We start from the raw sequence: 103,617 nt of genomic DNA, 5'->3' as shown, positions 1-103,617 counted from the left end.
ATGTAAATGGACAATTTTCTTAACCTCTGTCTAAAACATGGAAATACCGGCAGCCCCTATTTCCTAAAGTTGTGGTGATGAATGAATGACATCCCTCATAAAGCATTTAGGCACAGACTCAGTACAGATGAGTGTTCCAGAAATGGGAGCTATTATTAGTTACCGCTCCCTCTGGGGAAACTCTCGCTTGCTTAATCTTTGGAATTCGAGTGTAAAGAGAAGGAACAGGAAAAAATTAAAGAACAATCTTTCGAATTGCCTTATTTGTTTAAAAGATTATTTATTTATTTCAGAGAGAGAGAATGTGAGTGGGGGGAGGGGCAGGGGGAGAAGGAGAGAAATCCTCAAGCAGATTCCCTGATAAGCATGCTTCATCCCAGGACCCTGAGATCATGATCTGAGCTGAAATCAAGAGTCGGACACCCAGGGCGCCTGGGTGGCTCAGTTGGTTAAGCGACTGCCTTCGGCTCAGGTCATGATCTCAAGGTCCTGGGATCGAGCCCTGCATCAGGATCCCAGCTCAGCGGGAAGCCTGCTTCTCCCTCTCCCACTCCCCCTGCTTGTGTTCCCTCTCTCGCTGTCTCTTTCACATCAAATAAATAAATAAAATCTTTAAAAAAAAAAAAAAAAAGAGTCGGACACCCAACCCTGACTGAGCCACCCAGGCGCCCCTAGAGTGCTTTAAAGTGCATTCTGAGGTCATTTGGCATTGTGCCTTTGAGAGGTGGCTAGGCTCAGCATTATTTGCCCAGGTACACAGTGCCTTGAAGAGTTCCTGCAACAGAGCTCTAATTTCACAAGTCTTTGGACTGAAAAAGCTAAGTATTTCATGAGGCAACATACTTAGTGTGGTAAAGGGGATCCTGGAGTTACATAGCCAGGTTTGGTTCTGCAGCCTACAGTCTGAGTGATCTTGGCCACTGTTTATGTCTCTGAACCTGAAGACACACTAGTAAATCTACCACCTGACTTCCCTCAGGATTAGTGAGTTAATCTGTATAAATTACATTGCCAGCTAGTGTGTCTAATATACAATAAGGACTCAATAAATATTGAAATGCTCTCTAACTCCCGGCAAATTCTGAAGCCAAACCCCCCGAGTTAGATACTTAAAAAAAAATTTTTTTTTTTAAATTAAAGGCATTCACTTTATATAATATGAACCAACTTCTGCAGAGTGGAATTTTGTTTCAAGTGTTCATTTTCTGGGTCTTCCTACTCTCCTCTGTACCCTCCTGCATAGTCCACCACACTCAGAGCCGCCTAACATTAACCAGATCACCCTCTATATGCCAGCCACTGTGCTAGGCATATCACACAGATATTCTCATTCATCCTTCTCATTCAATATTGCCAACCTCATTTTGCATTAAGGAAACAAAGTGTCAAAGAAGTTAAGAGCCTTGCCCAAAGTCAACCAACCGATAAGCAACATTGTCAGAACCTGACATTAGGCCTTTGGATTTTTATTTTTTTTAAGATTTTTATTTGTTTATTTAACAGAGATAGAGAGAGAGCACAAGTAGGCAGAGCAGCAGACAGAGGGAGAGGGAGAAGCAGGCTCTCCGCCGAGCAGGGAGCCCGATGCGGGGCTCGATCCCAGGACCCTGGGATCATGACCTGAGCTGAAGGCAGCCGCTTAACTGACTGAGCCACTCAGGCGCCCCAGGCCTTTGGATTTTAAATTCAGGGCTCTGTAAATATTTTACTGCCCTGTGATAGACACACACACACACACACACACACACACACACACAAACACCTCACAAAGAAGCTTTCATTTACCTGCCTTACCTGGCAGTGTCTAGAAAACAGCTGGGCTTTGTCTTGGACTGATACAGAAATGGGGACTTTACATATTCACTTCTCTCTGATCAGTAAAGTTCCCAGGAGTGCACACACAAAAAGGACTGCCCATCTCTGGGGCAGAGAACTTGGCAGGAATCCGACGATTCAGAAGTGGGAGGAGATGCTCAGAACAGGACGGAAAACAATCCCAGCCCTCCACTGAAGAGACAATGGGTTGGAAAAATAAACTATATGAAGTCATTCCAGTTCTTGTGGGACAGCTTGCGGTGTGAAGGAACAAAGTCAAATGGAGAATTCTCACTAACTCTGGGGCTAACCTGTTCTCTTTCCCAGCCCCATACCTCCAGTGCTCACATTTAAATGACAGCCAAGTGGCAATGTTGTCTAGTAGTTAACACCTGCGCTCTGGAAGCAGAAAGATGTGAGTTTAAGTAACCAGTCTGCCACCTACCATCTCTTTGACTTTCATTGACCTCCTTTCTCTACCCTCGTTTCCTTATATGTAAAATGGGAAAGATAATAGTGACAACTTATGGTTGTCTCTTATGGTTGTCTTGTTGTTATTGCATTGCTAGGATTAGAGGGAATAATTCATGACGAGCACATAGCACAGTGCTTGGCCTAATCAATATTGGCTGTTTTTATTAATTGGGGATTTGGAGAGAAACAGTTCGGTGTACTAACAAAATGCAAGGTCTTTGGAATCCCAAGGTCTTCGGCTTAAATCCTGGCTCAACCATTTACAAAATGGCCGATGGACAAGCCATTGGCCTTTTCTAACAAAACAGAGGAGTGTGGTTGTTAATAAGATTTGTTCCTTTGGATCCTTGAAAGAACAGCACCAGGTCAGGTCTGCACAATGTTTGGCTCAGACATGTAGATGCTGGGTTGATGTTGATGTTGCATTAATAAGCCTGGATTGCTCCATGAAGTGGCTTATATTGTAGTCTACTAGAGCCATTTTGGGGGTGTTGCTGGGGGATGGGGATCTCCAGGACCCTGGCCCAACTATCACAGGAACTTTTCCCTCCCACCCTCTAATGAAGCAGGGACGAAAGTACCACAATGTATTAAGGAGGGCACGTATTGCATGGAGCACTGGGTGTTATATGCAAACAATGAATCATGGAACACTACCTCAAAAACTGATGACTAACATAACATAATGGTGACTAACATAACATAATAAAGAAAAAGATTGCTGGAGACACCTAGAACATCCCTGCTGGATTTGAGAGCAAGCCTGGCTTCCGAGAGGTGGGTTGTCCTTCTCCTGGCCAATTCATTCAAGATCAATTTTCAGCTCAAGACAGACTTTTTAAGGAGAGGAGTGAGTGAGAAAGCAGTGCTAAGTTGACTGGCCACAGAAAGTAAAGATTAAACAGCCAAAGTATCAAAGACCCTGATACTCAAGCAGAAGAGGCAGTCACTTTTAGGAAGAAAATGGGGACAGGAAGAAAAGTCTACAAGACACTTTGGATCTCAGTGGATCTCCCATGTGGAACTGTAACTCTGGTGTTGTGGGCATAGAAGACCGGCTCTGGGCCAGGCAGCCTGGCTCAGTCTAGCTTTCACCAGTTACCAGCTCTGTGACATTGAGCAGTTTTCTTATCCTCTTGTGCCTTGGTCTGCCCATCTGTAACAATGGGTCTATGGTAGAGATAGTGGAATTCTCTGAAGCTTCCATTCACACTTCTCTTTTCATTTCAAAGCCTCTTTGGTAGTCAGAATGAGGCCACTGAATTCCAGGTCTGGATAATGAACACTAGGCAGACACGAGTCACATCTGGTCTAGGGCATTTAAGAGCAGTTATGAGGTCTCTATACTCTCTTCCCCTGACTCAGGAGTCCTGGAAACCCTGTATGGAGATAGTAACATCAAAATATGGCAAAGACACTATCAGCCTCATTCTCTGTTGTATTGTATGGATGGAGGTTTCTGTGATTTGTCCTGACCGACCACCTGGAACTGCATGCACACATGAAGGCTAAAGAATGTTGTTTTGTGAGACTCCCGTGCTGCGTAAGTGACCTTGGGAGCCTAGTTAGTTATTAGACGGCATCCAGGTCAGAACTGGCCCTTCTGGTCTGGACTGTAAGAGCTATATTTTGCCTTGCATCTCTTCTGGCTCCAGGCTGGGCTGCCCCCTCCCAGGAATGGAATCTAGAGGGAAGGGGAGGTAAACACACCTAGCCCAGGCTCCTTGAATATGTAAAGACATGATAACATAGGAATTCAGCTCACTCCAAACTGCACAGAGGCAGACAAATGTTTCCCTTCAGAACCCGTCATTTGCCCTATAAATATGGCCCTTATGGAGATGGTCAGCTGGAAGTTTTAGCTGAGGGGAGGACGCTCAACCCAGGCCTCTCAATCGGGACTCCAGCCTGTTTCCATCAGGCTTCCCCAGCTAATGAGGTTGGATGTTTTAAGTACCCAATTTGATGTAACTTTGCCTTTTTCTTTTTTTTTAAGATTTTATTTATTTATTTGAGAGAAAGAGAGCACACTTGAGCACAAGGCGGGGAAGGGGCAGAGGGAGAGAGAGAAGCAGACTCCCGGCTGAGCAAGGAGCCCAATGTAGGACTTGATTCCAGGACCTGAGATCATGACCTGAACCAAAGGCAGACACTTAACCTACTGAGCCACCCAGGCGCCCCACGATCCACTTTTTTTGAGAGTACCCAGACCATGGAGGGAGATGGGAGATGGAATGATAACCACCAGCAGATAGAAAAGAATGACCAAAAAAAAAAAAAAAAGACTGCATCAAAAAGCTGGATCTTAGTTTCTATAAATAGCCCTGCTCTTCTGAGCACACGCCCCCTTCCTGCTCCCTCCTCCCCTTTATCCCTCCTTTGGTGACAGACTGGCTCTACCGGCCTACTGAAGGTTTGGTTAAAGGTAACTAACATAACATAATAAAATTAAATTAAATTTTTAAAAAAAGGTAACTAAAATTAAGAGCGGAGTTCTCAGAGCTGATTTGCTGTGTCCAAGCTGACTGCACCTTTGACTACAGCTGATTCTCTTGGCCCCCACTCCACCCCTCACACTGCACCTCTCAAGCATGAATCTCTTCCTAGTGCTTGGTGTGAACCCAGCCAGGTGCCTCCATGGGCCTCATCGCCCGGGGATCTCTACTGCACCTGTGTGGTGATGTTGGCGCATGACCGGTTCCCGGTGGGCGGGTCCCTGCAGCAACGGAACTAGGACTCACTCGGGTGCCTTCCACTCTCAAAGTTGGCCCCTTTCTGGTAACCATCAGTTTGTGCACTATAGTTAAGAGTCTGTTTCTTGGGGGCCGGGGCGGAGGGTGGGGGGATAGGTGAAAGAGGTGATGGGGAATAAGGAGCGCACTTGTGATGAGCACCAGGTGTTGTATGTGTGCTGAATCACTGAATTATACACCTGCAACTACTATCACAGTGTATGTTAACCAACTGGAATTTTATTTTATTTTTAATCTTTTTTTAGAGAGGGGGGTAGGTTCAGAAGGAGAAAGAGAGATTCCCAAGTCAACTCCCCGCTGAGCCCGGAGCCCTTTGCAGGGCTCGATTTCCACAACCCCGAGATCATGACCTGAGCTGAAATCGAGTGAGCCGCTTAAACAACTGAGCCAGCCAGGCGCCCCATTAACTAACTGGAATTAAAATTAAAACTTTAAAAAGTATATTCCTTAAATATAAATAAAAAATAAAAAAATAAAATTTGGCTCCTTTTGCCATGGATCCTTGGCTAGCTACTTCCTTTTAGGTGAAGATGACAGTATTTACCTTTTCTTTCAGGTTTTCATTCTGGTCCCATTCCTTCCTTCTCTTGTAATCTTGTCCCATTCTTACTGTTTCTCAGACTTAGCCATATCTCACCTTCATTTCTTCTCTTTCTTTCTTTCCTTCTTTCCTTGTTTCTTTCCTTCTTCTTTTCCTCCCACCTCTCCCTCCCTCCCTTCCTTCTTTTTTGCTATAACCATGCACGATTACCTCTACTCTTATTTATTCAATATTCTCCTTTACATCAATTTCCTTAAAATGTTAAATGAAACAACAAAAACCCATGGCAGTCCAAATGAAGCTCTGTACCACTACTATAATTAAGCAATCATTATTTTTTTAAAGATTTTTATTTATTTGTCACAGAGAGAGAGACAGAGGCTGAGCAAGCAGGGGGAGCGGCAGGCAGAGGGAGAAACAGGCCTCCCGCTGAACAGGGAGCCCAATGCGGGGCTTGATCCCAGGACTCTGGGATCGTGACCTGAGCCGAAAGCAGTGGCTTAACTGATGGAGCCACCCAGGTGTCCCTAATTAAGCAATTATTTTACTTGCCACAAGGAAGAAACTAGAAATGAATACAGAGAAAGCAAAAATTGTTGCTGTTATTAAACCCCATTTCCGATAGAGTTCCCTGCCAAATACTTGAGACCAGTCTTGTTCACTTTTTGTTAAAAAAAGGGAAATGAAGGTTTGATCCGTTGTTTATTGTTATGATAGTATTGCATAACAAACAGTGGCACACATTTATTTAACACACATTTCTCTCTCTCACGAATCTCAGACTAGTGGCTCTTTCCATAGTGGTCAGCAGAGGCACCCAAAATCAAGCCAAACCCTGTAAGTACATTTAAAACTTCTGTTTGCATCATCTCTGTTAACATTCTATTGGCCAGGGGCACCTGGGTGGCTCAGTGAGTTAAGTGTCTGCCTTCAGCTCAGGTCATGATCCCAGGGTCCTGGGATCGAGCCCCGCATCCAGCTCCCTGCTCAGCGGAGAGCCTGCTTCTCCCTCTCCCTCTGCCTGCCACTCTGCCTACTTGTGCTCTCTATCTGTCAAATAAATAAATAAAATCTTTAAAAACACACACACAGGGCGCCTGGGTGGCTCAGTTGGTTAAGCGACTGTCTTCGGCTCAGGTCATGATCCTGGAGTCCCTGGATCGAGTCCCACATCGGGCTCCCTGCTCAGCAGGGAGTCTGCTTCTCCCTCTGATCCTCCCCCCTCTCATGTGCTCTCTCTCATTCTCTCTCTCTCAAATAAATAAATAAAATCTTTAAAAAACACACACACACACACACACACACACGAAACATTCTATTGGCCAAAACAAGCCACAGACGAAGCTCAACAGCAAGGAGCAGAGAGTCATATTCCTCCCTGTAGGAGGATGTGTATGGGGTAGGGGGTGAGTAGAGAGCAAATATTTGCTAGAAAACAAATCTACTCTACCACACAGGAGCAGAGGACCTAGAAGTCACAAACTGAGAATTTCTAATTGACTCAATGGGAAGGGTGAGCTCACTCTGGTTCTGGACAAAATCAGAGTTCCTTTAGCAAGGAACAAGGTGGTGTAGAAGTGACTGTGGGGAAGGCCACTGAGTAGGTGTATTAGTCCGCTAGGGCTGCTGTAACAAAACACCACACACTGGGTGGTTTAGACAATAGACATTTATTTTCTCACAATTCTGGAGGCTGGAAGTCCAAGATCATGATGCTGGCAGGGTTGGTTTCCTCTTGGCTTGCAGATAACCATCCTCTTTGCTACCTCTTCACATGGTCATCCGTCTGTGCAATGCACCCCTGGTATCCTTCTGTGGGTCCTAATCGGCTCTTCTTTTAAGCATGCCGGTCAGGTTGGATGAGGCCCACTCTAATAACCTCATTTTAACTTAATTGCCTCTTTGAACACCTTATCTCCAAATACAGTCACATTCTGAGGTACTGGGGGTTAGGGTTTCAACATATGAAATTGGGGGGACACAATTCAGGCCATAACAACAGGAGAAAAGCAATGTTCACCACACTTGTTCAAGTGCCTCCCTCCTCCAAAAGTTGCTTCCTTGATTATGTATTTTCTTCTGTTCCTTCCTCTTCCAATTAATGGTTATTGGACAGAGTAGACTACTTTAGCTGTCACCATCTTTTCTATATGTCATAACCCATAGCTAATTTTTCTCCCCTTATTTACTCATTCAAGCTGTTGTTTTGTTTGGGGTTTTTTTCTGGAAGTAAGTTTTCTAATGTTCTTGCTTCCAGTTCTGACCCTTGGCCATTCTGGGCAATGTTAATGAACTCTTTAATTGCTCTCTTCTTTCTGTTATCACACCTTGCCTTTTCTGAGTCTTCTATCTCAATATTGTCCACAGGATCCTCTTCCTCTTTCTTCTCTTTAGATATCCTTGTCCTCCAAGGACCTATTTTCAGCGAATAGTTCTTCTCATTTCCTATGAACTTGCAATCTCATTCTCTCTCTCTTTCTCTGGATAAGTTCCAAAACCACATCTAAATCATGACCTCTCCCCTGAGTCCAAACTTAAATACCCAACTGATTACTAAATATATGCTGCCCTTGTTATGACCTATATTAACATGACCACAACTGAATTCAATATTCCCACCTCAAACCTGTTTCTCTCAGAAAGTGTTATAATCACCTACCCAGTGTAACTAATAAAAAATCTAGACATCATCCTTAAGTGCCTCTTTTCCCTTAACCCCACCTACCTTATTTAGTCACTAAGTCACAAAGTTCTAAGAAGCAGAATTTCTTCTTCTAGGAATTTCTCAAATTTGGGGCACTTGGCTGGCTTAGTCAGAAGAGCATGTGACTCTTGATCTCGGGGGAATGAGTTCAAGTCCCATGTTGGGTATAAAGATTACATAAATAATTAAATATTAAAAGGAAAAAGAATTTCTCAAATTCTCCTCTAATGTATTCACCTTTCAGCTACTAAAGTAATCATTTAGAAATGCACTGTTACTCTTCAGATGAAGTCCAAACCATTTATGCATGTGTTAAAATAATCCTCCTTTTATCACTTCAGAACTTGAACCTGATGTTGAAATAATACTGAGTGTACCTTCCCAGGCTAAGTTCCTCCTTCCATATAAAAATAATGGCAGCAAGCCTAGGACACCTTATGCCACCAACACACACACAAATTGGTTAGCCTGGGGATCCCCCTAGAGCTAATGGTTGCCCAGGGAAGTTGTACACATCCCATACTGGACCACTGGGACTTGGTAACCCTTACTTCTTGGTTCTCAGGGTTACTGGGGTATCTTACAGGCTTTTGCTAGATAAGGATAGGAAGGATGAGGTGGTCTATCTTTATCTCATCCTGAAAAAGACCATATTCAATGATTTCATTATAGGCACAGGAAGCCGATCTTTGTGAAAAGGACTGGCTAAATATTATGATTACTTTATACAAGCTGTCTGGAGAAGGGGACGGAGTGGAGGGAGGACAGTCAGATGGTATACTTTGGGTAGGTCATACATTTCCCCTAAAGATACAGGTTCCCATCATCAGTCATTCCTGAGCCTATGAGCTGGCCATGGAGGAAGGGGACATGATAAAAAATGATAAAGTGTCAAAATGAACAATCTGCTCGATTTTAAATTTTTGGAAGCTGTCAGTTAAATGATGCTCCCTTAAACATAGATAAATCCAGACTGAGAAAGACAAAAAGTTTTGCTATTTGATTAGGAGACTGTGTTTCTCTACTAGGCCGAACATAAAACTCTGGTGTCATCCAGTGGATTCCAGGAGGAGTATATCACAGGATGTACACATTCTAGTGGGTATTTTTTTTCATTTTTTAAAATTAAGTTCAATTAGCCAACATATAGCACATCATTAGTTTTTGATGTAGTGTTCAATGATTCATTAGTTGAGTCTAACACCCAGTGCTCATCAGATCACATGCCTAGTGAGCGGGTATTTGTCAGGGGCTGGAAGAGAAGGCAAGTGAAAGGAAAGGATGCATAGGTGTTGTAGGCAAATGGGTCTAGGTTTGAACCTGTAGCTGTCATTTACTAGCTACGTGGCTTTGGGGAATATCACTTGATCTCTCCAAGTCTTTGTTTTCTCTTCTGGAAAATGGGAAAAATATGAGTACCTCAATCAAGGGGTGACTGTGAACATTAATCAATATATATATTTGTTTGTCATAGTGCCTGATACTTGGCAAGAGCTTGATAAATGATTGATGTTCTTATTACTGTTGTTGCCATTATTACTAAGTATTCTGACGGAGAAGAGCCTAGACCCTCAGAGATCCTTTGCTTTCTCCAGCTCACTTGAACCTGCTAGGAAGATTCATCCTCCATCCCTGCGTTGGAAATGAAGCCCCCAGAGGCCCCAGGAACAAAGTTTGTGGCTCATCATTCAGTGCCGCCCTCCCCTTCTTTACCTTCTCCAAAGACAATCCCCGTGGTCTTGATTTAAAAATGATTTTATTACTTGATTATAGGAAGAGTAGATACTACCACAAACATGAGCCAGGGAGAAGGGACACTTTCCTTGAGGTGCCTATACGGTTTCCACACCTATGTTCTGAGCTTTGTAGATGCCACACAGAGGTGAAACATGGTAGTATTTATAAAACGCCTAGGACAGTGTCTGGCATATGGCAAGGGCCCAATAAATGGAGATTCCCCCCCTCTGCTCATGACTATCCTGAGATTTGGGGTGACTTGGGGAGGCCTCCAATGTCCTAACCACGTGTGCAAGCCTGTCTGTATGGAGGCCTGTCCAGGGGTGAGATGGAGTATCTTGACCTTTCATTTCCTTCCTAAGATCCAGGATTCTGCTGGACTCTGCCACTGTCTGTTTATCTATCTGTAGAAGTAATCATTAGTTGCTCCCCCTTCTCCTGTTTTCCATCATTTTTCTTTTTCAGTCTCTCTTACTATTTTTATTGAGCTTTTTTAAAAATTTTTTTATTGTTATGTTAATCACCATACATTACATCATTAGTTTTTGATGTAGTGACCCATGATTCATTGTTTGTGCATAACACCCAGTGCTCCATGCAGAACGTGCCCTCCTCAATACCCACCACCAGGCTAACCCATCCTCTCACCCCCCTCCCCTCTAGAACCCTCAGTTTGTTTTTCAGAGTCCATCGTCCCTCACGGTTCGTCTCCCCCTCTGATTCCCCCCCTTCATTCTTCCCCTCCTGCTATCTTTTTTTTTTTTCTTAACATATATTGCATTATTTCAGAGGTACAGATCTGAGATTCAACAATCTTGCACAATTCACAGCGCTTACCAGAGCACATACCCTCCCCAGTGTCTATCACCCAGCCACCCCATCCCTCCCACCCCACCCCCCACTCCAGCAACCCTCAGTTTGTTTCCTGAGATTAAGAATTCCTCATATCAATGAGGTCATATGATACATGTCTTTCTCTTTTTGACTTATTTCGCTCAGCATAACACCCTCCAGTTCCATCCACGTCATTGCAAATGGCAAGATCTCATTCCTTTTGATGATTTATTGAGCTTTTTTATTTCCTCCTTCCCTCCCTTCCTTCTTCTCTTTCTCTCCCTTCCTCCAATTTTCTTTCCTCCATCCCTCCATCCCGCCTTCCTGCCCTCCCTCCTTTTCGTTCCTAATGGCTTTCTTTTGCTGTTTCATTCTTTCTCTAATTTTTCTTTCTTTTTTTCTCTCTTCCCCTCTCCTTTCCTCTCTCTCATTCCCTCCCTTTCTTCTTTCAACATCTAATATGGCAAGATTTTGTGCTAATAACCAGGGAAAGACAGAAATCAGTTGTCTTGTCATAAGGAACCTCATATCCCCAGGGGAAGGCAAAAGGCCCAAAGGGAAATGGAAGTATGTAGAAGTACTGCACCCAAAGGGATGCCCGTGCACGTGTCACTGGGCCACAGCTTGCCTAGATGTCTTCCACTCCTTGTCTCGAAGCTTCTTCCGCTGGATTTTCCCTGTGACAGTCTTGGGCAGTTCTGAGACAAACTCCACCTGTTGGGAAAAGTTAGTCCAGGGTGGGCCATCTCTAACCTCAGTGGGGTTGGATTTTTCAGAAGAACTGCTATAGGGTGAGAAAAAGCTCTTGAGGCAGAGGCTCCAGGTGAGTGAGGACTGAGCCTGGAACACTCCCAGGGCAGCCCCTAGGCAGTAAGAAGCTTTGGAAAGTGCTCTGGGACCAAGGTAAGAAGAGAATGGCTGGAATGGGACATAAAGGTCTAATCAATGGTGTTTGACATACCCTAGGACAGGGGAGAAGCAGCACAGTAAACACGACATGACGCAGTCCTCAGACAGCTGAGCTTTGACATCAGACTCCCTGGGCTGCAGTCTCTCCTCTACCACCTGCCTGGCTTTGGACAGGTCACTTGGCTTGTCTGAGACAGTTTCCCCACTGAGTTAACTGGAGGGCAGCAACAACTTTGTTGGGTTATTTGAGGATAAAATGAAATTATGCAGGCTAAATTCTTGATGGGTAAACACTAGAAAGGTAAACACTCAGAAATATTAGCTGTGGTTATTAACTTGGACTACAGACAGTAAATATTTAAGAGTTAGGAAACCTGACTTTGAATTCCAGCTCAGTCATTTCCTGTTGGCAGAACTGTAAAATCTCTCCAATTTCATCTTTCATGTCTGTGGGGAAAAAATGTTTGACGTCGAGGACCCCTCCATCTCTAATATTGCTGAATCCTAAGATATGGACGATGAAGACAGTTCACTGAGACTTCCTGTTACAAGGCTCGGCTTGCCAGGGCATTGGTCTAGGACTCAGATGGTCATGGGTTTGATAAAAATAATAATAATAGGGATACCAATATAGAAAAAGTTATCTTCTTAAAAGCTGATGTGGGGGTCTTCCACAGGCAAGACTGGACTTTGTCGAGGAACAGGTTTGTTAAAAATCACAGTGAAATGAAGCAGGGATTGGCAAAATCCAGCCCTCCTCCTATGTTTGTAAATGAAGTTTTATTTCAACACAGCTACACTCATTCATTCCCAATGGTCTCTGGATGCTTCAGCACTACAAGGCCGAACTGAGTAGATGAAGGGTAAAGGGTGTAGATAGAGGGTAAAGAGAAGCCACAGGGGAGATCTAGGAAGTGTTTGGTCTCAGGAAGGAGGGAAGAGATAGAAAGAATGCTGCCGAAAGCATTCTAGGGGAGAGACTTTTAAAAAGAGACACATCTATTGAGTAATATAATGTTATATTGTAGATCCCCTGGGTCCTCCAAAATATTCCGTTACAACTCGAAATTCATAATATTTTGGGTGATTAGAGTTCTAGTTTCCTTTTAAAGTACTTATTAAATGCTTATTATATGCTAGTCTTCTGAGTGCCTTATGTCTTACAAATATTATTAACTCTTCTTAGTAACAACCTAGAAAGGGGTAACACCATTTTCCCTATTTCACAGATAAGGAAACTGAGGCACAGAGAGATTGTTAAGTAAGTGATGAGGATGAATTTGGAATGCAACTGTCTAATTCCAGAGACTGTGCTATATTGACTGCCTCACTGTGAGTTTGAGGCTGAAAGTCTGTGTGGTGGACCCTCTGATGTGCTGCTCAGAGCCCCCTACAAGAATGATTTAACCCTCCCACCCCCCACCCCCCACTGCCAGACTGCTGCAGCCAAGGAGAGCTGCCCTTCCCAGGGCCACATTCCCATCCCAGCACAGCCTGCATCCAAGCCTGATCGACATGGGGCTATAAAGCACCCTCCCAACCTTGCCTGTAGCTCAGGAAATTCTGAAAGGTTGTCCTAGCTGCAGAACTCCCCATGGGGTTGGCTGAAGCCCCCCTGGTGAGACTACATCACAGTGCACCTTCACCTTCTGCCCAATCCTGCCCCCTTCTCTTCCCTTCCCTTCTCTTTCTTTCCCCAGTTGTTGATCCCAAAGCACTCCCTAATAAACCTCTTGTATGTTAATCTCCTTCCCAGAGTCTTTTTCTCAGAAAATCCGTCTATGACAATTAGCCTGTGCTAACAAAGCATCAGTGAGCTTCTGGGTTCTGTACACATCTCAGTAGCTTTAGGCTTAACATAGTTGCTCTCATCTCTACCCGAGACTCAGAAATATAGATTTTTTCCTTTCCCCTGGGGCAAGCTCCTATCTTGTACCCACTTCTAAAAACTGGGTCCCCCTTCAGTGTCAACTTCCATGCCTTAGTTCCCTGCCCCCAGAGCGAAAACAGGTAGAGCAGATTCTATGCTTTTTGCCTTTTCTGGTAAGAGCACTTCCATTTTCCTGTGGGAAGCCACCCTCCTCCCCTTCAGTCCATATCATAGGTATAGAGCAGTCTTCTCTCCGTCTTTCCTGCACATGACCCAGAACTGGCCAATCAGAATGTTCCATCACCCTGGTTCTAGGGATTATTTAATGATGGGCCCATGACCTAAACTGGTCCAATGAGAATCAATCTGAACACTTTTGCTGGTGCCTTTGGGGGGAAAGATGCTCTTTTATTACTGCGATTTACTAAATTGCTAAAAACCTGTGTTTGGAGCTGCCGGTGGCCATTACAAAGGGGGAGCATTTTAAGAAATGAAGACAATACAGAAAGAAGGTCAAGGGGTGAAAGAAGCATCCCTGACTACATCATTTGAATGCCTGGTACCAGCCACAACTAAAGCTGCCCCCACCCCTGGACAACTGTGCAAGCAATAAAGTTTGTGTTGGATTTCTGTTGCTGACAACTGAATGAATCCTGAATAAAAATAGTGAGACCCCAATGCAGAGAGTAGGAATTTGATGAGGTATTGACTAGAACTTATTCCCATGGGAGCACCCAACTTTCAATTCAAAGCAAGCTAAAGGCTGAGGCAAAATTTCAAGCCTCCAGATAGCTCCTGGATGGTCATAATCAGACAGAACTTTGGAATTATAGGCCTCATCCAGAGACTGAAGAAGAGAAATACAAGAGGAGAAATAGCTCTCCTTCCTCAAGTTGGGGGAACAAGGGAGCTCAAAGGTCTCACCTTCCTTGGATACTTGTATGGGGCTGTTACTGACTTCACATGCTCCTGCAGCTCCTTGGTGAGCTGGTCTGCGTCATCGGACAGAAACTGGGGGGCCAGGACCACAAATGCCTTCACCACCTGCAGCAAAGATGAGGGCCAAGAGAGAAGGGATCTGTGTGTTGTTATCTCCTAGAATAATGCAGAAGCAGGGTTAAGGCTTCCAACACAGCTACCCCCTTTATATCTCCTCAACTGTGCCTCTAGATACCTAGGTGAGAGAAAGGGAGACGATAGTGATAACAATGGCTAAGGTCCCAGCTCTCTCTCAAGTGGCTTATTGGATGGGCAGGTAGGACTGTAAATTGAAACCACTCCCACCTCATATCCAGGGATAATAGACAGTGATAGGGAGAAACTCCTTATAAGAGAAGAGCAAAAAATAAAGACTGGGATCATAAATCTAAATGATTTGTTTAACCAATCCAAACTACAGTTTGTACATCTATAAAAGGGTGATCCAATTGTCATACTTAATTCATGGGAAATAAAATGAAATCATATATAGCAAGCCTTAGCTCAATGCTTGGCACAGAGGGATTTTCAATAGGGGATCCCTTTGGGCCTCCCTTGCCTAGTGACTCCTGTGATTTCCATGCTGATATGGCCCATACCTGCCAGAGATAAGATGTTATTCAACTTGTACCTTGTCGAAATGTACTTGGACATTAACTCACACCTCTGTACCTTACCTTTCTCTACACATATACCAAGTTCTGTTGGACTCCATCTGGGCCTGTTTCTATAACCCTAGCATTAAAGGGGTCTTTCTTCTTCCTTATATTCTCATTGTAAAGCCCATGGCTCCGGGGCTCTATCTCTTGCCTCAAATCCCTCCTCTGTTCTGGTCAGGAATCAAATTCTGATTCAAATGCCAACCAGCAGAATGGAAAGAATCCCTGTGGCCTCATAATAATAGACCACATATGGTCCTTGCTATGTACCAGGCCTTGTTGCAAGCACGTTATGAATATTAACACATTCCTCACAATAACACCTCATCTTACAGATGGGAAACTGAGGCTCAAAGAGGCTGAGTAACTTGCCCAAGGTCACACCGCTGGTAAGTGGCAGGGCTTTCCAGCCCCCAGATTCCATGATCTTAAGCACCATGCAGTGTGCCCTTGTCTCCAAAATCTGCACACTCCACCTCCCAACCTTGAACCTCCAGGCTGCTGCTCCCATGTCACCTCTCCTCGGACAGGGTCCGGGCTGCTGATTACAGCTGTCTCAACCACAGCAGGATGCTCCATCAGGGCATTCTCCACCTCTGAAGGCCCAATCCGGTACCTGCAGAAGAGCCTGTCTTTCAGAGAACACTGGACACGCAACCTCTAAGCCAGCCTAAAAGTTCAGAGCCAGCCAGAATAAAGATCCGGGTTAGCCTTCCCAGCCCAGAAACCAAGCTCACCCGCTGGAGTTAATGATGTCATCTGCCCGCCCTAGGTACTGGAAATAGCCATCTTGATCCTTGATTGCCCGATCTCCAAGGATCCAAAAGTCTCCTCGAATGTTGGCTGCTGTCTTCTCAAGATTGTCCTAGTGACCATAGCAAGGCATAGTCATTGTAACTGCAAAGCTGAACTCCTCTGCCCCAGGGCTGGCAGGAACAAATGTGTAGATTGAACAACTTCACATGATGATCTTGCCCTGGGCCTGCCAAACTCAGCCCTCAGATGGACCTGGAACTTTCTCCTTTATTTCAATTATTGTATCCAGTGTCTCTCACCTACTCCCCAGGGTCCAGGCTGATGGATAATATTGATGCACTTATTCACCTATGCTCTAGGGCATTACCTTGTAGTAAGCACACAGTAAATGGCAGCAACTATTAGCACTGCATTTATTATTTAAGTGATTATTTCATCATCCTGGTATTAGAAGGTGTGTGTTTGAGGCCTTCCCTGTCCATTTTTTCAATAGTAGCGGTCTTGGCTGACTCTTATAATCTGACTTCACCATCCATCCTCACCTGTACAGCAAGGCGGTTGGAAGTAAGGATCATCTATTTCTAACATTCCAAGGTCTGAAGATAGGGATGCTTTCAACTATATGGTAAGTCTCAATGTCATGTCTAACATGGCTCTAAAGGAAATTGATGACATAGAGCAGGGGAGAGATACTTGGAGAGGGGCAGAGCTGCCCTTGGGAGAGTATTGCTGTATGTAGTATGGGGGCAATAAATTTTTTTGGCATGAAACAGTTTTTGGGGGGGTGGAAAAGGGTAATGGGAGAAAGATTAATTCTTCAAAAGGAATCTTAGGGGTAGGTTAAGGATGGCAGGGATGAATACCCAGTTTTTTCTCTCTGCAAAGTGCCCATTCTTGGAACACCCCTTGTCCCATGTCCTGTCATGGTTTATCTCTTGGGAGGTACATAACTTTGCCCCCCACCATCCCTCTCAGAGTCCACTATCCCCACAGGGAACAGAGGGAAGGAGTGGGTTCCTCACCACATAGCCAGAGAAGATGCCTATAGGCCTGATGGGCTTTACGCGGATGCCCAAGTCTCCCTCCATGCCAGGGGGCAAGACCTTGCCCTTGTCGTCTAAGACCTGAAGGAGGAAGCAGATAGGAAGAAGATTCTGCATAACAGGAGGTGGCTGGAGTGAAGAGCTGAGCTGGTCTGACGGAACACCCTCTTGCTCCAGTGGTGACTGAAAACAAGAACCAGAAACCAAGGAGAGCAAAGAATTTTACACCTCAACTTCTAATCCATCTGCCTGGGATGGATGAGGTAAAGCCCCCTATGGAGACTGGACCAGATGAGCTTGGGAAGAATCTTCTGTCTGCAGGAGCTCAGTAAATGTAATAGCCTCCTATAATAGCCTCATTATCTTTGAGGGCCATGAACTTGAACATCAGACAGATCAAAACTCAAAGTATGCCCTGCTACCCTACCAGTTGACTTTGAGCTGCCTGAGCTCTATGTTTCAGTGCCTTCATTTGTCTTAACAGGGATGATAACAGCTTATGTCACAGAACTGTATGAGAATGAAGGAAGCTATTTTTTAAAAGGTATTTCTAGTAGTCAGGGGGAGGGAGAAGCAGGCAATTAGAAATAACACTGAATAGAGTATAAGTTGTTATACGTCAGATACATATACCCATGCACATAACCATAGACACAAATTCTATCTCTTGGAATTTAGCCCAATGAAATAATAAGGGAAAAGAGCAAAATTTTAGCTAAGACATCTTGCTTGTTGTTCTTACTAGTGAAACTTTTGGAAATCATCCAGTGACCAACAAAAGGCATAAAGAGGAGTGGAGCCATACAATCTACTACTATATAGTCATTAAAATTCATGTTGTAGTATTTGACCTGGAAAGATGGTCATCCAAGATTGTTCAAGATAAAAAAGTTACAAAATGATATGTCAAGATTCACCCTTATTTTTCAAAAATGCATACATTTATAGAAATGGCTAGCTACTTAATTTGCTGGCTATTCAAAGTGGTTTTCTCTGGATAAGAACATGAGTAATTTACGTTGGGAGCAAGATGGCGGAGGTGTAGGAGATCTGGATTTTGTCTGGTCCCAGGAATTCAGCTGGATAGGGATCAAACCATTCTGAACACCTACAAACTCAACAGGAGATCAAAGAAAAGAATAGCAACAACTCTCTGAACAGAAAAGTGACCACTTTCTGGAAGGTAGGATGTGTGGAGAAGTGATCCAAGGCGATATTTGGGAGGGTAGATGGCCGGGAAAGAGGCCTCCATCAGCCGCTTCTGGCAAGTGATAGAGCAGCGGAGCACAAAACCGGAACTTTTATCGGCTCCACTGAGGAACATCGCTCCAGTGGCTAAGCGGGCGGTGGAACCCTAGCTGGGACAGTGTGGTCTCAGGACCCTTGGGGTCACAGAAAGACCGGGGGTGCCTGAGTGCAGCAGAGCTCCCAGGTATCGGAGCAGATAAGCCGGCTGCAGAGACAGAGCTGAGGCGCGGGCTCTCAGCTCAGGGTTGTCATAAACCGTGATCCATGGCACAGTTGGGCCCCTGCTCCTCCAGCAGGGACCCAACAAGCGGCAGATATGGGGAGACTCCCCTTCCTCCCCCGGGAGGAGCGGCGCAGGAGCACACCGCAGGGATCTGCTGGGTTTGGAGACTCCACATGGGGTCGTGTGCCAGAGATAGAAACACTTGGTCACAGGCCGGGTGAGCATGGAGGGCGGCTGGAGACCAGGGAGACAGGAGTGACTGACTGCTTTTCTCTGGGGGCGCACTGAGGAGTGGGGCCCCGAGTTCTCGGCCCCGGAGCTTGGGAGGCTGCCATTTTCACTCTCCTCCTCCAAAGCTGTACGGAAAGCTTGCAGGGAACAAAAGCTCCTGAGAGCAAACCCGAGCAGATTACTTAGCCTGGACGAGCAAGGACGGGGCAATTCCGCCTCCGGCAAAGACACTTGGGAACCATGGCAACAGGCCCCTCCCCCAGAAGATCAGCAAGAACAGCCAGCCAAGACAAGTTTACCAATCAATGAGAATGGCCGAACTCCAGTGCTAGGGGACTACTGCACATAGAATTCACGGCTTTTTTACCATGATTCTTTAGTCTTTCAAAGTTAGTTTTTTTTTTTACCTGTCTTTTTTTTTTTGAATTTTTCTTTTTCCCTTTTTCAACCAACATCTTATCAATCCCTTTTTTTAAAAAATATTTTTTATTTTTCATTTTTAGAGTCATACTCTATCCCTTCATAGCAGTTATCCTTATTTTTGGTATATATATATAAGTTGTTCTCTCTTTAAAATTTTGGGATACAGTTTCTTATAACACATCAAAATATACCCTAAATCTCTACTGTATGGCTTTGTTCTAGTCTCCTGCCTGATCACATTCTCTCCTCCTTTTTTTTTTTTAAATCCTCTTCTCTCTTTTTTCAACCAACTTCTTATCTTATCAATTCCTTTTATAAAATCTTTTATAATTTTCATCTTTATAGTCATATTCCATCCCTTCATCATATTAACCCTTATTTTTGTACATATAGAAGTTTTTCTTTCTTTAAAATTTTAGGAGGCACTTTCTTCTAACAAACCAAAATATACCCAAAATCTAGTGTGTGGCACTGATCTGTGTACCAGCCTGATCATATTTGATCATATTCTGGTTTTTTTGTTTTGTTTTGTTTTAGATTGTTTTTATCTTTTTCTTTTTTCTTTCTTTTCCCCCAGTTTCAGGTCTTTTCTGATTTGTTTAGAGTATATTTTCTAGGGACCTTGTTACCCTGTTAGCATTTTATTCTCTCATTCATCTATTCTCCTCTGGACAAAATGACAAGATGGAAAAAATCATCTCAACAAAAAGAACAAGAGACAGTACTGACTGCCAGGGACCTAATCAATATGGACATTAGTACGATGTCAGAACTAGAGTTCAGAATGATGATTTAAAAGATACTAGCTGGGCTTGAAAAAAGCATGGAAGTTATTAGAGAAATCCTTTCTGGAGAAATAAAAGAACTAAAATCTAACCAAGTTGAAATCAAAAAGGCTATTAATGAGGTGGAATAAAAAATGGAGGCTCTAACTGCTAGGATAAATGAGGCAGAAGAGAGAACTAGTGATATAGAAGACCAAATGATGGAAAATAAAGAAGGTGACAAAAAGAGATAAACAACTACTGGATCACGAGGGCAGAATTCTAGCTATAAGTGATACCGTAAGATGAGACAACATGAGAATAATTGGGATCTCAGAAGAAGAAGAAAGAGAGAGAGGAGCAGAAGGTATATTGGAACAAATTATAGCAAAGAACTTCCCTAATTTGGGGAAGGAAACAGGCATCAAAATCCAGGAGGCACAGAGAACCCCTCTCAAAATCAATAAAAATAGGTCAACACCCTGACATCTAATAGTAAAACTTACAAGTCTCAGAGACAAAGAGAAAATCCTGAAAGCAGCTTGGGAGAAGAGAGATGTAACCTACAATGGTAGAAACATTAGATTGGCAACAGACCTATCCAAAGAGACCTGGCAGGCCAGAAAGGACTGGCAGGATATATTCAAAGCACTAAATGCGAAAAATATGCAGCCAAGAATACTATATCCAGCTAGGCTGTCATTGAAAATAGGAGAGATAAAAAGCTTTCAGGACAAACAAAACCTAAAGGAATTTGCAAACACGAAACCAGCCCTACAAGACATAGTGAAAGGGGTTCTCTAAGCAAAAAGAGACCCTAAAAGCAACATAGACCAGAAAGGAACACAGACAATATACAGTAACAGTCACCTTACAGGCAATACAATGGCACTAAATTCCTATCTTTCAATAGTTACCCTGAATGTAAATGGGCTAAATGCCCCAATCAAAAGACACAGGCTATCAGACTAGATAAAAAAACAAGACTCATCGATATGCTGTCTGCAAGAGACTCATTTTAGACCCAAAGACACCCCCAGATTGAAAGTGAAGGGGTGGAAAACCATTTACCATGCTAATGGACACCAAAAAAAAGCTGGGGTGGCAATCCTTATATCAGACAAATTAGATTTTAAACCAAAGATGGTAATAAGAGATGAGGAAGGACACTATATCCTACTTAAAGGGTCTATCCAACAAGAAGATCTAACAATTTAAATATCTATGCCCCTAACATGGGAGCAGCCAATTATATAAGGAACTAAATAACAAAAGCACAGAAACACATCAACAATAATACAAAAATAGTGAGGGACTTTAACACCCCCCTCAGTGAAATGGACAGATCATCTAAGCAAAAGATCAACAAGGAAATAAAGACTTTAAATGACACACTGGACCAAATGGGACTTCACAGATATATTCAGAACATTCCATCCCAAAGCAACGGAATACACATTCTTCTCTAGTGTCCATGGAACATTCTCCAGAATAGATCACATCCTAGGTCACAAATCAGGTCTCAACCGGTACCAAAAGATTGGGATCATTCCCTGCATATTTTCAGACCACAATGCTTTGAAACTAGAACTCAATCACAAGAGGAAAGTCAGAAAGAACTCAAGTACATAGAGGCTAAAGAGCATCCTACTATAGAACGAATGGGTCAACCAGGAAATTAAAGAGGAATTTAAAAAATTCATGGAAACCAATGGAAATGAAAACACAACTGTTCAAAACCTTTGGGATACAGCAAAGACAGTCCTAAGAGGAAAGTATATAGCAATACAAGCCTTTCTCAAGAAACAAGAAAGGTCTCAAATACACAACCTAACCCTACACCTAGAGGAGCTGGAGAAAGAACAGCAAATAAAGCCTAAACCCAACAGGAGAAGAGAAATAATAAAGATCAGAGCAGAAATCAATGAAATAGAAACCAAAAGAATAGTAAAACAGATCAATGAAACTAGGAGCTGGTTCTTTGAAAGAATTAACAAGATTGCTAAACTTCTGGCCAGACTTATCAAAAACAAAAGAGAAATGACCCAAATCAACAAAATCATGAATGAAAGAGGAGAGATCACAACCAACACCAAAGAAATACAACAATTATAAGAACATATTATGAGCAACTCTATGCCAGCAAATTAGATAATCTGGAAGAAATGGATGCATTCCTAGAGATGTATCAACTACCAAAACTGAACCAGGAAGAAATAGAAAACCTGAACAGACCTATAACCACTAAGGAAATTGAAGCAGTCATCAAAAATCTCCCAAAAAACAAAAGCCCAGGGCCAGATGGCTTCCCAGGGGAATTCTACCAAACATTTCAAGAAGAATTACTACTTATTCTTCTGAAACTGTTCCAAAAAATAGAAATGGAAGGAAAACTTCCAAACTCGTTTTATGAGGCCATCATTACCTTGATCCCAAAACCAGACAAAGACCCCATCAAAAAGGAGAATTACAGACAAATATCCTTGATGAACATGGATGCAAAAATTCTCACCAAAATACTACCCAATAGGATCTAACAGTGCATTAAATGGATTATTCACCATGACCAAGTGGGATTTATCCCTAGGCTGCAAGGTTGGTTTAACATCCGCAAATCAATCAATGGGATACAATACATTAATAAAAGAAAGAACAAGAATCATATGATCCTCTCAATAGATGCAGAAAAACCGTTTGACAAAGTACAGCATCCTTTCTTGATCAAAACTCTTCAGAATATAGGGATAGAGAGTACATACCTCAATATCATAAAAAGCCATCTATGAAAAACCTACAGTGAATATCATTCTCAATGGGGAAAAACTGAGAGCTTTGCCCCTAAGGTCAGGAACACGGCAGGGATGTCCACTATCACCACTGCTATTCAACATAGTATTGGAAGTCCTAGCCACAGCAATCAGACAACAAAAAGAAATCAAAGGCATCCAAATTGGCAAAGAAGAAGTCAAACTCTCACTCTTTGCAGATGATATGATACTTTATGTGGAAAACCCAGAAGACTCCACCCCAAAACTGCTAGAACTCATACAGGAATTCAGTAAAGTGGCAGGAATAAAATCAATGCACAGAAATCAGTGGCATTCCTATACACCAACAACAAGACAGAAGAAAGAGAAATTAAGGATTTGATCCCATTTACAATTGCATCCAAAACCATAGGATAACTAGGAATAAATCTAACCAAAGAGGCAAAGGATCTGTACTCAGAAAACTATAAAATACTCATGAAAGAAATTGAGGAAGACACAAAGAAATGGAAAAACGTTCCATGCTCATGGATTGGAAGAACAAATATTGTGAAGATGTCAATGCTACCTAGAGCAATCTACACATTCAATGCAATCCTCATCAAAATACCATCCACTTTTTTCAAAGAAATGGAACAAATCATCCTAAAATTTGTATGGAACCAGAAAAGACCCCGCATAGCCAGAGGAATATTGAAAAAGAAAAGCAAAGCCGGCGGCATCACAATTCTGGACTTCCAGCTCTATTACAAAGCTGTCATCATCAAGACAGCATGGTACTGGCACAAAAACAGACACATAGATCAATGGAACAGAATAGAGAGCCCAGAGATGGACCCTCAACTCTATGGTCAACTCATCTTCGACAAAGCAGGAAAGAATGTCCAATGGAACAAAGACAGTCTCTTCAACAAATGGTGTTGGGAAATTGGATAGCCACATGGAGAAGAATGAAACTGGACCATTTCCTTACACCACACACAAAAATAGACTCCAAATGGTTGAAAGAACTAAATGTGAGACAGGAGTCCATCAAAATCCTAAAGGAGAACACAGGCAGCAACCTCTTTGACGTCAGCCGCAGCAACTTCTTCCTAGAAACATCGCCAAAGGTAAGGGAAGCAAGGGCAAAAATGAACGATTGGGACTTCATCAAGATAAAAAGCTTTTGCACAGCAAAAGAAATAGTCAACAAAACCAAAAGACAACCAACAAAATGGGAGAAGATATTTGCAAATGACATATCAGATAAAGGGCTAGTATCCAAAATCTATAAAGAACTTCTGAAACTCAACACCCAAAGAACAAATGATCCAATCAAGAAATGGGCAGAAGACATGAACAGACATTTTTCCAAAGAAGACATCCAAATGGCCAACAGACACACGAAATAGTGCTCAACATTGCTTGGCATCAGGGAAATCCAAATCAAAACCTCAACGAGATACCAGTCAGAATGGCTAAAATTAACAAGTCAGGAAATGACAGATGTTGGCGGGGATGCGGGGAAAGAGGAACTCTCCTACACTGTTGGTGGGAATGCAAGCTGGTGCAGCCACTCTGGAAAACTGTATGGAGGTTCCTCAAAAAGTTGGAAATAGAGCTACCATACGATCCAGCAATTGCACTACTGGGTATTTACCCCAAAGATACAAACGTAGGGATCCGAAGGGGTACGTGCACCCCAATGTTTACAGCAGCAATGTCCATAATAGCCAAACTGTGGAAAGAGTCAAGATGTCCATCAACAGATGAATGGATAAAGAAGACGTGGTAGGGCGCCTGGGTGGCTCAGTTGGTTAAGCGACTGCCTTCGGCTCAGGTCATGATCCCGGAGTCCTGGGATCAAGTCCCACATCGGGCTCCCAGCTCAGCGGGGAGCCTGCTTCTCCCTCTGACCCTATCCCCTCTCATGCTGTTTCTCTCTCTCTCTCTCTCTCTCTCTCTCTCTCTCAAATAAATAAATAAAATCTTTTTAAAAAATGTGGTATATATATACAATGGAATATAATGCAGCCATCAAAAGGAATGAAATCTTGCCATTTGCAATGACATGGATGGAACTGGAGGGTGTTATGCTGAGGGAAATGAGTCAATCTGAGAAAGACATGTATCATATGACCTCACTGATATGAGGAATTCTTAATCTCAACAAACTGGGGTTGCTGGAGTGGTGGGGGATGGGAGGGATGGGGCGGCTGGGTGATAGACATTGGGGAAGGTATGTGCTATGGTGAGCACTGTGAATTGTGCAAGACTGTTGAATCAGATCTATACCTCTGAAACAAATAATACATTAAATGTTAAAAAAAAAAAGAAGAAGAAGAAGATAGCAGGAAGGGAAGAATGAAGGGGGGAAAATCGGAGGGGGAGATGAACCATGAGAGACGATGGACTCTGAAAAACAAACTGAGGGTTCTAGAGGGGAGGGGGGTGGGAGGATGGGTTAGCCTGGTCATGGGTATTAAAGAGGGCACGTTCTGCATGGAGCACTGGGTGTTATACGCAAATAATGAATCATGGAACACTACATCAAAAACTAATGATGTATGGTGATTAATGTAACATAATAAAAAAAAGGATATGATTAATTTTCTTTCATCTTTCCTCCCTCCCTCCCTTCTTTTCATCATTACCCTTCTTTTTTAAATATTATTTAAATATCTTTAATTTCCATGATTTTTCCTCAGTGAACAAGGTAATAAATAAATTCCTGAAAAATTAGTGCATTCCCTATTTTTCCCTCCCTCCTTAGAGCCCCTAACAAACCTGCACATCATAATGGGGAATAGCAGTTCCCAGGTAACCAGGTTTGATTTTCATGGTCTTGGAAACTCTGCAAGTGAGTCCCTGCAAAAGATTGGTAGACAGATTGGCAAACCTCAGGAGGGGTCACAGAAAAAAAACAAAAAAAGATTTAGCAGAGCAGAGCAGATCTTAACATAGTCCTGTTCCTGGCTTCCTCCACTTTACTGGAACCCCTACCCTGGGGGTTGCACTACATTGTTTAGAAAGCATTCCAACTGACCCCTACCCAGGGAAAAGGATCTGACAGCCACATTTTAATCTATTTTGAGGGAGCTAAACTTTAATAAGGGTCCATAGACTACAAAAGTCCTTTAAAACAGTATGGGATTAAATTACTTCCCATAAGAGAGCTAGCTCTGCTTGAATCCTAAAATGAATCCTACAGAGATGCTGGTGTTTAAAGGAACATTCCCTAAACATGGCTTTTTCTGAAAGGCTAGAAGCCCTTGCCACACATCCACTGTCCTCACCCACATTTGCAAAGCTCTTCCCCATCACAGTGCTCTCATCCATAATCCCTCTCAGGAATCCTGCCAGGGGGACCCATTAGCGGTAAAGGGGTGTAGGATAAAAGAGTGGAGAGGAGGCCAGAGGTACTGAGTGTCACAGGTAAAAGGCAAGGTGGCTGGGGAAAATTTGCTGGGGAAACTATTCCTCAGGTTGTTTTGATAAAGCAGCAGAGTTTAGAGCAATACAAAGTAAATTTTGGGGGGCCCCAAGAGGGGGCCCCAAGAGTTCCAAGAAGACATCTCAGCAGGCAAGGTGGGGGGCTTACTGGGTTCTTCTCCCCATTCCTCACTTTAGTCTGAGCAGCTTAGGACAGAGTCTGACATGCTTGATGAATTTGGGTCTCTGCTAAAATGTTACCCCATTACAGAGGACTTTCCTGACAACCATTTTGGAAATACCAGTCCCTCATCCCACGTCACCTCATGTCACCTGCTTTACTTTCCTCCACAGAACATCTCACTGTCTGCCATGTCATGTATCTATTAGTTTACATCTCAGCCCCCCAATACCACTAGAACGTAATGTCCAGGAGAGGAGGAGCTCTGGCTACTTCGTTTCTGTTCAATTGTCAATACCTATTCCACAGCAGGTGCTCAATAAATGCTTATTGAATAAGTGCATGAATAAGTAGTGGCTCATGTTTTTATTATCAGAGAGCCTTTTGAAGCCCACCAGGTGCACCAGCCCATGGTTGCCGTAGGAGCAGGTACCGTTTCTGTCTGGCCATAGCACTCTCGGATGTCCAGTCCTGTCTGGGCCCTCCAGTTCTCCAAAGTGTCTGGAAGGAGGGTCTCTCCTCCACTGAAGCAGTTCTGGAGATGTGGGAACTTGTAACTGAAGGAGAGAAAGGAGGTAAATGTTCCCCCTGAGCCTCCCTGGAACAAAACCCTGTCCAGGCCTAAAGAGGATTCCAGGTACTTTAATGATGAGGGCAACCCATGCTTAACAGGTCAGAGAGACGAGCATATGTGTATGTGGTGGAGGCAGGAGGATGGACCAATAAACCCGGAGGCTCAAACCAACCCCCAAAGCCCCATCACCTAGAAAGATCCTGTTGTACCAACATCCAGTAAACAATGGGTGCTCCTACCATGCTGTTGATTGGATAGCTGGACAGCACCTAGAGGGAGAGAGCTGGCTGACACCAACCACCAGATTAGGTGCTGAACTTATCAGCATACACAGTGGTTGCAAGCATGGGCCCTGGAGGTGGGCTCTGGATTTAAATCTTACCTTCTTTATTCTGTCTATTTCAGGCCAAATCCTCAAGCCAAAAATAACAAAGAAATAACCACCTATAATTACAGAGAAAGGGTCCAGGACTCATTTGGAACATTTTTGTCAAATCCTGGCTTACTGTTCCTGCCACTTTAATGACTCGCCCCCACTAACACACCTCTAGAATTATGTAAACCTCCAGTCACCAAGGGAAGGAGCTCAGTCAGTGTTACAAATTGGACATATGGTCTTGGTTAAGTCACTTAACCTTCCAGGACTAGCTTTGTTAACAGATTAATTCCAGCCCTATTTTCCTGAAGCTATTTTTGGGACATAATTCAGGTATAAAAGTGCTTTGAAAAGTTAAAAGCACCAGGGCACCTGGGTAGCTCAGTCAGTTAAGCAGCCGACTCTTGGTCTTGGCTCGGGTCATGATCTCAGGGTCCTTGGATCCAGCCCCTCATTGGGTTCCATATTCAGCAGGGCGTATGCTTGAGGATTCTCTCTCTCCCTCTCCCTTTGCCCTTCCCCCTGGTCACACATGCACACTCTCTCTCAAATAAATAAATCTTAAAGAAAAAACTCAGAAGTGCCTATAAACAATTCAGTAAAAGTGTTATTAAAAATAGGTAGTACTGAATACTTGTCAGCCCTGTGCTATCTCATTGAATTCTCACGATAACCTCATGGAGTGTATATTAACACCCACATTTTAAGAAGGGAAAACTGTGAGTCAGAGGGTTAAATAATTTGCCCAAGGTCATACAACCAGCAGGGTGTGGAATCAGCATTTCTGGCCCATACTTTTAACTGTGATGCAACACCACCTCCATCCCATGTTTTGCTTTGTGCATAATTTATTACAAAGAGTGATTCAGGCAAAAATGTCTAGAAAAAAAAGCATTAACATTAGCACATCACACAATTATTTCCTCTAAGTGTCCTTTTAAAAAAAAAAACTATTTTATTTATTTGTCAGAGAGAGAGAGAGCGCGCGCAAGCATGAAGACAAGCAGGGGGAGGGGCAGAGGGAGAAGCAGGCTCCCCGCTGAGCAAGGAGCCCAATGCGGGACTCTATCCCAGGACCCTGGGGATCATGACCTGAGCCGAAGGCAGATGCTTAACCATCTGAGCCACCCAGGTGTCCCTCCTCTGAGTGTTCATGATGAACTGGTATAAGTGATGAAAATTTTCTCATTTCCCTTATTGCTTTGCTTTACAGGAAGCCCAACAAACAATCGGCTACTCATTTGCTATACTTCTCCTTAATCCCCTTCATCCTACCCCCCTCAACCCACTGACATCTCCACCCTATATTTTCCTAATATGCTTTACAATTTTACATCTGTTTTCATGTTGCTGTTTTCCACTTGTATCATTTAATAAAAGCCACTTCAAATCCTTTTCAGAAGAAGGCACTTACTCTGTTTAAATTTGTTTAAAACAGAGAATGACGGAACCATCTGAAGAGAATCTCTTGAGAGAATCCAGACCATGCCTGACCTTTTGACCTTTAAGTATGCCAACCATGCCTCAGTTTGCTCCCAGGGTCTCTGGTGCCAGCCAAACAGAAGTCTGAGTGGGCCATCAACTGCTTCAGAGACCTGGAGGCCCCAGGACATCAATGGCCCATCTCCCCATCTATGTTGTAGAATCCAACACAGGGTGTGCATTTTCAAGCAAAATAAACCCATTTCCATTGCTTTGTTCCTCCAGGGTCATGTAACATGTACATTTTATTTAATGGCTGTCCCATGAAGTTCCACAGGAAAAAGTCTGATACTCAACACCAAAGCAAGAGCCCATTAAATATTTTGAGTGAACGAATGGCCAATGATAACTGCCTCCTAAATATATTCCTTTTATCTGTATATGGGTCTCTCTCCTTTCCTGGACCAGGAGCTCAAGGAGGGCAGGGACCATTTCCATCTTACTTACCGAATACTGTCCATCCATGTGGCAAGAGTTAGTAAATATTTGCTGAATTGAAAAGAAACTGAAATAAACTGGAGTGTGCAAACCTTGGGCTACCTCTGACCTTCTGGTGCAAACTGGATCCTGTCTTACCTTTAGAATGACTACTGGGTCAAACTTTGGCAAGAGATGGATAAATGTGCATGCTCCTGCTGTCCAAGGTTCCAAAAATGAAGTCAAGATGTTCAGTATCCAAGCTGTGTCTGATATGGTCCACATTATGTCAGAGGCTTGCAGGTCTGTCCATATGCTGAGAATATAGAAGAAATACATGTACATACAAATACATGAGTGCATGATGGGGTGGGCGGAGCACGAGTATGTATGGGGGGGTAGGGGTGGGTGTGCGCAAGTGTGTGTGTGTGTGTTTGTAGCACTTATACATAAGTATAAGCAGGCGGAGGGAAGGAGAGTTGTTCTAGCCACATGTCCTATTTCAAGAAGGAGCGAGTATTCAGAAGCTGTAATCCCAGCTGACATGACCTAACTGATAATTGGGTCTCATTCTCATTTTATCCCCAGAACTTAATACAGTTTTTGGCATGAGGTAACCACCCAGAAAATGTTTACTAACAAAAGACATCTAAGTGAATATTCTAAAAAGTGGCCTTGCGACACCTCGGAGAAGAAAAGATGGCGGAGGAGTAGGGGACCCTATTTCAACTGGTCCCCGGAATTGAGCTGGATATCTACCAGACCATTCTGAGCCCATGAAATCGGCCTTAGATGTAAGAAGATCTGGATCTCTAAAAACAGAATATTGCAGGCAGTTGGTTTCGAGGTACGAAGCGGGGAGCCATGATTCTGCGGGCAGATATCAGATATCGGAGGATAAAAGGCAGTGGGAGGGAGCCTGTCCATGGGGACTCTACACCGCCGGTGAGCGACAGCCTCATGCGCTGGGGATGGGGCACAGACTCGCAGACCAGTAGCGGGGGGGAAAGGACTTTAGGGCAGCCCCCAGGGGCGGAAACCCAGAGTGGCGGGGTCGCGCATGCGAACTGGGAGCGGCTGGGGGTTTTAGAAGCACAAAGGGCAGAGACGTGCCCCAACCTGAAGGCAGGACTGGGGGCGCTGCGGAGGGGCGCACAACCCAGACTGCTGCAGTTTATAGCAGCACGGACAGAAACGGAGACAGTGTGGCCTGGAGAGCTCACGGAAGAACAGAATGCGGTCTCTCTGCTCTGAGGCAGAGGGTTGGAAATGGTCTCTTCTGCTCTGACTCGCGGAAGAGACGCGGAAAGCCGCCAGGGAAAGCTGCCAGAGAACAAAAGCCCCAAAAACTGATTCCTGCTGAGCCCATCCCCCGCCACAGGGGTCACGGCAACTCCGCCCAAACAGGGTTGCCTGAGTAACAGCGCGGCAGGCCCCTCCCCCAGAAGACAGGCTGGGAAAACAAGAGGCCAGCAACCCTAAGGTCCCAAGAAACAGGTGCATCTTGCTTGGGTTCTGGTCAATAATTTGGACTCTATACATTCCCTCAACCACCCATCAACAGAATGACTAGGAGGAGGAAACCCCAAAATAGAAAAGATTCAGAGATTATGACTTATGCTGCAGATTTACAAATGAACGCAGATATAACCAAGATGTGGGAGATGGAATTCAGGCTAGCAATTGTGAAGACAATGGCTAGAATGGAGAAATCAATTAATGGCAACAAAGAGTCTCTAAGGACAGAAATGAAAGCTGAATTGGCAGAACTTAAAAATGCTATCAATGAGATCCAATCCAATCTAGATAATCGAACAGCTAGGGTAAGTGAGGCAGAAGAACGAATAAGCGATCTGGAAGACAATATAATAGATAAAAAGGGAAAAGAGGAGGCCAGGGAAAAACAACTCAGAATCCATGAAAATAGAATCAGAGAAATAAGTGACACCATGAAGCATTCCAATGTCAGCATAACTGGAATCCCGGAGGGAGTAGAGAGAGAGAGAGGACTAGAAGATGTATTTGACCAAATCGTAGCTGAGAACTTCCCTAATCTGGGGAATGAAACAAATATTCGTGTCCTAGAGGCAGAGAGGACCCATCCCAAGATCAACGAAAAGAGGCCAACACCCTGGCACATAATAGTAAAACTTGCAAATCTTAGAACCAAGGAAACCATCTTAAGGGCACTTAGGGGGAAGAGATTCCTTATGTACAGAGGGAGAAATATCAGAATAACGTCAGACCTATCCACAGAGACATGGCAAGCCAGAAAGGCCTGGCAAGACATATTCAGCATACTAAATGAGAAGAACATGCAGCCAAGAATACTTTATCTGGCAAGGCTGTCATTTAGAATGGATGGAGAGATGCAGAGCTTCCGCGACCGGCAGAAACTGAAAGAATATGTGACCACTAAGCCCGTCCTGCAAGAAATATTAAGCGGCGTTCTATAAAAGGAGAAAGACCCCAAGAGTCATATACAACAGAAATTTACAGGGTCAATCTATAAAAACAACGTCTTCACAGGCAACATGATGACAATTAATTCATATCTTTCAATAATCACTCTCAACATGAATGGCCTAAATGCTCCCATAAAACGGCACAGGGTTGCAGATTGGATAAAAAGACAGGACCCATCCATATGCTGCCTACAAGAGACTCATTTTGAACCTAAAGATACATCCAGACTGAAAGTGAAGGGATGGAGATCCACCTTCCATGCCAGCGGACCTCAAAAGAAAGCTAGGGTATGAGTTCTTATATCAGACAAATTAGATTTTAAACTAAAGTCTGTAATTAGAGACACAGAAGGACACTATATCATTCTTAAAGGGTCTATCCAACAAGAAGATCTAACAATTGTAAATATCTATACCCCCAACATGGGAGCAGCCATCTACATAAGCAACTGTTAACCAAAATAAAGAGTCATATTGATAACAATACATTAATTGTAGGAGACCTCAATACTCCACTCTCAGGAAGGGACAGATCATCTAAGCAGAAAATCAACAAGGAAACAAGAGCTTTGAATGATATTTTGGACAAGATGGACCTCATAGATATTTAGAGAACATTCCACCCTAAAACTACAGAATACTCATTCTTCTCGAGCACACATAAACTTTCTCCAGAATAGACCACATACTGGGTCACAAATAGGTCTCAACCGATATCAAAAGACTGAGATTATTCCCTGCATATTCTCAGATGGTAATGCTTTAAAACTGGAACTCAATCACAAGAAAAAATTTGGAAGAAATTCAAACACTTGGAAGTTAAAGACCACTCTGCTCAAGAATGTTTGGGTCAACCAGGAAATCAAAGAAGAACTTAAACAATTCATGGAAATCAAGGAGAACGAAAACACATTGATCCAAAACCTATGGGATACTGTGGTCCTAAGGGGGAAATTCATACCTATCCAAGCCTCACTCAAAAAAATAGAAAAATCCTGAATTTACCAACTAACTCTACACCTTAAAGAACTAGAGAAAAAGCAACAAACGACACCTAAGCCACGTGCTAGAAGAGAAATAATTAAAATTAGAGCAGAAATCAATGAATTAGAAACCAGAAACACAGTAGAGCAGATCAACGAAACTAGAAGCTGGTTCTTTGAAAAATTAATAAGATCGATAAACCACTGGCCAGACTTATCCAAAAGAAAAGAGAAAGGACCCAAATTAATAAAATTATGAATGAAAGGGGAGAGATCATGACTAACACCAAGGAAATAGAAACAATTATTAGAAATTATTATCAAGAACTATATGCCAATAAACTGAGCAACCTAGATGAAATGGAGGCCTTCCTGGAAACCTATAAGCTGCCAAGACTGAAACAGGAAGAAATTGACAACCTGAAGAGGCCAATAACCAGTAACAAGATTGAAGCAGTGATCAAAAACCTCCCAAAAAACAAGAGTCCAGGGCCCGATGGATTCCCTGGGGAATTCTACCAAACATTCAAAAAAGAAATAATACCTATTCTACTGAAGCTGTTTCAACAAATAGAAACAGAAGGAAAACTTCCAAACTCATTCTATGAGGCCAGCATTACCTTAATCCCCAAACCAGGCAAAGACCCCATCAAAAAGGAGAATTTCAGACTCATATCCCTGATGAATACGGATTCCAAAATCCTCAACAAAATCCTAGCTAATAGGATCCAACAATACATTAAAAGGATCATCCACCATGACCAAGTGGGATTTACCCCTGGGATACAAGGGTGGTTCAACATTCGGAAATCATTCAGTGTGACAGAACACATTAATAAGAGGAGAGAGAAGAACCATATAGTCCTCTCAATTGATGCAGAAAAAGCATTTGACAAAATACAACATCCTTTCCTGATTAAAACTCTTCAGAGTATAGGGATAGAGGGAACATTCCTCAAGTTCATAAAATCCATCTATGAAATACCCACAGCGGGTATCATTCTCAATGGGGAAAAGCTGAGAGCCTTTCCCTTAAGATCAGGAACACGACAAGGATGCCCACTCTCGCCACTGTTGTTCAACATAGTACTAGAAGTCCTAACAACAGCAATCAGACAACAAAACGAAATCAAAGGTATTCAAATTGGCAAAGAAGAAGTCAAACTCTCTCTTTTTGAAGATGACATGATAACCTATGTGGAAAATCCAAAAGACTCCACCCCCAAATTACTAGAACTCATCCAGCAATTCAGTAATGTGGCAGGATACAAAATCAATGCACAGAAATCAGTTGCTTTCTTATACACAAACAACACAACTGTAGAAAGAGAAATTAGAGAAACGATTCCCTTTACAATAGCACCAAAAACCATAAGATACCTTGGAATAAACGTAACCAAAGAGGTAAAGGATCTATACTCTAGGAACTACAGAACACTCATGAAAGAAATTGAAGAAGACACAAAAAGATGGAAAAATATTCCATGCTCATGGATCGGAAGAACAAACATTGTTAAAATGTCTATGCTACCCAGAGCAATCTATACCTTCAATGCCATCCCAATCAAAATTCCAATGACATTTTTCAAAGTGCTGGAACAAACAATCCTAAAATTTGTATGGAATCAGAAAAGACCCTGAATCACCAAGGAAATGTTGAAAAAGAAAAACAAAGCTGGGGGCATCATGTTGCCCGATTTCAAGCTATATTACAAAGCAGTGATCACTAAGACAGCATGGTACTGGCACAAAAACAAACATATAGACCAATGGAAGAGAATAGAGAGCCTAGATATGGACCCTCAACTCTATGGTCAAATAATCTTCGACAAAGCAGGAAAAAACATGCAATGGAAAAAAGACAGTCTCTTCAATAAATGGTGCTGGGAAAATTGGACAGCCACATGCAGAAGAATGAAACTCAACCATTCTCTAACACCATTCACAAAGATAAATGCAAAATGGATGAGAGACCTTAATGTGAGACAGGAATCCATCAAAATCCTAGAGGAGAACATAGGCAGTAACCTCTTTGACATCGTCCACAGCAACTTCTTTCAAGATACATCTCCAAAAACTAGTGAAACATAAGCAAAAATGAACTTTTGGGACTTCATCAAGATAAAAAGCTTCTGCACAGCAAAGGAAACAGTCAACAAAACAAAGAGGCAACCCACAGAATGGGAGAAGATATTTGCAAATGACAGTACAGATAAAGGGCTGGTATCCAAGATCTATAAAGAACTTCTCAAACTCAACACCCAAAAAACAAATAATCAAGTCAAAAAATGGGCAGAAGACCATGAACAGACACTTCTCTGAAGAAGACATACAAATGGCTAACAGACACAGGAAAAAATGTTCATCATCATTAGCCATCAGGGAAATTCAAATCAAAACCACATTGAGATACCACCTTACACCAGTTAGAATGGCAAAAATGGGCAGGGAGAGAAACAACAAATGTTGGAGAGGTTGTGGAGAAAGGGGAACCCTCTTACACTGTTGGTGGGAATGCAAGTTGGTACAGCCACTTTGGAAAACAGTGTGGAGATTCCTAAAAAATTTAAAAATAGAGCTACCCTATGACCCAGCAATTGCACTCCTGGGTATTTACCCCAAAGACACAGATGTAGTGAAAAGAAGGGCCATATGCACCCTAATGTTCATAGCAGCAATGTCTGCAATAGCCAAACTGTGGGAAGAGCCGAGATGCCCTTCAACAGATGAATGGATAAAGAAGATGTGGTCCATATATGGACTGGAAGGGGAAATGCACATAGACCTTGTGCTAATCCTATTAGACACATAGCTCAAAGTACTGAAGAGGTTTAGCGATCCCAAGTTATCTGGAACAAAAATGTCCCACCAAAGGTCACTCGATACCCAGCTTGCTAAGCCATGCTCCCTCTTGCCTGGCTTCCCAACTGTCTTTCTCAGAAGCAGCAGATGGTAGCCCATGCAAAGAGAACTGGACTTGAGCTCAGAAAAGTCTCAAGCCCTGGTCATGTAGTTTTCTGTAGAGAGAAAGGGTTTCTCTTACCCAGCATCCATCTTGGCCTTGATGCCCAGGCTTGAGTGGGAGTGTTCTGCCATTTTGGGAAGGCCACTAGTCCCACTGGTGAAGTAGATGGCAGCTGCTTCTTGGCTTCCAGTCTCTACACAGCAATGAGTGGTAGATGCTTCTCTGACAAAGACACAGACTGTCACATTCTCAGATCTCCCTGGGACACTAGATGTCCCGGCGACTCATCTTTTCCCATCTTCCCTCATGCTGGCAAGTCAGCCAACCCACTTCAGAAGGGGTGCTTATGAATGATTAAGATCAAGGGATTCTGAGTCAGTCACACCTGGGCTCAAAACCCACTCAGATTTGGCACTTGATGTGACTTCAGACTATTTATTTAACTTCTTTGAGTTTCACTTTCTGTATCTGTGAAATGTCATCAGTAATATCCATCTCATAGAGTTACTGAGAAAATTAACTGTAACACAAAGAAAATGAGCAACTTGCTTGGCAAAAACTCCATAAATGTTAACCTGATTGTTGTTGGGAGCCCTCACAGGATACCAGTTAATAGTAGGTGCTCATTTAGTATCAGTTTTCACAATACAACCTCCTCTATTCCCTTGACTTCCCTCTCTTGAACATCTCCTCTAGTGTCCCAATTTCAAGTCTTTCAAAGCTGGTTGCATGTTGTCAACTTCTCTGACAGTTATCTTAAAGACCATGACATTAGAAAAAGCTTTTGTTCTCCTTAGGGGTTTCTTAAGGTCTGTGTCTCTAATGGAGGGAGTCCAGACATGTGACAGGGAAATGCATTCTTACAGCCAAGCCTGCCATACACTGCTGGAAGGACTAATAGAGTCCTCTGCTTTAGAAGCCTAGCTTAGAGATACAGAGGGTGAGAGGAGGATATTCACTATATCATCCTCTGCATTTTACCTCAGATGCTCTTGGCCTCACCTCTGATTCCTGCCAGGTTTGCAGTAAACAGCTCTGGGCATTTCAATCCACTTGGTGGTGCTTCTGGTGTGGACTATGGCTGATTCACTTTGTGCCCCAGGATTTCTCTGTTGCCATGATGGCATGGGACTCTGAGCCTGATCTGCATGTATGCATATGCAGCCTGGAAGTATGGGGTAGATGATACCCACCCCCATACAACCGTCCACCAATGGGGATCAGAGGCTGATGGCTCAAAGATTGTCAGTCCTTCAGTGGATAATGCTGAGAGGCATTCTGTGAGGTCCCTGCAGATCAAGCCCACTTATTGCATGCAGTGACTCAGTAATAAACTCTTAAATTAGCTTTTCCTTCATCCCTGCTTCACACTCCCCCGTCCCACACTCTGCTCGCTGGAGCTCCCAAATAAAGCACATACACATAAGTGGTTTGTTCAGTTTCCACTTTTGGTGAAAACACAGGCTGAGACATGTAGAAACTCACCGTAGTAGTGTCTTAAAGTCCAGCCACCCATCCCGGCTTTTCTCAGATACGAGTAGCTTCATTTTCAGAGAAGGGCAGTCAGAGGCCACAGTGTCCACTACCTGGGCCACTTCATCCCCAGCCACGATGGCCCTGGCTTTAGACACCTGCAGCCTATAGAGAATGTCCTTGGCTTTCATTTGGATAGTCCCGGGCATGAAGACGAGGCCTAGAGAAGCCAAATGTCTTAGAGAGAACTGGGAGGGATGATTATCTTCTTCCCTAGAAAAGTTTGATGTAATCAACCAGTGGGGAGCAAATGGGGGAAGATGAGTTGAGGAAGGGATGACCAATGGAGAATATCAGTAGCAAGGCACCAAAGATTAGAGAGTGATTTGAACACCAATTTCCTGGGTGTGTGAGAACTGTAAGGGGTCAACCAGGACTAAGGAGAGAAAATGAGTTGCCTGATGTCATGCCATGGACAGTCTAAGTGCCTCCCCCACACACAGTGCCCTACGGAAGTTTCACGTATCCAAAGACTTTCATACACTAATTAAACTACGGAAAGGCTCTTAGAATTTCTCCATCTTGAAACACAGGTCCTGCTCTAGGGCCTGGTTACTTCTCCCAAACCTGGAACACGGAATTTTCTTGGGCAAGAGTGCTCTTAGCTTTGATTTTGTCTTCTATCTTGATTAGGCCCGTGTGATTTTGTTTATTCTTCCGGAAAATAACTAGACTTACATTTCACCATTTACAAAGCTTATTTCACATGTTCCTCCTCATGCACAGCTTTTACCCCTGGCTCACTTTCTTCCCACTCTTAACACTTCAGGATCCACACTGCAGACCTGTTAACCAACTCCAGTGTGTCTCCAACACAATGGCCATGTTGAGTCAGGCCTGCAGAAAAACAGACACATGTCTCCCACTAAGTTCTCCTTCCCTTCAGATGGTAATCTCTCAGGGTGTCATCTTCCTTGTGTGGCCTGTTCACTTTCTCCATGGGGCCTCAAGTTCCTACTTTCTACTTCCTCTGATTACGCCTCCATCTTGACCATACTTACATCTTCCTCCTTATTGATGAGAATACCTGTTACATGTGAGAGAAGCCAGGAAGGGTCAGGTGGGAATGAGGGTAGGTTGTGCAGGTGTTTCTGTGACTCTTCTTACACCTCTCCACTTCTCATCTCTTGAATCTAAAGGCTGATGATTCTTGAATTTCTGTCTCCATCTCAGATATTGTGCCCTTCAGTGCAACATCTCACTTTCCATCCCTTCTTTTCTTTTTCCCATACATATTTTAATTGGTATATAATAGACATATAACACTAGGTTTAGGTGTACCACATAATAATTTGATATACAGATATATTATTAAATGATTACCATGCTTAGCTAACATCCATCACCACACATAATTACAAACTTTCTTTTCTGGTGCTAATAACTTTTAAGATCTAGTCTCTTAGCGGCTTTCAAATACACGATACAGAACTGTTAACTATAGTTCCCATGCTGTACATTACATCCCCAGGACCTATTTATATTGTAACTGGAACTTCTCATCCCTTCTTGAACATCACATGGGTACCTCTAACTCAACAGTTCCCAAATTGAACCTGCCATCTTACCCTAACAGCGCCATATCTGCTTCTCCCTGTGGTCCTCCCTTTAGTGAAAGCCCAAAGCATCCATCCAGTTGCCAGAGTTTCTATGACTTCTCCATCTCCCTGGCTTTCTTTCTCTATCATAGGTCATTCATCAAAAAATGGTATTCTGAGTTTCCTCCTAATTGCCTCTTAAATCCACCCACTTCCCTCCATCTCCACCACCCCATCCAAGGTTGAAGCCAGCATCAATCCTTGTTTCCTGTCTGGGTTTCCCAACCTACTCTAGCCCTCCATCATCCCATCTCTATGCACCATCAAGGGTGACCTTTTTTTTTTTTTAATTTTTTATTTATTATTATTTTTTTATTCTTATGTTAATCCCCATACATTACATCATTAGTTTTAGATGAAGTGTTCCATGATTCATTGTTTGTGCATAACACCCAGTGCTCCATGAAGAATGTGCCCTCCTCAATACCCACCACCAGGCTAACCCATCCTCCCACCCCCCTCCCCTCTAGAACCCTGTTTGTTTTTCAGAGTCCATCGTCTCTCATGGTTCGTCTACCCCTCCGATTTCCCCCACTTCATTCTTCCCCTCCCGCTACCTTCTTCTTCTTTTTTTTTTCTTAACATATATTGCATTATTTGTTTCAGAGGTACAGATCTGAGATTCAACAGTCTTGCACAATTCACAGCGCTTACCAGAGCACATACCCTCCCCAGTGCCTATCACCCAGTCACCACATCCCTCCCACCCCACCCCCCCAACTCCAACAACACTCAGTTTGTTTCCTGCGATTAAGAATTCCTCATATCAGTGAGATCACATGATACATGTCTTTCTCTGTTTGACTTATTTCACTCAACATAATACCCTCCAGTTCCATCCACGTCGTTGCAAATGGCAAGATCTCATTCCTTTTGATGGCTGCATAATATTCCATTGTATATATATACCACATCTTCTTTATCCAGTCATCTGTCGATGGACATCTTGGTCCTTTCCACAGTTTGGCTATTGTGGACATTGCTGCTGTAAACATCGGGGTGCACGTAGCCCTTCGGATCCCTACTTTTGTATCTTTGGGGTAAATACCCAGTAGTGCAATTGCTGGATCATACGGTAGCTCTATTTCCAACTTTTTGAGGAACCTCCATACAGTTTTCCAGAGTGGCTGCACCAGCTTGCATTCCCACCAACAGTGTAGGAAGGTTCCCCTTTCTCCGCATCCCCGCCAACATCTGTCGTTTCCTGACTTGTTAATTTTAGCCATTCTGACTGGTGTGAGGTGGTATCTCATTGAGGTTTTGATTTGGATTTCCCTGATGCTGAGTGATATTGAGCACTTCTTCATGTGTCTGTTGGCCATTTGGATGTCTTCTTTGGAAAAATGTCTGTTCATGACTTCTACCCATTTCTTGATTGGATTCTTTGTTCTTTGGGTGTTGAGTTTGATAAGTTCTTTATAGATTTTGGATACTAGCCCTTTATATGATATGTCATTTACAAATATCTTATCCCATTCTGTCGGTTGTCTCTTGGTTTTGTTGACTGTTTCCTTTGCTTTGCAAAAGCTTTTTATCTTGATGAAGTCCCAATAGTTCATTTTTGCCCTTGCTTCCCTTGCCTTTGGCGATGTTTCTAGGAAGAAGTTGCTTCGCCTGAGGTCAAAGAGGTTGCTGCCTGTGTTCTCCTTTAGGATTTTGATGGACTCCTGTCTCACATTGAGGTCTTTCAACCATTTGGAGTCTATTTTTGTGTGGTGTAAGGAAATGGTCCAGTTTCATTCTTCTGCATGTGGCTATCCAATTTTCCCAACACCATTTGTTGAAGACACTGTCTTTGTTCCACTGGACATTCTTTCCTGCTTTGTCGAAGATTAGTTGACCATAGAGTTGAGGGTCCATTTCTGGGTTCTCTATTCTGTTCCATTGATCTATGTGTCTGTTTTTGTGCCAGTACCATGCTCTCTTGATGATGACAGCTTTGTAATAGAGCTGGAAGTCTGGAATTGTGATGCCGCCGGCTTTGCTTTTCTTTTTCAACATTCCTCTGGCTATGCGGGGTCTTTTCTGGTTCCATACAAATTTTAGGATGATTTGTTCCATTTCTTTGAAAAAAGTGGATGGTATTTTGATGAGGATTGCATTGAATGTGTAGATTGCTCTAGGTAGCATTGACATCTTCACAATATTTGTTCTTCCAATCCATGAGCATGGAACGTTTTTCCATTTCTTTGTGTCTTCCTCAATTTCTTTCATGAGTATTTTATAGTTTTCTGAGTACAGATCCTTTGTCTCTTTGGTTACATTTATTCGTAGGTATCTTATGGTTTTGGGTGCAATTGTAAATGGGATCGACTCCTTAATTTCTCTTTCTTCTGTCTTGTTGTTGGTGTATAGGAATGCCACTGACTTCTGTGCATTGATTTTATATCCTGCCACTTTACTGAATTCCTGTATGAGTTCTAGCAGTTTTGGGGTGGAGTCTTTTGGGTTTTCCACATAAAGTATCATATCATCTGCAAAGAGTGAGAGTTTGACTTCTTCTTTGCTGATTTGGATGCCTTTGATTTCTTTTTGTTGTCTGATTGCTGTGGCTAGGACTTCCAATACTATGTTGAATAGCAGTGGTGATAGTGGACATCCCTGCCGCGTTCCTGACCTTAGGGGGAAAGCTCTCAGTTTTTCCCCATTGAGAATGATATTCGCTGTAGGCTTTTCATAGATGGCTTTTATGATATTGAGGTATGTACCCTCTATGCCTATACTCTGAAGAGTTTTGATCAAGAAAGGATGCTGTACTTTGTCAAAAGCTTTTTCTGCATCTATTGAGAGGATCATATGATTCTTGTTCTTTCTTTTGTTAATGTATTGTATCACATTGATTGATTTGCAGATGTTGAACCAACCTTGCAGCCCAGGGATAAATCCCACTTGGTCATGGTGAATAATCCTTTTACTGTACAGTTGGATCCTATTGGCTAGTATTTTGGTGAGAATTTTTGCATCCATGTTCATCAGGGATATTAGTCTGTAATTCTCCTTTTTGATGGGGTCTTTGTCTGGTTTTGGGATCAAGGTAATGCTGGCCTCATAAAATGAGTTTGGAAGTTTTCCTTCCGTTTCTATTTTTTGGAACAGTTTCAGAAGAATAGGTATTAATTCTTCTTGAAATGTTTGGTAGAATTCCCCTGGGAAGCCATCTGGCCCTGGGCTTTTGTTTTTTGGGAGATTTTTGATGACTGCTTCAATTTCCTTAGTGGTGATAGGTCTGTTCAGGTTTTCTATTTCATCCTGGCTCAGTTTTGGTAGTTGATACATCTCTAGGAATGCATCCTTTTCTTCCAGGTTATCTAATTTGCTGGCATAGAGTTGCTCATAATATGTTCTTATAATTGTTTGTATTTCTTTGGTGTTGGTTGTGATCTCTCCTCTTTCATTCATGATTTTGTTGATTTGGGTCATTTCTCTTCTCTTTTGGATAAGTCTGGCCAGGGGTTTATCAATCTTGTTAATTCTTTCAAAGAACCAGCTCCTAGTTTCGTTGATCTGTTCTACTGTTCTTTTAGTTTCTATTTCATTGATTTCTGCTCTGATCTTTATTATTTCTCTTCTCCTGCTGGGTTTAGGTTTTATTTCCTGTTCTTTCTCCAGCTCCTTTAGGTGTAGAGTTAGGTTGTGTACTTGAGACCTTTCTTGTTTCTTGAGAAAGGCTTGTATTGCTCTATACTTTCCTCTTAGGACTGCCTTTGCTGTATCCCAAAGATTTTGAACAGTTGTGTTTTCATTTTCATTGCTTTCCATGTATTTTTTTAATTCTTCTTTAATTTCCTGGTTGACCCATTCATTCTTCAGTAGGATGCTCTTTAGCTTCCATGTATTTGAGTTCTTTCCGACTTTCCTCTTGTGATTGAGTTCTAGTTTCAAAGCATTGTGGCCTGAAAATATGCAGGGAATGATTCCAATCTTTTGGTACCGGTTGAGACCTGATTTATGACCTAGGAAGTGATCTATTCTGGAGAATGTTCCATGGGCACTAGAGAAGAATGTGTATTCCGTTGCTTTGGGATGGAATGTTCTGAATATGTCTGTGAAGTCCATTTGGTCCAGTGTGTCATTTAAAGTCTTTATTTCCTTGTTGATCTTTTGCTTAGACGATCTGTCCATTTCAGTGAGGGGGATGTTAAAGTCCCCCACTATTATTGTATTGTTGTCAATGTGTTTCTTTGCTTTTGTTATTAATTGCCTTATATAATTGGCTGCTCCCATGTTAGGGGCATAGATATTTACAATTGTTAGATCTTCTTGTTGGATAGACCCTTTAAGTAGGATATAGTGTCCTTCCTCATCTCTTATTACAGTCTTTGGTTTAAAATCTAATTTGTCTGATATAAGGATTGCCACCCCAGCTTTCTTTTGGTGTCCATTAGCATGGTAAATGGTTTTCCACCCCCTCACTTTCAATCTGGGGGTGTCTTTGGTTCTAAAATGAGTCTCTTGCAGACAGCGTATCGATGGGTCTTGTTTTTTAATCCAGTCTGTTAGCCTGTGTCTTTTGATTGGGGCATTTAGCCCATTTACATTCAGGGTAACTATTGAAAGATAGGAATTTAGTGCCATTGTATTGCCTGTAAGGTGGCTGTTACTGTATATTGTCTGTGTTCCTTTCTGGTCTATGTTGCTTTTAGGATCTCTTTTTGCTTAGAGAACCCCTTTCAATATGTCTTGTAGGGCTGGTTTCGTGTTTGCAAATTCCTTTAGGTTTTGTTTGTCCTGAAAGCTTTTTATCTCTCCTATTTTCAATGACAGCCTAGCTGGATATAGTATTCTTGGCTGCATATTTTTTTCATTTAGTGCTCTGAATATATCCTGCCAGTCCTTTCTGGCCTGCCAGGTCTCTGTGGATAGGTCTGTTGCCAACCTAATGTTTCTACCCTTGTAGGTTACATATCTCTTCTCCCGAGCTGCTTTCAGGATTTTCTCTTTGTCTATGAGACTCGTAAGTTTTACTATTAAATGTCGGGGTGTTGACCTATTTTTATTGATTTTGAGAGGGGTTCTCTGTGCTTCCTGGATTTTCATGCCTGTTTCTTTCCCCAAATTAGGGAAGTTCTCTGCTATAATTTGCTCCATTATACCTTCTGCCCCTCTCTCTCTTTCTTCTTCTTCTGGGATCCCAATTATTCTAATGTTGTTTCGTCTTATGGTATCGCTTATCTCTCAAATTCTGCCCTCGTGATCCAGTAGTTGTTTATCTTTTTCTCAGCTTCTTTATTTTCCATCATTTCATCTTCTATATTACTGATTCTCTCTTCTGCCTCATTTATTCTAGCAGTTAGCGCCCCCATTTTTTATTGCACCTCATTAATAGCCTTTTTGATTTCTACTTGGTTGGATTTTAGCTCTTTTACTTCTCCAGAAAGGGTTTCTCTAATAATTTCCATATTTTTTTCAAGCCCAGCTAGTATCTTTAAAGTGATGATTCTGAACTCTAGATCTGACATCGTACTAATGTCCATATTGAGTAGGTCCCTGGCAGTCGGTACTACCTCTTGTTCTTTTTGTTGAGGTGATTTTTTCCGTCTTGTCATTTTGTGCAGAGGAGAACAGATTAATGAGAGAACAAAATGCTAGCAGATTAACCACGTCCCCAGAAAATATACTCTAAACAAATCAGAAAAGACCTGAAGCAGTGGGATAAGAAAGGGAAAGAGAGAAAAAAGAAAAAGAAAAAAAAGAAAAAGATAAAGATAAAAACAAAAACCAACAAAACAAAACAACAACAACAACAACAAAACAGAATGTGATCAAATATGATCAGGCTGGTATATAGATCAGTGCCACACACTAGATTTGGGGTGCATTTTGGTCTTTTAGAAGAAAGTGCCTCCCAAAATTTTAAAGAAAGAAAAACTTATATATGTACAAAAATAAGGGTTGATATGATGAAGGGATAGAATATGACTGTAAAAATGGAAATTATAAAAAATTTTATAAAAGGAATTGATAAGAAGTTGTTTGAAAAAAGAAAGAAGAGGATTTAAAAAAAGAAAAAAGAAAAAGAAAAAAAAAGGGAGAGGATGTGATCAGGCAGGGGAATAGAAAACACCATATACTAGAGATTTAGGGTATATTATAATCTGTTAGAAGAAACTATCTCAAAATTTTAAAGAGAGAACAACTTATATATATAAGCCAAAAATATGGGTAACTACTATGAAGGGATAGAATATGACTCTAAATATGAAAAATAAAAATGTTTTTTTTTTTTAAAAAGGGATTGATAAGATGTTGGTTGAAAAAGGGAAGAAGAAAAATTCAAAAAGAAATAAAAAGACAAAAGACAGTTAAAAAAAAATTAACTTTAAAAGACTAAAGAATCATGGTAAAAAAGCCGTGAATTCTATGTGCAGTGGTCCCCTAGCGCTGGAGTTCTGCCGTTCTCATTGATCGGCAAATTTGGTCTTGGCTGGCTGTTCTCGCTGATCTTCTGGGGAGGCGCCTGTTGCCGTGGTTTCCAAATGTCTCTGCCGGAGGCAGAATTGCCCCGCCCTTGCCCCCTCCCGGCTAAGTAATCTGCTCGGGTTTGCTCTCCGGGGCTTTTGTTCCCTGCGAGCTTTCCGTACAGCTTTGGAGGCGGAGAGTGAAAATGGCGGCCTCCCAATCTCCGCCCCGGAGGAGCCAAGAACTCGGGGCCCCGCTCCTCAGTGCGCCCCCAGAGAAAAGCCGTCAGTCACTCCCATCTCCCCGGTCTCCGGCCTCACTCCGTGCTCGCCTGGCCTGTGACCGCGCGTTTCTATCTCTGGCACCCGACCCCGGGTGGAGTCTCCAAACCCAGCAGATCCCTGCGGTGCACTCCCGCGCGGCTCCTCCCGGCGGAGGAAGGTGAGTCTCCCCGGATCTGCCGCTTGTTGGGTCCCTGCTGGAGGAGCAGTGGCCTGAATGTGTGGCGGATCCCAGTTTATGGCAACCCCAAGCTGCTTGGCTCCGCCTCTGCAGCCGGCTTCCCTGCTCCGTCACCTGAGAGCTCTGCCGCACTCAGGCACCCCCAGTCTTTCTGTGACCCCGAGGGTCCTGAGACCACACTGTCCCGGAGGGTTCCACCCCCCGCTTAGCCACCAGAGTGACGTCCCTCGGCGGAGCAGACTTTTAAAAGTTCCGATTTTGTACTCCGTGGTTCTATCACTTGCCAGAAGCGGCCGACGGAGACCCCTCCCCCGCCGTCTATCCTCCCGAATATCGCCTCAGATTCACTTCTCCGCACGTCCTACCTTCCAAAAAGTGGTTGCTTTTCTGATGAGAGAGTTGTTGCTCTTCTTTTCTTCCATCTCCTGTTGAGTTTGTAGGTGTTCAGATTGGTTTGATTCCTATCCAGCTGAATTCCTGAGAGGAGACGAAATCCAGGTCTCCTACTCCTCCGCCATCTTGCTCCGCCCCAGGGTGACCTTTTACAAAGTATGGTCATGTCACTCAATCCATCTATGCTTTTCCATTCCTCACTGGATAAGGATGCAGAACCCTCACCATGGCCCCCGGGGTCCTGCCCATCTTTCCAGGCTCACTTGCCACTACTTTCTCCTTGCTGCCTCTAAACACATAGATATCCTTCCAGGTTTTCTCATAATTTGCAAGCTTCCTTCCTCTCTGTGCTGTTCTCTCTGCTTGGGGCATTCCTCTCTGCATCTTCTCCTGGCTGAACCCCACTTATCCTTCAGATCCCAGCCCAAATATCACTCCACTGAGACTTCAGTGACCCCTCAGATTAGTCAGTTCAGGTCTCCTTTTATCACAGAGGTTGGCAAAATTTTTCTGCAAAGGGCCAAATAGTAGATATTTTAGGCCTTGTGGGCCAGATGCTCTCTGTCCCAACTACTCAAGTCTGCCATTGTAGTGCAAAAGCAGCTACAGACAATATGTAAACAGGGCATGACTGTGTTCTAATAAAACTTTATTTACAAAAACAAGCAGCAGACCAGATTTGGTCTATAGGTCATCGTTTGCCAACTTTTTTCTTTCAATAGGTTCTTATAAAATTCTCGTGCCACTTATCAAAATTGTGATTTAATAATTATGTGTGCAATTAGTAGTTTAAAGGCTATCTCTCTCAAAAGTTTAAGCCCCATGAATGTATAGACCATGTTTTGTCTACTCTGTATTAGCACCCTCTAGCACAGTGCTTGATGCACAGTTTACTTAAATAATTGAACAAAGGGTGGTATTTCCATATGAGGGGAGACAGCATGCTATGTAGAGGGGACATCTTTTGGGAAGGGTGGTGGAATTTCTCTGCCAACAGATTCACAAGGGAGAGAGTGACCAGGCCAGGCAATCAATTACCAACCTGCTCGCATGCAGCCCAGGGTCACCAGCCACCACTCAGGTACTCGGGGCAGCACCACCGCCACACGGTCCCCAGGCTGCAGGCCGCATGCCCCCGAAAGGACATTGGCTGCCTGATGGCTGAGTTCCCTCAGGTGGCTGAAGTTCCACACTATTTCATCCCCATCACCGCTCACCCACCACAGGGCTGGGCCTGGAGGTCGCCTGCCAGCCTGAAGAAAGAGAAGATCTACTGATCAGGGTGGGCTGGCACACACATGCATGTAGAATAAATCATGTCTTGGAATTGTCACATCAATGCTTAGTAGATTTGTTGATCTCAGGATCCCCTCTACACTCCAAAGAACTTTTATTTATATGGGTTCTATCTATCTCTATTTACTACATTAGAAATTAGAGAAATTTTACAAATGTGTGCTTTTACAAATAACAGATGCAAACCATTATACATTACCACAAATATGATATGTTTTAATAAAGAGGTAAGTATATTTTCTAAAACGAAAAAAGGAAAAGAGTAGCTTTGTTTTACATTTTTGCAAATCTTTTTCACATCTTCCTTCATAGAAGACAGTTGGATTCTTTTATTTGTTTCTACCACTATGTTGCAGTGTTACCTGCCATGTAGTCTCTGGAAAATACCACTATATACTTGTCAAAGCATGACAGCAAAAAAGGCAAATTTATCTTAGATTTATTTATTTGTTTTCCCCTCTCTAGGTATTTATTTTTTGTTTTTCTTTTTATTATGGTCAAATATACATACCATAAAATTTACCATTTTAACCATTTTTTTGTGTTTTTTTCCATTTTTTTATTAACATATAATGTATTATTTGTTTCAGGGGTACGGGTCTGAGTGCTCACCACAGCACATACCCTCCCCAATGTCCATCACCCAGCCATCCCATCCTTCCCACCCCTCTCCACTCCAGCAACCCTCAGTTTGTTTCCTGAGATTAAGAATCTCTTATGGTTTGTCTCCCTCTCTGGTTTCATCTTGTTTCATTTTTCCCTCCCCTCCTCTATGATCCTCTGTCTTGTTTCTAAAATTCCTCGTATCAGTGAGATCATATGATACTTGCCTTTCTCTGATTGACTTATTTCACTTAGCATAATACCCTCTAGTTCCATCCACGTCATTGCAAATGGCAAGATTTCATTTTTTTGATAGCTGCATAATATTCCATTGTATATATATACCACATCTTCTTTATCCATTCATGGAGGTTCCTCAAAAATTTGAAAATAGAGCTACCCTACGACCCAGCAATTGCACTACTGGGTATTTACCCCAAAGATACAAATGTAGTGATCTGAAAGGGCACATGCACCCCAATGTTTATAGCAGCAATGTCCACAATAGCCAAACTATGGAAAGAGCCTAAATGTCCATCATTTTAACCATTTTTAAGCATACAGTTCAGTGGTATTAAGTGCATTTGCATTACTGTGCAATCATCACCACCATCCATCGCCACAACTTTCTCATCTTTCTAGACGGAAACTCTGTCCTCATGATACAAGATCTCCCCAGTTCACCACCCTCCCAGCACCTGGCAACCAGCATTCTACTTTCTGTCTCTATGAATTTGACTGCTCTAGGAACCTCATATAAATGGAAACACACTACATTTGTCCTTCTGTGACTGGCTTATTTCACTTAACATAATATCTTCAAGGTTCATCCTTGTTGTAGCATACGACACAAATTTCATTTTTTTTAAAGTCTGAACAATATTCCATTTTATGGATGTGCCCCATTCTGTTTATCCATTCATCCACTGAACCTACCTTTTGGCTATTGTGAATAATCCTGCTATGAACATGGGTGTACAAGTATCTCTTCAAGACCATGCTCTTCATTTTCATTCATTATTTTTTAATTTCTTTTTTTAAAAGAGTTTTTTAAAAGAATTTATTTATTTATTTGAGAGAGACAGAGAGAAAGAGCATGAGCAGAGAGAGGGACAAGCAGACTCCCTGCTGAGCAGGGAGCTCAATGCAGCGCTTGATCCCAGGACCCCAAGATCATGACCTGAGCCAAAGGCAGATGCTTAACTGACTGAGCCACCCAGGCACCCTGTATTTTTTAATTTCTTCTTTGATTTCCTGGTTGACCCATTCATAGCATTGTGGTCAGAAAATAGGCATGGTATGATCTCAATCTTTTTGTACTTGTTGAGGGCTGATTTGTGACTAGTACGTGATCTATTCTGGAGAATGTCCCATGTGCGCTCGAAAAGAATGTCTATTCTGCTGCATTGGAATGAAATGTTCTGAATATATCTGTTAAGTCCATCTGGTCCAGTGTGACATTCAAAGCCATTGTTTCCTTGTTGATTTTCTGCTTAGATGATCTGTCCATTGCTGTAAGTGTGGTGTTAAAGTTCCCTACTAGTATTGTATTATTATCAATGAGCTTATGTTTGTTATTAATAGTTTTATATATTTGGGTGCTCCCATGTTGAGGGCATAAATATTCACAATTGTTAGATCTTCTTGTTGGATAGATCCCTTTATTATGATATAGTGCCCCTTTTCATCCTTTGTTACAGTCTTTGGTTTAAAATCCAGTTTGTCTGATATAAGTAAGGCTATTCCTGCTTTCTTTTGACATCCATTAGCATGATAAATGGTTCTCCATCCCCTCACTTTCAGTCTGCAGGTGTCTTTAGGGCTAAAACAAATCTCTTGTAGGCAACATACAGATGGGTCTTGTTTTTTATCCATTCTGATACCCTATGACTTTTGATTGGAGCATTTAGTCCATTTACATTCAGAGTAATTATTGATAGATATGAATTTGGTGCCATTTTCTTACTTGTTTTTTCATTGTTTCTGGAGATTTTCTCTGTTCCTTTCTCGTCTTTGTCACTTTGGGTCTCTCCTTTGCACTCAAAGAGTACTCTTTAATATTTCTTGCAGAGCTGGTTTAGTGGTCACGAGCTCCTTAATTTTCATTTGTCTGGGAGACTATTTACCTCTCCTTCTATTCTGAATGACAGCCTTGCTGGAAAGAGTATTCTTGGTTGCTGATTTGTCCATTACATGTTGAATATATCGAGCCACTCCCTTCTGGTTTGCCAAGTTTCTGTTGAGAAATCTGCAGCTAGCCTTATGGGTTTTCCCTTGTAAGTTAGGGACTTCTTTTGTCTTGCTGCTTTTAGGATTTTTTCTTTATCATTATAGTGTGCAAATTTAATTATAATATGTCTTAGTGTTGGCCTGCTATTGTTGATTTTGATGGGCGTTCTCTGTGCCTCTTGGATTTGGATATCTGCCTCCTTCCCCAGATTAGGGAAGTTTTCAGCTATTATTTTCTCAAATAAATTTTCTGCCCCCTTTTCTCTCTCTTCTTCTTCTGGGACTCCTATAATAGAAAAGTTATTATGTTTGATGGAGTCACTGAGTTCCCTAAGCAAGACCCTGCTTTTGATTCTCTGGGATATATATCTAAGAGTGGAATTGTTAGATTATATAGTAATTCTACTTGAAATTTTTTTGAGGAGCTGCCACACTGTTTTTCATAGAAACTGTACCATTTTACATACCCACTGGTGATGCACAAGGATTCCAATTTGTCTTAGTTTTGTTTTGAGATAGTTTTGTTTTCACAGATTACCCTGAGTCTCAGGTATCCTCAGGGTTCCATATCATAGTTTAAAGCAGTACTACAAAGTCAGAGAAAATTTAATAGTAATTGTGTTAGATATTTAAAAATTCCTCAGAGTTGTATCCTTTTGCACTTTGACCAGTAATGTGTAAAAGTGTCATTTTCCTCATAGTCCTGTCAACACAGTATGTTGTCAAACTCCTGTATTTAACTAAACTAGTAGGTAAAAATATTATTTCAGTGCAGTTTTAACTTACATTACTCTTACTATGAGTGGGGTTGAGCATTTAAGAACCGTTGGAGTTCACTTTTCGTTTTTTTAAGATTTTATTTTTAAAGTAATCTCTATGCCCAATATGGGGCTTGAACTCATAACCCCAAGATCCAAGAGTCACATGCTCTACAGACTGAACCAGCCAGGAGCCCCTGAGTTCACTTTTCTATAAACTGTCCATTCATATACTTTGCCCACTTGTATATTTGGTTGTGTCTCTTTATTCTTGATTTCAAGGAGCTCTGTTTATGTTGGGACTATTAACTCTTATGCTGTCATAGGAATTGAATATCTTCTCTCAGTTGTCACTAGTTTCTTTATTTTGTTTATGGCATTGTCAATGTGGTGGTTTTTTTGATGTTTATGTAACTAATTTTTTAAATCATTTCTTTTATGGATTCAGAATTCTGAGTCATGGTAGTAAAGACCTTCCTCATTATTCTAAGGAGGTATAACTTTCAAAAAAAAGCCAGAAATCTAAATTTTTATCTGAAAAATTTCAATTTTAAAATGTTGACTTATTATTATTTTTCAATATTTTATTTATTTATTTAAAAGAGAGCGCTTGTGCAAGTGTCCACCCACAAGTGGTAAGAGGGACAGAGGGAGAAGCAGGCTCTGCACTGAGCAGGGAGTCTGATACGGGGCTTGATCCCAGGACTCTGGGATCATGACCTGAGCCAAAGGCAAACACTTAACTGACTGAACCACCCAGGTGCCCCTACTATTATTATTTTTTAAGAGTGCCTGCACCATGGGCCATCTTCACCTAGAGGCCCAGCATTTGTGATCTGCACATCAAGGTTGTATCATGGTGCTGGGACCTCAGGCCAACATCATGGTATGACTCCCTTTGAGCACCATGCTCCACCTCTTCATTCATCTTCCATGCTCTAGAATGGTGCGCAGAACTTCAGGCGAAGGCAATGGCGGAATTGGCAATGAATGGGGTGGAATTCCAGAAGTCCAGGGAGGGAAATTTCCATGTTGCTTTCTTTCTCTGATATCTCATGATGGAGCCCTTTTGAACAATCCCTGCCTAGTGGCCACCCTGTTTACACACCCCTAATGACAAGGACACATAATTTTTTGAGAAGACTGACTCAGTCTTTGATCAGTGCTGACTTTCTCTTACTAAACTCCAATCTACTTTCTCTATGACCACAGCTCCCTTTTCCTTATTTTACCCTGGGAGGTCACAAGAGAGCATGTATGTATAGGCAAACTATGTGTCAGCTGCCAACGCTGGGGTGGGGAGGTGTTCCAGATCGACCCACCCAGCACCAGCCTCCGATGGCTCCTTTCTGCCAAGCCCATGCTCTCTTGCTCCTACCCATGCTGCCTTCATGGAAGATGGACATCTTCATAGCTCATCATAGTACTTGACACATAAGTGCTCAATGAATACTTATGGAATGAATGGATGTATTAATGAACTTTGTTCAACTTTGTGCCCCTTTTCCACCCCATTACCTTCTCCATGTCAGCCCAGTGATCTATCACATCACTAGCAAAGTTAAATTTGGCAGGGACTTCCTGGTGACCCCACTGCAGGGATGCCAGTTGCTTGGTATGAAGGTGGACAGTGCGACCAGACATCTGGGTCCCCCATCGGATGCAAACCTGCTGGAGTTTCCGCAGCCAATGCATGGTCAGACCTGTGAAGCAAAGAGGTCACAGTGGTGAGTCTTTCTGGTATAGACTACTCTAGGTCAGCTGCTTAAGGAGACTCATCGCAACTTTACAGGGTTCTTCCAGAAAGGAATTTGTGGTGGTTATGAGTGAATTGGCACTCAGCATTCAGTTCTGTTTCCCTCTGGTGTGCCATTCTCCAAAAGCACAATACCCAGTCTAAATCCTCTCTCTCCAGCCCTGCTGACAGTCCTATAAACACCCAATTTCATGCAATAAATACCTTTATGTTTAAAATACTGTGGTGTGGTAGATTAAATTGCTTTTTCCAACAATTGCCTCCTCCCTATAGTAGGATTATGTGTTCCCATTCATTTTCACGTGACTTGCCCAGTGCATTCTGGGGAAGAGGATGTATCCACTTCTCATTGGCTTTCGCTTGGTTTGTGGGGATATGCTTTGGTCGATGAGATGTGAATGGATGAGATTGTGTAGTTGGTCAGGAACTCTTGCATTTCTGCTTTCTATTATGAGAGTAACATATCCCAGATAGGTGCTGTACCTTCAGCCTGGGTCCCTGGATGACAGCACATGTAGAGCTGAGCTGAGCCCTAACAGCCACAGCCAACACACAGACCCATGAGAAAAAATATGTATGGGTATAAGCTTCTGAGGTATTTGGGATGTTTGTTACTATAGTATATGCTGACTAATACAAACAACATCTATTTCCTTCAACTGAATCTTAACTGAGATATCTCTTTTTCCAGGCAAAGAAAAATTTAATTTGGGGAGTGAAACATTCATTACAGGTATACCTCAAAGCAATAAAGCACTTTACTAATAATATAAAGGATCTGTTATTTACCCTACTTATTAATAATCATAAATAAGCAAGTCTCTATTATCCATTAATCTCTCAGGTGGCTATCTAAACCAGTGACATTCAAATTTTTAATTAACTGAGGTATCTTGAATACTATGCACCTAGCACATGGGGCCTATACCTAGAATCACTTTAGAAATTACAACTGTGATAATTATTGTTTTCATCTATGGTTTGGCTCTAGGGGAAGTAGTTCCAAACCTGTGTAGGCTGGTGTCTGAATTCCAACATGTGTACCTTGATGGGGGTTGCAGAATTTAACTCTGGGACCTTTGATTCAAGGAATCTGGCTAGGAGTCCTGCTAATGGCTGAATTCCCATTCCCCACTTTCTAGGCGGCAGCAGCCAGAATACTCAAGGTATCTCCTCTCAACACTTGTGTCTCCTCTCCTATTTTCTATACAAACAAGTGAAGATACCCTTACCAGCTCCTAGGCAGGAATAGTTATTGCTTTTGTACCTTCTGGTCCCTCTCTCTTTCCTTGGCTGGCTCTTGCTCATCCTTCTGGACTCACCTCCTCAGACAGGCCTCCTTTCCTGCCATCCAACTCCCACCCCCTTTGACTGCCCTTCTCCCAGCCACCTCAGTCCCTCCCTTTGCTGTGCTAAAGACACTTCTCCTTTGCCCAGTGCTGCCTCCTCACTATGACTGGCCCTTTCAAGGTTCCTAGGGATTGCAGATTGCTTTTCCCTGGAGATTTTCACTCTCCTCCATAGCCCTGACTTCTAGAGATCAGTTAGTGACCCATCAGTCCACCATTCCTGACAATAGTGCTCACCTGCCAAGTCCTTTGGAACGTTTCTCTGGGGATCTCTTGGTCCACCCTCCTCCTGAGAAGACAGCTCCTGAATCCCTACCACCTTTGGGAAGAAGGCAGCTAATCAAGAAGATAAGTCCAGAGTCCCTGTGGTCTTCATGGAGAGCAGAACTAATCATTAACTGTGGACGACTCCAGGGCCTTACCTGGGGTGATGGCAATCCTCCCTGCTGTGTTTATGGAATGCACGGCCCCAGAGCCTTGGCAGGCATCAGGGACAGTTCTTTTAATCCAGGGGGCAAAGAGGAGATTTATGCCCAGGACTGACAGCAAGTTCTAGCTCCAACTAGGGAGAGAGAAACAGAGCTACCATGGGCTTGATTAGGGCTGAGCACCTAATATTCTCTGTCTCTGCAAATTATCCCACTCCACCTATATTGTCTTGTCCAAGTCGATGAATATTAGCTCTTCTGTAGTTCTGTTTGGGTCATAGGGTCAGAAAAACAAAGACCTTCCCAGGTCATCGAGGGGTTAAGATGAAAGCCCAGAGTGGAACAGTACTTCCTTAAGGTCACATAGCAAATCAATCCCAGACCCAGGCCTAGAACCCTAATCCAGTAGAATGGCTCTCACCTGCTGAAGCTGCTGACTGGCAGTGGATCCTCAGACCCTGAGACAAGCGTTGGAAAGCAGAGGGCTCTTATCCTCTGAGACAAGCTGTTTTCCAGAAACACTCACCTAAGAGAAAAAATATTGCAGCTGAATAAGAGACTTCTGACATTACAGGTCACCTCAGATCTTGTATCCTCACAGATGGAGAGAGTGCCCCAATGCCACAGAGCTTGCCTATCTGCTCTCACTCTGGCCATTATGCACCCCAAGGATCCACTCTTAAAGAGTTAGTCCTTTGAGGTGCTGACCATTAATGGTTCATATGCTAAAAGGGTCCCCATGACCAGCAGGTACTGGGGCTCCCTAAATGCAGAGGTTTCTGTTGGAGACATGAGCTTTGGAAATGGACAAGATTAGGGTGCCAGTTACCTGGCAATGACTAATCACTGAGGGCACAAAGTAACAGAGACCCACATCAGGAGACATTTGAGGAAGCCAGAGGGCTTAAAGACACTAGAAGCCAGGATCCAAGGTGAGAGTCTGGGGAGATATACCTAGAGAGGATACTAGAAGCAATTTGGTCCCTTTTTATGCTTTTCTCTGGGCAACCTAGAAATGATATGGCTCGAAAAACCTGCTTATGTTGAGAAGCCATCATGTCCTGGGAAGAATTCCTCAACTACCCTGGGAAAATTCACAGGATTCTACCACCTAGCCCCTCTGGCCCTGATAGTATCTGTCCCTTCTTAAATATCCCTGCAATAGCTATTCCTAAACATCTCAGAATCACACTGTCATGAGTCTCTTAATTTTCTTCCAGGAAGTTCTCCCCAGTGTCTGCCCTAAACACCTCTTGCTGTTGCTGTTCTGTGCCCTCTCACCACCTACCTACAATGGGGCTTCAGAGCACTAGGAACAGGAAATCAGCTGGACAACCCTTTCCCTTCTGTCCAGCCACTTCTTTTATCTTGATCACTTTGCCACAGAGGGCAGGAAAACAGGACCCCAGCACAAAGAGACCTAAATCCTGCAGAACTAGGTACCTGAGTTGCTGGCCCTCTCTAAAGCTCTGTTAAAGGACTTTAAGAAATATTGTGTATGATAATGTGCTGCAAATCACAGTAGGAAATACCTACCAGAGGCTTAACTGCTTACTGGGAGTACCTGAGATCTCATTTAAAAACTGCAATGTTAATAATTTCCTAACGGTGAACCAGTGTCTCATGTTGATAACGGTGTCTTTTTCTTGAAACAAGTTGCCAAGGGCTAAAAAAAATAGCCAAAAAAAAGAAAAGAAGAAAGGAAGAAGAAGAAGAAGAAGAAAGAAGAAGAAGAAGAAAAGAAGAAGAAGAAGAAGAAGAAGAAGCAGAAGAAGAAGAAGAAGAAGAAGAAGAAGAAGAAAGAAAGAAAGAAGAAAGAAAGAAAGAAAGAAAGAAAGAAAGAAAGAAAGAAAGAAAGAAAGAAAGAAAGAAAAAGAAAAAGAAGAAGAGAGGAGGAGGAGGAGGAGGAGGAGGAGGAGGGGGAGGAGGGGGAGGAGGAGGAGGAGGAGGAGGAAAGAAGAAATAGTTGTATCTGCTTGGGAAAGGGAGATGATGTTTTTCGAAGGAATCTGGTGGCAAGAAATAAGGATTTACCTCCTGGTTGGTTCCTAGGAATCTCAGGCTCTCTCCTGGTCTATGAGGAGTCCCGAATGACCAGCTATTCTTCCTGTTGCATCCTTTCTTGAGCGCCTATTAGAGATATCAAAGCTGTTCACCTCTGCTTCATTTACTTCCCTGGGTTAGGGCAGGGGTACCAACTTTACCCCATCCCATCCATTCCTGCTCATTGCTACTCTCCCTGCCTTACACAGCTCTCTTCTGAAGTCTGTTTGTGCTTTCTCCTGCACCAGTGACTCCCTCTTCCCTGTAAAAATACCCTCTGGTTCTTCAGCTCCAGTGGTTAGCAACCTCTTTATCCATGACTATACAGTACAGCTATATAGAAGCTATGGAAGTTCATGGTTAAGGACTGAGAACCTGAAGTCTGTCTGGATTTGAATTTGGCTTCCCCTGCTACTGAGCTGTGTGCTCTTGAAGAAGTTGTTACTCCTGCCCCGAATTTCAATCTTCTTACTTGAAAATGGGGATAGTCCTAGGAGACCATTTAGACGTGTGAGGATTGAACTTGATAGTGCACATCAAACACTCAGCACATAAAGCTGTTTAGGATACCTCTGGTAGGGAGCGCTAGAAACTGGTCACCTCAGTTGCTTCTGGAGAGAGGAGCCAGTTTGATTTGAATGGATCAAAGTAGGTTTTATTATTAACTCCTTCAAATTAAATTTTTACTTATGAAAGAGGACTTCAACCTTCTTTCCAGCTTACCTTTTAACTCAGGCAAAAGACCTTGTGGGCAAAGCATCCCCTGACTGAACAGAAACTACCCCTCAAGCAATAATGACTGCCCTGATGTACGAAGACCCTGCGTGACTGACTTCAAGGCAATGATCTACCCGACCTTTACTGCCCCCCTGCCTATACTCACTGAACTTTGTCCCTCATTTTCCTTATATAAGCCTGGAAATATTTTCAACACTTTGGAGACTGTCTTTGAGATGCTAGTCTGGTGTCTTCTCGGTGCTGGCCTCACTGAAATAAATTCCTTTCTCATTCACCACCATTCATCTCTCTGCCTTTGGATTTTGTCAGCAGTGAGTGGCTGAACCTGGTCTGTTTGGGAACCCCAGAGCCAGGTGCCCTTGCACGCCTTTGCCCTAGCACACCTTTGCCCTTGCACTGATTTTTTTCAAAAAATTAATACGTAAAAGTTTTTCTTAAAAAATGCACTCACATAGTAAAACACTCAGCAAATTATAGCAAGGCTAGAATGGGATACTTGGAGAACAGTCTTTGGACTCCACACACCGGCATGGATGGAGGGTCTGGGAGTCACTGACCATTCCTATTGATCACCTGGTTGCAGCAGATTTGGGGAATGAAGGTTGTGGTCTTGGAATTGTAATTAGGGTCCACAAATTGAAGGAAGCTCAAGAAAAAGTAATTCATCCTCCCAGAAATAGGGGCAAAAGAACCAACAGACCTGTTTGGTTTGGAAGTTCTGGAGCCAAGTTCCTCTAGATAAGCCACGGAATACCATATTCCCTGGAAATATCTGGTTTTGCCAATTAGTCAACAGATATTTACTGACTGCTGTTCTCAGATGCTCACAAAGGTGACTGATACAGATCTCTCCCAGTTTGGAGGCGAGATAGCTAATGACGTGGAAAATGATGATGTTCATTTTAGATGCTGTTCAGGTTAGCTCAGAGGTCAAATCATGTCACACCTCTGCTCAGTACCTACCAGTGAATCCTGGTTCACGCAAAAGAAATGCCCAAGTGTTTACCACAGTATCCAAGTTCCTGCATGGTCTTCACACACGTTCCTGTCCTCTCTGGCTTGATGTCCTGTCCATTTAGCACACCCTCCCACATCCAGGCCCAATGGCACACCCTGCCTCAGGATCACTGCACCTCCTGTTTCTTCTCAGACCACTCTCCCCCAGGTATCTATGGATAACCTCCTCTCCTCCTTCAAATCTTTGCCAAAGGTTTTTCTCACCTTCTCAGTGAACCTTACCTTCACCATCTACTTCAAAGAGCAATCCACCCTTGAAGTGGTTCTCCCTTCCCTCCCCAACCCCTATGCAGTATTACTTTTTCTTGAAAACTCATCACTTTCTAACATATTATAGAATTTACTTATTATTTTTTGCCTCCGTATTCTTCCATTAGAATCTAAAATGCACGAGGAAGGAGATCTTTGCCTGTTTTGGAGGTGATTTAGCTCGAGAACTTAGAACTGTATCTAGCATACAGTAGGTACTCCGTAAACATTACAGTGAATGAATAAGGACTACAAAGACAAACACAGATTGCAGAAGTATGAAAGAACACCAAACACACCCTGAATGAGGCCGGGCTGGGGAAGAGGAGCCAGCTCTAAGCTGAATTTCAGTTTAGATTTAGATTGGACTAAACATTTTAATGCCTGAAAATGAGGTATGAGAAGGAATAAAATGATAAGGAATATGTCCAAGGGCATGCAGCCCTTTGGGTGAGGAAGAGAGTGGACATAGTGGGTCTGAATATCAGTGGCAGGAGGAAAATAATACAAAGCTATTGTCTGACTGTAGGCCATCAGGCCCAGCCTACTCAGCAACTCCATTATTTCTGCTACCATATAGTTAGGCAGGGTATCCTGGGATCCCTCAAAAAGATCCCTATGATGGGCAGCAATGAAAGCTTTGCAAGAGAAATGACTTAAAAGCTGAACCTTAGTACTGTTGAGCCCTCAGGCCAGGAAGAGGCAAAGTGGGTGAACAAAGGGACCACTTCCTTACACCATACACAAAAATAAATTCAAAATGGATTAAAGACCTAAATGTGAAACCTGAAACCATAAAAATCCTAGAAGGGAACACAGGTAGTAACCTCTTTGACGTCAGCTGTTGCAACTTTTTTCTAGATATGTCTCCCAGCAAAAGCAAAAGTAACTATTGGGATTACATCAAAATAAAAGGCTTCTGCACAGCAAAGGAAACAATCAACAAAATTAAAAGAGAACCTACTGAATGGGAGAAGGTATTTGCAAATGACATATCAAAAAAAGGGTTATTATAAAAAATACGTAAATAACTTAAACAAATCAAACCCAAAAAACAAATAATCCAATTAAAAATGGGCATAAGACATGAACAGACATTTCTCCAAAGAAAACACAGATGGCCAACAGACACACGCAAAGATGCTCATCATCACTTATCATCAGGGAAATGCAAATCAAAACTGCAATGAGATACCACCTCACACCAGTCAGAACAGCTAAAATCAGCAACACAAGAAACAACAGGTGTTGGTGAGGATGTGGAGAAAAAGGAAAAGGAACCTTCCTACACTGTTGGTGGGAATGCAAACTGGTGCAGCCACTGTGGAAAACAGTATGGAGTTTCCTCAAAACATTCAAAATAGAATTACCTTAGGAACCAGCAATCACACTACTGGGTATTTACCCAAAGAATACAACAACGCTAATTCAAAGCGGTATGATAGCAGCATTGTTTACAATAGCCAAGATATGGAAGCACCCCAAGTGTCCATGGCTAGATGAATGGATAAAGAAGATGCGGTACAGATATACAATAGAATATTATTCCATAAAAACGATGAAATCTTGCCATTTGCAAGGACATAGCTAGAGCTAGAAAGTATCATGCTAAGTGAAATAAGTCAGAGAAAAGACCACATGACTACACTCACATGTGGAATTTAAGAAACAAAACAAAGAAGCAAAGGAAAAAAGAGAGAGAGAAATAAGCCAAGAAACACATTCTTAACTACAGAGAACACACTGATGGTTACCAGAGGGAAGGTCGGTGGGGGGATGGGTTAAACAGGTGATGGGGATTAAGAAGGACACTTGTGGTAATGAGCACCAGGTGCTGTATGCAAGTGTTGAATCACTATATTGTACACTTGAAAGGAATACAACACTGCACGTTAACTACCTGGAATTAAATAAAAACCTACAAAAAAGGAAAAGGAATGGGGTGAAGATTGTGAGAAGGAGAAAGAGATGGGAACCTGGAGAAGGTGGGCAGGGGTCTTGGCAGAGACTGGAGAGGGATGGAGACCCAGGGAGGGGCTGCTATGCAAGACGTCCCCAGCTTCAGTCTTTCCAACTGTTAAGTGGAGATTCTAATACTTTCTTCTCAGGATTTGAGTGAGAAATTGGTTGGATCTGTTTTCCCCAACGTGGGTTTTGCAAGGTGATTTTGGTTGAGCAGCATTCACGTTCACGGTTCTTTTGGTGTGCAGTGGGGGAAAAAAATGAACAGAACTCCAGACTCATTAGATATAGATATAGATATAGATATAGATATAGCTTAGGGCAAAGATGCTTTCTTTTAAAAGTGAGTTGATTTATAGCACAGATGGTATGTGGAGAGAGTCACAATCCCAAAGGCAACATGGGAGTGAGTGAAGGCGGGGAATAACAGAGTGAGAGGACCTCAGCAGAGCATGTAGTACAATGCCAGGCATGGAATACATTGTCAAGAGAGGGATGGTAACAGTTCTTGTCAGCACTTCCAGGGCTGGGGCTGCTGGTGGGGAAGTGTGGATTAGTAGTGCCTGGCTCCCAACTGTTCAGCCGCAGCCGGGAGTTCAGCCTTTTTCCTTTTGCAGTTGAACTGGGCTGGGCTGAGGCAACTGTGGAGAGCTGGCTTGGGGTACGGAGGTTGGCCAAGTGCATCAGTGGAGTGGGGAGAGGGCTTGAGGGAAAATTGAGGGGAAAAGGGTGGACAGGGAGGGCTGGGGGTGGGTGGGCCTCCCCACCCCCACTCCCACCCTTCATCACCCTTGGCTTATGCTGACTGAAGTCTGGACAAAGGCCAGGGTAGGGAGCTCTGATTACAGCTGGAGAAGAACAGACAGGTTCAGCCCAGGGGCTAAGAGGAGAAGAGGCAAGGGATCATCCGCCCTGCATCTAAGATTGAGTCTAAGAGAAGGGAGCAATGTAACCACAATGACATGGTGATGGCAGGCGCCACTTCCCCTGGGGGGCATTTCCATCCAAGCCCCTGGCTTTCAAGGAACTGACATTTTGGGGGGCTCATTAGGAATTCCAGCAGCGTCTGATGCACAACTCCAAACCCCAGTCCAAGAGCACTAAAGAGGTTTCAGAGTCAGGCCTATGGGGTCTGGGCTAAATACCAAAGCCCTCTGAATTTCCACTTTTAACATAAAGAAAATTTACTCGGGGCCCCTGGGTGGCTCAGTCGTTAAGCGTCTGCCTTCGGCTCAGGTCATGATCCCAGAGGCCTAGGATCGAGCCCCACATCGGGCTCCCTGCTCAGCGGGAAGCCTGCTTCTCCCTCTCCCACTCCCCCTGCTTGTGTTCCCTCTCTCACTGTGTCTCTGTCAAATAAATAAACAAAATCTTTAAAAAAAAAAAAAAAGAAAATTTACTCAGCCCAGGAAGGCCACAAAGACAAAAGACTTAAAGAACAACTAAATCATTTTGAGAAGTTTTTTTTTTTTCTTTTTAAGGGCTATTGAAACTTTAAGGATCATTTCTCTGCCATAAACCTTCAGTGGCTCCCTAGCACTCATTGAAGACAAAATTCCTAAACCCAGTCATTCTGAACTACAAATTGCTTAACCCCTTTGTTCTACCTGTAAAATGAGAATGTCATCAGTACCTGTTCAACAAGATAGTTGAGAGTTAAAATATTTAGAACTGTGCCTGACCGTAGCTGGTGCTGAGTGTGCTGTTCTTAGAAACACAAACCTGTTTCTCCCCCCATCAGGGCCTTTGCACACGCTGTATCCTTTGTTCAGAATGCTGGGCCCCAATCTCTTTACTTAGTTTACTTCCACTTTTCTTTCAATCCCAGTTCACCAGGGACTTCCTTATGAAAGGCTGTCCTTTTACCTTGAGTCCCCCCAGTCTTGGTCAGTCCAACTTTAACTAAATTCTTTCCTTCATGGTATTTATCACAGTGGTACATTATTTGCCTTACTCTTTGATGAATAACATCAGCCTCCCCACTCAACTGTAAACTCCACAAGGGTAGTGTCATGGGCTGAATCGTGTCCCCCCAAATTCATATGCTTAAGTCCTAATCCCCAGTACCTCAAAATATGGTTGTATTTGGAGATGGGTCCTTCAAAGAAGTGATTAAGTTACAATGAGGTCATCAGGCCCTCATCCAATCTGACTGGTGTTCTTATAAGAAGAGGAGATCAGGAGACAGACATATACAGAAGGAAGATCATGTGAGGACATAGGAGAAGACAGCCGTCTACAAACCAAAGAGAGAGCCTCAGAATTAAACTAACCCTGCTGACACCTTGATCTTGGACTTCCAACGTGGAAGGACGGACGGAAGGAAGGAAGGAAGGAAGGAAGGACGGACGGACGGAAGGAAGGAAGGAAGGAAGGAAGGAAGGAAGGAAGGAAGGAAGGAAGGAAGGAGAGAGAAAGAAAGCAAGCCTCCCAGTCTGTGGTACTTTGTCAGTCCAGACAGATTAATACAGGTGCTGACTGGGCTGGCTTTTGCTTATTGTTGCATTCCCAGAGCCCAGCACTGAGTAGGTGCTCAATAAATATTGATTGGTGGGTGAATGGAGATCTTGGGGTTTGGCTAAGCAGCACCGAAGATCACGTTGAGTTTCCATCTGCTTCGTCTCTGCATAGGGCTGGTCTCAGAGGCCCAGAGCCGCCTCTTTCTGTTTCTGGGACTGAGATGTGGTTTTGGGTCCTTGTGTATTTTGTGGTCACAACGTAATACACTAGTCTTTGAGGGATGATGTGTTGGAGGCAGAGTGTGGTTTGGGGGAATTGTTTCTTTAAGATAATTTTTTCATTACAATAGTTACACATGCTCACTGAGAAAGCTTGGAAAATAGAGAAACGCAGAGGAAAGGAGAAAACTATCATCCACTATTTTCAATACTTTTAACATAAGTATTTCCTTTCAGGCTTTTTTTCCATAGTTTTTCCTTTACCTTTCAAAGTTATGGTTCTCCACTACACATATATTATTTTCATTATGACTTAAAATTAATTTAGCTCAAGGTGGCCCCAAGGCATATTTTTAAAGGTCACATAATATGTTACTGAGTTAATCTACTACAACTTAATCATTGTCCTATTGGTTGGACATTGATTTTTTTTCTTTTTCCTTTTTTTTTTTTTTTACAGTTTTAAACAATGTTCAAGTAAATATCCTTGAATCCTGTCTTTTGTAGTGATTACCAAAGATGGCATTTCTGAGCAAAAGGGTAGGACCAATTTTTCATGGCCCTGGATATGATTATCAAATGGCTTTATCAAAAGGATCAAGTGGTTACACCCCCACCGGCCCTGAATGACCGGCAGTGAATGAGATCATAGGAGCCCTGACTTTATGGTGACCTGTCCTTCAGAGCATCAGCTGCTGAGGTTGCCTTCAGAGAGAGGAGGGGGAAGTCAAGGCATCAAACATATGCTAGACTGGCAGGGGCTGTGCACTCTGGGCTAGTGACATTCTTCCACTCTGTTCCAGGCTCCTCCCAGCGATTTTGGAGATGCCCATTTGAAACTGAAAGCCTTTGATGTCCATAGGGTTGAAGGGATGATGCTCTAAACAAGGACTAACCAGTGATCCCAACAGTTCCTCTTAGAAGCTTCAGAGGCCTATCGGGCCTTTCGGGGGTTGCCTCTCAACTCCCCCCACTCTTGGCTTCTCAATTTATTCCTTTGGATCTTTCCAGAAACCGTCTTGGGCAATTCTGAAACAAAGGCCACCTAGTGACCATAAGACAAAAACAGTTTGAAATCATCATTTCCTAGAAAGACTTATGACTTCATACCCTCTGTCACTTTGTTGGAAAGCCTCCATGATTCATAGTTTTCTCTAAATGGCAATGACCAAAATGGCTAGTCTGGGGCACATGACCTTGCCCGCAGAGATTCAGCACCATCCCCCCCACCCTCCCACCCCCCAAATCCAGTGTCTGTCACTTCTTAGAGTAGGAATAAAATGTGGTTTGGGGAGGGTCCAGTGAGGAAACAGGGAGAAAAGGCTGAAGGAGAAGCTCGGTTATTTGTACCTTCATCACGCACCCCCTACCCCGGGCTTGGCCCTGACTGAGAGCCAATGTAGTGTGTGCTCAGGGGATTTCTCAGCTCATCAAGTCCTAGAGCCCCTGCTGTTTACCTTCCTGGGGTACTTGTATGGAGCGGTCACCCTTTTCACATGCTCTTGGAGCTCCTGGGTTAGTTTCTTAGGATCTTGAGAGAAGTAAGCTGGAGAAAGGACAATAAATGCCTCACCACCTGCCAGAGGAAAACAAAAACAAACCCTCCAAAATCAGAAAGAATCAGGCCCTTTATAACAACTTTTTCTTCCTTTTGCCACCTAAGCATGAAAGTCCTACCAGCTCCTCTGGCTCAGCCAGCAAAATGGACAACACCATTTTTTTTCCCCTGTTGCCTCCATTCCAGGACCAACTATTGGAAACACTGGCTTTTGTGGAATGATTCCAGGATTCTACCTATTCCCCAAACTGCTACCCTCTCCTGATAATAACAACATGAGTAGCCAATGAGCTTCTTTTCTGATGCAAATACTTTGTGGAGAAAGGAGCTTCACACACTCCTCAGGGTCCATTACTTCCAAATCGTTCTCACAGGAAAATTAGCAGAGGCTTGAATAGGCAGGATTGGGAATAATGCACACCACTTCCAAGGGGAGGTGTGTATTTCTGAGCCTGCCTGTACAAGTGTTTGCAAGCAGCAAACATTTTGCAGCACAGTTTCAGTGCCCTCTGTCCTGAGGGGACATTCTGTACCTTGGTTGTTTCTGCCTGAGCCTTGCTTTGCAGGCTGCCTCCCACCAAGGACGAGGGGTACAACAGAACATGGTTTCTGACAGGAGTGGAAGAATTCAAAGGCCAGTAGCCTGCTACCCACCTCAGCATACAGCTCTGTCAACAACATCCTGTTAGGTGGGGGTTCACCATCTTTGCATGCTTCCTAAAGGTGGGCATCTCATTACATTTCACTTTCAGATAGATCTGGTTATTAGGAAAGGCTCTCTCTGATTGTTAAAACTACCAAACATTTATTGAGTATTTTCTATGTGCCAGGCTCTGTTCTGAGTACTATATGTAGATTAACCGCACACAGCCATTTGTCACAACCCCAGCTAATTTGGGGTATACAAAGCTAGGTGTACTTTTCCAGGTGTGATTTCTCCAGAATATACATAGGGCTCCCACCTTCCTTATTCTACATCATTGGCCTCAAAGTTTAATTGGCATCAGAATCACTTGGCTAGGGGCTTCTGGTCAAAATGAAGAAGCCTTGGGCTGCATCCTCACTCACTCTAATTCAGCAAGACTGATTTGAGGTCTAGAAATCTGTATTTTAAATAAGAATCCCAGATGATGCAGCTATGAGTAGTCTAGGGCCCTGACTTAGAGACCCACTCCTCTGGCCCTGGTGCTTCTGAGAACACTGCCTGATGTTGTACTAACTTTCATAAGGTAACTACACTATACTGTAGGATTATGTTGGATTTACAGCCAGTGAAAAGCACACAGGCCTGCCTATGAGCTTCATCTCTCCCATTCTATCTATTCCTCTGGGACCCATGGGAAGGAATTTGCATCTCCCGAGGAAGGTCAGCTTATTAAATTTGGCCCATCCTTCTGATACATCAGGGTCACTTTGGATACTTACTTTGTAATCCCTTAAGGTGGATATTCCTCCCAGGTTAGAACCATCAGCAGCCATGTCTGGTGTGCTTGCTATAGCCTCATCTGCAAATGGGAAAGGACTCTTTATTGGCCAGGATGGATGACAGAGCCTGCACCCACTGCCAAGATCTCTTTCCAACAGTCCACCTCTTTTGGACCCAGTTCTGGGTCCATTCGACCCAAAAGTATGTCTCTAAAGACAGGAGGGTAATGCTTAACCAAAAGGAATGGGTGCCCGATGGTGGCATTTCAGACTTTGTAGTACCTCGGTGGAGCTTACTCTGCTGGGTGCAAACAGGTATAGAACCAGGAGGCAATGTTCTTGGCTGGACTAGTTACCTCCCCTCTGACGGGGTCTGGGCTGCTGACCACAGCAGCCTCCAGAACAACAGGGTGCTCAGCAAGGGCATTTTCCACTTCAACGGGCCCAATCCGGTAGCTGGAAGAGAAAAACAAACTCTTCCAAGTGACTGCTTCCCACCTCCCCCGCGACGAAGCTTCAAAAGCAGAAGGACAGAGCAGTCAGCTTGACCTTGAGGAATTGATCACATCATCATTTATTCCTGTGAACCAAAAGTAGCCATCCTTGTCCTTGTGGGCTCGGTCCCCCGTGATGTGAAAGTCCCCTCGTTCTGATGCCTCTGTCTTCTGAGGATTGTTCTGGAAGACAAAGTAAGTATGTGTGGGGCCATCTTGGCACAGCCACTCAAGCCAGCTACAGCCCTCGAAGGCCCGTGCAGGAGGCTGGGGACCCCTAAAAGCAGTTCCAAGAGACCATGCTGGCCAGAATTTCCCACTGGACGAGGAGCTGTGAATTTGTGCATTTTTCTCTCTTTTAAATGGAAGGAGAGGCCAGGAAATGATTAAGGACAGCCACTTGCTACCACCCCTTGGAAGGGTCCGAGGAAGCATAGTTGAATGCAGGAGGGTGGACACAGGGCCATTGGCTCTGTTTTTTAGGATAAAAGAACACACTGATACTCTTTGTGCTCAGGAATCACTGAAGGTAGAAAGTGAGCAGATGTCCAAAAGACAAGAGGAGAGGAAGGAGGAAAAACTAATCAAACTCTGAGTCTCAAAGCTTTCAAGAAGCTACTACTCAACAAGAAAAAAACAAATTACTGCTGTGTGCAACTATCCAGGTATGTCTCAAAACACACAGTTATGCTGAATAAATGAAACCAGACAGGGAGTTAAGACGGCAGAGGATCAGGGGCACCCTAAGCTTGTCTCGTCCCTCGAATACAGCTAGATAGCTATAAATCATTTGGAACACCTAAGAAATCAATCAGAGGTCTGAGAGAACAAAAACTGCAAGTCCACAAGTAGAAAAGGGGCCACCTTTTGGTAGGTAGGAGGTGCAGAGGCTTGAATTTGGGGAGACATAGCTGTGGAGGGAGCGGCAGGGAGGGAGCCCACGGTGGAGGCTACCACAAAGTATTATAAGCAGCGGAGCACAAAATCAGAACTTTTAGAAGTCTGCTACCATGGGTACATGCCTGGCTTAAGGGTGCTCAGGTGGCGAAGCAGGGCAGAACTCACATGTGACACTGTGGTCTCAGGATCCTCTGGGTCGCAAGAAGAACAGATGGCACCTAAGTGCTGCACTGTTCCCAGGCACAGGAGTGTGGAAGCCGGCTGAGAACAGCCAGTCTAGGTGCTGGCTTTCTGCTCTGTTTTGCCATAAACTGCGAATCACTCCGAGGTCCTGTGACCTCTTTCCTGGGACAGGCCTGGCAAACAGCAGAAGCGTGGGGGAGGAACAGTACAGTCCGACCTGCAGGAGTCCCTAAAATTTGGAGTTTTGAAATTCAGTTGCATGCCTGAGATAAAAAGCTCAGACACAGGCCAGGTGAATGCAGGGTTCTGATGGAAACCGGGGACACAAGAGTGATTGACTGCTCTTCTGTGAGGGCTCACTGAAGAATTGGGGGCATTAACTTTCAACTGTGGGACTGGAAGGGGGAGGGGGGCTGCCATAGTTAACCTGCCCATCATCACTGAAAGCCTTCAAGGAGCAAAACAGCACCACCTAGTGGAGTCCAGGGCTGCTTACATCAAGCCCTGCCTCCCTGCAAACTGGAGACCCATTTCCACTAAGTAAGTCCACCTGAGAATCCTGCAACAGGCCCCTCCCCCAGAAGACCAGCACAAACAACTCGCTCACACAAAGTCTTCTGATCAGAGAGGGCTGCAAAGCTTCAGCTCTAGGGGAAAATAGTATCTAGCCTCCTTTGTACTTTTATTCTTTATTTTTTTTCATTTATTTTCTTATTTTTTCAATTCTTTTTAAAAATTTTTTAATTTAAAAAATTTTTGTTTTTATATATACCATCTATATATACTATTTTTTTGTTTACTTTCATTATATTTTATTTTTTTCCTTTCTTATTTTGGGATCTAGATTCTTTTGACAAGCAGACCAAGACACACCCAGGATCTAGTTTTTTTGTTTTGTTGTTGTTGTTTTCTTTTTTCTTTTTCTTTCTTCTTTTCTTTTCTGGACAAAATGATGATATGGAGAAGTTCACCCCAAAAGAAAGAAGAGGAGATAGAACTCATGGCCAGGGATTTAATCAATATGATATAAGTAAGATGTCTGAACTAGAATTTAAAACAACAATTAACAGGATACTAGCTGGGCTTGAAAAAAGCATACAAGACAGTAGAGAATCCCTTACTGCAGAGATAAAAGAACTAAAATCTAGTTAGACCAAAATTTAAAATGTTATAACTGAGATGCAATTCCAAATGGAGGGCATAAAAACCAAGATGGATGAAACAGAAGAGTGAATCAGTGAATCAGAAGATAAAATTATGGAAAATAATGAAGTTGAAAAGAAGAGGGAAAGAAAGGTGATGGACCATGAAGGTAGATTTAGGGAACTCAGCAACTTATTAAAACATAGTAATATTCAAGGAAACAATGGCTTGGAATGACACACTGCACCAGATGGACTTAACAGATATATTCAGAACATTTCATCCTAAAGCAGCAGAATACACGTTCTTTTCGAGTGCACATGGGACATTCTCCAGAATAGATCACATGCTAGTCACAAATCAGCTCTCAACAAGTACAAAAAGATTGAGATCATACCATACCTATTTTCTGATCACAACGCTAAGAAACTAAGAAGTCAACCACAAGAAAAAATTTGCAAAGACCACAAATACATGGAGGTTAAAGAACATCCTACTAAAGAATGAATGGGTTAACCAGGAAATTAAGGAAGAAATTAAAAAATACATGGAAATGAATGTAAATGAAAACACAATAGTCCAAAACCTTTGAGATGCAGCAAAGGCAGTCCTTGAGGGAAGTATACTGCAATACAGGCCCACCTCAAGAAGCAAAAAAAGTCTCAAATACACAACCTAATCTTACACCTAAAGAAGCTAGAAAAAGAATAGCAAATAAAGCCTAATGCCAGCAGAAGAAGGGAAATAATAAAGATTAGAGCAGAAATAAATGATATAGAAACAAACAAAAAACCCCCGTAGAATGAATTAACAAAACTAAGAGCTGGTTCTTCGAATGAATTAATAAAATTGATAAACCCCAGCCAGACTTATCAAAAAGAAAAGAGAAAGGACCCAAATAGAGAAAAATCACAAATAGAAGAGATCATAACCAACACCACAGAAATACAAACAATTATAAGAGAATACTATGAAAAATTATATGCCAACAAACTGGGCAACCTGGAAGAAATGGACAAATTCTTAGAAACCTACAAACTACCAAAACTGAAACAGGAAGAAACAAAATTTGAATGGACCCATAACCAGCAAATAAATTGAATCAGTAATCAAAAATCTCCCAACAAACAAAAGTCCAGGGCCAGATAGTTTCCCAGGGGAATTCTACCAGACATTTGAAGAAGAGTTAATAACTATTCTCCTCAAACTGTTAAAAAAAAAAAAAAAAAAAGAAATAGAAGGAAAATTTCTGAACTCATTCTACAAAGCCAGCATTACCTTAACTCCAAAACCAGACAAAGACCCCAAGAAAAAGGAGAATTACAGGCCAATATCCCTGATGAACATGGACGCAAAAAGTCTCAATAAAATACTAGCAAATCAAATTCAACAGTACATTAAAATAATTATTCACCACGATCAAGTGGGATTTATTGCTGGGCTGCAGGGATGGTTCAATATTTGCAAATCAATCAACATGATACACCACATTAATAAAAGAAAGAATAAGAACCATATGATCCTCAGTAGATGCAGAAAAAGCATTTGATCAAATACAGAATCCTATCCTGATAAAAACACTTAACAAAGTAGGGATAGATGGAACATACCTCAACATCATAAAGGCCATATACAGAAAATCCACAGCAAATATCCTCAATGGGGAAAAACTGACAACCTTTCCCACACGGTCAGGAATAAGACAAGGATGTCCACTCTCACCATTACTATTTAACATAGTACTGGACATCTTATCTTAGCCTCAGCAATCAGACAACAAACAGAAATAAAAGGTATCAAAATTGGCAAGGAAGAAGTCAAACTTTCCCTTGCAGATGACATAATACTCTATGTAGAAAACCTGAACGACTCCACCAAAAAACTGCTAGAACTCATACATGAATTCAGCAAAGTTGCAAGATATAAAATCATTGTTCAGAAACCTGTTGCATTTCTATATACCAATAACGAAGCAGCAGGAAAATAAATCAAAGAATCGATCCTATTTGCAATTGTACCAAAAATAATAAAGATACCTAGGAATAAACCTAACTAAAGACGAAAAAGATCTGTACTCTGAAAACTATAGAACACTTATGAAAGAAACTGAAGAGGACACAAAGAAATGGAAAAACATTCCATGCTCATGGATTAGAAGAACATTGTTAAAATGTCTATACTACCCAAAACAAACTATACAGTTAATGTATCCCTATCAAAATACCACCAGCATTTTTCACAGACCTAGAACAAACAATACTAAAATGTGTATGGAACCACAAACACCCTAAATAGCCAAAACAATCCTGAAAAAGAAAAACAAAATGAGGCATCACGATTCCATATTTCAAGCTATGTTAAAAAGCTGTAGTCATGAAGACAGTATGATACTGGCACAAAAACAGACAAATAAATCAATGGAACAGAATAGAGAACCCAGAAATGGACCCAAAACTATATGGTCAACTAATCTTCAATAAAGCAGGAAAGAATTTCCAATGGAAAAAAGACAGTCTTCAACAAATGGTGTTGGGAAAACTGTACAGCAATATGCAAAGAGTGAAACTTTCTTACACCATACACAAAAATAAATTCAAAATGGATGAAAGACCTCAATGTGAGATAGGAAACCATCAAAATCCTAGAGGAGAACACAGGCAGAAACCTCTTTGACTCGGCCGTAACAGTTTCTTACTAGACAATGCCAGAAAGGAAAACAAAAGCAAAAATGAACTATTGGGACTTCATCAAGATAAAAAGCTTCTGCACAACGAAGGAAACTATCAACAAAACTAAAAGGCAGCTTACGGAATGGGAGAAGATATTGGCAAATGACATATGTGGTGAAGGGTTAGTATCCAAGATCTATAAAGAACTTCTCAAACTCAACACCCAAAAAACAAACAATCCAGTTAAGAAATGGGCAGAAGACATGAATAGACACTTTTCCAAAGAAGACATCCAGATGGCTAACAGACACATGTAAAGATGCTCAACATCACTGGTCAGGGAAATACAAATCAAAACCACAATGAGATACCACACATCTGTCAGAATGGCTAAAATTAACAACACAGGACACATCGGGTGTTGGCGAGGATGTGGAGAAAGGGGAACCCTCTTACACTGTTGGTGGGAATGCAAACGCGTATGGCCACTCTGGAGAACAGTATAGAGTTGCCTCAAAAAGTTAAAAACAGAACTACCCTATGATCCAGCAATTGTGCTACTAGGTATTTACCCAAAGGACACAAAAATACAAATTTAAAGGGTTACATGCATCCCAGTGTTTATAGCAGCATTATCAACAATAGCCAAACTATGGAAAGAGCCCAAGTGTCCACTGACTGATGAATGGATAAAGATGATGTGGTGTGTATGTATGTGTGTGTGTGTGTGTGTGTATCTATCACATCTATGTATCTACGTATACATGTATATTTGGTATGTATATATGGTATGTATCTATAATGGTATATTACTCAGCCATCAAAAAATGAAATCTTGCCATGTGCAATGACATGGATGGAGCTAAAGTGTATTATGCTAAGCGAAATAAGTCAGAGAAAGACATAGACCATAGATCTCACTCATATGCGGAATTTAAGACAGAAAACAGATGAACATAAGGGAAGGGGGGGAAGAAAAAAAGGAGAGAGGGAAATGAATCATTAAGTGACTCTAAATGATAGGGAATAAACTGAGGGTTGCTGGAGGGAGGTGAATCGGGGATGGGCTAGATGGGCGATGGGTACTGAGGAGGGCACGTGTGATGAGCACTGGGTGTTGTATGTAAGTGATGAATCACTGAATTCTGCTCCAGAAACCAATATTGCACTGTATGTTAACTAAGTAAAATTTAAGTTAAAAAATAAAATAAGAAAGAATTAAAAAAAAAAAAAAAGAAACCAGGGGGCGCCTGGGTGGCTCAGTCGGTTAAGCATCTGCCTTCGGCTTAGGTCAGGATCCAGGGTCATGGGATCAAGCCCCACGTCAGGTCTTCTGCTCAGCGGGGAGCCTGTTTCTCCCTCTCCCTCTGCCTGCCGCTCCCCCTGCTTGTGTTTTCTCTCTCTCTCTCTCAAACAAATAAATGAATCTTTAAAAAAAAGAAAAAGAAAAAAGAAACCAGGGGTGCCTGGGTGGCTTAGTTGGTTAAGCGTCTGCCTTTGGCTCAGGTCATGATCCCAGGGTCCTGGAATTGAGCCCCATGCCGGCTCCCTGCTCAGTAGGGAGCCTGCTTCTCCCCCTCCCTCTGCCTCTCCCCCTATTTCTTTGCTTTCTCTCTCTGTTAAATAAATAAATAAATATCTTAAAAAAAAAAAAAAGAAACCAGACACACAAATATGAATGCTTTATGATTGCATTTACATAAAGTTCTTTAAAAAAAAAAGGCAAAAGTATTCTATTAGCAACACCAAATAATTTAGCAATTGCCAATGGCTTGGGGAATGACTGCTGGGGGGCACAAGGGAACTCTTTCAGGTGATAAGAATGTTCTATATCTTGATTGTGGTGATGGTCACACAAGTGTATACATGGGTCAAAAGTCATTGACCTATATACATGTAATGTAGGTACACTTACTGTATGTAAATTATGCCTCAATTTTAAAACTGCATTCAGAGAAAAAAGCAAAAAACTAAGCTGTCAATACCTTAAAATAGGGCGCCTGGGTGGCTCAGTTGTTAAGTGTCTGCCTTCAACTCAGGTCATGATCCCAGGGTCCTGGGATCAAGTCCCTCATCGGGCTCCCTGTTCGGCGGGAAGCCTGCTTCTCCCTCTCCCACTCCCCCTGCTTGTGTTCCTGCTCTCGCTATCTCTCTCTCTCTGTCAAATAAATAAATAAAATCTTAAAAAAAAAAAAAAACCTTAAAATAAATCTCACACAAAATCTGAAAGAAGTATAAAAAGAAAACTTAAAACTCTACAAAACAGGGTGCCTGGGTGGCTCAGTCGGTTAAGCGTCTGCCTTCGGCTCAGGTCATGATCCCAGGGTCCTGGGATCGAGCCCCACATTAGGCTCCCTGCTCAGCGGGGAGTCTGTTTCTCCCTCTCCCTCTGCCTGCCGCTCTGCCTACTTGTGCTCTCTCTCTCTCTGTCAAATAAATAAATAAATAAAATCTTAAAAAAAACCCAACTCTACAAAATAGTAAAGAAGATATAAATGGAAGGATAGAAAGACTTAATATCATAAATATGTTAATTCTCCCAAATTGATCTATAGACTTAGGGACACTCATTAACCATTTTCCATGGTATTTGACAATTTGATTCTAAAATGTACATGAGACAGTAGAGAGCCGAGAGTAGGTAAAATATTTCTAAAGAAGTTGAGGAAGGAGAGGCTTGCTTTAGTAGATATTAAGAGTTATGAGAATGTTTTCCTGGTTGAGGCTCTATGGTATCAGTCCAGGGATAAAACAAACGACCAACTAAACAGAAGAAACTGCCAAAATTTAGCTATGTATGAATATATCAAACTTTTATTTCTGACCACGTTGACATGACAGATCACTTTTTTCTGAAATTTTTTTTTATCTTTTTATTAGTTTTTAGTTTTTATTTAAATTCCAGTTAACATAGAGTATAATATTAGTTTCAGGAATAGAATTTAGTGATTCATCACTTATCTACAACACCCAGTGCTTACCACAAGTGCCCTCCTTAATACCCATCTCCATTCCCCAACCACTTCCCCTCCATCAACCCTGTTTCTTCTCTATAGTTACGAGTCTGTTTTATGGTTTCCCTCTTTTTTCCCCCATGTTCGTCTGTTTTGTTTCTTAAATTCCACATAGGAGTGAAATCATATGGTATTTGTTGTTCTCTGACTGACTTACTTTGCTTAGTATAATACTGAGATTTAATGTTTTTTTTTTTTTCCCTTGGTTAAAAATGACCCAAGAAGAAAACCAACAGCTGGTGCTGAAAAGAAAAAGTTGAAAAAAGTAAAGATTCCTGTCCAGCAAATAACTCTACAAATTACCTGACTCTCTCAATGGAATGATCACAGACCCACAAGGGTCCTGTATGTGAGCCCTGTGAGGACCAGGTCTTGTCTTTCTGTCATTGCTATAGACTTAATGGCATGAAGTAGCCACTCAATAAATAATGAATGAATTATTCAGAAAAGTCAAGGATTTGCTATTGCTTACAAAAATGATTAGACGGCACAAACAATGAATCACGGAACACTACATCAAAAACTAATGGTGTAACATATGGTGATTAACATAACAATAAAAAATTTAAAAAAATGATTAGATGGAAATACACTAAAATTTTAAAATTATCTCTGCTTGGTGTATTACTGTGTTGTTGTTCGGGGTTTTTTTGGGGGGGGGGGAGTTGTTTGTTTGTTTATTCTGGTAGGTAAGTTTCTGTGACTTTAAATGAAATACCATGAAAGACTATCTCTCTTGTAATCACAAAAAAGCCACTAAAATACATACTCACCATTTTAAAAACAAATGGACTTATCTTTATCTCTTCCTTCTAGTGTTGTAGCTGACGGATGGCATCATATACATGCCAGATGGAATTCCTTACAAAGCCATGGTTCTCAACCTTGGCTGCACTTTCGAATCACCAGGGGAACTGATCCACATCATCAGAAAGTTTAATCTCATCAAGTGGGGCTTGAGTACCAGTCATGTTTTGAAGTTTCCAAGGTTTTCTAATGTGCCACCAAGTTGAAAACCATGTCAGTAGAGCTTTATAGAGAAGGGTTTAACAAAAAGAAAGCACATCATAAACACCCACCAAAGCAGGCACAAGGGAGAGGTCATTCCTGGATTATCACAGAAACTTAGACTAGAATCCTAGGACACAGCCCTGCCAGCAGACCCCCTCTGAGCCACACAAGACTTAAAAAGAATCCTGAAATTAGGCTCTGACACAAATTGCAGTTTGACTTTTGTGAAGTCCCTTCTCTTCTCTGAGCTGCAATTTCTCATCATTAGGGGCACCTGGGTGGCTGAGGTGGTTAAGTGGCTGCCTTCAGCTCAAGTCATGATCTCGGGATCCTGAGATCCAGCTCCACATCGGGCTCCTTGCTCGGTGGGGAGTCTGCTTCTCCCTCTGCCTGCCCCTACCCCCTGCTTGTGCTCTCTCGTGCTCACTCTCCTTCTCTCAAATAAATAAAATCTTTAAAAAAAAATTCTCATCATTAAAATGATGGGGTGTCCCGTGTTATAAATTTGCTCTCTCAGACATACCCATGCTTAAATTCACGTCCTGGACATACTAGTTGCCTGACATTGGGTAAGTCAATCTTTCTCATTTCCTTATCAATAATAGCACCTTATCAATAATAGTGCCAACCTACCTCATGCAGTTATTACAAGGGTTAAACAAATAAGTATTTACAAATATTAGAACACAACACTCGACACACAGAAATCACTGTGAAAATGGCCATTCCCTGCCACTTACCAAATAGCAACTGAAGAAACAGAAGGGCCAGGTGGGCCTGACTCGGACAGCAATATTCCCCTCTTCTCCTGGAGATAGGATGTTGCCCTCATCATCCACGATCTGGCAGAGAGATCACAGGGCCGTGTCTGGATATCTGCACAGCCAGACCACCCCACCAGCTGAGCCTGCTGATGCTAACCAGGACATGCATTTTGCTCTCCTCTTTGAGCCAAGCCTCAACAACAGTTGGGGGAGGCTGCCTACCTGCACATCGTAAGGTAGAGATGCTTTCCCCATGGATCCAGACTTGATTTTCATGCCTTTTGAATTGGCACAGATTAAAACCTGGAGAGAAAGCAGGTCCAGAAAGGTGGAGACGTATCCCTGTAGCTTCTTCCCCTTCCTGGTGTCCACCTTTTCTCTCACTCTGCCTTCTACCGCTCCTTCTCTCTCCCCTCTCCTACCTGCTCTTCGTTTCTCTCCCTTCCTTCTGCCTCCCTTCCTTCCTTCTCTTCTTTCCATAGTCAACAAACATTTATTGAATGCCCTACTGGACACTGACACATAAAGAACCAAATGTGTCGCTAAGCCAAAAGACTCAGTTGACCCCCAACTCTCTGCTGCCCGGATGGCTGTGGGGAATACTGGGTAAGATCCTGGGCTCTGACCAGAGACAGATGGAGGCTGTCCTGGTGGAGACAAATGGTACCTGCATTCGTGAGAGTAGGTTTGCTGGCTATGGTGTCATTGTGAAATCACTTTATCTTTTAAACCAAAAGGGAAGAGAAGCTGATGGGATTTTGTTATCAGCTTCTCCCAGGGGGCAGGGCAGTCCCTGATGGGTGTCACAGCCAGGAAGGCAGGAGGCTCTTCGGGCTGGTCATCTCCACCAAGTGGCTGAGGGTGCAGGTGGAGATGACCTGCGGCAGGGACCCGGGCCCCAGTAGCACTCACTGTTTTAGACTGGCCATAGCCTTCATGCAGCTCCAGGCCCACCTGGCTCTTCCACTTCTCTCTCACATCAGGATTCAGTGCCTCTCCTCCAGTCAAACAGTGCCTCAGGCTCTGAAACTGGTACCTTTCTCAGTTGGAAAACAAGACCACCCGTGTCAGGATCCCTCCAGCCCCCACGGGACCCAACAATGCTGCTCAGGTCTACACATCTAAAGCCACTGGAGGGTAAAGTCCAGGCTTTATCATCTGTTCCAAGTGCCCCATCCTCTGGCTTTGCAGGCATATTCCTCATGGGCGGATAATTTTTTTAAAAAATCAATCCTATCTGATTTTGGAATAAAATCGGAACCTCATATAAGTAGGTTTTGGCATAACATAGCAAACTCCAGGTGAACTGGCCAAAATAACTTAGTTGAAAACAAACTGATTATAAATTGGTTAGGACAACCACCTGGTTAAAAAAGATAAACCAATTACATGGGGCACCTGGGTGACTCAGTCAGTTAAGCGTCTGTCTTCGGCTCGGATCATGATCTCAAGGTCCTGGGATCGAGCCCCGCATTGCACCTGGCTCCCCGCTCAGCGGGGCAACGTGCTTATCCCTCTCTGCCCCTCCCCTTCGGCTTGTGTTCTCTCTCTCTCAAATAAATAAATAAAATCGTTTTAAGAAGAAAAGATAAGCTGATTACAAATTTAAAAGGTAGGAAGTAGCCCCCTAGGAATCTAACAATTCTGACAAATGGGCCCAAAATTCCAACATATGTTGTAAAACTACCCCTCCATTCAACAAATTATCCAAAATGTAAAAAATTGGTGGTTGCAAATACATTTCAACCATTTTTTTTCCTTTGGATAAACTTGGTTTGACTATTAATTAGTATTACCTAGTACCTTTCAACCAAACTGTTCTTCAACAAGTTATTCAGAGTCTGCTTGCAGTTAAAACCTTGATCTTAAGGTATACATGACAGATGAATGAATGGGATAAATTCTTACATTAGAGAAGAATTCACCAGGGGAATCATGTAAGAACTCCCCCTTAGGTGCTTCATGGACAGATACATGGGATGAGGGGAGACAATAGAAGAGGCAAACATAGATCAGAGTCAGTAAGCTACTTAAGGTCATAGGTCTCTGTCCATACACCTCAGCAACTAGACTTGTCCTGCTAGCAGATGTTCCTTTGGATTCACCCAGGATGGGAGCCACACGTACACAGAGTCTGTTGCCTTCAGTGGGATATCCAATGGCATTCACTCGGAGAGTGGCCGAATGGAGTTAGTCTGGGCCTGAGGGATGGAACATCTACTACGGTGGGCTTGCTGGTCCCCCAAACCTAAGGCCCTGGCCACAAATCCCACTCCACAGGTGGCTAACAATTATCCAACAATTTCTCCAACCTCACAGAAGTAGAAGACACACTGCTGAGAGATGCCCTTGTGGAGAGACAGCCCACCTCAAGTGCTAAAATTTCAGACTCTCTTAAATCTATCCAATTCCATCTGGATGCAAATTCCTGGGCAGGAGGTGGTGGTGCAGAAGTTCATTTTTGGAGGGCATCTGCAAAGGATATAGATGTGTATGCTTGAGCATGTGTGTGTGTGAGATAGAGGAACACAGATATATATAATATTCTAGATATATATTCTGTATAGAAAGAATCACAGATGTATGTGTGTATATATGTGTGTGTGTATATATATATAGAGAGAGAGAGAGAGAGAGAGATGAGACAGAGACAGAGTTGGCCGAGAGGATGGGTGTGCATGTGTACATAAACTGCTGTATATCCACATACTTAGGTCCCCAAAGCGCCAAACAGATGGGCTGGCTGTACCTGGTGAGATTCTCCTGTACCAGCAGCCGGAAGATGGTGGGGACACAGCAGAGGGTGGTGATCGGGAATCTGGAGAGAGTCTAAACAAAAACAACGGGTAGAAGATCTTCTTAGAGGTCTGGGGTGGGACTTCGTGGAGATGGAGCAGGTGAACTGGATCTTCATACTCTCACTACCAGAGGAGAGAAGGTGAAAACTGTGTGTGCCTTCCAGTCCAAGATGGCCCTGAGTGATGTCACTTCCTAATATTTTTACTCTTGTGGGGCCCCTTCCCACACTGAACCAAGTTGGTCTGTGTGACCAATAGCATACCACAGAAGTGACAGATGCCACTTTTGAGATTATACAAAGACTACCTATCTTGAGTTACTTGCTCTGGGGAAAACAGGCCACCATGTTGTCAGTATACTTGAGTGTATACAGTAAGAAACTGAAACTTTTGGCCAATAGCCAATGAGAAACTTAAGACATCTAAAAACCACATGAGTGGGTTTTTAAATAGATTCTCTATTCCCAGTCAAACCTTAAGATAATTGCAGTCCTGGCAGACATCTTTCTTTTATATTATGGTAAAATACACACCACATAAAATTTACCATTTTAACCATTACATAAAATGTACACTCTAATGGCAATAAATACATTTACATTGTTGTGCAACCATCACCACTATCCATCTCCAGAACTTCAAAAAATCTTCCCAAATGGAAACTCCGTACCCATTACATGATACCTCCCCGTTTCTTCTTTCCCCCAGTTCCTGAGCATTCTACTTTCTGTCTCTATGACTTTAACTACTCTAGATACATGATATAAGTGAACCATACTGTATCCATCCTTTTGTGCCTGGCTTATTAGCTCACTCAACATAATGTCGTCAAGATTCATCCATGATATAGCACGTGTCATTCCTTCTTTTTAAAGGCTGAGTAATGAGGAGGGAAAAGATGACGGAGTAGGGGACCCTATTCCAACTGGTCCCCAGAATTGAGCTGGATATCTACCAAATCACTCTGAACACCCACGAAATCAGCTTGAGATGTAAAAAGATAGATCTGGATCTCTACAAACAGAATATTGCAGGCATTTGGTTTCGAGGTACGAAGCAGGGAACCGTGATTCTGCGGGCACATATGGCAGGATAAAAGGAAGAGGGAGGGAGCCGAGCCATCAGGATCCTACACCACCAGTGAGCCATAGCTTCCCGCGCTGGGGACTGGGCACAGACTTGCAGACTGGTAGCGGTGGGGCAAGGACTTTAGGGCAGCCCCCCCGGATGGAAATCTGGAGCGGCAGGGCCAGGCACATGAACTGGGGGTGGCTGGCGGTTTTAGAAGCACAAAGGCCAGAGATGTGCCCGGACCTGGAGGCGAGGACTGGGAGCACTACAGAGGGCACACAACCCAGGACTGCATTTTATAGCAGCACAGACAGAAACGGAGATAGTGTGGCCTGGAGAGCTCACTGAAAAACAGGCTGTGATCTCTCCGCTCTGAGGCAGAGGGTTGGAAATGGTCTCTTCTGCTCTGACTCTAGGAAGAGATGCAGAAAGTAGCCAGGGAAAGCCACCAGGGAACAAAAGCCCCCAAAAACCAGTTTCCACTGAGCCCATCCCCCGTCACAGGGGTCACGGCAAATCTGCCCAAACAGGGTTGCCTGAGTAACAGTGCAGCAGGCCCCTCCCCCAGAAGACAGGCTGGGAAAACAAGAGGCCAGCAACCCTAAGGTCCCAAGAAAACAGGTGCATCTTCCTTGGGTTGTGGTCAATAACTGGGACTCTGTACATTCCCTCAACCACCACTCAACAGAATGACTAGGAGGAGGAACCCCCAAAATAGGAAAGATTCAGAGACTATGACTTATGCAGCAGATTTACAAATGGATTCAGATATAACCAAGATGTTGGAGCTGGAATTCAGGGTAGCAACTGTGAAGACGATAGCTAGAATGGAGAAATCAATTAATGGCAACATAGAGTCTCTAAGGGCAGAAATGAAAGCTGAACTGGCAGAACTTAAAAATGCTATCAATGAGATCCAATCCAATCTAGATAATCGAACAGCTAGGCTAAGTGAGGCAGAAGAACGAATAAGCGACCTGGAAGACAATATAATAGATAAAAAGGGAAAAGAGGAGACCAGGGAAAAACAACTCAGAATCCATGAAAATAGAATCAGAGAAATAAGTGACACCATGAAATGTTCCAATGTCAGAATTATTGGGATCCCTGAAGGGGGTGGAGAGAGAGGACTAGAGGATATATTTGAGCAAATCATAGCTGAGAACTTCCTTAATCTGGGGAATGATACAAACATTCGTGTCCTAGAGGCAGAGAGGACCCATCCCAAGATCAAGGAAAAGAGGCCAACACCCTGGCATGTGATAGGAAATCTCGCAAATCTTTAGAACCAAGGAAACCATCTTAAGGGCAGTTAGGGGGAAGAAATTCCTTACGTACAGAGGGAGGAACATCAGAATAACGTCAGACCTATCCACAGAGACATGGCAAGCCAGAAAGGCCTGGCAGGACATATTCAGGGTACTAAATGAGAAGAACATGCAGCCAAGAATACTTTATCCAGCAAGGCTGTCATTTAGAATGGATGAAGAAATGCAGAGCTTCCAAGACCGGCAGAAACTGAAAGAATATGTGACCACTAAGCCGGCCCTGCAAGAAATATTAAGGGGGGTTCTATAAAAGGAGAATGACCCCAAGAGTCATATACAACAGAAATTTACAGGGTCAATCTATAAAAACAACGTCTTCACAGGCAACATGATGACAATTAATTCTTATCTTTCAATAATCACTCTCAACGTGAGTGGCCTAAACGCTCCCATAAAACGGCACCAGGTTGCAGATTGGATAAAAAGACAGGACCCATCCATATGCTGCCTACAAGAGACTCATTTTGAACCTAAAGATACATCCAGACTGAAAGTGAAGGGATGGAGATCCATCTTCCATGCCAACGGACCTCAAAAGAAAACTGGGATAGCAATTCTTATATCAGACAAATTAGATTTTAAACCAAAGACTGTAGTTAGAGACACAGAAGGACACTATATCATTCTTAAAGGGTCTATCCAACAAGAAGATCTAACAATTGTAAATATCTATGCCCCCAACATGGGAGCAGCCATCTACATAAGCCAACTGTTAACCAAAATAAAGAGTCATATTGATAACAATATGTTAATTGTAGGAGACCTCAATACTCCACTCTCAGCAATGGACAGATCATCTAAGCAGAAAATCAACAAAGAAAAAGAGCTTTGAATGACACACTGGACCAGATGGACGTCATAGTTATATATAGAACATTGCACCCTAAAAGTACAGAATACTCATTCTTCTCGAGCACACATGGAACTTTCTCCAGAACAGACCACATACTAGGTCACAAATCAGGTCTCAACCGATACCAAAAGACTGAGATTATTCCCTGCATACTCTGACGGTAATGCTTTAAAACTGGAACTCAATCACAAGAAAAAATTTGGAAGAAATTCAAACACTTGGAAGCTAAAGACCACTCTGCTCAAGAATGTTTGGGTCAACCAGGAAATCAAAGAAGAACTTCAAAAATTCATGGAAACCAATGAGAACAAAAACACATCGGTCCAAAACCTACGGGATACTGAAAAGGCGGTCCTAAGGGGGAAATTCATACCTATCCAAGCCTCACTCAAAAAAATAGAAAAATCCCGAATTCACCAACTAACTCTACACTTTAAAGAACTAGAGAAAAAGCAACAAACGATGCCTAAACCACGCATTAGAAGAGAAATAATTAAGATTAGAGCAGAGATCAATGAATTAGAAACCAGAAACACAGTAGATCAGATCAACGAAACTAGAAGCTGGTTCTTTGAAAGAATTAATAAGACCGATAAACCACTGGCCAGACTTATCCAAAAGAAAAGAGAAAGGCCCCAAATCAATAAAATCATGAATGAAAGGGGAGAGATCATGACTAACACCAAGGAAATAGAAACAATTATTAGAAATTATTAGCAACAACCATATGCCAAAAAATTGAGCAACCTAGATGAAATGGATGCCTTCCTGGAAACCTATAATAAACTCCCAAGACTGAAACAGGAAGAAATTGACAAACTGAATAGGCCAATAACCAATAACGAAATTGAAGCAGTGATCAAAAACCTCCCAAAAAACAAGAGTCCAGGGCCTGATGGATTCCCTGGGGAATTCTACCAAACATTCAAAAAAGAAATAATACCTATTCCCCTGAAGCTGTTTCAAAAAATAGAAACAGAAAGAAAGCTTCCAGACTCATTCTATGAGGCCACCATTACCTTAATCCCCAAACCAGGCAAAGACCCCATCAAAAAGGAGAATTTCAGACCAATATCCCTGATGAATATGGATTCCAAAATCCTCAACAAAATCCTAGCTAATAGGATCCAACAATACATTAAAAGCATCATCCACCACGACGAAGTGGGATTTACCCCTGGGATGCAAGGGTGGTTCAATACTCACAAATCAATCAATGTGATAGAACACATTAATAAGAGGAGAGAGAAGAACCATATCATCCTCTTAATTGATGCAGAAAAAGCATTTGACAAAATACAGCATCCTTTCCTGATTAAAACTCTTCAGAGTATAGGGATAGAGGGAACATTCCTCAAGTTCATAAAATCCATCTATGAAAAACCCACAGCGGGTATCATTCTCAATGGGGAAAAGCTGAGAGCCCTTCCCTTAAGATCAGGAACACAAGGATGCCGACTCTCGCCACTATTGTTCAACATAGTACTAGAAGTCCTAGCAACAGCAATCAGACAACAAAAAGAAATAAAAGGAATTCAAACTGGCAAAGAAGAAGTCAAACTCTCTATCTTCACAGATGACATGATAACCTATGTGGAAAATCCAAAAGACTCCACCCCCAAATTACTAGAACTCATCCAGCAATTCAGTAATGTGGCAGGATACAAAATCAATGCACAGAAATCAGTTGCTTTCTTATACACTAACAAAGCAACTGTAGAAAGAGAAATTAGAGAAACAATTCCATTTACAATAGCACCAAAAATCGTAAGATACCTCAGAGCAAACCTAACAAAAGAGGTAAAGGATCTATACTCTAGGAACTACAGAACATTCATGAAAGAAATTGAAGAAGACATAAAAAGATGGAAAAATATTCCATGCTCATGGATCGGAAGAATAAACATTGTTAAAATGTCTATGCTACCCAGAGCAATCTATACCTTCAATGCCATCCCAATCAAAATTCCAATGACATTTTTCAAAGTGCTGGAACAAACAATCCTAAAATCTGTACGGAATCAGAAAAGACCCCGAATCGCCAAGGAAATGTTGAAAAAGAAAACAAAGCTGGGGTCATCACGTTGCCTGATTACAAGCTATATTACAAAGCAGTGATCACTAAGACAGCATGGTGCTCGCACAAAAACAGACATATAGACCAATGGAACAGAATAGAGAGCCCAGATATGGACCCTCAACTCTATGGTCAACTAATCTTCGACAAAGCAGGAAAAAATATGCAATGGAAAAAAGACAGTCTCTTCAATAAATGGTGCTGGGAAAATTGGACAGCCACATGCAAAAGAATGAAACTCGACCATTCTCTAACACCATTCACAAAGATAAACTCAAAATGGGTGAAGGACCTCAATGTGAGATAGGAATCCATCCAAATCCTAGAGGAGAACACAGGCAGTAACCTCTTTGACATCGGCCACAGCAACTTCTTTCAAGATACATCTCCAAAGGCTAGTGAAACAAAAGCAAAAATGAACTTTTGGGACTTCATCAAGATAAAAAGCTTCTGCACAGCAAAGGAAACAGTCAACAAAACAAAGAGGCAACCCACGGAATGGGAGAAGATACTTGCAAATGACGCTACAGATAAAGGGCTGGTATCCAAGATCTATAAAGAACTTCTCAAACTCAACACCCAAAAAACAAATAATCAAGTCAAAAACAGACACTTCTCCAAAGAAGACATACAAATGGCTAACAGACACATGAAAAAGTGTTCATCATCATTAGCCATCAGGGAAATTCAAATCAAAACCACATTAAGATACCACCTTAGAAAGGCAAAAATTGACAAGACAAGAAACAACAAATGCTGGAGAGGTTGTGGAGAAAGGGGAACCCTCTTACACTGCTGGTGGGAATGCAAGTTGGTACAGCCACTTTGGAAAACAGTGTGGAGGTGCCTCAAAAAATTAAAAATAGAGCTACCCTATGACCCAGCAATTGCACTACTGGGTATTTACCCCAAAGACACAGATGTAGTGAAAAGAAGGGCCATATGTACCCCAACGTTCATAGCAGCAATTTCTGTGGAAAGAGCCGAGATCCCCTTCAACAGATGAATGGATAAAGAAGATGTGGTCCATATATACAGCGGAATATTACTCAGCCACCAGAAAGGATGAATACCCAACTTTTACATCAACATGGATGGGACTAGAGGAGATTATGCTAAATGAAATAAGTCAAGCAGAGAAAGTCAATTATATGTTTTCACTTATTTGTGGAACATAAGGAATAGCCAGGAGGACATTAGTAGAAGGAACGGAAAAGAGAAGGGGGGGAAATCAGAGGGAGAGATGAACCATGAGAGCCTATGGACTCTGAGAAACAAACTGAGGGTGTTAGAGGGGAGGGGGGTGGGGAGATGGGTTAGCCCGGTGATGGGTATTAAGGAGGGCATGTACTGCATGGAGCACTGGGTGTTATACGAAAACAATGAAGCGTGGAACACTATATCAAAAACTAACGATGTATGGTGATTAACATAACATAATAAAATTAAATTTAAAAAATAAAGGCTGAATAATATTCCATTGTATGTATGTACCACATCTTGTTTATTCATTTATCTGCCGATGGGACTTGGGTTGCTTCCACCTTTGGGCTATTAGTAATAATGCTGCTCTGAACATGGATATACCTAGCTGACATCTTGACTACAACCTCATGAGAGGTCCTAATTCAGAACCAGCTGTTAGGCTGCTCCCAGCCTCCTGACCACCGGACACTGAGATGATAAATGTTTGTTTTAAGCTGTTAGGTTTTGGGGTAACTGACTACCATAGATAACTAATACACCATGTAAGGGCGGGGGGCCAGTAGAGGGACATGGCACACACTGGCTGATAAAGCCCTCAGTTGAATAATGATGATGGTGAGCTTGACAGTGGCAATAATAATCAATATGTGTTAAGAACCCACTCTGATTATCATTTTCCCCAAAGTTTTGAAAAATAACTACGGTTTTAACAGGAGCATAGGGAAGAAAGTGATGGAAGGAGAGGCACCCAATGCAGAAAAAATAGATTATGCAGATGTTTAGAGATATGAAATGGTCTTATGTCTAGGGATCTAGTTAGAGGATAGGCAATAATCGAAGGTAGACAGGTAGGCAGGAATCAGATTACTGAACGTCCTGGGAGCCATGTTTTTAATATCCACACTAAAGAAGCCTTATGGTCACTTATCCATGCCTTTTCTCCTGCAAATTCAAAAACTATATTCTATTCATCTCATTTACATCCAACACATAAGCCATGTTGTTTCTTACATTCAGAATAATCTTGGCATCGACTCGGGGCAGCTCATGCACAAAATGCAAGATCCGTTAGACCAGGCAGAGAAGAGGGTCCAAGCTGCCTTTACCCAGCCAGTGTCAGACGTGTTCCAGAAGATGTCTGATTTGGTCAAGTCCACCCACCGTCTGCCAAAAAATTAAAGAAAGTCAGAACCCTCAGCAATGCTTCTACCTTTAAAAAGGATTACATTACCCCTGTTACTTTATTTGGAACCTTGCCCATAGTGGGTACTCACTTATAGTTATCAAATCTGTACAAGAACCATAAAGTCAATCTTTGTCTCAACAAGCATTCATTGAACATATTCTAGGTATTTATGCCCTAGGTGAAGGATATAGAATTAAAAAGACAGCTCCCATGCTTTTAAGAGTTCACAGTCTAGTGGGAGTGATCTATAAGGGAACACATCAGCTCCATACAATGTGATGAGGGCACATTCTTTATTCAACACTTATTCTGGACTTGTCATCAGAGTCTAGGAAAGAATGATTAGTGTTGCTTTGGGGGGCTTATAGGTTAGTAAGTATCAACATCCAGGAGGCCTGTGGAGAGCAAGCTTTCGTAGAGTTCAACACAGAGCTTTATGCAATTACAGAGAACGGGCACCTAACCCAGAGAAAAGTTGGAGATGGGGTCTGAGAAATGCTTCCCCAGAGGAGGTGAGGTCTGCGTGAGATGTAATGATGCATAGGAGCTACCCGGGGGAGGCTGAGAAGGAAGGACATCCCAGGAAGGGGAAGCAGTGCTTGTGAGCATAGAAAAGTGATCATGTTCTGCACTTGGATTCTGGGACACATGGTCTCCTGGTCCTCAACCTACTCAATGGCTGCTCCTTCTTGGTCTTCTCCTCTGAGTTTTCCTTGCTTCTCCCTTCATTGTGGAAAGGCCTCAGGCATTCAGCGCTGAGGCCTCTTCTCTTCTCGGTGTCCATTACTTCTTCACCGATCTCATCCAATCTCATGGCATTAAGGACCACCTTGCTGATAATTCCAGCATGAATCTTTCCCACTACTCTACACATGAATCTCTCCAACTGCCTCCCCAGTATCTCCATTCTTAACTCAGGGTATGGAGATGTCTACTAAGCATCTCAAACTCAGAACGCCAAACACAGACTCCTCATGTTCCTCCCACCAGACAGCTCATCCCAGTCTTCCTGCTATCAGTTAATGCTTCTGGTTGTTCAGGCCATAAAACCTGGCGTCATCCCTGACTCTTCACTTTCTCTCTTGCTTCATGTCAAATCTGTCAGGAGATCTTATCAGGCCTACGTTCACAATACATTCAGAATCTTAGCTCCTCTCACTCCCCGCCCCGGGGAAGCCTCCACCTTTGCCTCTTAACGCGACTGTTCTCTGAGGTGGGCCTCTGCTTCATCTCTTGCCCCCTACAGTTTATTCTCAACCCAAACTCCTGCAAGATCCTTTAAAAAAAAAAAAAAAATCAGATCACGTCAATCCTCTGCTCAAAATACTCCAGTGTTCCTCAGAAAATTAAACATAGAATCACCGTACAATCCAGCAATGCCACTTCTGGGTATATGCTCAAAAGAATTGAAGGCAGAGTTTTGGAAAGACATGCTTATATACCCATGTTAAGAGCAGGACTAGTCACAACAGCCGAAAAGTTGGGGAGCACCCCAAGTGTCCATCCATGGGTGACTGGGTAAACAACACTGGTATGTCACACACATGGTAATATTGTTGAGCCTTAACAAGGAAGGAAATTCTGACACCTGCTACAACGTGGATGAAACTTGAGGACATTATGCTAAGTGAAATGAGTCAGACATCAAAGGGAAAATACTGTATAATTCCCCCTATAGGCAGTTCCCAGAGTAGTCAAGTTCATAGAGACAGAAAGTAGAATGGCGGTTGTCAGGGGGGAGCAGGGAGGGAATGGGAAATTATTGTGTAATGTGTATTGGGTAATGTGGATTCAGATTTGCAAAATGGAAACGTTCCCGAGATGGATGGTGGGGATGACTGCACGACGTGAATGTCCTTAATGACACTGAAGTCTACACTTAAAAATGGTTAATTTTATGTGAAGTATCTTTTACCACAATTAAAAACAAAAATAGAAACAAAAAACCTCCAATGGCTTCTCATCTCTCTCAAAGCAAAGCCCAAAGCCTTCAGATTCTACCGGATTTGCCACTTTGTTAGCTCTCTGACCTCACTCTTGCCACTGTGCACCTTACTCACATTCCTCCAGCTCACTCCCTACTTTCTTTCCTTGGACCCAGCAGATGAACTGTCCCCTGGTACCTTCCACTGGCCAGAAAACCCAGTCCGTAGCTGGCCTGGGAGTGCTCAACCATCTTGGGGGCCCCGGTGGTGCCACTTGTGAAGTAGATGGCCAGAGGGTCTTGACTCTTGGTCCTCACACAGTTGTGCTCTGTGGATGCCTCACTGTAAAATATAAAAATCCTCGGTAGCATTACAAGTAGTAGAAATAGTCATCATAATAATATTTATAACAATACTGGCCACCATTTTAATAAATACTCCATGTGAGGCACTGTGCTGGAAGCTCCAGCTTGCATCTCTGGGCCCTACGATGACCTCCCGGCATAGGTACTACTCTCATTAGAAGCCTTTGTAAATAAGGAAATGGAGGCTCAAAATTGGTGCAGTGACTCACTCAAAAGAGCCTGTGCTCCTCCAGCAGGGCAGGAGGACTTTCTGGTGGAACACGCACGTTTCCGTGCCTATGCTTCTGCACAATGGGGCACAGCCTCACGCCCACCTCAATTCCCAATAGTTTAGGGCTGAAGGGTTCCCTAAATTCAGAGATTTGAGATCTGCATAATTCCTGAAGTTCTGTGATCTGGAGAATCTTCTCACCGACTGGTTCTCAACCCTGGCTACACCATAGGAGCACCAGGTGAGTTTTTAAAAGAAATACCATTGCTTGGGCCCCACCCTGGAGAAAAACCAGAATCTTCAATGGTGGGCCTAGGCATTGGGGGTTCTTTTGTGGTTTTGTTTTTGAGACAGAGTGCGTGTGAGCACTTGAAGGGCGGTGGCAGGGGGAGGTGGTAGGGGGAGAGGGAGAGAGAGAATGTTAAGCAGGCTCCATGCCCAGCGCAGAATGCAACACAGGGCTCTGTCCCATGACCCCTGAGATCATGACCTGAGCTGAAATCAAGAGTTGGATGCTTAACTGACTGAGCCACCCGGGTGCCCCTGTGGTTTTTGTGTGTGTGGTTTTTTTTTTTTAAAGCTCCTCCGTTAATTCTGATGACAGGCGAAATTGAGAATCACTGGTCTAGGCCAACCTGACAGCTCACAGAAATCATCTGGGCAGATCTCTTACAACACAGAGTCCCAGGGCCTTAGCTCAGATATGTCTGGTTACATAAGTCAGATGGGGGGGGGGGGGCCTTAGAACCTGAATTTAAAACAGCACCCGAAGATAAATAGCTAAATAAAATTTTAAAAAGAGAATTTTCCATAATCTTAGGGTAGAAAGTTTGCATTCTAGGGTAGGCAAGAACAATCTGAAGCGTATTTACCATATCCGCAAACTTAGAAATATATCTTTTGTACTTAACTTCATTACCTATACATGTTAAGTATCTTCTGTTTCAGTTTCTGCTGCTAATCACTACATTGAAATATAATAATATAGGATTTTTAAAAAGCCACATGTTGGAAATACAATATTTTGGAAAATACAGGATATATTATTTATAATGCATGCTTGTGGGTCTTATCCTAAAAATTGTGACACATTTAAGAGAATGTGGCACATAGTTCTTTTTCAAATGAAGCTACTGATAAGAGACAAATGTTGATATTAGTAAAAAAATAAATAAATAAAACAAAGTAGAACAATACCCAGGTGAATGTGAGACAGCTGGTCTGTGGGATGGGCATTTGTGACTTAATGGTGCAGGCCCCTGACAGGGCCCCTTTTTGCTTCTGCTTCTGATCAAGACAAAATCTCAAATTCCCAGGTAGGCTTCCACCAGGGCATTGCTCAAAGCAAAGGGCTTTTGGTTCTGTCCCAATCTGATGTAACTACTTGTTAGCATCTTGCATAAGTCACTTTACTTATCAGTTCTTCACCTGTAAAATTGGGTTAAAGTGCATTTCATAGGGTTTTTTCCAAGGATTAAATAAGACGAAGTCTGATTCATTATTGGGCTCTGAGCACCAAACACAATGCTTATAACAAAATAGATGTTCATTACACCTTGGTGCATGAATGAATGTAAATAAATGCTTACCTAGCACTATGCCTGGCATACACTAAGCACACGATGCATGGTAGCTATTATTATATTACTAATTGATCACCTACTATGTCCTAAATGCATCCTATGGGTTATCTTGTTTACTCTGGCTAATAGCTCTGCAACCACCACCACCATTATTGAAGTAAATGACGCCCAAAAAAGCTAATGATGATTCTAGTAGCTAGTCACTGCCTCAGCGAGTGACTTTGAAGGATCTTAAAGTGGTCACCAGAATTAGATCTCAGGTCCATCTGGCCCCAGTGAGTGCTCCTTTCTGGTTTACTCTCTTCCTGAACAATCAGTGATGCATTCCATCTCCTATTACTTAAAGGGGAAAAGCCTTGGCCTCGTCTTTATGTTGTTCTCTGGAGAGCCCCAACTTACTGGAGGAGTTCCCTGAAGTTCATCCAGCCTGGTCGACTGCCGTCTGACACCAGTAGCTTGGACTGGAGGGAGGGACAGTCGGTGCTAATGGCGCCCACCCGCGGAGCCAGGGAGTCACTGGTGATAATGGACTTGGCCCCGGACGCCTGCAGCCGATATCTGAGGTCCTTCTCCGTCAGCTGAGAGACACCTGGGATCATGACAGCCCCTGGAATCACACAGAGAAGGGATGTTGACTGGGCGACAGGGGAAGACCCCTGTGAAGAGGTCCAGACCAGATTTCCCCATCAGAGATAGGAACAGGAAGGGACTAGAAAGAGATGGAATGCCTGAACTGGCAAAGGTAACAATAATGATAATAATGAAATCCAGACTGTGTTTATGGAGCACTTACACATGCTAAGAACTATACATGCCTTATTTTATTTAATTCTCACAACCCTGGAGAGTAGATGCTATTATTACACCCATTTTGCAGATTAAAACAACAACAACAGCAACAATTAAGACAGACCCTGATGCCTTAATTAAATGGGATAACTTGCCCAAGGTCACATGGCTAACATTTTGTAGAGCTGGGATAGTGAATCCAGGAGGTAGTAAGCCTAGGCGTCCATGATCTCGAATATTATATTATATTGCCTTAGAGATGACCTAGTTCAATGGTTTTCCCTGCCTGCAAATAAAAGGCTATGACAAATCCTAGTGTTGAGAGTGGATCTCTTGGGGTGGGAGGCAGGAGGGCAGATATAGTAGGTGGGAGCTCCAGGACTCATATAACTTCAACCAAAGCCGTGCTGAAGGTACCTGAGTCCATCTTTTCCTAAGCGGAAAGGATGTGGAAGTGGAAATCAGCAACAAATTTTAATCAGACACGTGAAAAACCACCTGAGTATCTCAGAACGGAGGATGTAAACACCCCCATGGAACCAAGCACTCTCATTTCACAGATGAGAAGAGATCCTAAAGGAATCGATCATCCTGCCATGGCCAGTGAGTGAGGCCAGTAAACAGAGGAAGAGGCCAATCCCAAATGGTGTAGGAGCCAAACCAGAGTTCTCATTACCCTTCCCTTTATTTCCTAAACTTTTACAGGATTTAAACCCCGGCATGAACACTTTTGGAGCTAAATGGTGTTTCTTGGGTTCATCTCTCTGCTTTAGCTATTTCCAGAACAAGTCTGTCCCACCAGAGTTGTGTGTGGTGCTTTGGGAGCCCAGTCAGAGGGTGGAGAGCTGGGGCTTTCAGCAAGAGAAATGAGTCCAATACCTTAGACTGGAAGAGAGGTGATCAGTGCACATCAGGAGAACGTGAGAATGTGAGAATGTGAGGACATCCAGCTTGGGTATCCTCTAAGATGTTGGAGAGGATGCTGGGCTTGACATAGTCACATGTGTTGTTGTCTTGAGTTATTTTATTTGGACATCAAAGAAATGGGTGAAGCTGCCTAACTGGGGGAACTGGAGACATTTAGGTAATAGGGAAAAGAATGAAAATAATACCCCAAAAGGAAGTTTTGATCATGCAAAGTGCCCAACACAATGCCTAGCATATAGTAGGCCTCAAGAAAAGTATGAGGGCTCCCTTACCTTGGCCCTCATTTAAATAAACCTTATATGTCATGTAAGAATATGGAGAACTCCCCAAACCTGTGTGCCTCTTTCTTTTCCTCTAGCTGGATACACTAGAATGGTGTTCACTTTTATATATTGTGCAAAAATATATAAAAATAAAATGAAAGTTCCTGCTTTTTTTTTTTTTTTTTGACAATCCAGTCACAAAATGGTTGACTAAACTTGTTCATATAAAAAAGCTAATTCTCTGGTGTGAGTTTGTATCCCTCTGTTTTGCAAACATTATTTGTGAAAACATCTGTATTTCAGGTAGATTGTTCTGTGGACATGATTGGGAGGGGGTGGACATTTCAAGTGGTAGAAAGTTCCCAGTGGATGGAGAAACCAGCTCTCCACCAAAAGTAGTTGTCTTGCTTTTGTAAAATCAGCAAAAAAAACGCCCAGCCCTTCCAATAAGAGCATCAGACAGCGTCAGCAGAGGCTCTCTGAGTTCTATGGACTGTCCTTTTGCCTCCTCTGCTGGAAGAATCATCCCAGGAAGATCAATGGCCCACTGCCTTGGCCATTCATAACAGCAGGAGGAGGAACCCTCAAGGGCTAATCTTATTGCTTTGATTATTTTGTCCTTCTCTTCTTTCCCTTGGGAGCTGGTAGATGCTGCGGTGGTGAGAGCCATAAAGTCTAAGAGTGAAACTAATGTAGATTGATTATGAAGATCTCTTATCCATAACTGCATTACTCTTCACACACTAGTGGCTTCTAAACCAAAACCAGCAAAAAAAAATATGTTTGGTTTGTCTACTCAGAATTTTTTAAAAGTTTATTTAGTTCTCAACAGTAAAAGATCAGAAGTTGTTTTTTGTTTTGTTTTGGTTTTTTTTTTCATAAAAATCCAGTTTTCTATCACAAAGTCAGAAGTGCTGGCAATACTGTCCCTCCTTCACACCTGGAAACATCTGGCTGGGTCGAGAAGCACTTGTCCCTGTGTGATGAGGCATGTGAGCTCCAGTTTACTGCAGTCCCCACTGCTCCCTACTGCCTCACACTGACCTACTTTCATCAGTTACATTACCATCTGACCCTTGTGCTCAAATTTGTGATTGTGGGGCAAAGGGGAGGTAAACAAAACTCCACACGGTTCTCTTTGTTCCATCTCCCAAACCATGTGGACTATGCAAAACTCTGGCAGGTGTGTCTACCCCAAATGGTAGTCTCAGCCCCGCTCACTGACCTGTCCGTATGCATGCCACGCTGACCAGCCACCACTCTGGGAGCCGCGGAGCACCAGCATCATCCTGTCCCCAGGCTGAAGGCCACACATGTCCTGGAGCACATTAGCCACATTCCTGGACTGCTCCCCCAGCTCCTCAAAGTTCCACTTGACCTCTGTTCCCTTGCCATTGACCCACCAGAATGCGGGGATCCGGGGCCGGTGCCCAGCCTGGACAGCAGTGTAGGCAGAAAAGAAATAGAAAACATTTGTTGAGGATTTTTGTTTGCTTGTTGTTTTTTTTTAATTTTATTTTTCTGTAGTTATTACAGTCACCGGGTTCCAATTCAAAACAACAAAAAGATGCATTGAGAAGGCTTACTCCCATCCTTGCGCCCATTTATCCTGTTCTCCACTTCACCTGCCTCAATGTGTAACCAATATTATTAGTTTCTTGCATATCCATTCAGTGTTTCTTCAGGCAAACAGTAAGTATATTCTGTTTTCTGTATCACCTTTTTAATGCAAAAGGTAGCATATGATTCATACTGTTCTGTATCCTCCTCTCTTCTTGAGATATAATTCTCATGCCATAAAATTCACTATTCTGAAGTGCACGATTTAATGGGGGTTTTTTTTTGAGATTTTTAACACTTTATTATAAAGTAGCCTTTCTGCTAGATAGTTTTGCCATCTAACTGACATAAGTGTTCTGAGCATGTTGAAAGTAGGCGAGGCTATGCTATGATGCTCAGTAGGTTAGGTGTATTAAATGCATTTTCCAATTATGATATTTTCAACTTACAATGGGTTTTTTTTGCTTTATTTTTTAAATTTTCTAATTATGTTCTGTTAGCCAACATATAGTACATCATTAGTTTTTGATGTAGTGTTCAATGATACAAGAAGATCTAACAATTATAAATATCTATGCCCCCAACATGGGAGCAGCCAATTATATAAACCAATTAATAACCAAAATAAAGAAACATATTGATAATAATACATTAATAGTAGGAGACCTCAACACTCCCCTCTCAGCAATGGACAGATCTCTAAGCAAAAGATCAACAAAGAAACAAGAGCTTTGAATGACATATTGGACCAGATGGACTTTGTAGATATATACAGAACATTCCATCCTGAAACAACAGAATACTCATTCTTCTTGAGTGCACACGGAACTTTCTCCAGAATGGACCACATACTGAGTTACAAATCAGGTCTCAGCAGATATCAAAAGATTGAGATTATTCCCTGCCTGTTATCAGACCACAATGCTTTGAAACTGGAACTCAATCACAAGAAAAATTTGGAAGGAATTCAAACACTTGGAAGTTAAAGAGCATTCTGCTAAAGAATGATTGGGTCAACCAGGAAATTAAAGAACTTAAACAATTCATGGAAACTAATGAGAATGAAAGCACATCGGTCCAAAATCTATGGGATACTGCAAAGGCTTTCCTAAGGGGGAAATACATAGCCATCCAAGCCTCTCTCAAAAAAGTAGAAAGATCCCAAATGCACAAGCTAACCTTACACCTAAAAGAGCTGGAGAAAGAACAGCAAATAAAGCCTAAACCGATCAGGAGAAGAGAAATCATAAAGATTAGAGCAGATATCAATGAAATAGAAACCAGAAAAAGAGTAGAACAAATCAATAAAACTAGAAGTTGGTTCTTTGAAAGAATCAATAAGATCGATAAACCTCTAGCCAGACTTATTCAAAAGAAAAGGGAAAGGACCCAAATTAATAAAATCATGGATGAAAGGGGAGAGATCACGACTAACACCAAGGAAATAGAAACAGTTATTAGAAATTATTACCAGCAACTATATGCCAACAAATTAAGCAACGTGGAAGAAATGGATGCTTTCCGGGAAACTTATAAACTACCAAGACTGAAACAGGAAGAAATAGACAATCTGAATAGACCAATAACCAGTAACGAAATTGAAGCAGTAATCAAAAACCTCCCAATAAGCAAGAGTCCAGGGCCAGATGGCTTCCCAGGGGAATTCTACCAAACATTTAAAGAAGAAGTAATACCTATTCTACTGAAGCTATTTCAAAAAATAGAAATAGAAGGAAAACTTCCAAACTTGTTCGATGAAGCCAGCATTACCATGATCCCAAAACCAGGCAAAGACCCCATCAAAAAGGAAAATTACAGACCAATATCCCTGATGAACATGGATGCCAAAATACTCAACAAGATCTTAGCCAATAGGATCCAACAGTCCATTACAAGGATTATCCATTACGACCAGGTAGGATTTATTCATGGGATGCAAGGGTGGTTCAATATTCGCAAATCAATCAATGTGATAGATCACATTAATAAAAGACAAGAACCATATGGTCCTCTCAATTGATGCAGAAAAAGCATTTGACAAAATACAGCATCCTTTCTTGATTAAAACTCTTCAGAGTGTAGGGATAGAAGGAACACACCTCAATATCATAAAAGCCATCTATGAAAAGCCCACAGCAAATATCATTCTCAATAGGAAACCCTTAAAGTCAATTCAGTGGTTTTTAGTATATTCACAAAGTGGTATAATCATTGCCACAACCTAATTTCAGAACATTTTCATTATCCTAAAAAGAAATACCATACAGATTAGCAGGCACTCCCTATTCCCCCCTCTCCCTAGCCCTTGGCAACCACTAATCTACTTTTTGTCTCTATGGATTTACCTATTCTGGATATTTCATATGAATGGAATCATATAATATGTGCCAGCACCACTAGCTGGAAAGATGATTTTTTTTTTAAAGATTTTATTTATTTATTTATTAGAGAGCAAGCGAGAGAGAACAGCATGAGAGGGGAGAGGGTCAGAGGGAGAAGCAGGCTCCCCTGCTGAGCCGGAAGCCCGACGTGGGACTCGATCCCAGGACTCCAGGATCATGACCTGATCCGAAGGCAGTCGCTTAACCAACTGAGCCACCCAGGCGCCCTGGAAAGATGATTCTTTCCCCCTTGAATTTACTGGCACCTTTGTTGAAAATCAACTGACCGTAGATTTATGGGTTTATTTCTGGACTCTCAATTCTATCCCATTCATCCATATCTATCTTTTTACCAGTGTCACAGTGCCTTTTTTTTTCTCATACAGGCTTTATTACTGTCACTTAGTAGTAGGTTTTGAAATAGGGAAGTGTGAGTCCTGTTGTGTTTATCAACACTGATGTGGTTATTATGGGTCCCTTGTCTTTCCACGTGAAACTTTGGACAAGCTTATCTATTTCTGCAAAGAAGTCTACTGGGATTTTAATAAAGATTACTTTGAGTATCTAGATCAATTTGGGATATGTAATCATTTTTTTGCAACTTTATAATTTCTCCTTCAATGGCAATCAAGTCTAAAAAATGTACAGTTCAACTCTGTCAAGGGCAGACTTCAGTAAGGGCTAAATGCATACATAATGGAGAGGCTAATATTTTCTGGTGGTTCCTGTTTCTGAAAGTTGAACTTCCTCAGATGTGTTTTAGACTTTTCCCAAAATTGTCACTAAGGGATACGTTACTTTTGCATAACAAGGTAATATCTCAGGAGCATTCTGAGATTCACCCAAATCTTTAATGAGTGCTTCTTTAATAAACACTCCCTGAGCTAGTCCAGCCTTTGGTTAATTTCCAGAGTTCTAAGAAGTAGATTCTGGCAATTTTTCCAAGGTTTTTTATTGTTGTTGTTTTTAGAGAAGATAAAATTTTAGAAAGTCCTTATTCCACCATTTTTGCTGATATAAGCCTATTTGTATTTATTTTTAGGAGAAGTCCTCCAAGGACGATCCCAGTGTGGGAAAAGAGCTCAGATTTTGTAGACAGGAATGGGGCACCCCAGCTCCATCTCTTACACACGCTTCTCATTTTATTCTCACAACAACTCCCGGTGGCAGATGGTATGACTTCCATTTTATAGATGAGAAAATTGAGATCCAAAGAGCTCAGGGCATTTGTACAAGGAACCATGTCTATCTGACTACAAAGCCACCTTCATACTTTACTATATCGACTAACAGTATACTTTTACTGAATCTACTAATAGTAGTATTTTCCTCATTGTTTTTCTTTATACAAGCTCTTCTTAAAATTAACATAATTAAATTGTGTTGAGATAAAGTTTATAGTCTCCTACTATAAAATAAAAGGTTAGCATCTTTAACATAAATAAAAAGTGACTATAAAATACAGAGAGATACACAGCAGACACCTAAAGAAGAGGGGAAAAAAAGGAAGTATATGCTCAGAGACACACAGAGAAATCAAGATTATTTTAATTCAATTCTACATATCTGCCGTGATCTGTAAAAAGCTTTGAGCCTCAGCCATGCTCTCTCCTTATTTAAAAGGGAAGTCCAGGGACACCTGGGTGACTCAGTCAGTTAGGTATCTGACTCTTGATTTCAGCTCAGGTCATGATCTCAGGGTCATGAGATTGAGCCCCATGTGGGCTCCACATGGGGTGTGGAGCCTTCTTAAGATTCTCTCTCTCCCTCTCCCTCTGCCCCTCACCTCTGTGCTCTCTCTCTCAGAAAAAAAGGGAAGTACACAACAGTGGGAGAAATATTAACGAAGAGTAGAAGCAGAACAGAATTTTCTCTTTTGCTTGATCAGAATGATGGGAAGGGAATCAAAGGCAAAATTGTCTCAACTATGTGATTTGTGTTCAGGAATATGAGACACATCAGGGATTGGGCTAAGTGTCTAAGGCTCACGAAAATTGGTCATAATTCTTTTTTCTCCCTAAGGCTTAAATGCTAACCATTTAAGTTTTAGGACTTGCAAAATTCCCAGGTCAAAATGCTCACCTGTGTTGTAGCCTTTAGTCACACTGCGGTAACTGAGGGCAGCCTCTGAGACCCAAGAGGGACACTAGGACACAGTGGGCTTCACCTTTTCCAGCTGACTCCACATGTCCAGCACATCATGGGCAAAGTTGAAGTACTCAGGCACTGGCTGCCTCCCCAGGCTGATGGCTTCCCAGGTGGCCACAATTTTCTGAGGGTCAGGGAGAGGTGGTTGCTACCCGTGGGGCCCACAGAATCCCCGGGCACTTCTCAGCACCTTGAGGACCCATCCTCTTAGCCATGGCATCATGTTATTGCCTGCAGCCTGTCACCAAAGAGAAGAGAGAGAACACGATCCTGAATTCTGGGCTCTGTGGAGAGATTGAGCTGGAGGAGAAACCTGTAGTCAGCCCCAATGGTGACTACAGTACACACTGACTTGTAAACATAGTCTTGGGCCTTAGTCTTAAATCCACCGTGTGATTTTGATCATTTCTTCTCTCTGAGCCTGAGAGCCATCCCTTCCACCTCTCACTGCCTATGGATCTCTGTGGGTCTCAGAGCCCACTTCTCAAGGCTTCCCAAGCCCACTTTCCCAAGGTAAATCCTGAACTGGCCTGACAAAGCCAAAGAAAGCTCTGGGGCAACACTATCCAATGGAAATGTAATGTGAGCCACACCCGTAATGTACAATTTTCTAGTAGCTTCATTCAAAAAAAAAAAAAATTAAAAGAAACAGGTGAAATGAATTAAAATAATATTTTACTTAGCCAGTATGAAAGATGAAATAAAATGGGGTCATATATGTCAAGGGGTTTTAAAATGAGCCATGAGGGAGGTGGGCTCCTCACCAGTAGAACCATGAACTTTTGAACTATGCCAAACCACAGATACTCTAAGGACTCAGCCTGAATACCTGCAACTTGCTACAGTAGGAGACCTTAGTGATAGCCTTAGCCATCAATTATATTCAGTCAAGATTAGTTTTCTGCCACCAACATCAATCAAAATTCTTTGTAAGCAACATATACAAACATTCCCTTTTGTCTTTAAAAACCCATGCTTTTGGGGGCACCTGGGGGGCTCCATCGGTTAAAGGTCAGACTCTTGATTCCAGCTCAGGTCATGATCTCAGGGTCATGAGATCAAGCCCTGCCTTGGCCCCCTGCAGTGGCTCCATGCTGGGTGTAAGCCTATTTAAGATTCTCTTTCTCCTTCTCCTGACCACTTCCTCTCTCTCTTAAAACAAAAACAAACCTTGCCTTTTGTTCCCTGGAGTAGGGGGTGGGGGTGGGTGGCACTATTTGAGTTGCTGCCCAAATCTGCATTCTCTGAATGGCAATTCTGAGGCCCCAAATAAACGTTTTCTTTTCTTTTTATTTTAGCTTTCCCTCTTTTCTTGGTCAGCACCGCTTATATATATCCTACAATTTCAACATGTAATCAGTGTAAAAAGAAACTACTAAAGAGAGATTTTACGTTCTTTTTTTTTTTTTTGTACTAAGTCCTCACAATCCAACACTTACTTCACACTCAGCGCACACCTCAGTTTGGACTAGCCACATACCAAGGGCTCAACAGCCGGGGGTGGCTAGTGGCTACCGTATTGCACAGGGCAGTCTCGGGGTCCTGCTGTTCAAAGTCTGGTCTATGGGACAGCAGCAGCAGCATCACCTGGGACCTGTGACACCTGCAGAAGCCCAGACCCCACCCCAGACACGTGGAATTAGACTCTGCACTTCAACAGGAGCCCGAGGGAGCTGCGTGCGCTTTGCTTAAAGAGCACTGAGAAGCAGATGCAGGTGCTTTCCACCAAATTCCTCTTGGTCCTAATAGTAACAACAGGATGTGGTACTGTAACTGCCAGCGATGAAAAGTTTGAGATTCCCCCAGATTCGTTTATTAAATCCTAACCCCCAATGTGATCGTAGCAGGAGGTGGGGGCCTTTGGGAGGTGATTAGGTCCTGAGACCTCAGAGAGCTGGCTTGCTCCTTCGGCATGGGGAGGACAGAACAAAAAGACGCGTCTATGAACCAGAAGCGGGCTCTCAGCAGACAGGAATCTGCCTGCCGCAATTTGATCTTGGAATTCCCAGTCCCTAGAACTGTGAGAAATAAATGTTGTTTAAACCACAGCTGCCCAAACAGACTAAGACAGTGACCAACAATAATAATGTGTCGCAATAACGAGAAAAACAAAAATAATCGCCATCTACAGAAGGCTTACCGTGTACCAAGCTTTGTAGATGTTATTTCCTTAAATCCTTACAACAACTCTATGATATAAATGCTCTTCTCTCTGTTTTACAGATAAAGAAAGTCAGGTTTTAAGAGGACAAGCGACTCGCAGGTCTCACTTCCCAGGAATGCCTAGGCCCCGCCTCTGTTGTGGCTACCAGCTCTGGGGCCTCGGACTCCCCTCCTCTGGCCCTCCCCCACTCCTCCCCTCCCCCCAACTCTGCCCCAAGCCTCTTCCTCTGCCTCCCTCCCCCCGATTCCTCTGCCCCTCGACAGCTGACGATTAGAATCCCCTGGCCTCCCTGCTCACCCAAGGCCATTTCAGGCATGCCCCTCGTTTGAAGCAGCGAAGGCCTCAGGGGCAGCGGACACCTGTCCTTGAAAAGATTTCTCTCCACATCACCTTGCTCTTTTTTTTTTTTTTTTAAGATTTTATTCATTTATTCATGAGAGAGAGAGAGAGAGAGAGAGGCAGAGGGAGAAGCAGGCTCCCAAGGAGCAGAGAGCCCGATGCGGGGCTCGATCCCAGGACCCTGGGATCGTGACCTGGGCCGAAGGCAGATGCTCAACCATCTGAGCCACCCAGGCGCCCCTACCTTGCTCTTGAACCCAAGAAATGCAAAAGGGCTTTAACGTTCTGTTTCAGCTGAATGCAGGCCTTAAACATTCAAGTTCCTCCAGGACACTGGAGAAGGCAATTTGCTGACTTGACCTCCCACCTGGAACTTTGGCCCCAAACGCAGCCGAGAGAGAGAAGAGCCGGAAGCCAGCAGAGGACGCAGTGGCTTCGACCGGCCAGCTCGCCTGGAGCCAGCGCGAGCGGCCCCGCCCAACTATTCCCACAGCTCGCGGTGGCTCTGGTGGACGTCTTCCCTGAAAATTCAGGTCACCGCCTCATCTGAAGAGAGAACAGGAATTTCATTATGTTCTACCGGAAAGGATACAATCGTAACAATAACATAAGCTAACCATGTTCCTTTTCTCCTCCAAAGCCTCCAATGCATATAGACAGAAAGGAGATTAGTAGTTGCCTGGGGCTGGGTATGTGAACAGGGAATGACTGCAAATGGACACAAAGGCTCTCTTCGAGGTGACAGAAATGTTTTAAATTTGGACTGTGGTCATGGCTGCACAACTCTGTAAATGTATTACTACTACCGATAATAATAATAACGATGATGATGATGGCATATTTGAATGAATTTATGGTATGTAAAATTAAACCTAAAAAAAAATTTTTTTTTGGTAAGCCTCCTATGGCCCACTATCTGGCTCACAGTCCAAGCCGATGTTCCAAGAGCAGTCTGCAAGGCCCTACCTGATTTCCTGGCTCTCCACTCCTACCCACCTCCTAGCTTGGCTCTAGCCACACTGCACTGGTCTGCCTGCCCTTTGTTCTCCCTGCTGCTGGTAAACCTAATCTCTGAGAACAGCAAAAAAGATCCTGTCTCACAGTGTTTGCCTATATCTGTGGTTAAATAGTCCCATGGTGGCCAGGCCAATTTCAAACAACCAAAGTTTTAACAACTGGCTTGCAAAATTCCTGATTACTAATGGTCCCTGGTACGCCCCGGTGAGCTGGCTCCAGCCAGTGCTGCTTCCAGCCTTTGTCCTTGTTGGCTTCCCTGCCAGGACGTTCCTTCCACACGGTTCACTGCCTCACCACTCACACACAGGCCCTATTCAGTGTGCCTTGGGCCACCGCCCCAACCCCAACTAGAACCTTCTCCCATCTGACACTTCCCACCCTCCCTTCTCTCCTTGATTTTCCTCCTTAGCCTTCATTCAATGTATTTTATTAAAAAAAAAAATTTATTTTTTTCCAGTTTTATTGTGGTATGATTGACAGATAAAATTCCATATATTTAAGGTATACGACATGTACGTTATACAGTTAAGCTAATTAATACAACAATCACCTCTTATACTTGCTGTTCAATATTTTCTATTAACTCACTGTGTCATCCGTCCCCTGCCACACATGTACGCTAGAATATAAACTCCACAAGGACGGAGATCTTAGATTTTCAGTACAGCTCTATCTTCAGGACAGTGCCCTGCCACGTAGTGAGAGTTCAGTAAATATTTACTGAGCCAGTGAAGAGTAAATGAGAACTAAAAGTTAGTGAACAGTTTTTATCTGCCAGACATTGCTATGTGTAGGAGGTGAAAACTGACCTCCAGCATTCTAGGTACAAAGTTTGTTTTTTCTCCTCAGAATCAAACCTAGGCTGGCGTAAGCTCTCAGTCTCCAGGATCTGTGGGAACTCCAGGCTCACTTACTCTTCAGAGCACCTTCCTTACCTATCCTTAGAAGTGGCTCAGGGTCCTTCCAATGGAAGAGAGGCTATGGGTGCCTCATGGAGAGGATGCTTATGTATCAGCCTCCTCGCTCTGCAGTAGTTAGCAACACACTGGGTGCTGGCCCTCCGCTGTGTTTTGTTCCCCTGTGCCTCTGGCTCATTTCCTGGCCAGGCCAGGGTGGCCCATTTCCATGGAGGCAGCAGCTCCTCTCCCTCCCCACCAAGCGTGGCCACAGAGAATCATCTCTTTGGC

The 103,617-nt window shown here is 42.7% G+C and overlaps 2 protein-coding genes across 2 annotated transcripts; both read right to left on the bottom strand.

Moving 5' to 3' along the window:
• Positions 1 to 11,467: 11,467 nt before the first annotated feature.
• On the bottom strand, positions 11,468 to 54,489 carry LOC129045752 (acyl-coenzyme A synthetase ACSM2B, mitochondrial-like). Its single transcript, XM_064592642.1, has 14 exons — positions 54,201 to 54,489; positions 52,377 to 52,561; positions 47,015 to 47,225; positions 37,073 to 37,280; positions 35,666 to 35,809; positions 29,334 to 29,490; positions 27,089 to 27,168; positions 26,759 to 26,882; positions 25,500 to 25,580; positions 17,053 to 17,154; positions 16,012 to 16,139; positions 15,791 to 15,890; positions 14,562 to 14,681; positions 11,468 to 11,572 (listed from the first exon to the last, which is right to left on the bottom strand). Exons 2-14 carry the CDS (start codon positions 52,551 to 52,553, stop codon positions 11,468 to 11,470), a joined length of 1,737 nt encoding a protein of 578 aa, XP_064448712.1. The 5' UTR covers positions 52,554 to 52,561; positions 54,201 to 54,489.
• Positions 54,490 to 63,003: 8,514 nt separating this feature from the next.
• On the bottom strand, positions 63,004 to 99,133 carry LOC123841967 (acyl-coenzyme A synthetase ACSM5, mitochondrial-like). Its single transcript, XM_064592614.1, is given in 16 exon segments — positions 63,004 to 64,123; positions 64,536 to 64,646; positions 66,226 to 66,227; positions 66,411 to 66,517; positions 66,611 to 66,738; positions 76,216 to 76,317; positions 76,462 to 76,542; positions 77,152 to 77,275; positions 78,989 to 79,068; positions 86,584 to 86,630; positions 86,633 to 86,736; positions 88,882 to 89,025; positions 91,242 to 91,449; positions 94,047 to 94,097; positions 94,100 to 94,256; positions 98,930 to 99,133. Coding segments are annotated over 16 exon segments (1,761 nt in total). The 3' UTR covers positions 63,004 to 64,012.
• Between the last annotated feature and the right edge of the window lie 4,484 nt (positions 99,134 to 103,617).

The sequence above is a fragment of the Mirounga angustirostris genome, unplaced genomic scaffold, assembly GCF_029215605.1.
Source record: "Mirounga angustirostris isolate CCGP_5_RB_7025 unplaced genomic scaffold, mMirAng1.0.hap1 SCAF_5, whole genome shotgun sequence".
NCBI classification, from domain to species: Eukaryota; Metazoa; Chordata; class Mammalia; order Carnivora; family Phocidae; genus Mirounga; species Mirounga angustirostris.
The sequence above is the reverse complement of the archived record's forward strand: the minus strand, read 5'-3'. Positions and strand labels throughout refer to the sequence as shown.

What these genes read in the sequence shown, in the direction of transcription:
- LOC129045752 (XM_064592642.1), bottom strand. Translation starts at nt 52,553, where the DNA reads ATGCATTGGCTGCGGAAACTCCAGCAGGTTTGCATCCGATGGGGGACC. An exon ending in GACTTTAAGACACTACTACG is followed by an intron (nt 35,810 to 37,072) that starts GTGAGTTTCTAC and finishes TGTCTTTGTCAG; the next exon opens with AGAAGCATCTACCACTCATT. An exon ending in CATACAAGTATCCAAGGAAG is followed by an intron (nt 11,573 to 14,561) that starts GTGAGACCTTTG and finishes TTTTCCCAACAG; the next exon opens with GTGGAGTTTGTCTCAGAACT.